The following is a 144,179-nucleotide window of genomic DNA, read 5'->3' as shown; positions in this document are numbered from 1 at the left end:
ATTGAGTGGGGATTTTATTTTGGAGGGGATTTTTTGGGAATTTTTTCCTTGAGCTGGTATCACTGTTATAACCAGATATAACTTAAGCGAGATTGACAGAATTTTCACTTTTTAAATGAGAGGTAAAGTACAACTAAATCTAACTCTGGGGAATTAAAAAGGATTCTTATGATATAAACTGTGAGTAACAGGTTCTCTTTTAAAAATTTATCAAGTATGGGCACCTATTGATGCATTTATCATTCACACAAAGGAACCCTCTTCTCTTCACTGGTGAGACCCTAAATGAAGTATTTGTCTCTGGAGTCCTCAGCACAGACTTGTTGCAGCAGGCCCAGAGGAGGGGAGGGCCACAAAAACAATCAGAGGGGTGAAACACCTCTCCCATGAGGAAAGGGTGAGAAAGTTGAGATTAGTTAGCCTTCTCATCAGGAGATGAGAACGTTCCAGAGAGACCTTATTCTGGCCTTTCATAAAGAGCTCTTAAGAAGGATCAGGACAAAGCTTTTAGTAGGACCTGTTGTGACAGGACAAGGGGTAATAGTTTTAAGCTGAAGGAGGGCAGATGCAGACTCTACATAAGGAAGTAGGCTTTTTCACAATGAGGATGGTGAATACTGGGACAGGTTGTCCAGAGAGGTGGTGGATGCCCCGTCCCTGGAAATATTCAAGGCCAGGTTGGACAGGGCTCTGAGCAACCTAATCAGGTTGAAGATGTCCCTGCTCATTGCAGGGGGGTTGGACTAGAGGACATCTAAATGTCCCTTCCAAATCAAACCATGCTATGATTCAAAGATTTGGAGCTGCCATGAGCCAGTAGGAAAAAAAAATGGTACCTGTGAAGAGAAACTAAATACAGGTAAATATTCGGTATGTGCCTTCCAGTCTCCAGCCTCCTGAAATTTATAAATTATCATATCTCCTTAATTCCTTTTATTTGGAAAAAAAACATTTCAGAATTACAATCAGAGTAAAGCTTCATGTATATGTACTGTAATTTAAGTCATGTCAGTTTGATTTATGTTTTCATGTCTCATTGATGTCAGCTTGATTTATGTTTTTATACTTAGCTGATGCTTTGAGTATTCATGTAATGTAACGGCTCTGAAAGACTGAAAAGAATCCCACTTAAAAGTTGCATTTTATATCCTAAGCAGTTGTAAATAGGTAAGTGAGATAGCAGCTTGCAGTCTATGTCATAGTTGTACACTGGACTCAATAAAGGGATGATCCAACACTCTACTAACCTACCGATGAGCCCCAAAATATTTATACAAATTTGTTTCGGGAGATTCATCAGCATTGTATGCAGGAATTGAGGGGTATTGACATTTTTCATAGTTCACTACACTGGTCAGCAAAGTAAGAAATAAAATAATTTTTAGTAGGCCATATGGTCTACAGTTACTGCAATCTTAGGAGATACTAATGATATTCTCCTATCATGCCACCCTTTGTATGGATAAACAAAATCAGTATTTTCATCATTTGCTTAAACCACTATACGAAGCAAGAAAAATTTCATAGAGCTCATGTCTTGCCAGAATGAGAATCCTCATTCCATATGTTCACATTATAGTCTTAAAAAAATATTTTCTAATCCTGTAGATGTTCTCTGTGTTGCATTCAGGCACAATTTTTGATTAAGATGCCTTTTACACCTCTTAAGCAGTTTTGTGCTCCAAAGAAAGAGAAAGGTTTTTAATCCTTCATATTAGGCTAAGGAAGAAAGTAGGATCCTGCCACTGCCGATATTAATTGGCATCAGATTTTCTTCCTCATTCAACATCTATGCTCCTTGTCCCTTTACTACAATCATTCTCACCACTTTCATTTCACCGCTTTCCAGAACTTTTAGAATATCTATTTATGTGGATTATAATGTGCCAGAAAAAAAAAAAAAGGTTCCTTTAAGAATTTACTTGCCTTTTTCTTCAGTTATAAGTTTGACATCATAAATATCATGTAATATTTTCATGGGGCTCTTTCATTTGTTTTAGCGTTCACCAAATAAAGACAAGAAGAAGGAGATAAAATATTTAAGTTCTTTTGTGGTTTCCTGAATTAATAAATGTACTCCATCATTAATATCTCCCTTACCCAGAGTCATTTGTTTTACTTCAAATTCAGGAGAAAGTTCTGCAAATGTTTCCTTGAATAAAAGTGTGTTGTGATGGGCTGGGACTGTTGACACCCACCTTACAACTTTCTTCCCCAACAGGGAGAAAACGGAGTTTAGTTCTTTTGTTTTGTGTTTCATCTGTTGGGCTTATTCTGTCTTCTATACTTGTGCACACTGGAGGCTAATTCCATTCTTTTCTTTTTCTGCACTGCATATCACATCTGGTTGTGAAACAGTCAAAAAATGAGGTCTGTTTATGATTCGATGTTGTTCCCACAAACAGACATAAATCCTTACTATATATCCTATAATCTACTTACCTGCTCCTCATAGTGTTTTCCTATTTATTTAAAAAGAGGAAGACAACCTTTCTCATTCATTGTGAGCACATACCAAGAATACAACTGAGGAAATAACGTTTCACTGACTCAACATTGGCTGATGAACTAAAAAAACCCAAAGAGGATCTCCAAGCTAGAATTAAGGTTTGTAGTTAACATGGCATACATTACTTCTTTTTTTCAGTTTGGTACTGCAGAGAAATTTTGAGTTTACAGAATTAAACTGAAGAGAGAACACTTTATTGTAACACACACCCCAAGAAAAAAAAAATGTCATCATTGTTACCAATTTTACAGAACCAATCTCTTTCTGATATCACAGCAGGTCACTTGATACTGAAGAAAGGTGAATGACATAGGATTCTGAGACTGCTGTCAAACAAGCAGAACAAGACATTACAGGTATCTGATTACACTGCTCACAATTTAAGAACAGTAGATTTTAAAATTGTGGAAAGACCTATTGAGGACTTTGGGTTAGTTTGTTTTTGTAAATGTGCATTATAAAGCCCTCAATCGTAATTTACTATATTTATCATATAACACCTCAGAGGAAAGCTGAAGAATTTAGAATTTAAATCCCACTTACTGGGCATTTACCCTTGACATCTAGCTTTAAATGCAGTGAAGAAAGTTATAAAGAAGGCAGACAAGAATCAGCACAGCACAGAGGGAGCATGAACTAAGGAAGATAAAGGAGAGGATAACAGAATTATCAGTCTGGTGTTTGTCTCCAAAAGTCTCATTTTTAAAAGTACGGAGCATTTTCTACAGCAATTAAAAGTAATAGAAATTTTAATATTCAACACTTACAGAGTTTAAATGGCTCAGCTGTCTCATAAATCATTGGATGCTTGTTTCCCATTTTAAGATGCCTTTAAAGTGTATTCAACAACTACTGATATTTTAAAAAGAACAAGAAAGCAAAAATAGGTTTTCAAACCCGTGCACTCAGTCACAGTTCTCTCTGTTGCCAGTAATGCCTTGGAGTAGTCTAAGAGTCAGTATTTCAACACCGAGCAGCACATGAATTGTGCAACAAAAGGCACAAGACCTGTGTCTAAGGGCAATATTGCAGTTTCCATGACAGTCCAGAACAAATTACATTAACATAAAATGTATAAATCACAATGTGAAAACAGCCTGAAGGTAACTGTGTATTTCTTTGTTGATGCTGGAGGACAGTAACAGGAAGCAGTTATTCTACTCACAGAGCCTCTGAGCTGCTGTGTTACTTTCTTATCTCTTGCTCCTAAGATGTAATTATGCTAAAACCATAGTTTAGATTTAGAATTGAGGTTTTGAGGTTTACACAGCCAAAATTTAATCTAAAACACCTGATTTTCTTCTGAGGTACACTAGCTTCTTAACCCAAAACACCAAAAGCTAAATTTAGTTCAGTTGCTCCATGTTGTCCATCCATGTTTATATTTCACCATCCTAAACCTGATTAAGTTCAAAGAACTTAATCCTTTTAAGAACTGCTCCTCTTAATTGTAATTTCTTTTCTTAATGGAATTTAGTAGGCCTAGAATATAATGATTACATATATCAAAGTCTTTGTTTTGAAAATTGTGTTTCACAATGCAAACAGAGAGAGTATGTCAATCAGATGCTTGGCATTCTCTAAAGCTGTACATGCAACATTCTTTAGTCTTACACTAAAAAAATATCCATGCTGGTCTTATTACTTTGTTTTCCTCTTTTATCCTTTTCCTCTTTAAGGCTTCTTCAACTTTTCCTTGCCCTTCAACACTTCTCTTCTGTTTCTCTATTCCCCATCCACCCCCTTTTCCCCACAGTCACAGACATTGTTAAGGATTCACTCTTTTTTATTCCTTTCCTCACATCTCCTGATCTATGGAGATATATTATTCTTCATGCAGAGCAAAACTTTCTTGATCTCCTGCTACGTGCACAGAAGATCTCATAGCGGCTTGTCTTCCATAGGCAGCAACCTCTCTGCATACAAATACGTGCAAATTTGTTTGCTCTCTTGCTTGTGCATCAGTCCAAAGCAGCTCCCTTCCCTGACACTGGTATGTGCAGAGCTCTAAACACTCTTTCTTTGTATTTTTCAAAGTGGTAAGAACAGAATTTTTGTTCTTTACCCATAGTAGTTCCTGAAAATGGTGATAATACTTTTTAATCCAAATTTGAGTTTGTGGGTTTTAAAGCAAGAGTGAAGTAGCTGACAACTTTTACATTATTTATTGTTGCTGTTTTCTATTCCTCGGGAATTCATTAATTACAAATATTTACATACATGAAAACAGCAAACACAAGGAGCAAGTTGGTTTAGCTGAAAGTTTCAAAAATGGTCCAGTTGCCAGATTTCCCAGAGCGCTGGGGACTGATTACCACTATAAAAATTTAGTTCCCACATGTAGGTGCTTCAGTCCTTCTGAATGACCAGAATGTTTCACAGCCAAGACACATTTTTCAGAACATTTATTCCCAATCTGCATTCAAAAAAAACTACCTGCTGCTATAAATTTAATTTGACGACATAAGAGGCTATCAACAGCTCACAAAATCAGACCCCTGGTGAAAAAAAAATTGACTTAACCCTATTAATTAAATTACTAAAATATTCAAAATGCAGTTTACTTTCTTCAGTTTTTAAATTCTAGTCATTTCTACTTTTTTAGAATAAAAGTTAATAAATAATAATCAACTAATAGATTAGATAGATTGAAAGAAATAAATAGAATTAGAAAAGAATCTAAATGCAAATTTCTGACTGAAACACTCATGCAAAAAGGTAGCAACAATTATTATTGTTTGGTGTTTTTCAAGAAAGCAATGATCTATGAATTCCATCCTTTTTATTATATAGATATCTTTTTGGACATAGTTTATGACACAGGTTGTAGACTAAAAACAACCGAACAATATTTTTAGGAGATTTACTTTAAAGTTCTGAAGACATTTTAAAGAGCAGACAAAAATCAGTTGGGAATACATTATAGTCACCTACAAACTAAGGAGGAAACACACAAATAACAAGTCAGTAGTTTATGTAATAACAAAGTACAGTGCAAAAATGCCTTAGAATGCGTCTTCTTCCTGGCCTATCAGCCTTAAACCACTAGAAGAAAATCTGCTCCCTACATACAAAGAACATGTCTGTAGTCTTCAGCTGGAAAAAAAAATATTGCAACTAATAAATGATGGGACATTTTCTTTTTCTAAAGGCACACAGACAAACTGAGATTTTACCAACACAAAGCAAAGGAGTTCTTTATAACTTACAGCTCTGAGGAAAGTGTGGGTTTTTTCACAATACTATATATTTATCCTGACAAACGGAGAAATGTTCAGCCTAAAGCAACTGGGAGAAAGGAGAAAAAGAAAACACATAAACTTCAGCTTTTGAGTACTTTCCTTAAGATCCACTAGTTAATCTGAGCTTCTGAAGTTCACTTGAAAGCACAGCAATCCCTTGGAGAAGCACCTAATCTGTCCATGATAGATCTCATAGAATGAATGCTTTTAACATTTTATTTCTTAAAACTTAATACTAACATCTCAAAGTCAAGCAAGTACATATAATTTTAGAAACTCAAGGACATTTCAAAGTAGATCTTCTAATTCTTCAGAGGAATAACTGAATATATTCCACCATAGGTTGAAGGGAAATTTCCGTTAAAGGAGGAATAATGAAAATGAGAGATGAGTTGTCGATGCCTGACCTTTACGGCTTGCATGTGCTGTGCAAAACTGTCCCTTGTCCCTTGAGATGTGAATGAGCTCTGGAAAACAAAGCAAGGTGGTTCCAACTTGCATGTGAAGACCCAGGAAGGGGCCAGTGGGACCAGCTGTGGCAGCCGAAGCTGCAGGTGGCAGACCATCTGTGTCCTCACCAACGAGGCACAGGCCCAGGACACCCCAGTGAGCAGAGTAGTGCAGGGCATGAGGCTGGGAAAAAGCAGGCAAAGGATGAGTGCCCAAGCTGAAATCCATCTGCTGAGCAAAGTCAGGAGGGCTCCAGGGAGGGTCCCTGCACACTTTTCCCAGCCACAGAGGCACAGGAAATCATAGCAGAAATTATTTCAAATGGCTTAGCTATTTTCCTGAAAAGAAATTCTGGGAATAAGTGCACAAGAACTTTGTGGGTTAATGGGTACATAAATGGAAAGACAGACAAAGTGAGAAATCAGGAGAAGAAATATTTTACATTTTATTTTTAAACCAGCCTTAATTTATTTTTTATTGTTGATCAGACTAATTAATGTTTTCTGTTTCTAGAGATTTCCTCAGATAGAGAAATGAGTGCTACATGAAAGAGAGCCTATGCAGTGCATCAGCTGAAGGGGAAGTTTGATCATGGAGTGAAAGTTAACTTCACAGGTCAGGAGACCCAAATCTATAGCAGCTCAAGAGATGCATTGCTCAGGAGGCTACTTCCACTTTTCAGGTTATAACAGAACACATGTTCAACAGTAAAAATCAAGTCACTACAGGTATATGTGCAAAAGATTAGGATATATGTATTTTTCCCAAGCTGGCACTGATCCAGCAGAGGATAACGCAAACCCATTCTAAAAAAACTCACTCATTCACAAAAGTTCATATACCAAATACTGTCTCTATGATTTCTGTATCGCCTACTCCAGTATGGCTGATAAGTAGAAATAATCTTTCCTGAAGCAAATATTAAGACACAGCAAAACATAAATGTAATGTCTTCTATTTAAGACATTTTATTACCCAGTACTTGCATTTACATGTAAACTATAGTAGGGCATAAAAGTGAAAGGTAAGTACACAGAAATTGTAGAAGTAGGATACCTTGAAAGAAGATGTGTGATTTCATTAAAACGTCTGGATTGTACAAGCAGAGTCAACATGACAGAGTAGATAGCCATAGTAAGCCCCCAGGATCTGGGGAATTACCCATGTATCTGAGCTACAAAACTGAAACACCAAACTGAAAGTAGTTTTGTTTAATGCTTGAGTTTGAAACATTGCAATCAAACGCAAAATGTATCAACCCCAAGTACTGGCAGTACAAGTTTCTAGAGTACTAATTAAAGCTACCTATTGGAGAAATCTTTTAAAATTAGCTAGCAGTCCTACTTTTGAAATAACCTACCATCATCTTTTCTCCTTTGCTAATGTTTTGTTCCTTTCTGATTTGCAATGTGCACAAGTCGTAAATTAATCAATTGCCATGTCTTTATTTATTTTTGTAAGTCCCCCCGTAAAAGTAGAAGCAATAACTGTAAATCATGATCACAGCAACAGCACTATTTAATAGGATGGATAGGTAGCCAGCAAATTCCAATAAAAGAAAAATCAGAAAGGAATAAAAACCATTAAGAGTATTGCAAGAGGAAACTCCATTCCACATAATGTTCATTCTTCCTGTAGAAGTCTGTAAAGTTTTCTCTTCATTTCCAGCTTGAACAGGAAATGAGCCCTTCAGCCAGCAGAGGAGTTAACTATTGTCAACCTAGGCATGCTGCTCACTACAGGTTTATATATTTATAGCTCCTTGCTTACAATAAAATCAATACTCACGGAGTAACTGACTCAGAATTACCATTCACAGCAATTGATAGGAAAGACATGTTGTGCAACACTGCAACAGCTCACCCCAGAGGCAAGGCACTGGTTCAAAGTTCATTATACCTCTTCCTCTAAAGTACAAGCTCAGACAAGGCATCTGCTCCAAACTAGGCATGATTAAAGTCTCTCATCAAAGGAGACATAAAGGAGGTAAGGGTTTAATGGGATCATAACAATTAAAGCTTCTAATATTTTCCCAAGACACTTTACATCATGTAATCTTGTCCTCATGTATGCTTCCACACCTGTTTCCTGGTCTAGTTTTGCTGGGGTTTTTAGCATTCAGGTTAGGAAATTTGGAACTTAGTTTTCTAGCTGGTTTTGTTACAGACTAGGAACTGCAGCTGACCTATTGAAGCAAAAGGATTTGGCTTATTCCTTCTAAGGTCAGTGGAAAATTCTTAAATGTAAAGAATCCATTTCTAAGAAATTCCACTGAAAGACAAAAAACTTACATAGCATGTGTATTAAAGGATTCATATAATCTATGCAGCTATGTTTTGAAATTCTGACAATTTTTACTCCGCGAAGTGTTCATTCTGTTTCTGTGAACATGAGGAAACATTCCACTGAAATCAATGAAATTTATTACAGCTATTGCTGGAATAGACTAGACTAGACTAGACTAGACTAGACTAGACTAGAATAGACTAGAATAGAATAGTTCATTTGGAAGGAATTTGCAACAATCATGTAGCCCAAGTACCTGGCTATTTCTGAGCTGACCAAAAGTTAAAACACATTATTGAGGTCACTGTCCAAATGCATGTTAAACTCTGCCAGGCTTGGGCCATCAACCATCTCTCTAGGAAGTGTGTCAAAATTTTTGACTACCTGCTTGGTAAAGAAATGCTTCCTGATGTCCACTCTAAACCTCCCCTGGAGCAGCTTTGAAAGATTTCCACATATTCTATCACTAGATACCAGGGAGAAGACACCAGTGAAACATCAACAAGTGACCTCACTAAGATGAAAAACAGCCCCTATTTTAAATAATAATTAAATAATAAGTAACAATCCTGCTTTACTATGCAAGGAAACTAGTAAAAATATACAAATAATGTCTCTATAACAATTTAAAATATATTTTCCCCACTCAAAAAAAAATTTACTTCCTTGATTAAATTAGCTGTGCAACCAGTACAGTTTTTTAAATTGGGCAGCTGTATCTGATGACTTCTGCCAGGTCAACACCAATCCTTTATTGTGTAATTAATCTAAGTTGAGTTATCCACCACATTAGTAAGGACCTTGATTTCTAAGATATTGCTTCATTTCTGTGAATTTAGATCCTTCCATGACTGAAAGACTGCAGAGGTATAGCAAAAATCTCACATTTCTGCCCCATAAGAACATTGAAATCTGCAGCTACCATGGGATTTTAAAATCTGAGTTTAAAAATATTAATGTGTTTCAGGAAAAAAATAATTTAAGAGATAACTCTACCACTCTGTGACCCAGGTGTCTATGCTCTGGTACACCACCAGAAGCAGATGTACTTCCCAAGGCACCAAAAAAAGTGCTCTGGCCTGTAAGTTTGTCATATCTGGAAGTTTTACAGAAACTCCTACATTTCACTACATCCACTATAACAGTTTTACATCTTTGCTTTTATATTTCACTATATCCAATTAAGAAGAGTGCATTCAGATTTGCATTTTCCCTTTTTAGGCCATCTTCTGTAGGCTTAAGTACAGAATACAGATTGATTATCAAGTTCAATGAGGGCATTTATTTCCCAGTTTGCAAGATTGTTTGGGGAGGCAGGGTTTGACTACGACTGCTACTGGATTAAATAAAATGCCAATCCATCAATATGCCTTTAGAAACAGGTAACAGGATATATCGTTGATGCCTAAATATGAAAAGAAATGGTATTCTTAAAATGGGTAAGTTATTTGAAAATGAACCAAATTTTTTTGACACTTAGGTTTTATATTCATTTCCAGAATCACAGAAAACAGTACCAAACTGAGATATTGCCAGGAACAGTCATTAATGGGAAACAGCATTCTAAGTGGAGAGAAAAAAAAGTGGAGTATTTGCTCTGAGACTCACTTTCTCTAGAGCTGCTTGTCTTTAATTTCACTTTGTATCACACTCTAAGGCAAAACTAATGAACAGGTGAAAGCAGAAATTGTTTAAAAAAGCTTTAAAGTCTTAAACTACCAAACGTTCTCAACTTAGTTCAATGCTATGCATCAGATTCAGGCCTAAAAACTACACATAATAATAAAACTTTTACTAGCTTGGACTCTGATATTTTGAATACATTTATTTTTATTTTAGGCTATACATATACTCAGATGAACACAGATATTGCCTACAGCATAAATAAGGAAAAATAGCTACTTACACTTATTTACATTTATTTTGAACTTTCAGGTTTGAATGCATTTTTTCATGTTTAGAAAATTTTCATATTTAGCATCTTTAGAGATGTTAAATGAAAAGGATTTACAAAAAATGCAGGTCCATATATTTAGAAATCCTTGATATACTGATGCTTCCACTGACTTTTAAAAACCGATATTCTGCAGACATCCAGTATCTAATATGGTCCTTTTATCAGCAGGAATTAAGAAATCTCAGACACAGTCTATTATCAGAAAAACTCTGACAGAAGACAAGAATGGAAAAGTGAGTGTCTGGGACTACCACACACAGCTGGAGGATTATTACAATCCACCTGTTGATAATGACAAGACCTGGGATATGACCAGTTTTGTCACTATCATGTGCTGATATGTCCTATATGGATCAGGAAAAAGAATTTCAGAACTGGCTATCATGTCTTCACCACTGAAGGATCTTTTCACCAGCTACAAAATGGTGTTTCTCTGTGGCACCCTGGGCCATTAATCATCTTTAAGTAGATAAGAAAGTGCTCCAGGATTTAAAAGAAACACTTTTAATATTTACTGTAGCTATTGGAAGTCACCAAACAGCTACATAGGTGAATGGGAATGAATGGGAATGAACATTTCATGAGAGACATCAGCAATAGATACTGATAAAAATTTGTGCATAAGAATTTTTTTCACAGACAGTAGAAAGGATTTTTCTTATTCCTGCAGTTTAGAATGGCTTTTCTTGAAAAAAGAATGCCAGTAGTTTGTGTTAGTACACCATCTTGTGGATAACTCATCTAATTGGGAGTGTTGCTGCAACAGCCAGCAACAAGTGCTGGAAGTAACAGGATTCCTTCTTATTCACCCAGTGCTTACAGTCACAGCAACTCTCTCTTTTATATGCACCATGACTCCTTTCCAAATCTGCTTGTGAAGAGCTAAATCATTGAATGTGAAAGAAGATGTACCTAAATGAAGAAATATTAGTTATTATTAAATACTTTTCTTAATATACACTTAAAACTGTGTTTGGAAGAAATCATAGGTATTAAGCTCTTTGGTATACTCTGCAATATATACAATAACCCCAGATATTGCAGACTAACTCTCTAATCCACTATAAATAGACTCTCATGGTCCTTTATGGTCACTATTGGCCCCTTGGACTGCTCTTGTGCTCACTGGAAAGTAAATGCTAGCTTTGAAAGCCCCTGTTGTTCTTTAGTATCAAAGATGCTATTGTCTTTCTTCATAACTCAGACATTAAATTCAAATGTCTTCCATGATCTATCGTGCTTCCAAAGCATTACTTGTAAAAACTTCTATCTTATTCCAGACCACTGGGGGAAAAAAAAAAGTATAGGTTAAGCAGAAGGTGTGGGAAAGTTTCAGGATTTTCATATTCTTTATTTTCATACCTTTATGATCAATGATCCCATTCTCTGCCATTTTAAGTTATAGGCATTAGAAAGTGATTTGATTTGATTTGATTTGATTTGATTTGATTTGATTTGATTTGATTTGAATTCCTCCAGGTTGGTTTCCCTGGCAGGGACCATCCAGAAATATTGCAGAGAATATGAGATATCTAACTCACATGTGCCAAAATGGGCATCTCTAGCTATTTCAATCCTGTATTGGATTAGTGCGTAAAGATACAGGAATTTTCATTCTGCATGATAAATTTTCACAACTGAATTTTCATAAAATGAAGCACTGGAACAGAGTGCCTTGAGAGACTGTATAGTCAACATAAAGCTAGAATAGTGCAAAATCAATTTGAAATTATGTAAAGGTTACTATCAGCAATATATCTCTTTGGAACAACCACAAGGTCCAGAACAGTGCAGAGCATAGCTCATTGAACTTAATTTCTGTGTAAGCTGCCTTTGTTGCCCTCTCTTCACTCTGCAGGGAAACACAAATAACTTGAAAAAGTATTTCAAGGTCCCAGGGCTGTAATTACCAGCCATGAGCAATATACACACCCTGCTTGCACGGACCCGTATAGCCTCTCTGTCACCATTTTGAAAGCAATTCACACAAAATATTAGAACTGACAAAGGAAATAAGATCATCTGTTCCATTTACCACCCATTAAAATCTTTATAGAGAAAAAAACCTTCTAAACAAATACCCTTGCAAAATGCTCCTCCAACAGCCCTATATCTCATGTATTTTAGAGAGTAGCTCTCTTGGAACCCTTCCCTTGCATTCTCTGCTGCTTCTTCTGGCTAAAATGAAGATCGATCAAAACTGTAAACCAGAAGGGATAAAAAAATCCTAAACAAAGAAGAATCAATACTTACAACTTCCATGTCCATACCTTTGTGTTGCTTGCTGCATTTCATCTTCTACAAATACAGACAAATCAACTGATATTTAATATGTAATAAAATAACTGGATATTTGGTGATACAAGTATATTGAATCCAGTGTGCTTTGCTTCATTCTGTAATATTACAAAAGAGGTTTAGTAGGATTTTCTTTCTTTCCTTCTTTCCCTAACAAGTTTATTATTTAAGCCTGGATTATTTTTTAGAAGCCATTTTGTTTGATATTGTGTTTTTATGAGACTAGATCTGATCTTTAATGATTATGCTTAAAACACCAACAGGGATAAAACACTGGGATATTTTATCTGTTGATGATGTAAAACTGGGCAAGGAATCAATCAGTGCAATCAGCTGGATTCTTTTGGAAACCGGCACAAACAAGTAAATAGATGTATTACTAAGTGTCTGAATGCATAATTATTAGAGGTCTTCCAAACAGAAATTAGAACCTGAGTGCACTGAAGTAAAAACTGTTCTGAAGTAAATAGTGGTCCTGTAATGTTATTTAGTACAGTTTAAATTGCCAGAATTAGAGAGAAAAGGCAAAAAACACAGAAAAGCAACTGGAGCAAATTAAATTGAATATATTTCCTTTATGACAAATTTTCATTCTGTGTTCTGCTGCATACTTACTCAACAGGCCTTAAAGTAAAAAGAGGGTTGCTTCACAAAGTTACCTCATAACTTGCTGGCATTTTAACTCATTTCACAGTTAGAAGAAATTAAGCCTAGGATGAAGTGTAAAAAAATCATTTTTGGAAAAACAGCAAAACACTTATATCTGCTTCACTTGGTTGGCCAAACTGAAACACAGACAAAACATTCAGATCAACATGTGATGATAATCTTTTCCAGAGAAACAAATAGCCAGAATTTTATTTGATAAAGCTAATTCTATTTTAATTCCAGAATAAAATATTTTGCGTTTCATTTTTCCTCTGTAATGAAAGAAGGAAGTGTAACCTCTGATTAGCTTGTTATTGTATCGTCATTTTCAGTTTCTAAAACTAGACCTCAAAATAGGAGTTAAAGTGCCTCACTTAAAAAATTTGCAAATGACATTCCAAAAATGACAATCATGCTTCTGTTTTGACTTTTCTGTAAGCAGTTTAATCCTCTTACTCTATGAACACTCCTAGGTGGGCTTGTAGCATTTTCTGGTTTTGATTCTCCCAAGTGTTCCATTGTAAAGTCATCATAATCCCATTGTTGACAACTTTGCAGTTTCTGGACATTTTTTGTTTGTGCTGGCTCTTTCTGGGGCTGTCAAAGACTGTCCCAAATAGTCCCCTTTGGAGAAGAAGGGACCATTTTTCACATTCTCAATGAAGACCTGGCAGAGTTTGACTGTTTATCTATTTCCTGATTCTGTCTCCTAATGATGAATGGACTGTGCATGACTTCATGCTTCGAGCAGCTGAGCATGACCAGTCCTTTTCATGACTGCATCTCAACAACAAAAGAAGACAGGGTCAGATGGGAAGAGTTCACAACCTGGATGGCAGCTGACATAAGAAAGTGCACTGACCCGTGCCATTGTCCGGGGTCTGAAGGGAAAACAAGATTCTTACCCCTCACTGTTCCTCTGATATCAGGATACATTTGTGGAAGCACTGGCAAAATACACTGAAGGTGTCTCCAGCTGCTCCACATTCAAATGGTGAAGTACAGTGGAGATCAGTTAATTTTTTTAACTCAAGGGGTGGAGACAATTCTCATTCTTCTACCAAATAATACTGATGTCAATGTGACAGTGTGCCACAGAAATTATTTCTCTTTCTTAAATAATAAATCAGCAGTAACAAATCAAGAGTTCAAGAACAAAGTATTTATCTGCAGAAGTTGTTTGACCTTATTAAGACTTCACACTGACAATTAATGTTTGCATTGGTAGTGCTTTTAGAATTAACCACACTATGGAGTAAAGATGATATAAAAACTAGGTTTTATTGGTTTCATTTTCACAAAAAACTTAAAAAACTTTTAATGAACTGGTTAAGTAGGAAATTATAAAGACAGTCAATTACTTTCCTGGAGGATTGGAGATGTCTCTTTCAATTTTTTATGTATTGTACAAATAATCTCAAAAAAAAGTTATCAGATATGATCTTTCTTTTGGTGTGTGAATTACTTGCTCTGATTTTAAGAATGGATGAACAGGTGACAACTGCAACTGAAAATTGTTGGAACTTCTTTTAAAAATTCTAAATCATGTCTATTCATTTCAAATGGGGCACTGGGAAAGACTATGCAATTTCTAACCTTCATGTGTAATGATGAGAAAACTGTAAATCATGTGTTTCTGAAATGGGAATAAACACTCAGATTCCTGAGTCTTTGGGTCATGTAATTAATACTTGTGAACCAGATATTATAGTTATAAGCAATACAGAAAAGCCTCAGGAAATGAATTATTATTCTTTCTGATGTCTGTTGAACAACTAAGATAAAATGCAATATTAAACATTTGCTTTTTATGTGAGCATCATCTGTCCTGTGTTTTGAGCGAACCAGAAATTCTGAAAGAGAATAGTATGGCAACAATAGAATTAAGTCTCTCTCAAGACAGATGAACAGTAGGAGAGGGTTTCTACTTGCTTTAACTTTGTCATTTCCTAGCTTCTGACATTGTGACTGCAAATTGAATGTTTTAGTATGCTGAAGAAGGGAAAAAGTTATTAGACAAAGTAGTTATAAGACAATGCAGTTATAAGACAATGCAGTGACATCTCAAGGATAATTCATCCCAATGAGCAAGAAATCAGGCAAAGGGGGCAAGAGTTCACCTGTGTGGGTGAACAGTGAACTTCTGTCAATACCCAAGCACAAGCAGGAGACACACAGAAGGTGGAAGCACAGACAAGCCACTTGGAATAAATATTGAGATGCTGTCAGACTATGAAGAAATGAGATGAGGAAAGCCAGGGACTTTCTGGGATTAAATTTGGCCAAGGATGTCAAGGACAGCAAGAAGAATTTCTTCAAATACATCCATAACAAAAGGAAAACTAAGGAAAATGTGGGCCCATTACTAAATGTAGCAGCAGCCCTGGTGACAGACGATGCAGAGAAGGCAGGGGTAGTGAACAGCTTCTTTGCATAGGTTGCCACTGACAAGGACAGCCCTCAGGAATTTCCCAGGAGACCAAGGAGGAATGGCAGATCCACCAAAATGCTGTGAAGCCATTCAGAAGGATCTTGACAGGCTGCAGAGCTGGGCATTTATTAGTGGGCCCACATCCTAGACATAGCAAGATAGCATGGATACTGCATTTGTGCCTGAAAAATCTTACATAAAAAAGTTAGGATATGTATTACTACAATCAGGAACAGAGAGAAGGTTTTCCTTATGTGAATCTACACAGACTAATTACAATCTAGAAAATGCAGTACAAAATCCTTTTAAAAAATCACCAAATAGATCTCATCAACTCACTGATTGCAGTTCCAATACCTGCTTCCAGAATGCTTTTAAAACTACACAGTTAATTGGTGTTAATAAAAAATTTCCAGTTCAGGAAAACAATAAATAATGCATGACATTACCCTTTAAAGGTGAGAATTTCTGTGCCTTCACAGAAAATCTAAGTAATTCCAAACTTTTTACAGAAGATCCTACATCATCCATTTTTTAAAACTCTTTCAGAACAATGTAGCCCCCAAAATTTCTTTTTTCCTCCGTGCTTCCCATAGTATAGCAGATTGAGTCTTCGATATTTCCTTCTGGCCTCTCTCTATCTAACAGCTACAGCTATGGTTTCCTTGAGGAAAGCATGAGAGTTAAGAATTTATTACATAATTCTCTTTACTGGAAATTTTCTTGCAAAATAAAAGAATAGGCTTTCAACAGCCTCCTTCAGTAAGGGCTCTGCCAGCCTCCAATTGTCTTCAACAACAGTCTGAGAGCCCCAACCTTTGTCCTACTGTACACACAGGAGTGAACCTGGCACTGTCAATTCATTTACTTATCCTAAAACTGTGCCTCTACCTCCTTATATCTCATTTATTGTATGAAGAAAAGGGGAAAGTGGTAATGAATAGAATTCCCACTTTTCTTCATGCGCCACAACACTGTAGTGTCCTTTTCTAGTGCCTTCCTCTTAAGCCTCTTTTAAATGCATATCACTGGGTTTAAGTGTCATGGAGAGACATGAATGAGGTCCTTCCAACCAGATTAATCAATAGAGAAGACTCGATGTTTGTATCAGGGTATCACTGAAATGATAGAAGTATTTTTTAATTGCCCTGGGAATAAAAATAATGTTTGGGGAATCAGCTTCTTATACATGTCAATAACATGACAATAGTCACTGTCCTCAACTTCTGACAAGAAGCTAATGGTAAGGAAAGCTCTATGGCACCCAGCACAGCTTTGATGCCTGGGAAGGACAGTGGTTTGTCATTTAAGAGAATGAATACCAATGCAGGAGGGAAGTTAAAGAGAGTTAAACAGGCTTTAGTAAAATCGTCTTTACAGGGGCATTACACAGCTTTGCAAATATTTGATTCTGTTTAACTTCTGCACAGCTACAGTAAAGCACAGTGCTGGAAAATGCATAATCTGCCCACCTGGAACACACTGAGCAAAAGCCCTTAGAAGGAAGGATTGGGACATGGTATTAAAAGATTTAGCCTAACAGTAGCCTGGACAGCAAAACCATCATTTAGCATTTAGATGGTCACTTGCTCTGCTAAAGCTTAAAAATCAGGGGAAATATTTTGATCAAAAACATTCAGATCTTGTCAGTGTGCCATTTTGATCCAGATTAAAATCTGTTATGGTCAAGGAACTCTGTTTACTAGCTGGAGAGTAGACAGAACTGATGGAAGTATGCTTTGCCACACATTCAAATGATCTGTTATGGAAAAAACAGTCTATTACTACACTTATTTCTTAGTATCATAGGCAGATCTTGCTCCTTATTTTTCCTTTGTTACTACAAAATTTCTCATCATCACTAGCATGATTTCACTTTACCACTTTAGTATAAGCACTAAAACGTTGTCACTAGGATTTCTAAAATACTAATAGGTCTGTTCATCACTAGGAACTTGCACCTTGGATGGATTAACTGATTAAAACTAATGGGCTGAGCACCTCACCAAGGCGAGCACTTCAAAAGATATAAGCAGAGAGTAATTGAGAAATATAAGAGGTTCTTGTACAAAGCAGATATCTTGAGCTTGGAGCGTCGTGCGAGAAAAGTCTGTGAAGTCTCTTGCGTGTGGATATGGAAAAGGATGTGTGAATAGGCACAATACAATGTGGACCTCTGATATTTTCTTAGTCATCTGCCCACACATATATATCCTAAATGATTCACTGTAAAGTGATTCACGATATCCTAATGGATTCCATTTACAGATATATGTAGTATAAGTACTGTGCAAAATTTTTCTGGAATCCTCATGATTTTGAAATATCAAATAAGAGTACTTCAAAACAATAGCACCAGAACCCAAAACAGTACTTTTCCAGGATCTTAAAAACTATATCCTGAAAATATTTCTGAAGTATTTTATTATTCAGTCTGGTTCTGGTTTACTGCAGTGATTAATATTTCAGCAAGTGATTCATGTTTAATATTTTTTGTATCCCAAATGTCTTCCATATAATCAGAAGGCTTCAAATAGGATGATTTTATATTATACCAAAATTAAATTATCTCAGAAACAAAAAGAAATGCTTTGCATCTGTAGAAGAAAACTTGCTCCTCTGTAATCTACTGATTTAGAGAACTTGATCTGCATAACAACTTTCTGACTATGTTTTATTCATTTACTGGGTATTCATCAATGCTCTGAGCAAAATAAAAAAAAAATGCGGGGAGTTGCATAATCCATGCAAGTACACACCAGTCTACCCATTATGATTGGTTAAATAATCTTTTAGGTATGTGTTTGAAATCAGCTCACTAAAACTGCTCCTCAGAAGACAGAAAACATGTTCATATATCAGTTTTCTCTTTTGAACAAGACAGTTTTCCTGTTTCTGATTTTTCATGTGTTTCATTGGGTTTTAACATGAAAATTTTGTAGATTCCATGTAACTAAAGACCAAAACTGATAAATAAAACCTTTGTAAACTAGTAGTAAAAAGAAAGAAGAAACATGATTACTTTTAAAAAGTGCTCAGTTAACAGTAGCAATATGGGCCCTTCTAACTGGTCAAATACCTTTCCTCCACTTGTGATCTTCAAAACACTGATCAGCCATTGAAGTGGTTGAAAAAATTTTGCACAAGCTTTTGTGAAAGAAAAGGTTTCCTGAAAACTTACAGGTCTGCCAATTTGGTAATTCTACTTCTTAGTAGGTACTTGCATGTTTAAAAGATGTGGAGAAGAAACAAATTCTGCCTGTCACACTTAAAAACCTCTTTTTTTTTTCTTTCTTTAAACATGCTTTGTGGATAACCCCTCTTTTATTGACAGAAACACATATCCAAAAGTGGAATGAAGGAACAAAATGAGGTGACCAGGAAAATGATGACAGTTACTTACAGAAAAAAATTAATGAACACTACTGTGCAGTTTAACAAAGATGACCAAGGATGAAGAAAAGGAAAAAAACCCCACCATTAATATTTTGTATCTATTGTAGATATCATAGGAAATGTAGCTCTGCTGGTAGAAGACTTTAGCACAGACAAAATGCAAAAGCCTCTACAGAGAACTAATTTAATGTTGTAGAAAAATAAGCAAGAATTGCAATTTATTGTGTGAACTCTAAGTTAAAATGCCTTTGTAAAGAATTTATTCAGAAAAATAAAAATAATAAATGGGAAACATAATGTGTCACATTTGGATGATGTACTGACAAGAGGTAAAAAAGGTTTTGATGCCAGTATGACATGCACATGTCAGGAGTGACTAAAACAGGTAGCATTAGTCTAAAAGAAACAGACTGTGGTCTGATAGTCTAGAACAGTCTTGTCTGTGCATAGCCATCCACCTGGGCTTCACTGCAGGCTGCCTGCCTGGCCAGGTGTCACCCCTGCCTCAGGCTAGTCACCCACCTTCTGACCTGTGCCCACAGGACCCCCCTCCTCTGCAGCTGGACAGGGCTGGGATTTGTGAGTCCTCTGCTCTGGTGGCTGCTGTCACACCCAAATCCATCTCCTCTGCTGGCTTCTGACATATATTCAGTATGAGATTACATACTAAAGACTACATACCAAAAGATTCCAGAGTCTTCCTCAGAAATCACAGAAAACCACAAAGAGCATCCATATATGCCCCTCTTCTGCAGTGCAGGAAACATAATAAAATTTCCGAATCCAGATCTAAAAAGGACCTAGATGCCCAGAATGGCACCTAAGTACCAGACTTAGCTACTGGAAATTAGGTACCAAAATTCCAAACTTCAGCTGCCTAATCTGTTAATTAAAACCCACAGACAGGTGAATGCTGATTAGAGAGAGGCAAGATCCTCAGACAGAATAGCTAGGAAGGCTGTAGATTTAAATGAAGGTCGAATTTCAGCCCTGTGCAGTCCAGGATTACAGGTTTTTTTCCGAAGCAAATGCAGAGGCATTGGTGCAGGTGGTGATAATTACATGCTTTAAAGGAACATGGCTACTACAGAAGGTGATTGCCTCAGGATGAAGCTTGTTCAGCTCTTAGAAAAAGAGCTTCAGGAGACAGTTCAGGGCCAGAGATGATGCTTTGCAAAAGTCATGCAATGGAGAAATTTAAGACTAATATGGTCTCTGTTACCTCACTGGCTGACTCTCATGGCGCATTTGCTCAGCAGGTTGTGAGGCTCCAGAACTCCCTGGATTTGCAGCTGCAGATAGTACAGGCAGAGTAGGCACACAGTGCTGGGCCAGTCCACTTGAGAGGCCACACACCAAAAGGTTCAGTGTTGAAATGCATGTTCTACCTGTTTAAGTATTTCTAATCTTATTCCATTTCCTGCTATGCTTCTACTTATATAAAAAATGATGGGTTTTGTGGGACTGGGGGGGGGGGGTGGTGGTTGTTTTTGATGGGGGTTGCTACTGATATTTGCATCCTTTCACTGCTATGACTTGACTTCAATAAAAGTCCTGTTTATGTACAATCTAATTTACTACCTTAAAGAGATTTATATTAGTTTAAAGTAACAGATAGAACATTTAACATCAGCAGGATGGAACATCAGATTGCTAATGGCTATGCCAGACAGCAATGTGAAATCTAACCTATAGGCATACAGGAAGACAAAACATTGGGGTTCACATGTACATTCTCCCACTATGCTGAATCCTAAAAGAAAGTGCTTCCCCACCACCATGCTCACTTTTTAATAAGAAGTAGAGAAGTCTCTTCGCACTATGTTTAAAATATCTGCGGAGAAACAATGCTACATAAAGCGAATCGAGGCTGCAAGCTATAATTTTCCATTAATGGAAAAGAGTTTGAAAAGTTCAAATTTAGTCACCAGGAAACATTTCTAAATATGTTTAAGTAACTGGAAGTGCTGCCAACACTGGATTAGCACTGTACCACATGCAATTCCTCATGCCATACACCAGAGAGTATACGGAGTGATGGGAATAAATTAAAATTTAATCTTTCATTTTTGTCTGTCATTTTTCAGAACCCTCTAAGAGGCTGTTTATACAGAACTCAAACAGAAGCCTTTTAACTATGCTGAAGGGAAGCCAGATGCTATTTTCTGAAACCCTGAAAAGACAGAAAGTTTGGATCTTCTCAGTGGTCTTAGTCTACAGTTGATTTCATGTTCAAATGAATATTGGTTTAGAGCTTTTTAATTGAAATTAATGAGACAAATAGTTACATTTTCTGGAAAACTTAGGGAAATCCTCTTATCAGTGTCCACTTGAAAAAACTAGAAAGAAATATAACCTTATTCTCTCACCTCAGACTAAATCCATTTTAATACTAATAAGGCTTATTTTTGGTATGACTTTCTAATGTACATCATATTAATGCAATAAAAATCTTCAACGTCACCAACACAAGAATAGGTTTCAGAGGTTTTTCATACTTTAGTGTTCCCCTGACAACCAGATGACTGCTTCTGCAGACGTGACTTAAAATTCCATCGGCTTATAATGGGTACGCTGATTAAATGAAACACCCCTAATTTACTATAAACAGTATGTTTTTGTGGTTCCTCTTACCAAAAAACTAAGATACTGGAAAGTCTTACTCTGGGACAGACATAAATTCAGTAGTGTTAATGGAAGATTTGTTACTATGTCTATCCCCATGCCAGACCTTAGAAACATGCAAAACAACATTCTACAGTGTTTCTCATCCATACAAAATAAAAGGATGAATATGTCCCTGTTATAAACCAATATGAGTTGGCACCAGTACAGTGGTCCTGAAATAAAAGAATAAAATAATACAGTGCTACCAATTTACATGCCTCATATGAATCTTTTTCCAGCACTTGAAATGTTCAAAATTAAGAGCAGAAAGTATGACAAATATAAAAAAGTTATGCTACAGAGACCCTGGGACTAATTGTATTCTCATTTATACATATAGGAGGAACAAGAGCAAAATCAGGGGAATTATACTTGTATATACTCCTGGCACAGGAGAGGAGTTCAACACATTGCAGAATGTACAGACTTATGGTAATATTCTTAGGTGTACCAAGGTACCATAGCAGAGAAGCATACAAAGTTGTCTTTGACTGATCTAGCACCTAAGCTGGAGGAGGCTGGAGCATCCCTATTAATCCTGTGGATGTTGGGCCATCACAGGCAGAGCATGTACACAGGAGGGAAAAGAGGTTGTGGCACACACATAACAAAAGCCCGTATTGGGGCTTTTCATCTGATTTTAGGAAGATTATGTTTATTTTATTGAGAAAGCATCTCTGTACACACTGATGCAGCCTAGTCATTTATATGAATGGAACTGAGCCAATTCAGAGCTGAGGGCATGACCAAATTCCTTTCCAACTTCTATTACTGCATGTGTCAGAGGGAATTGTTGCTGTGTAAACTGTCAGTTCAGATGCCCTCTTGGTGTTGTCCCTACAAATGTGAGCAGACTACTTTATGATCAACTCTGTGCAACTACAGCAAACCTGCTAACAATCAAGGGCGTTCAGAGATAGCAGTGACATTTATGGAAAGTTTTACATTTGATTAAAGAAGACAAAAATTGAGCTCGATAGGCACAGTTAGAAGCACTAGATGCTAAATTATTCTGTACGATTCCGTGGTTCAGAAACACGAATTAGCTGATGCTCGAGGCAGTGAATTGTTGAAGTTTAAATGTGAGAAGTTCTGCCTATTCCTATTAACAAGAACTGAAGTATTTGTCAATACCTCTCTCACATATTCCATATACATCCATGCAATGACACCCAGCAGAACACAGCTACTAAGTATTTAACTGCAACTTCTTCTGAAATATTCCATAACACATGCCAAGATTTTTCATAATTCTAACATTTACTTTGAGATAACTAAAAATACATGGTGATGAATAGGGCAGTAAACTTCAGATTTGAGACAAACCTTTGTTTTGAATGTACCTTGTGGAGTTATGATCAGGACAAGACCCACCAAAATGTTGCAAATATCATAGTGACAGAGCAAAGGAGCACAACATGATCACACATCCCTTCTATCAGTATTAGTGTATTAGCAGGACTTCTTGCCACATAATAATTATCTGGGGTGAAAGAAGAAATTAAAGTATGAAGTAATGTTTTTTAAAAATCTACATGTAAATATGAACTTAAATTTTTAATGAATGATGACATCCATATTCCTCCTTAAAATATTGTCAGTACTAAGAAGAAAAAATCAGATTTGCCTATTTTAAGCTAAAGAGTACCATGATGGTAATCTGCATTTGAGACCATACTTTGCCCATTTATTTTGTCTAAAATTATAAACTGGAGTTTTATAAATAATATTTGGTTTATCTTCTGAGGTTTTAGTTTTTTAAACTACATCTGTATTGTAATATGAATTTCAACTCACTTCATTTCACTGAATTCATCTTACTTCTCAGAAGGTCTGTTTTTCCTTGAATTTTTGGTCTAATTTCAAGTAAATCAGTTCAATCCAGTTCAAAATAAAACAGCAGTCATAGAAACTACACAGTTTGTGTATGTTGTATGCTATATGTATGTTTTATATATATATATATATATATATATATATATATATATGTTGGGTTTGTGCTATAGTTATTGTGATAGTTATTGTGATCCTTGACGATACGGATTACCTATTTGTTCTTGAAAAAACTCTTACTCGTTAATCTGGAAAGTATATTTATAATCATTGAGCCATAATTTTGAAAAAGGTCAGAGATTATTAGTATAGTACATTTTAAAGCAGAGAAATCATTCTTTTCCATTTTACAAGATCAATTTTCTTAAAGCATAAGGTCACAAAAATATAATTCATTAGCACTTCTCTTGCTTCTTTTTAAGTAGTTAAACTCTTTGTTTTAAGAGTTCATAATATCAAGATATTCATCTTGAATGATTGTCTTCACGGTGTAGTATTGATGAAAAAAAATATAACTTTTAAGCTCTTAAATGAAAATCTACAAAAAATTACAAAGCCCATTTTCTTTTCAGAATTGAGATATGAGTGTAACTAACTATATTTGCAGTTTTCAGTTTAGAAACTTCAGTTCCCAAGGCTTTACATATGAGGTTTTTTTACATTGAAGTCAAGAGCAAAATTCCAGTTGAACTCAGGGAAGTTCTGGAATATCTCATGAGAAAATGTTAAAAACCACTCAAACTCTACAAATAACAGTACAGAAATATCTGCATGCTTTTGTTAAGTACACTGAAATACATTAGTTTGAATGTCTTTCAAATAATACTACAAATTTATTTTAACAAACCATTCTGGAATCTCTTTATTAAAAATATTCTCATAACTGAAGTTAGTAAGGTTTTGACATTCTTGAAAACTGCATTTTTCCCCTCTGCAACTTTTAAGCATTTCTTATATCGATCAAAATAGCACATGGACACAAAAACGTGTATTTATATACTCAGATAAACATTTTATTTCACATTTTTGTTATCCTAAATCAAAAACTGGAAAAACTATTTTAAGCTGAAGCATTGTAATAAGAAATTCATCTTGATTATTAAAAGACTACCTTCTGCAGAGGGTAGAAAACTATAAATAGTGATTATATTTTCTTCTTTCTCTAGATATTAATTGGCTTTTTTGTTTTGCTGTAAGATATCTCACTGCTATTGTTCCTTGCTTAATCATCACTTGAAAGTTTGATCATTAGTTTCATTCCTGCATTTTAAAAATTTATTGAACATGAATAATAACAAGGAGGAGGTTATTGATCACAGAAAAAGAAGAAAAACAATTGTCCCAGACCAGATTATATACAGTTCTGTGTCTACAGCAGGAAGAGTTATTTTGGCAGGATTCTGATTATAGTGAAATTAATGGAAAAAAATACAGCTACTTCAGAGGGATCAAGCCTTGGTATAAAGTGGCATCAAACCTTTACAGTGTTTTTCAGGTTACACAAGAGAAATTATTTTAAAATAATTCATACTTAATGAAAGACTCCTGACAATTCATTTAGGTATAAATGTTTTTTGAAGAAATTACAGATGTTACCTGAAGTAATGTTACAGAACAGTAATGTCCCTACTAGCCATTTCCTGGCCAAGAAATCATTATAACTGTGACATATTTACCACCAGCAAGTGATTATTAATTTATTCTCCCATATGCATGAAATTACTTGAAGTTTCACGGTTACTCTCTTCCTCATTTGTACTACTCTCCTCTGCCACTGTGCATACGTTCTGTAACATTGTTCTTGAAGTTCTGACAATAGAAAACAATACCTTCAAGGTCTTCTCACATTGATTTTAATACTGCATATAGTTTGGAAATATGCAGATAATTTTTAATACCTTGATTTTCTCAAGTGTGATTATAATAATCTCAAAATAATTCTGTGTGCCAATCTACTGGTCACGCCCATGTGAATTTATCATTACTTATTAGGGTAACACATGCCATGAATGACACCCTTAACAGGAGACATACAGAAGCTTAATATCCAGCTTTAGGTGTCATTTGATGTATGGGAGTAGCTAATAGTTCATCACCCCCAAGAAACATTACAAGTATTTTCTATCTTCTTACCTAAGAATAAGAAACTAAATATGGAGCAGAATGCCCAATAAAATTTACTCCCCACTGCTAGGATGTCGTTAAAACTGAGAATTCTTGAAAGGTGCTCAATCCCACAGCAAAACTCAGATCTTTTATATTCGGTACTGAGTGTTCATTAATTCATTAATTCCTTAATTTGAAAATTGGTCCTTGATTCTATCACCTTTGTTGCCAACATTTGAGCTGTTTGAGATTATATTTGACCTAATTGATTCCTGCTTCTCTGAAATTGTCTGTACACAACTCAACAGTTTGATTGGAGACACAGTGATTTGTTGTGTAGAAATGCCCTGCCATTGGGCTGCATAAGCCCCAGCAGGCACATTAGACACAGCTTGGCTGTTTCAAAGGATTGTATCTACATGTAAAAAAATGTTTATGAGCCAGCCTATAGCACATTTCTACTTCTGGTTAGTCACTCCAGTCAAACACTTCTCTCACTGCTTCTGCAGTAAAAAGCAGCGTGTTGAAAGCTTTATTCAAATTTCGGTGACACAAAAAGCTAGAATAAACATCATTAAATCAGTATTGGGCAAGATAAATGCTGGGGAGTAAGGATAGTAAAGTTTAATGTAAAGATTCTGAGGTGAAAAAAGAGATGACAACTACACTGAATAAAAAAGTAAATTTGCAGTTAGAGTAGATTAGCAAATGCTTCACTTGTTGATAATAGAAAAGCTCTCCAACTTGTTAGTCACATATTAACCTGTCTGAAGCATGTCATTTAAAACCTCATCTGCAATTCTTACTCCAGAAAACCATCTTAGTTTCTCACTTGCATACTGTTTATTCACTGTTCTTCTAAAGAAGTTGGTACTTGAGATGACAAAGCAGAGATTCAAGACCAGGTATTGCACTGGGGACATAGTTCAGCCACAGGGACTGACAGTGTCCAGATCCAGTAGACCCACTGAAGAAAATGTGATCAGCTGCAAATTGTGAGTCTGACCTGAACTTCTAACTCAAGATACCATTTTACATCCATGTTCATTGCTAAAACCTACTCAACTATTATACATGTTTTTTCTGGGTCTACTTCTACTCCTTACAATCATTTCATTTTTGGTTCTGAATGTGATCTTATTTGGACAAATTTTTGAACAGCACAATTTCACTAGATTCAGGAAAACTGAACTTGATTTACAAATGGTGGAGTTGCATTAGAGTTGAACCAATGATTTTGACACTATCATTGTCATTGTAAGCTTGATTTCTCAAGAAGCAGATTTCCGCCACTATTTGCTGTCGCTATGGCAACAACATCCAGTGACTTGCTGTGACAGCATGGGCAGGAGTGGGAATTGTGATGAAGATGAAGCCATAAAAATACTCCTTTTGCAGCAAATAAAATCATATTACTATTTTCTCTCTATAAATCTATCTTTTCCACATTATCTTTCCACCAGATTTTTAAAAATCCCTGTTGGCTATTTCTATCCTTGCGATACATGAATAGTTTTTGCTTTGGCACTTTTAAAATTGGAGAGTGCTAGTGCAGATTTCGCAGGCTAATAAATTCAGGATTTAGCATTTATGTTGGCTCTTTAAGGCAATATTTTATTACTTGTAATTACAGGAAAGCCCTGAGGGGACCTTGGGTGACATACACAGTACAAGTATGAATATTGATTCACTCAGTCAATCAGCCAGACATTTTTTATATAGTACCTCTCAGTGTTTATCTTTGGTCACTGCAGATAAAAAATGCAAAAGGAATTAGAACCATAAATAAAGACTCTGCATACAAAGAATAGTTCTGACAGAAGGTATAACATGTAATAAATATGCACATGAGGACAAGTTATTAATAAGATAACTAGTATTCTAGCCTCTGTAGCAGCGCCCTCAATCATGCCATGAACCAGATGCCAACCACACTCCCCAGAGGCCAGCTATTAATTCCTTGGCTAAGCAGCAATATAAGCAACATTACTTTAAACACGGGCTGTTTCTCCTCTACTCTAACTATCCCACAGTGCTGAAATCGTAATGAGAAGAGATCTGGAGCTCAGCCAGCCAGCCATTTGCAATCCAGCCAAATGGATGTTACTTTACAGAGATTTTTTTTTTCTTTTTATGCTTTTTATCAAATTAAGGTTAAATACACCTGGTTTCTTAAAAATCCTCCTTTCACTCCTTTAAGTATGTGGACTTCAAAGTGGCCTCCTTATTTGTAGATCTACAAATTGGATAGAACACATGCTGCATGATGCTAGTCCAGAAAAATATTAAAATGCATTCTTAACTTCATGAGTAATCCAACTATCATTGAATCAAACATTAAGTCTCCATATTTTTGACAGTGGCATCAATGTTTGGAGTGAAATATGTGTATAAATGCTTTGCTAGATAAGTTATAAAGTTTTGCATTTCCAGTGACAAATAATTTCCTTGACAAATAATTGACACTAAAAAAAACCCAAAATTAAAAATTGTCAGTGGTATGTGTGTAATCGGATCAAGTTCTGAATTTTACAGTAAACAGTGTAATAATTGGTAAGAATAGAAGTTTACTGGTTTTTCAGCTCTCAAAACTGCATTCATATTTACCAACGAACTGTGCTGGGTTGGCCCTTGCTGGTAGGCAAGTCCTCACCTCACTGCTCACTCACTTACCCCTAGAGCAAGATAGAGAAGAGAATTAGAGGAGCATAAATTAAACAATTAACACAATTAAAAAGCAAAGGAAAGAAGTAGGAAAAAAACCCAAAAATAAACCACAAACTGATTCAAAGACACTTACCACCTCCCACAAACATATTGATAAAAAAGCAGTTCCTACCCAAAACCCATCTCTCCTAGGCCTTTAATTATGCTCATGGTGTAATATGGTATGGAATATTCCTTTGGCCAGTTGAGGTCAGTTGTCCGCATTGTGTTCCTTCCCAATCACCTGTCCACCACAACCTACTGTAGACCTGAGTGCGAGACACAGAAGGCCTTGGTACTGTACAAGTCCTCCTTGTCAATAGTCAAAACATCAGTGTAATCAACAGTGTTTTGGTAACAAACCAAAACAGAGGACCATGAGGGCTGCTATGAAGAAAGCTAACTCCAACAGAAGTTTCCCGGAATGCCTTGGGTAACTTCCTTCTCCAAACGATAGAGCAGCTAAAAAGGAGAGGTGCTGTGTTGGATTTTGTTTTCACCAACAAGGAGGGGCTGTGGAGGGGATATGTGAAGCTCAAAGGCAGCCTTGGCAGCAGTGACCATGAAATGGAGTCCAAGATCTTAGGGTAGTGAGAAGGGTGCACAGAAAGCTCACTACCCTGGAATTCAGGAGAGTTGACTTGGTCCCTTCAGGGATCTGTTTGGTAAAGTGCCTTGGGATAAAGCCTTGGAGGGAAGATGGGCCTAAGAAAGCTGGTTATTAGTCAAACATTTCTTCCTCCAAGCTCAAGAAGATGAAGAGGCAACCTTATTAATGCATACAAATAAGGACATATGTCAAAAAGATCGACCCAGGCTCTTCTCAGTTTTACTGTGACAAAGCAGTAGAGAAAAGCCTCTCCATTAGGTTATGTGGATGATTATCTTCAGATTTATTGCTAATAAAGTATCTAAATATTGTCAATGCAGTATATAATATAAATTTGTCTAAAGAGATAATATATAAACAGATTGCCCTGGAAATGTACAGGCTTTGGCCTTGCAGAATGCAGTTACAAAGCAACAAAGCACCTATGGAACTACTTCAAGATTTTATCTCTGTAGGTGACCATAACACTTTAACTTATCCATTCAGAAGTGAGTCTTGCCAGTGTTATGGCTGGATGTTCCTGGCAGACATCCCTGCCTTGAGGCAGGGGAGAAGGATAGGGGGAGTGAAGGGAATGGTGTGGGTGGGGGCAGATCCATCCGGAAGCCTCCTGCAGCCTCAGGAGATCAGTCAGCTCAGTCTCCAGCAGCATTTTATACCCTTTTGCAAGCCAGTGTGCACCAAAGCCTATCACAGCCATCACAGCTCCCTCACCTCTGAAATGCATTCATCATGTGATCATCGGGAGTCACCTCTGCAATTCGTATTTGATATTCTTATCTTAGGACAAATCATATTGCCCATCAGAGACAATTGCAGGGGAGAGGAGGTGTGAGTGAGGAGAGAATGCAGGAGAAGGCATTTTGTCACCAGCCCACAATATTAAAAACATTCAGAGAAATACGAATCAATGCCTGACCACTTAGTTGTTACTCTGTTTGGTAAACCTTTATGGGATTCTTAAATAAAAACTGAATGAATAATGGAGTTAATCTAGGAAAGAGTAATTCACTAAATTATTTCAAATTATGGCATTTACTGGAGTAAAAAGCCCATTACTGTGTTACTTTCCCCAGCATACGGAAAAAAAAAATACTCTTCAGAGAGGTCAATAACATTTAACTTGATTGAGAGTTAAAGCAATTTGATTTCTTATTTGATGGTTGCTCTCCACACCTTAAAAACTAAGCCTATCCAACTGTATCATAGCAGGCAACTAACATTTAAGGGAACTAAACTAACTAACTAAACTAACATTTAAGGGAACAGAAGGTAAATATCTCCATATTTTCCATTCAAGCATACATATATTGAAAAGTACATAACTGCTATGATGCAAGGATATTCCACGAAACGTCACAGAGTTTCAGTATTAAAATAAATTTGAATTCTTATCAATTTATGTAACAGTTTGTTTAATTTATACTCTTTATTGCACAAAAGTGGTATGATTCTGGAAATTTCTCTTTATTGCCAGAGCTGACCAACAGGTTACTAGTCTCAAAATCCCTAGAGCATCCAAATGCAGGCTCAGATAGCCTCAAAACCAGCACTAATTTCCTATGAACACAGTGCGTCTTATTTGTCTTTGCTTTTGAAAAATATCACATCTATCACAAATGAACATCATTACTGGCATCATAACTCTGCCAGAATGATTGAATACCGAATAATTTAGAAATATCATGCGTAAGTCTCAATTAAGTCTTCATTGGTAAGATCCAGCCTGCCCAAGATCTAGTTGCAAAGACTGTATAAAGCACTTCCAACTTTTTAGAAAAAGTAACTCTATTCACTCATACATTTTTAGATGAGAATGTCAGCTTTTCTAATTGCCATTCAGGACAAAAGCTGGTTGGTTGGGAAATGTCACCACAGAAATCTTGCTGCACACCTCCTAAATTCTGGTTGCTTTGGAAAAAAACAGACTTTCAGATGCTCTCATCTCTGTTACTTAAATTATATAGAGATTTCAGAAGTAATGAATATTCTTATCCAAGTAAGGCCTGTGAAAGTTTAAGATGTTCAAAGATGCAGCCTAGCATTTTACATGATGAAGCTGAAAGGCACCACGGTACAGGAAGAAAGCAGGCATGCCTCTTGGAAACTGGTTATGTACACCGACTCCAAATACCACAATAAGCTTAGTCAGACCTGTCCACACTCCCTAAAATGCCTTACTCATAATCTCCGACAACTTGCAGTGATACAGTTTAAGAGTTTACCCTACTCATTGTTTGTCCCAGTCCTTGCACCTTGCCAGAGACAATAAAATGGAGAGAATATGAGGGTCATTCTGGTGGGAAGGTAACACAAGATGTTGTCAGCCTCCTTGTTGCCCATACTGACACTGCACAGTCTGCTCCCTGTTTTCACAGCTTCCTCCTCTGAAACTCAAACAGGACCACTATCTTCTCCAGAGGATGAGAAGCAACACATAATTCCTGAACTCCACGACCTGGACAGCAATGTCTTCCTTCCAAAACATCAGCTAGAGACTTTCCCTGATGAAGGACTAGAGGATCAGGAAACACCTACCAGATTCAGACTCACACTTCAGCAGAAGCAGAAGTCCAATATAAACAAAGCAAGGGCTAGTGGTCTGCAGCATGAAGCACATCCCCAACTCTTGCAGAAAGGTTGGGAGCTCCTGTAGGAAAGGTCCCTGTCTGCAGTCACCCTCAGCCTGGCACATGCCTATACTGCACTGAATGCTGAGCCTCCAGTGAGGACCAAAGATGCATGTTGTCTTCAAAAAGACCCTTAAGTGGACTTTGGGGGCAAGAAACCTTGCTCAAGTGTTGACAGTCTTTCTCACAATTAGACAAATGCAGGTTGAAGGCCACTTCCAAGGTAGTCTCATGCTGACTACAACACTCTGCTCTCCAAGCAGCCACTTTGCCTCTACACAGAGATGGTTGCTGTCCTGGGAGTGGCCTGCTGCCCACCTTGCTGGGCAAGCAGTGCTGGCTCTTCTCCAAGAGGGCTCTGCTTGCTCCTTCTCCCCTCTCCTTCCCCTCTTGTTCCTGTATATGTCCTTCATATCATCTCTGGAACTGAGCTGGCTACGTGGCAAATTGGCTACCTGTCAAGTAAAAAAGATCACTTTCTTACTGAGTGAAAGACAGGATGGGAAGATGTGTCTGGTATCAGAAGAAAGACAACAGTGGAGACAAAAGGACCATCATCTTGGGTTGTTACATCTGTGTTTTGCAAATTGGACCTGGCAAAAAATGCTAGTTTGTTATTATACCTCACAAGGCTGTTATGGGAACAGTAGGTATGAAGTGTTAAAAATTTGCCCCTTTTGCTTTGATCATGGTTATAGCCAAATTCATGCATTCTATATGGAAAAAAAAATGGCAGTTCTTTACAACGAATCTGGAATGGCCACATATTTAAGAACACATGTCCTAGGACATTCTTCTTTAAGATATTATTCATGCTTTCTTGTTTCTGATACATAAAAAGAATTTACACTGGAATTTGCCTTGTTCTAAGTTTGAGAGAGATTTATCTCTGTATGAATGAAAAAGGATGATGTACTCATTTCTAGTGAAACTACTGCTCTAAAAAATGTGCTTAACAAATTTGTACACAACATTTGTAAGTCAATATTCAGTCATGGTGGCTTATGATGAGAATTGTCTGTTAAAACTCTTCAACAGCTATCAGAAACACTAGATTAAGGAGGCTTGACATGACACTCCTAGTGTAAATACAGAATTAAAGAGCTCTAGAGATTACTAGAATGTATAAATCAGCTTTAGCAGCTAATTGGAACAATCAAGCCCCCAGTGGAAGATGCTGGTTTTGTGAAGGGTTTTGGTATGCCAATTTATGACGAACAAAATACAACTAAATTTCTCTTTTCAGGCAGCACAAAGTTATGTCTTGATCTTGGATATTTGCTTCCTAACAACTGCCATCTAGAGATCCGACTATTCCTGAAGCCACAGTCTTCATGCAGATCTAGTGATTTTGCCAGACAGGCACACATATAGCACCTAATTAGATTGCAATACAACAAAAATGTTTATAAACACAAACATTGGACAGATAAATGCAGAAAAACACATTACTCTCCATAAACAAAAACATGTAGTTGAAGACTTCATATTTTCTATCCAGAAGAACTGCCTTGGCCTCTTCCTTGCCAGCAGACACACTAATAAGGCAGTGTCCATCTACTGCTCATACTTTCAGTGTTTGCATAAAGTAGTCACCATGAAACACCGCTTGTACGACATCCAAGTGGCACTGATGTAGCAGTACCATCATAGCTGGAAAAGACAACAATGCCAAAATATAAACACAGTTTTATGATATGAAAGGCTTTATGAGGAAAGGTATACCCCCAGAAAATACAGGGATAAGACACTGCGCTCATACTAGGGAGCATAGTTGTAATTATTTGAGTAAAATAGCACATCCACTACTCTGATAATCACACACATTTAAAATGTTTACATTATCTCGAGGACTGAAATCTTTTCCATTATTTTCACATGTAAGTTACATTTGGGGACAAACTGTACTGTTCTGCAAGATGAGAGCAGACAAACCGGATTCTTTTCTAATGAATCTAAAGAGCAGAAATTTGAACTGCATGCACTAGTTACACCAGCTGCTTACAAGACGTAAGAAAATTTGGTCCCAGTTATTTCATTGTTTTCTTATTCTAAAGTAATGGTATTATTGTGAAGGTAAAATTAAAATGCAGTTCTGTTCTGAAAAGAAAATAGGTAAATATTGTTTGTTGTGTTTCTCCAACTGCAAACTACCATTTTATTCTTTCTAATTAACAGCACTAGTATAATTTATCTGAGATGCATTTAAAGGCAAAAGAGACTTGCTGCAAAGTTACCATTTTGCAACTGGAAGTTATTCAAAACCTAAGATGAAATACAAACTGATTTGCAAATCCACATCACTCCAGACCACCTTTCTGTAGTTTTCATTATGAATTTTTAGCAAACATTAATACTACTTCCTTATTTCTGTAAGTAAAGAGACAAAGCTTGAAACAGATACAGGTAATTTAAAAACCCCATTGTTTTATCAAAATTCTATTTACTTTATAGAAAAAGTATATTTAAGGCTACTCAAAATGCAGCTAATAATTATTTTTTCTTATGTGTGGCGTTTCATTAAATCAAACAAAGTTGCAACTTGTTATTTCACACAGATTTATTCAAGGGAGGGTCCTGTAAAATGCCCAATGGCAATTATGACTGCTGAAGGTAAAAAAGGCCTCAGGCCACTCCACCAACCCTTGCCCCCGTTGAGAGTAGATGTGCAAACAGGTGAAAACCTTAAACAGAAATCTACCAGTCCATATTTCAGTTCAAACAACTTGTACTCCATATTTCTCCTTGAAATATACATCAAAATTCACATTTCAAACCCGTACATGTGACTTTTAGAGATATGACATTAGGATGAAATCCAAAATCACATGCCAGAAGTACATGCGGTTAAATTGATCTCTGTATGGCAACGTTAAACACAGGCCTGTCATCAACAGAAAAAAATTGTGTACAATTTCATGCCTCCAGTATATCATTATATAAGAACGAAAGAGAGCCTCAGGGCTTACAGAAGGTCAGCATGTTTACTTAACTGTGGTTTTGCTTTCATTATAATGTCATTATGATGAACTGAGTAAGAACTCAAACCCTTAAGCAGGCTCAGGACTTTCTTAAGCAAACCGTGGGCCTTTTCTATGTCAAACTTAAATAAACCTTTAATTCAGGGAATGGTTTTGTTCATCTAGACTATTCTAGAATTCAAAATTTTCCAAAGGGCTAGACAATAATGGGGCAGAGATAATTCATGCACTTCATATCCTCTCAGGCTATTCAGACTTTCACTTGTGGACCTTGGCTGCCCAAAGTGGTTAAGTAACTACTTTCAGAACCATGGTGTCACAATTAGGTCAAGCACTAGAATATTGGATGAAGAAGAAATGAAATGCAGTAGCTTTATAGGAAAGAAACTCCACAATAAAGGTCAGAAAATGCAAATGAGATGAATATCAATCATAACTTTACAAAGATTTAACTGACCATTGCAGCACAAAATGTTATTACACTGTCACCCAGTAAAATTCCTGTGACTGATAGGAAAAGAAGTTCATTTTTATCTCCTGTCATGAGCTATTAAAGCATTAGAAGCTATGTAAGTAATAAAGGGACGTTCAGCTTTATCAATTTTGACAGCTATCCCCAGGAAACATTTGCTTTCACAATAGCTGGATGTTCTCATTATTTTGTTGTTTATCATTTTTATCATTTTTTTATCCTAATGAGCTCTGCATCAGCTGTACAAATAGCTAATAAAGTGGTCTGTAGAGATCCCTAACTACAATCTTTTTGGCCTCTCCTCTACCATATCAAGTCTGTGGTTGTTTGCTTTTAACTTCCTCAAATTCCATGGGGCTTGCAATCCCTGTGATTAAAATTCTCTTTGGTCTTCCCCTATATAGCAATCTTACTGCCACTTGTCTTGATTACCTTTCGTTTGTTCCTTTACAGTGTAGAAAGTCACTGTCAGAATCATCTTGCACACTTACAAACCATAGAATCTCTCTCTTTTTTATCTGTTTATCAGCTTCTGATTTTCTTGCGATAAAATTTCTGACTTCTCATAAATTTTTCATCCTTCTTAATTTCCTTTAGTGTTTGTTTTTCCCCAGTAACCTCAACATCTTACCAGTTCTTCAATGTTACACCTTTGCCTGATTATGGCTTCATGCTTTCCAAGACAGGGCTCCAATGCAAGCCCTAATCTACTGAAAAATGCCACATCAGACAAACAGGTGCAGCAGTACATATCAGATCTACAACTTTTAGTGCATGAGAACAGGCCATTAAAACCATTCTGCATATATTAGAAGTGTGACAGACAAGAAATCTGTGTTTCAAATACTTAGAACATTCAGCCTGTTCTTCTGTTCCTTAGAAATTGACTGCACATACTCATTTTCTTCATTGTCATTATGAGTTGTGTAGCTGTTTCTTGTATCTTGTAGAAATCACAAAACCTTTGGAACAAGCAACATACACTTTACTCATGTTGACAAAACTATCACTTATAGAGCCCCTACAGAGATGTACTAACCATAATTATTTACTACAGTCTTAGGTGAGACCTTCAAACTCACTTCATGTGCAGTGAGCTGTAATGCAAAATTTAACGCCTTGCTGACTTTAATCAGCATTTTGTTCTGCAGATTTTTTTGGATATCTGTAGATATCCGAAGATTAAGCTGTTTTTCTGACCCACCTCTTCTATCTGAACCTTTGTAACTACTGCTAAAAACCAACTATGTGTAAACCAGTAAATTTTCAGAAAAAGTGAATTTGGCCCCTAGTGTTTTGCATGATCTTTTATACAGAATGAACACTGGAGAAGTGGAAAAGTTGTTTAGTCTTAAGCTTTTCTAGTTGATATTCTTGCCATGATTCATTTCTTCTTACCATCTAAAATTAATCACAGAATCCTCAGACCGTAGAATGGTTTGGGTTAGAAGGAATCTAAAAGATCATCTAGTTCCAACCTTGCCACCATGGGCAGGGCACACCTTCAATTAGACCATACTGCTCAAAGCCTCATCCAACCTGGCCTTGAGCACTTCCAGGGACAGGGCATCCATGGCTGCTCTGAACAACCTGTTCCAGTACCTCACCACTTTCACAGTAAAGAACTTCTCCCAACACCCAATTCTAAACTTACTCTTTCAATTTAAAACCATTGCCTATTACTAAATCATAGTAAGCAAGCCTGAAATATTAATCTTGCATGCATACATTTTTTAAAAAAAAATCCACCAATTAAAAAAAAAATATGCATTTACTGTCACCTTTGTTATTCTGTTTCACTTTAAATCCTCTATCACCTATGCTTTATTACCCATTAAACCAGTATGGCTTACTCATAGCTTCCCTCTTGGGAAAATTGATTTAATACTGCAACCATTTAATTTTTTACTATCACCTTCTTTTTAATTTAGATTTCACCTTGAATTGTTAATATCTTCTTCCCTTTACTCATTTTCACTTAAACAAATGTAAATTGGCAATGCAATGTCGTTTCTTGACTTCTACATCTGTTCATTAATTTTAATCTATTTCACCTTTTTTTTTTTTTTACTTTAAAATGGATTAATATGTTTCAAGGTTCTCTTTATCTAGCAATTATTTCCTTGACTCAGTTTCAACATAAGCACAGATAGCTGATGTTCTGGAGTCTGTTTTCTCATCAGCTACGGAAGAAGCTTCTCCACTTAACAGTCTCATTATTTCAAATCAAAGCAAGAAAACTTCATTTTAATGCAAAATAATTGATGGTGATTTGTTCATAAGTTTGCTTTTTGCAGCAGTCTTCTTAGTTAAAAAAAAAAAACAAACCAGAGAATCCAAATGCGTTAAAGTGTACAACCTGTGGCTTAACCCTTTGTAAAAAGGTGGTCTTTAAAAGTAGAGGTATACTCATTAGATCCTCTACACAAAAAGAAAATTAAAGCAAAGGGTGAATCTATCCCTCAGAAAAGGGTGGCAATAAATCTCTTAGATTAGTCAGAATTGAGCAGTTCAAAATAAGAAGCAAAAGCCAATAGCTCATCCCCTGCTTGTGTTTATTCCCCATGCAGCATGTTCAGTCTACTCAGAGAAGACTCTGTGAATTTATATTCAAATTCATCAGCCAGAATTGAAATATGAAACTACTAAGATACTACAATTATTTTCTAAAGAACTTACAGGAATTTTAACTTTTCTTATAAATTGAATGTAGAGAGATGGCAAAAAATAGATATAGCAGCAGGGGAGTTTAATTTTCTAGTACCCATGAGATCATAAGCTATTTTTAAGGTAGTGTCTTACTGGGATTACTGGCAGTGGTAATTAACTAAAATTGACAAGGTACTCATTGTGACATATTATGACAGGGAAGAATTTGTATCACAGCTCTACTTTAGCACTTCAACATATTAGAATAAATTAGCCTCATGGTCTCAAAAGGATATTCAAGGGTATTCCTCTCTTTTAATGTTTTGTAACTCTATCAGCTTCTCTAATGTATTACTATGAGTATTTCTATACCATCTGTACCACTAGAGGAGACTCACTATCAAATATTGTTTACATCTGCTAACCACACTGACTTGATGACTTTTATCTCAATGCTCAGCTACATAGAGGAACTTTTGCTAAAGCATGTAAGTCTTGCAGCATAATATCCTGGCTACCTTCAAATAACAGAAATCTTTGACACTTCAGAAGTACTTATTCTAAGTTTGGGGCTTTTGATTTATTATTTGTTTGGGAATTAATGAAGTTTCGATCTTTTTGCTTTTTATTATTGCTGCATTTTGATACATCTCTGAGAAAGGGAGAGAGAAAGAGTTTAGGATTGCTTTAAAGCTGACTCTATACTGTGCTTGCTTGAAGCTATTAATGACACATCATAAGAAACACTAGGTGCCAGCCTAAACTTTACACTAATGCCTCTCAGATGAAAGGACTTTTTGGCATGAAAAACAGGGCAGCCAGGCAGCCTAAGAGTAATTACAAGATCATACTTCATTTCACTGTTTTTTAACTAGTTTCTAAAGAAGAAGGTGGTTTTCTGACTTTGATCATTATGTACTAGTGCAGGGGGAAGTGAAAAGTGTTTTTTCCTTCACCAGTAGTCGCAGTCCCTACTAACATAAACACGGTGGAAGCCTTCAAAAACAGATCCTATAAGCTATTGTTGTTCAAGAAATAGTTCTGTGTCCTCAGCTTATTTGGAAGCTCTCCCACACAGGCTATAATCAAATATTTAAGGAAATTATTGAGACGAAAAAAAATCTGATTTAAAACTTACAACCCAGGAAGCACAGATACCTTTTGCTCTGTGCCAGATTTTTTTATAATTCAACAGCTTTTTATGAAAACTACCACTTAAAAACCTTGACAGATATAAAAAATTATAATTTTTAATTAGAAAGATGTTGCAGTATGTAACATTTAAGAGTTTATTTTGGGTACACGCAATAATCTAGCCCAATTAAAAGAGAATTGCTTCTCTTTTAGTGGCACTTTCTGTTTTCATTAAATGAATAGAGGGCAATCTCCTTTTGACACTCATTTGTTTTAATAATAAATCACAAGCTCCAAGTTCTCTGAATAAAAAGACTGCATCTGGCTAGCATCAGCAATACCTTTTCATCAAGACTCTACAGGGCTGCCAGTTCAATTCCTTCCAAAATGCTAGTAAAGCAGCTCTTCAACCAGAGGAAGACTAGTAGAAATTCTAGGCAATAATGCTAAACCAATTTCCACAGCTCTAGCTCACAAAAGTTGTGTTTGAAACACAGACCTTGTTTTGTAATCACATTCTTTGCCATATCATAAAAAATGCTCAAATACGAAAAGTCTTCAGTTGTGTTTCAGATCCTGTGTAAGAATTTTACAGTTTTAGTGAAGATTTTGGGATGACCTAATTGAAGCCTTCCAGTATCTGAAGGGAGCCTACAAAAAAGATGGAGAGATAATTTTTACAAGCGTATGTAGTGACAGAACATGGTGGAATGGCTTTAAACTGAGAGTAGGTTTAGATCAGACTTTAGGAAAAAATTTTTTACTGTGAGGATGGCGAGGCACTGGAACAGGCTGTCCAGACAAGTTGTTGACGCCACAACCCTGGGAGTGTTCAAGGCTAGGTTGGATGGGACGTTGAGCAGCTTGGTTGTCCTGGGTTGCAGTGTATTCTACTACCATACTCACGAGCTGTTGAAACTAGGTGGGGCAGTATTTCCTTGCCTCCTCCCTCCGGACTATCTTCTGTTAATGAGCCCATCAATGCCCTGCCACATGGCTCATCAGCCCATTGTGAGATGCTCCACTCAGAAGGAGGAACCAAGCATTTCATCCTGGATATAATCTGAGATTCTGAACACCACAGACACCCTTTCCACTGGATTCCCAGAGGACAGGAACTACATAGCCACCACTGGACCTTCTGAGGAAGAGCAGACCCCTCTACAAGACCACCGCTTCGACAGAACCACATCCACCACTTCAGGAGGACAGCAGCCACCATCTTATTGGACTGCTACTGCCACCCTGACTAACAGTGTCAGGTTGTATCCTGACTTTGTCAGTTTAAACCAGTGTTTTCTGCCTTCATGTTTTTTAAATTTCCCTATTAAATTGTTATTCTGACTTGATGCCTCCCACTGATTTGTTTTCAAACTAGTACATTGATCTAGTTGAAGGTGTCTCTGCCCATAGTAGCAGGGGGGTTGGAACTACATTGTCTTTAAGGTCTCTTCCAACCCAAGCCATTCTACGATTCCATGTGGAAAGCTGTCATCCAACAGCCTGAGCAGAACTGATGATGGGGTCTGTGAAAATACTCAGGCTTCACTAAGCAGTAATAAAAAATACTTAGTCTTCATTAAGCAGTAATAAAATTCAGAATTTCCAGATGCGAAGTCTTGTAACATTACACTTACAGCACTGAGCAAGGAATTTCCTGGACACATAACAGGAGGCTCAATTGCACATGCTGCTTGCTTAGAATCTGAGATGTAGTAACTCAAAGACTTTGATCACATTGTTACTTTGGTTCACAAGAGCTACTGAAACTGGAATTTTTGAAGCAAGTTCTTTTTAAAAGTCTTTACTATTTCTTCACCAGTGTTTTTCTCCTGATGTTCATTCAGTAACACAGGATAAACACATCAGCCCATGCATTACCTTCAGGAAATTCAGACTTAACAGGAAAAGTCTGAAGTAATGAAGTATACCAAATCAACCCTTTTCTTTCTTCAGCTGTGTACTAATAAAACACCAGAAACAGGAGATATGGTCTTGAAAAGGTCATCTGGTTAAGTCAAAGGACTGGAATTCAAGATTTTTGAGTTCTTTTCCTAGCTCTGTCTCAGACCATTAATAAACTTGGGATGTTTTTTGCATCTGAAAACAATGATGATAATAACTACCTAGAAGCCTCAAAAAGTATTTGTGGTGCTTTATTCTTCAGTGCTATTAAGAACAATGAAGTGTTTGTGATCAGACAATGAAATACACAACATTATTCTTTCACATGGAGCAGACTGTAAGAACTACAACATCTGTCAGTATGACCACTTTTCCTTCCTGGTTCATGTCAAGCATTTAAGTCTGGGCTTCTATTTTTAACAACTTTTTGAAGTATCACCTAAGTTCTCTGCTTCTGTGAGCAGAAGTTGAGAAGGCCCTACCTGCTATCCACAGCATTTTCTCTGTTTTACGGAAGTAACATAGGATTATTGACTACTAAAATCCTTTATCCTTGTCTGCTATTGTTTTTAAACTATGCAGATGACTTTTAACATACAACTGGCATACCTCTACACAAGGGAGTATTGTCTTCCTTGCAAGACAGAATTGTGACAACAAAGTGTGTGAAGGTGTATAAATCGATCCACATTTGAGAATGAAACTAGGGAGATATCATCTATGGAACTGACTGAATAACAGCTCAGAACTGGTTTATTGCCTGAAAACATAAGTTTCTAGTTATAAACATTTTTAGACTAAGTAATTGTTAAGGAAATGTCTACAAATGCTTCAAGATCAAAATTTGGAACAACTGGATCCTGTATGTAAGGACTGTGAGCAGGGGGGAAAGGAAAGTCTGTGATTCATTGTTTTTTGTATGTTTATGGTTGACATGGGAAACTCTTTTCCATTCAGTGTAACTCCTCACAATGCTCTTAATATAAACATATCTGACAGAAAACGTATCTAGTCTTTACAAATAAGTTCCTTATGAATTTTAACTAGAAAGAACATAACTGATGCTAGATCACCAGTTTCTACTGATATATTTGTCTTCCTGAAGGCTCTTGGATTCAACTTTTTTTAAAAATTACTAGAGCTAGCACAGTTCTATATGTTTAGTGAATAAACAGTTGCTTAACTAATATTAATACTAAAGCTCATTGTGAATTTTCCACAGGAAACCTGTTTTTCTTACGTAAAGTCAAAATCAAACATTTCATTATCGGTCTATCTGACTCATATATCTTATAATGCACCAAAAAGGAAAGGTCCTTTTGACATAAAAAAATATTAACTAGCATTTCTCAGGTCCTATAATGCATTACGGAAATTCTGTGTCAGGCATCCATTTCAGCCAAGGCTCTCCAAATACTATTTCCCACGATGCAAAATGAACTTCTCTCTCTTTGACCTGGCTGATGCTACAGGATTGAAAAATTTGAATTCACCATAGAAGGAACTGGAAGGCAAAAAAGACCATTGAGGCAAAGGCAGTGTATAGTGGGTAAGAAACAGTCTTTTCTTCCCTTGTCAACTACTGGAACACTGAAATGTCATCATACACTAACTGACCAAAAAAAAAAAAAACCAAAAAACCACCAAACCAAACCAAAAATAACCCAACAACCAAACCCAAAAAACCTCCAACCAACCAACCAACCAACCAACCAACCAACCAACCAACCAACCAACCCACAAAACCCAACAACAACAAAAAACCACCCAAAAACTGAGAGCCGACTCTGAAAGCAGTACCTAGCTGAACGTCTGTGGGGACAAAACAGATTTTAGCCTCCGCCAACCTCCCTTTACCATACTTTGTGCATAGTGTTTTGACCCCTAGCAGATTTCACTTTCAGCACTGCACCACACTGCAAATGCACCAACTTTGCTGTCACCTAAATGCATTCTTAGTGGCAGAGAAGTTTGTGTCAGAGTCCCTTTTTGCTGCATCCCAAGAGTCATTGCCAATGTGCTCCAGACAAATTTCAGTTTCTCAGAATTCTAAGAAAAACATTCCATCTTTTAGAAAAATATCCTGTACAATTTTATTCTCACAGCCCATTTATATCTAAATGAATTTTCTGAAAATATTTGTCTACTTCAAAAAATAAAGAAAGAAAGTCCAGAGACATGTCAGTTCCATTAAACCTCCTTAATGTGTTCTTCAAATGTCTCCACTGGACACCTGTTGAAGTGGGATTTGGGTAGTACTGCTAGTTCTTGTCCAGTGAAACCTGGCCCAGCTCAAGCAGAGTGCCATGTCCTGAAAACTTGTGGTGGTGCCTCCCCTGCCCCACTCAGGCCAAACTATGATCTGAGAAATGCTCATTAGGCTTCAGCCTTGACGAAAAGCACCTGGGCTCAGCTTTTCTTGAGCTTATTGGAAACACTGTTCCCAGGAACTAGTGCTGTCTCCTGGTTTTTAACAAACAATGGTGGAAATTTATTTTTCATGCCTGAAAAACAGCCCAAGGGGAATAATACTTTTTGAAGAAAGTTACCTACTTGAATTGCAGCTAGGATGAAAAAGTTATTATGACCAAAGCTCACTCTGTTTTAACCCTATAAACCATGGTCCAAAGTGAGAGCTTGGAGCTCTGCTGGACTGCAGAAGCTTCTTGCCTGTGAGTGGGGCCTCTCAGAGCCAGCGAACTCTCAAGTTTGCTGTACTCAGAGGATCACCAAACAGCAATGCTGGTGATATGCCCCGTCCTCCACACTCACCCCTTCACCCACTGAGAAGATGCAAATGCATCTGACGTGAGTACTTTCCTGAACTGAATGGGAATTTTTTCAGAAGTGTATACCTTAAACATACTCCTTGAGGTCTGTGTGCATGCTAGAGTTAACATGCCATATCAAATGTGCTGTGAATGTTACTCTCCTGGATTCTTAGTATTTTAGATTTGTAAGTAAGTTAGGCCTGTGAGTTACTGTGCTATAGTAAATTCAATATGAATCCTTTGTTCACTTAACTTAAGCTATACACTAAGTGCTGTTAAGTTTAAGTGCTGTTAAACCTTTATGCCAAAAATTTCCTAGGCTCCATTTAGCAAGAGGGTCTACTCCACACCTTGTGAGTCAACAGCAGATCCTTCTTTATTCCTTTTTTCTTTTGATCCTTATTCTTTCCTACCCTTTCTTTTCCTCCTCCCTCCCCCCCTCCCTCAGTTCACAAGCCTTCTCACAGGTAATATTTGGATTGATTTTGGTTGTAGATTGAAGGGGTTTAGATTTTTCTTTGCTTTTTCTCTGTGTGCTTTAACTATCAAGTAAGTAGTAGGGTGAACCTTAGCAACGAACTTTACAATGCTTTTGCTTTTACACTAACCCTGCTTTTGCCAATACCTTTGCCAGTGATTCTTTAAGCAACCCTAAAACATACATTAACGACACAAGTCTTTGGAATATCTTGGCTCTTCGAAGTAAGCGCTCTCAAAAGGATTGCTGCCCACTGAGTCCTGGTAAATTATTTTCCTGTGAAGGATGACTTAGTCCAGATCAATAGACTGGTAGATCTATTTGTAGACCACAATGTCTAAAACATCCTCTGGAACCTGGGAATCATGTATCAGCCTTTTTTGCTTCTTTTCTTCTGTCATAAAGTTGGCTAGAGTTTTTCCTGCAAGAAAAAAATGTAGAATAAAAGACAGCACACTTTTGCATGTCTGGTGGTGTAAAAAGAAAATACTGCAGAACACTGCTGCCTGACCAGAGTTTCAAGGGACCAGAAACTTATTTTTTCTTTATTTTCCCTTTTGGCAGCTCTGTTTCACAGAGGCCCAGACAGGGCAGGAAAATAAAGGAGTACAGAAAGTTCAAATGAGAAACAGATGTTGGGAACAAGTGTTGAAACAATACTCAATGCCCCAACAGCCATTTGCTTCTGTACCCTGAATACCCCAGGAACATAAAAAGAATATATTATAACAACACATATGTCAGTACAGTGATGGAAACTAATAACATCACAGCTTTTAAAAGTAACCTCAATAAGAAAAAGTATCTGAAAACAGTATTCCATATCTTAAAACTATTTATGAACTAATTAATTTATGATTTACATAACTGAAATCTAATCTAAAAATACAGAGCTTGGTAATATGATTTTTTAAGTTATTAGACAAAAAATTATTCTGAAATTAAATCCAAAGGTAAAAACATTACTGAAATGAGAGTTAGTTTCCAGCAGCTTAAGGAGGACCTTTTGTGATTATCATGAGGTTAGTACCTGTAGAGTAAGTGTAATGCCATAATATAAATTCAGTTATGATCATGAAGACTGAACTGAAAGTTCTATTATATTTCAAAAGTTGCAATGTAGACTGACGAAAGTAAGGATATTCATACACCACTTCTGCGTACAGATGTACACAAAAATGTCTCCAGTGAGGACCTCAGAGCACGTATGGGAAGAACAGATTTTCTCTCACACCATTATAAATACTTCCTGCTCCATATGATATATCAGTTTGAGAAGAGAACATGCCTTATGGAATTTTTGCTCCTTCATCTTCTTCCCTTGCAAGATGTTTATATAATAATATGTTGTACCGAGATGGTTGTGGGTGGTTGTTATGCTATCTAAGGTGTTTTCATGGATATTTTGCCCAGTTGTACTTTCCTAAAGAGATTGCCACCTCAGTCTCATAACTGCTTGGGTGTTCCTTGCAAAGAAGTGAAAAGGAACAACTGAAGAAACATATTTCTTACCTTGGTTGAGCAGTACCTGATTATATATCTGACTGCTTCATACACGCATTCATGTATTTCTTGTATTGGCTGAGCTGTATTAAAGTCTGTATCTCACTACTTCAAATATTGTAATCTGGAGTTTTGCCACCTTTCATGCAGTACTGAAGAGGTCTTTGAGCAACACTACCCTCTAACTTCAGCTGCTGAAATTTGAAGTTGCAATTCTGCTTTCAGCTACTGCCACAAACCATACTGGCAACAACCATTAGTAATGACAGGTCTCCTACAGAGAGCTCCTGCAGTATCCACCCTGGTATCAAGCAGGAATGAATCAAGTCATTGTTAGTACAATTCTGCTCCTCACATTTTCTGCTCTGTTGAGAATTAGAGATTATAGACATGAGCTGGTCTTCACATCTAAAACTGAGTAACAGAGGCTGCAGATATAAGGATTGATTTTACATATTTCAGAAAACCATGAATTTCTAACTGCAATTTATTTTTACTTATGAGAAGGTGAACAACAAAGTAATCTTTCAGCAAACCTTGGTGCACTCCTTAAATAAAAAGAAAGCGTAGTATTTAAGGATGTATGTGCAAAACTGATTTCTACTGACATACAAAGCTCCAAGGTGTTCTGCAACAAAGGTGTTTTACAACTAAGTCCTTGTTGTTCATAAAAACTTTGAAATACATCCTTAAAGTCAAGATCATATCTAAGCATTACTTTGTAAGCATATATGCATTTTATACCTGTGCTATTATATTATCTATAGAATATGTAAATAATATATATTCTAAATAAACCAGAGCCTAAATTATGGGAGAACAGATGTTAAACTTGTAATACTCTATAGAGAGTATTTCCTTCTAACCAAAGTAAAATCTCCTGGCCAGTATCTCATAACTTCCAGTAATATCAAGAATCTTGTGACTGAATTTAAATTTTAAAAAATTATTCATAGATTTTCAACTTACTTATCTGTTTTCTGGGTCTCAGATATTAAACAGAGTTAAGAGAAAAAACTCCAGGGCAGTAAAATCAGCTAATGATAAACATGTGCTAAGAGTTTCCTATTCATGAAAAAGATCTCTCTATGTGAACACTGCTGCACCTTGCCCCTGCTGTCAAGACGGAAAAAAATTTCCATTAAATGGTGTGAACTTCCAGAAAAAACAGTATGAACTTTTAAGAAATCTGTCCCTTTTAGCAGTAAAAAGTCCTTTAACAACTCCAATAGTAGCCTTACTTTTTGTTCTTATAAATAAAAGAACTTTGGTATCAATAGAACAAAAGATAGGACACATATGCTTATGAACACCTAAAAATTTCCTTCAATCACTGAACACGTTCTTCCCAATGGTGCTTCCAGATTATGATGGTAGAAGACAGGCTGTTTATTTATTAGTGGGTAAAATTTTTAAAAATAACTGAAATTACATGATCAGATCTGACTGTTGAGTGATGTCTGAAGGCATTGCTTGGTGATATTAAAAGCTGAACTTCTTTCATATCCACCTTAATTAGCAATTGCCTGACATAAAGGTACAAATATGATCTTTACATTTGCACTCTTTCTTAGAGAAAGAAAACACCTCCTGTTCCAATATATGTGGTGCATCCCACCACCTGTTTTATGTGGCTAACTATATTCACAGGCTATTATGTGGAAATACACACATCAGACAAATTACTTAAAACCTGCTCACCATAGTTCAGCAAGCACTTGCATGGACTTGTATTCAGAAAATGGATAGAATTTGGTCAGTATTACACTAAAATTTCTATAAACTATTTTCTCTCTCCTGACTTAAGCAGACTGAAAATCCATTTGATTAACATATACCTAAAAATATGCTACAAAATGCACCTGAACATCCACGCAAATGAATGTTAGTGGTTACTAGGGTTTGGGACCTCTTAGTTATAACAGCCAACAAACTGTATGATTTCCTCACTTACGTGCATTATCCTGAACTTCACATAGGCTTTCTACAAGCCAGATAAACTAAAATTTTACAAGACTTATGCTTTTTTCATCTTTCAGACTATCAGGAGAAGTACTGACTTCTTCTGCCAGTACAGTCATTCCTCAATTCACTGTATGTGTTCAAAATGCACATAACACTTCTTCCCAGTGAACTGACAAACATAACAATGAAAGAGGTTTAGTTATAGAGGGTCTAAATGATCTGCTGTGGGGATGAACCAATTTTATTAAAGTATTTGTTTAAAAGTCCAGCAGTAGCCAACTCAGAGCTATAGAAAAACCCAAACCCCATTGGGTTAAACTTACCCATTTCAGAGAAGGAAAACAGAGGAATAGAAGCTGGGATTCAGAAATGGAGAAGAGATTGTATCATTTACTCAAAATCCAATGGTTGGGTCTATTTCTACTTTATCCTTTACCATAGACACCAGAACAGCTATTTCTATATGTAACACAGAGAATACCAAAACCTGAACTCTTGACCTTGCTATACTTGTGGCAAATCTGTATAACTTCAGTATGTAAAGCAATTCATAGAAGACATTAGAAGTTCACGCACAAGATCTATGAGAACCAACCAAGAGAATCTGTAATTCCTAATGCATTGCCAAATTTAAAATTAAGTCGCTATACGAGAGTTGATGAAAATAGTCAAATGACTGTAATATTAACGTCATAAACACTAATTAAGCACCTGAAGAGATATCTTCTTGTGTATCAAGAACACATAGTCTTTCTCTAATACTGAGGATGCAGAAAGAAAGCTGGTGAAAATATCAAAATTTTTAGAAAATCAGAAAATGATAATTTGTCCCTTAGAAATTACATTACAAGCATAAAGTACCATACACAACCCAAATCAGGGTTCTCAGGTGGAGCACCCATCTTATGAGTCAATAACAGAACAAGCCAAAGCATCACACATGGAAGAAATTTTGTAACACATCTGTTTCAAAACCAATATAGCTAAACAAAGTCTGTACAGCAACTTCTTTAAATAAAGAAGTCATAATTTATTGATTACTTTTCCACAAACTCTCAGACAATAATACAAAGAAAGGTGTAGCAAGATTTTTCTAGTCTAGATGTTCTTCCAAGTGTTGTTCTACACAATAGGAAAGCTGGTTTAAGCAGTAAGTGAAAAAATTGGTGTAATTAACCATTATCTTAAATTAAAACCACCTAATTTTGAACTCTTTTCCTTCAGGTTTCTAGTTTGACACCAGGGCACAAAAATAAATTATACACAGAGTGCTTTTCAGGCTATGTGTGCAAAGTGAATGTCCTCATTCCACTTGTTGTACTTGCACAGTTCAGGAATGTCCATGTATTACGTTAATGACTATATAAACATTCAAAAAGCAGTGTGGAAATTGGTTTCTGGTCTTTTTCACCATTTTTTCACTTTAATGACATCATAAAAAAACTCATCATCTCTGAAAGAAGTATTTCCTCATGGTAGTAGAAAAATCCCCACTGGTCAGATCATTACAAGACTAACCCTGTGCCCATCCCAAACCACTCAGCCCGACTCTAGAGTAATCTTTATTTTCCAGCTTTAATGAAATACTTGAATTTAACTTGTATAAAAAAGATATGACTAAGCAGATGAATTATTTACATGAGCTGAAGCCAAACTTTTTATGTGTGAAGCCTAAGCACAAAAGTGCTTTTGCACTGCAGATTTCCAATATGATTACAGCCTAGATTTTCTGGTTCCCAGTTGAGCTATGCTCAGCAAGGAGTTTGTATCAGTTTTGAATATCCAGCAGCCCTGCAATTGGCTTTCTTGACCTTCAAATAAATTAAAGCATCCTAATAGCCTGCTGCTACCAACTGCAGAGAACAATTCAGTGGGTAAGAACTATCCTGACCTTGCTTCTTTCCCAAGGAGCGCCCATGCCAGGGTGAGGAGTACAATCAGAATCCATTAGCATTAATTAACCCCCAGAAGTTATGCAGAGAAGTCATATGGAGGCTGAGCTATCAACTTTCTATCTGCCTTCCAAAACTTGCACTGCACAAATGTCATGCAGAGTCAGGTCTTTCACCTATCAACAAAATGAATGAGAAATCAGAAGGACTGACATAACCTTTCCCTTGGAAACTAGTGGCTAAAATGTTGCTACTGCAGTAGATAGGCCATAAAGCTAAAAGCATAAAACAAATTTATTTCCTTGCTTGATAGAAATTCGAGGAAGAACTTTGAGCAAACCAAGCCTGAGCAGTCTTAAAAGACCTTCTTAACATGTATTTTATGACAGTTCTCCTCTGTGAAATTTTCCCAGATGTGGGTATTCATCATTGGACATCAAGAAATGAAATGATGAGAATCATTTCGCAGAAGTTCTAGCTCATATATTCACTTGGAAATTGCACTTTAAACATGCTTCATTCTGATTGGAACATCATGAATACATTTGTTATTTTCTAGACATGATGCTATGATTCAAAGAATTAAAACCAGGTATTGATCAAGATACTACTAAAGGTTGTAGAGATTTTGTACATTCAGTACATACATTTGTACATTCTTCCTAAAATAACTGCTAGTCATTCGGAGTGGTAATCATCCCACTGTCTCCCACTTCTGGATATTTATTTCTGGTGACTATTTTCAGAAGAACTCATATGCAAATTTACTTACTATATCAAGCCAGTCATCCCCATAGAAAACTAATAAAACCCAGAAATATTGTGACTGAAAGATTGCCTGACACTATTGTCAATGCTATTGAGAGTTTTCTATTGCAACAGATGCAACAGAAAAGCCAGGTAATTCACTTAGCTCCTCTCCTACTCTATTTGCTTCAAAAGAAACAAAATCTGTGAAGAGCCATGTCTGCACTAACTAAGCTGTGGAGAGGCTGCTGCAGTAGTCTTATGGAGGCCTTGTGAATTAATTCCTCTAAATTTTTCTCAGTAGTGCAAAAGAATTTTCTGTTTATTTTCTCATGCAGTATCAAAGCAAAGACACAGATCCACAACACATATGTGCACAGACACACACACAAATACCAAAGCAGTGAAAAAACCTCTCACTAATATTTTATTAGCAAGCTTAACAAATTTGCCAATGCTTAAAAAATCAAGAAAAAAATCAAAGACAAAATTAGAATATTCTTCCTACAGTTACGATAAATTAAAATAAAGAGGTTAATAAAATTGCTGGAGTGCTCATTAGAAAATTTAATTAAATGCAAGAAAAATGAAAAAAATCCAAGCCAACAGATGTGATTACTTTCATATTCTGTTTCACAGCTTATGGCATCAAAGACAGGCTTTTATTTCAGAAATGGAAGTTAGACCAAGACAGAAACAAGACCATATGCATGTAATTTAGGCAATTTGAAAAAGAGACAGGAAGAAAAAATCGGGAAGTCCCTGACAATCACCAGGTAGAATCTCTATTCAGAATAGTCTTCAGTGGACTGAAAAGCCAGGCCTAATCTGGAGTGTGTGAAGAAAACCATGGCAGGTGCTTAATATATTTATGCAGTAACAACATTCTTGAGTCTTACATGTTCTAGCATATTCCTCACTTGCTACAGAAAAGGAAGGCCGCCTTCATACAAAATCACATCAGAAAAAAGGAAAAAACAACCAGAAGAAGGAGTGTATTCTCTTTTGTTCAAATCATTCAAGTCTGTTGGCTAACATCTTTTCATCACTCTAGCAGTGTTCCTCTGACCAAAATAAGATATACCATTGATGTGTTCCCTCAAGATATGACAAAGTTGCTCAAAAAAACACCAAAGAATTGAGATATAAAGACTGATCGGTTAGGAACTGCATACTCTTCTTCCCATCTCTTACCTGTTTCAATATAGAACAATAAACACTAAAACTTACTTATACACTGGGTTTCGATATTATTATCAGTTTGCACCCACCGCCTCTTGTCCTATCAAGTAGGCACCACTACATCCATCACATAGTTATATTCATTGGTAAGGTGCCCCTGAACTTTCTCAAGGCTGAGCAGTCCCAGCTCTCTTGCCTGCTCCTTGATGATGCGGTCCTTGACTTGACTTGATCCAGGATGTTCATGCTCTTCTTGCACTGGGAAGCCTAGAAATGGACTGACAGCTGCAGATGTGTCTCACATGTGATAGAGAGGAGGGAACACTACCCTCACCCTACTGGCAGGCATTGCCTTTCCTAATGTAATCCAGGAGACCTCTGGCCTTCTTTGCTATGAGGGTGCATCGCTGGCTCATGGTCAACTAGTGTGCACCAGGACACCAAGGTATTTTCCTGCAAAGTTGCAGCCCCAAGTTTTTAGAATTCAGGAAATTATCTTGTGTTTAGTGGTTTCACAGCCAACATTCAACAACAGCTTTGACATTGGAAAGACACCAGATTTTCTCCATCATTCTGTGGCTTGAAAGCTCAGTATGTTTAATCTTTGCCAAAGGATCACATGTTACATAAACTCTGGGTATATCACATAATGTACTCTTTTTCAAGGACATGGAGTGCTTTTAAATGAAACACTTTTTACTGGTTGTAGTGGTTCAACAACCTTGTAAATTAAAAGGACTTATTAAATTTTCATCTGTATTTTTCAATTCCACTTTTAAAAACCTTGAAACATGATTCTGGTAATGCTGCTGGAGCTACAGATTCATTAGTCAGAATTTTCACCACAGATTCTTACTCTCAAAGTTGCATCATAAAATTGTGCTTAGGTATTAACATTAGATTTCTAAGACTAATTGTAAACTAGTTCTAAGCCAGGAGCACACACATACACACACAAAAAGAACCAAAAAACATTGTCCAGCTTTAGAATATAAAGTCTCCCAGCTTTTTTGTTCCTATAAATTGTGTAAAACAAAAATCAGCCGGCTTCATAAACCACACATTGAAGAGAAATTATCCAAAATTGTTTTAACCTTTTGCTCATTTTGATGAAAGAAATGAAGCAGTTATGCTTGAAAACTTGATACTACAAAGGAATATCCATTAATTGGACTCACATGCTTGCAAGTAGAACTTTCTGCTCTCAAGCTGCTACAATCCATCTCTTATACGTATCCTGAAATTGACAAGTAATGTACTTTCCTATTCAAAGATGTAACAGATGGTCAGGTGACATGTAAGGGCAACTTATGAAATATATATGAGATCATCAAATTCAATATGCACCTAATATTGCAACATTTACTCATGTTTTTAGATATCCAAACTTCTTAGAACTTCCATTTGTTCTCTGATTATGCTCATAACCTAAGTGACAGCAGCTGTTTCTTTAAAGTCAAAAGACCAGTGACAGAAAATTTGAGTGTTCCAAGAACTGTTGTGTACAACTAATTACTTTGAGAAAACTTATAGTGCATTCCAAACTTTTGTTAACATTTGCTGATTTTCATTGGGAAAAAAAGTGATTTTTTTTCTGGAAAAAATTTAGTTTACTTTGAGAATATGATATGAAGAAACAATGCCTTTAAAAAAACTCAAGTTAAAATGCTACAATCCTTTGCACATTCTGGTAAAAATAACTGTTAACTAGTAGACTGAAAAATTCAGAGAACTTACATTGTTAAAATTTGTTCTTGTATGTCTTTTATCTTTCTCATATATCAACACTGAAACATGATTTTCATTAATCACCACATAACAGTATTGCGCAAATATGCAATTTCCAAAGTAGTACTCTTTGTACTTTAATCATTTGATTTACCAAACTAAAGCTTTGCTTTAGAAGTCAGGGAGCTTCACAGATCACCTTCTGAGCTGTGGAGTTTGATGAGTTCCTTTGACTGGACTCCTGAGGGAGGAATCCTACCTGAATTCTGCTCAGCTTTAGACTTAACTCCTAGATCAGTTCCAAAGGGGAAAGGAAGCAGAGAGAAATCTTGATCAGTCAGGTGCCCACTGGAATACACTACAAGATTCCAATTCCTCAGCTGCTTTTGTACATGAACCTGATGAAAGATGACACTGACGCAAAAACTTTTAATTACTGAAGGGAGCACTCAAGGATCACTTTGTTGCATCTGGAGTAAATCACATCTGTTTATGATTTCAGACTTAGGCAGACAGTAACTTCCAACTTCTCTCTCCATATTTCTGAGTTTTTGTTCACAACTACAATTTGACATCAATGCCAAGATTCATCCTGCCTAACTAATTTTTAATTAGGCCTTTAGGTTAAGAATCTGATCACCCTAGACTTCTGTTACCCTCAGCAACAAGATCATAGATAAGCTTAAGTGCTCTCTGGAATTATCCCTGTGTCTCCGTCTGAAGGGAATGGAAGTAACAAATAATCCTGATTTGACTCCTGCTTGATTAAACATCCTGTTTAAAAGCCTAACACAGGGTGTGACAAACTTTGCCTTCAGACTTTTCTACACATAAAATTTATGTTTAACAAATTGAAATTCTGGAACAAAATAATTTCTGAATTGTCAGAGTACAATTAAACAATGATGCTTTGTTTTATATTTTCACACAAGTAACTAAAATTATTCTACAGATGTGAAATTCTCTTCCATATTAGCAAAGAAGTTTCTCCTCTACTTGTCTGTTCACACCTTTCTATTCATAGTAATGATTCCATGCTACTCCTGATCCCACTAACTTAAAATTTCATACTACAATTTATCCCTTTCTTGCCCACTCCTTTCTGCAGCTTTTTCTTTGCAGTACAGACAGCAATCAGCCCCATTAATCCCATCAGTCACTCCAGTACTATCCCATAGACCTCTGTCCCATCCATTTCTAAGCTCCACCACCCTCTTCCAAATTCCTTTTCAGGGACTGGGTATGCAGACTCATCCTATGTAGCTCTAACTGTAGACACCACAGGTGTGCATTCCCTGTGCATCTTTTACTGAGAATTCCAACAACCTCTCTCTGTGAATGAGTCAGACCCACTTCATTCTCATCCTTCACGGCACATCTGTTGTTTGAGAGCCATGCCGAAGACCCACCATCCATTTTTTGCTCATGGGATATCTTCAGAGTGCTTCTGCAGTTTATTTTCAAGTGTTCCTCCTGCAAGGGATCAGAGAGAGCTTGCTCTTTTTTCTCCCCCTGAATCTTACCTTTGAGTAGTCTTTTCTGCTATCATAAATTCAGCGGTCATCTGTGGACTGAAACACAGAAGTGTTTTTTTCTACTCCAAACTCACCAACCAGGTCTTAACAATTTTTGGATATGGAATGTTTTGGGTTACCCACAACACTTTTATTGGAAATTATATATAGTTTTAAAATTTATAATAATACTTAAAGAATCCAGCAGACTTTAGGATCCCATTTTTTACTTAACATTTTACCTGTGTGTAATAAGGGAAAATTTCAGCCTCACACAACAAGCAATTGAAATAGTCAGCTGAACTACTGGAACTGCTTCCTAAAAAAGGAAAATGTAGGATATAGGAATTATTCAGTGATGTGTTTATGATGGGTTGTAGAAGAAAACAATGTGTTCACCACAAAATCTTCTTTCCAAGCTCTGTTTTCATATACATTAAAATAATAATTAAATTTAGAATTTTAAAAAAAATTTGAATTCCCAATGTGTTGCTGAATGTTGAATGAATTTTAAGTACAAAGGAATCTCAATGTTAATTCTGCTTTCTTAATAACAGGGATATGATCACTTATGATGTAAATATAGTGAGTTTCACCAAAGCATGTGTTCTAATGAGTACATAACGACAGTAACACAGGTATGTGTGTATGAAGACTCAAAAGTGAAGAAAGCAATACGGAAAATAATTGCAATAATAAGAGCAAATTTTTCTATTGTGTCTTAATAGTCGCAAGTCTTCATAGAACGTGTTTATAGATGATGAAAGAATTTTTTACTATCTATTTTTTACTATATATCTTTTCAATAATTTTCCTATGTAAATAAGAATTCATATCCTGTGGAAGAGGTGGACACCACCTTCCCTTTGTCTCCCTACACGCAGTTGTCAGTGGGGGCCGCCATCTTGGGAGGGGGTGGTACCCCCCCACACCATTTTGGGTGCCTCCATGTTCCTGTGGGGTTCCTGAGATTTAGTGATTTTGTGTTAAGTGATTGTTTTCTGGGGGGTTTTTTGCCTGTTGCTGTTTTCCATGTTAGTAAACTGTTATTTTTTCAGTTATATCTACTAGGTTTTTGTTCCTTATTAGTGGAAAGGGATTGGTTGAAACTAAGGGGACGTAACTCATTTTAGAGCATCCACAGCTTTAAGTTGTCAAGACAAAAAGAAAGGGAGCAAGCCCAGAAGAGATGTCTTGGTATCAGTATAAAGAAACTCCTCTGGCAAAAGTCAAAGCACAAGCTGCAGGAAACTATAAGTTGCAGAAAACCTTCTGGTTTTGTTGTCCTCAGTGTCTAGCTAACATTACTGGCACTTCTTTCCGTAAAGCTTCTTAAAGTTTAAATTTGATTCACAAAACATGAAAGATTAGTTGAAATTTCTACAATTTACTTCTTGTCATTTCCAATACAAAACAAACTTCGTACATATTTCATTACATCTGTACTGAGCATATGAACACAAGAGTCAGTCTGCAATAATCACATATTTCAGTAAGTATTCCAAAAATATAACTTTTATGCATGGCCTCTGGGATCAAGGCCAGTTGTAGCTACAAGATGGTCTACACAGCTACTACCACATCACATGAACCTGGAGAGTGCCAAGATAAAGGGAGAGAAATAGGACCCAGCCATAACCCCCTCTTTCTTTAAATAGTTTTCCATTTCAACTCCCCTGTATTGTTCTGCAACATCTTATGTCCTACAAATAGAATCATAGAATATCCTGAGCTGGAAGGGACCCATCACTGAAGTCCAACTCTTGGCCTTGCACAGGACACCCCAAGAATCACACCACATGCCTTAGAGCATTGTCCAAACCCTTCTTGAGCTCTGTCAGGCTGGTGCTGTGACCACTTCCCACAGGAGCCTGTTCAGTGCCCAGCCACCCTCTGGGTGAAGAACCTTTTCCTGATATCTGACCTAAACCTCCTCTGACACAACTTCAGGCCATTCCCTCGGGTCCTGTCACTGTCACCACACAAAAGAGATCAGTGTCTGCCCCTGCACTTCTCCTCCTGAGGAAGTTGTAACTGCAGTGAGGCCTCCCTTCTCCTCTTCTTGAGGCTGAACAGACCAAGTGACCTCATATGGCTTTCTGCCTCTAGGCCCTTCACCATCTTCGAGGCCCATAAATACATGCCACCCTGCGACATGTATACACAGACAGCTGTTCTCAAAGGAGAGAAAAGGGTTCAGAAAAATGCATTCCAACACTGAGAATAAGTGCCAAAATATTGGAGTTAAATACTGACATGACAGGAAGAAACGTCAGAACAAAACATCAAAGTACAAAAGTGTTACATGGGGCAATGCCTCAGAGCATCCTGACTGTGACAAGCTGACAAGAAAATCTTGACTCAGAAAGAATTTAAGTCAAAATATAGTATGACAAAGGGCCAACAAAGAAGTTGTGAGGCACAAAGATTCTTAACTCTGGAAGGTCAGTGAGGTTTAAAAAGGGAGAAAGAAATAAACTCACTTATTTTCGGCAATGACTAAGTGAGAAGAAAACAAAATTGTTGGATGAAAAAGGGCCAGAAGTATGTCATCAGGGCCTACAAGAAACTTTCAAAGCAAGTTAATTCAGTATTCAGAGGAAATGGAAAGGAAAATTGAAGTTATTACCCAATAGGCTACACAGACAGGGAACAACTCTAATTGATGCGAGGCCAGGCCGGCACTGGTTGGATTCACAGAACTGCAGCTGGCTCCCTGGGCCTGCTTTTGTCTTTCTCTTTGCTAAGATGCGCAATGGAATTTAAGACTGGCATATCTAGGGATTAGTTTTGCATGAAATATCAAGACAAAAGGAAGAAGTGCTTTATTTTCCTTGGAAGATCTTTCCTTCTGGAGTTTCTGCATCCAGTTTTACACTCAGTGCAAACAAATCCGATCTAGATGTGAGATTATATCCAGTAATTCTTAAAAGTACATTGACGCCATTATGTGTATCACATCCAAGACTAATCTATACTCAGATACGGTCAAATTCAGTTCCTTCTCATGTAGAACACTATAGCTGCCTGACCTTGGTGGCACTACAAAGAAAAGATCACTCCATGACGGTTGGCTGAATTTCAGTAAACTGGATATAACTGTCCAAGTCAGAATTTTTATGAAGCAGCAGCTGTGGTAAATACCCCGCATCTGCAATAAGAGTCAAAGCACTCTCAGCAAATGCTTTAAATGAAAATCAGCTCCTGTTGGAACAAAATTCCTTTACTACACCATGAAGGGATGAGTTCAAGGTATTTTCAGTTGGCTTTTTACTGATCCAAATGAAACCTAGACTGCTACTGAACATCCAGCACCGCTTTCAGAAACATCCTAAATGGAACTCAAAAGTAATACGTTGAAGGACTAGTCTGGCTTAACCTCACTTGCATGTAAGACTTGATAAAAAGTTCAGTCAAAGGTGATTTTGCTGCAGTTCACTCACGGGAGATGCCTGAGCACCAGTTAGAAATTAAACATTAAAATATAACAAGATCCAAATGCTAGATCCTGCAGATAAAATGCATTGCAGAGACAGCTGACAACAGTTGTATTTGTTTAAATATTTAGACTTCAAAGCAGAATCCTAGGCACAAGAGTGCCATCCAGGGGCCAGCTAATTGCTGGTAAATGTCCAAAGAATTTCCTGAAACTTTTTTTCTGTATAAACAAAACTGGGTTTGTTTAAAACCATTTCCCCAAATATTTTCAAATATGACCTCAGTTCTTTCTAACACTGCAACAGATAAACAGCAATATGAAATAAAAACTGAGTCATTCTCTAGACATACTAAGATTTGCTTACATTTAAGCATGGATTTTCCAGAAGTTTTGTTTCAATAGAAGAATATTTGTAGCAATTTATATCAAGAAGTTCTTCTAGCCCAATAAACTGGCAATCACGAGGAAAGTTCTGATGAAACTTTGCCAAACTTTTCAGACTGAGACATCGCGAAAGCCAGAACACGTGCTCAGCCACATTTCACTACAGACATTTAAAATTAATGATGTATATAAAATGTCACACAACCAAAGCTTCAGGAAGTACAGTTTCTACACAACTCCAAATCTTCCTTCTGCTCAAATGAAAAACCCAACCTGAAAACTGCAAAGCACTTTGGAAATGGAGGCTGTTTTGTCAGGGCAGGGATAGAGCAAAGCCCAGAGATACGGCGGTGGTCACAATTTACTCCTGTAATGAGTTCCACTCAGCAGCAGTAAGGGGGGTAAGGGGAGAAGCAAGAACCTCAAAATATTTCTAAGATTACAAACCAATCATGGGGGCAGAGGCCACTTCAGTTTAAGGATTTACAAGCGTACATCCCCCGAGGCCTTGGATTCAGCCAGCCAGCTCGCGATGCCATCCACGCAGCAGCGCAGAGCAAACGCCGCGCTGCGAGGCCTCAGCTTTCACCTCATGCGAGGCGAGCTCTTTAGGAATGGTCCCAAACGCCTCGGGTAGGCCGGGTTCGGGATCCGCCTCCTGCCTACCCCGCTCATTACCCGCGAACACCAGAAAAAACAACCCAACCAAAGCCCTTCGACCCCGTTTCGAACGGGAGCTGTGGGCGGGGCGAGGCGGGGCCGGGCCGGGCCGGGCCGGGGCGGGAGCGGGAGCGGCCTCGCGGCGCCTGCGCGCGGTTTCGGTTCCTGCGGCGGCGTGGGGAGCGCTCGGAGCGGCCCGGGCACGGCGCGGCCTGCGGGGCTCTGCCGAGGCGCCGGCGCCATGGCTCCCGTGCTGAACCTCAACAACGAGGTGAGACACCCGCGGCCTCGGGGCGCCGGCGGGAGCGGGCCGCGGGGACGGGCCGGGGGGGACCCGCGCCGGGGAAGGCCCCGCGGCGGCCGGGGGAAGGGCCGGGGCGGCGGTCGGGGCGGCGGATCGCCCTGCGAGAGAGCCGGCTCGGGGCCGACCCTCCCCGCAGCCGACGTGGCCGCCTGGAGCGGTAGGGAGGGCCCCAGGTGGCTGCCGCCCTCCCTTGGCGTGGGGAAGCGCATCCCATCGTGCTGGCGCGCAGCTGTGATGAAAACAAACATCCGTCTTGTGAAATTAAGCTACTTCTAGGGGAATGCCATGCGATTTCGACACGTGTGCCTCCGTGCGACGGCCTGCCCATGAGTGTCATTTCATCACGCCTGTCTTGCCGTGTTTGTGTTCACACTGAAGTTTTGCAGATGATTCTGGCGGACCCACCAAAGCCCCAGCTGCCTGCCTTCTGATGGCAAAGATAATGTGTTGTCTTATTTTCTTGGAGAGGGAGGGACTGAAAATGAAAAATTACTGGGTTACAGCTAACTTCTTCCTGTTCTGCAAGAAGTTTGGTGTTTCATATTTATTTCAGAATATGTTTTTCCTCTTTACATTTTGGTTCGGTTGAATTCGGTTATGAGTGTTTCACATGTGATGGGTTTTGGTTACACATTTGCAAATCATTGTGCACAATAAGCCTGACACAACTAACGCAATCTCTTTTTAGGTGTTGCACCAACAGTTTAGAATAGCTGGGAGTTCTGCTGAGCATATGTGGTATGAGCACCTGCACTTGGCACTGTACTCTTCCAGAATTCCTTCATAATTACCAGCTTGCTTAGAATTTGTTATCAGCAGAACAAAAATTACTTTGTTTTAGGCACGTAGTAAATTGGAGAGGGGTTGATTTGCAAGTTGATTTCCTGGTCAAGAATTTAGTGAAATGTAGCCTCTTCATGAGGGAAAAAGTTTGATAGTACATAAAATAGAGATGTTTACTCACTAATTATTGGTTCTTGCTGTCAACAAAGGTAAGGTCAGAAATGAGTGATTTGACACTGAAATACACCTGTAGATCACCAAAGAAAGAAGAAGGTATTTCATTCACCGTTGTAGCGTGGACTTTTTTCTGATTGATGCAAGTTTGTTTCATAGTCTTTCACCACAAAGATGCTAATACAACAAGGGATGAAAACAGAAGCATTAGTTGACTGAGGTGTTCTTCAGAAAAAGAGTACAATGAATTTCTATACAAAAGATTGGAAAATTTCAGTAAGGACACTGGGAATGTCATTTCATCTTATACTTCAAACGTAACCTTCTCCTAAGAGGGAACTGAAAGTAAGTTCTGGAGGAGGTAGCTTTCACCAGAGTTTCTACAGAAAGTAAACACTCTGTAATAATAGGTCCATCTGGGATGTAAGGTAGGACAGAGAAAAATCCTGGATGCCATCTCTTCCGGAGGTGCAGAAGATCAGTCTGACTTAGAGTAGGATGGAGATCTAGCGTGAATAGATTAAAAAGTGTTTTCCATTTCTATGCATGTGCCCTTTTGTATGTGTCAGAGCTGTATTAATTACTGTGGTGATTAGTCATAAAATGTGAAATAAGTTATGTACCAACACCTGGATATTTTCTATCTCTGTAGCAATACCTTCTGTGTATTTGTTCCAGAGATGCCCTTTTAAGAAGGTATCTTATGAGTAAAAATCGTATCTTCCGTCTAGTAGACAAGATGGAGGAATTTTATTTAGGACCATGTTTAAAGGAATAATTTTTGAAAATGCAACCTGTTAAATAAACTCTCCTCGTATATTATTCCAGCTTGCAAAGGGAAAGCAAATTATAGAGCAGCTCTATACTGTGCACCTTCAGCTTTTTGCAATCAGACAGTACTAGGGATCATACAGATTTTTTTCCCCATTAGGCTTTATACAGTAAGCATGATGATATTTGTTGCAGAGACAACCTTGTGACACTTGTATAGCTTATAAACTTGTTTATCTTTGCTGGATTTACAGGAGTCCAGTATCTGAAGGAGGTCTACAAGAAGGCTGGAGAGAGACTTTTCTTGAAGGCATGTTGAGATAGTACGAGAGGGAATGGTTTTAAATTGAAATAGAGTAGATTTAGATTAGATATTAGGGAGAGGTTCTGTGCTGTGAGGGTGGTGAGGCACTAGTGTATGTTGGCCTGTGAATATGTGGCTGCCCTGTCTCTAGAGGTGTTTAAGGGCGAGGTTGGATGGACTCTGAGCAGCTTGGTCTAGTGGGAGGTGTCCCTGTCCATTGCAGCAAGGTTGGAACCACGTGATCTTTAAGGCCCCTTTCAACCCAAATTGTTCTATGAAATTCTGCTGTGTTATGCTTACGTTACATATTTCAGGTTTTAATTCTAGTGAAGAAAGACTTCGGCTGTTAATGAACATAAAATACCATGTCCTGCTAAATGGTGGAATCTTAAGAAATTCTAGGATGATAAGATTTCAAAAATTTTTTTATCAATTCGTATTTCATTTATAGGAAGAGCAAATAGTCTTAAGACCAGTGTTTCTCAGTGATATAAACTGGCACTTTTCTTAATGTTAATTGGCCTTTATTTTAATTACTTACAGGTTTATGTTTGATATTAGTAGCTAACAAAACAAATACTTACAAGTGTCAAAAAAACTTTCTTGTACTGTAGTATTTATTACATGAAGTGTATATGTGCTTTGAAACTAGATGACATTTAATTGCATGATTGAGTGATGACGATGATGATTACTATTATTAAAAAAATTGTAAAAAAACCCAAAACAAACAGTGGACTGTGATGTCTGTCTCCTTTTTGAGAGCTTTTGAACTCACTGGCTAATTTCAGAGAAATTGGAAAGGAGTAGAGTCCTCAAAAGTTGTTGGGCTTTGTTTATTTTTTAATTATAATTTGGTTAAAGAATAGTACCTCCATGGAGCAATATTGTCCCAATTCTTCTGGTCTAATAAGGAACAAAGAATAAAAATATTGTACTGTTGAGGTGACTGTATTGAATGAGACATTTGATGTAAGTGTACAGTGTTAAGGATCCAGCATGAAAAGAGGAAATTGCAACTGTTGTGGTGAGGTGAAATAAGACAGAAAATAATAAGAGACCAGTCATAATAATTCATTCACAAATAATTAGTTTAGACATTTCATTAATCTTTCTTCTCATGGAAAGTTGTTTATAGCAATGTAAATGCTTCAGAGTGTCACATTATTTCCATGTTAACAAGTAGAACTTGTGCCAAAAGCATATAAAAGTTTTCTTCCTCTTTCTTTAACTGAATATATACCTAGATAATAACAGAAAAAAAGCAAGGTCTTGGCAGTACCCACAGTCAGCAAGGTCGAATAATTTTAGAAACCCATCTTGTTGCTAGTAAATAGCATGGTACAGTTTCAGTCTGACTGAAAAACTGAGGTTGAAAAGGGTTAAGAAATGACAATTCTCTTGTAATTCAGGCATCTTATTACTGTATGTGATTGCTGCATTTTGACTACTGCCCAAGGGAGAATTGGGTGGGTGCAGAGGAAATAAAAACCATAAAAAGTTGGAACTAAGGGAAACAGTGAAGACTAGAGTTTTTGGGAAAGAAGAAAATGCAGTATTACCATTTTCTATTCGCTGCATTCTTTGATGCAAAGGAAAGCATAAGTCGTAGAATGAATATTTCAGTTCTGCAATTCCATATTCACTGCATATGATCTTACTTTTGAAGGAGTTGTCTGTATTAAGCCTAATTGTATTCTCCTGTTGTGCTTACTCTTACAAGCATACAGGCTGAAGGAATTGTTTTAAAAACTTGTTGCTGTCTTGAATACGTTTCCTATTTTGAAAAGCTTTCTAAGAAATTTCAGGTGTCTTGCCACAGAATAGCTTCCAAAGTTAAACTTTTCTGGAAACATTTGCTAGATGGCAGCACATAATCATCAACTGCCATGGAGAAGGGCAGGTTTAAAGGGAGATAGCTCATATTTAATGTGAAAAATTGTCCTTGTTGATCAGCAGTATACAATAGTATGAAACAGAAGCTACAGGTATCTAGGGGATTTTTTCAGAACCTGTGTGTCTTAAATTATGTTGTTCTGGTTTTACAGTCATAATCTGCCATCAATATTGTATTATTGCAACAAATACATTTTTCTTCCTACCCTTCTTTTTATTTTTTTTCTTTGAATGATACTCTGTTTGCCAGTACCTCAAGGAGCTACACTGCAGAAAGCTCATTAAGCTAATGCAAATGAAGTCTGTAGAAATTGTTTTAAAAATAAGTGTTCTAATGTATACCTACATTAATGCTGTAATGGCTGAAGTTGAATATTAGTAAGGTATTGTATTATATAAAGCAAATTCCTAGAGTTGAGAGTTGTTTCTGTATGTGGGACATGTGAATCAAATTTCTCAAACTTGATTGGATATGGAAACTTTGGTATCAGGTGAATTTTTCTCTTAAATTTGTAGTAATTAATTTCATACAGACAAAATAATTTTTCTCTGTATTTACAAAGCTATGTGTTTTAGATAATAAAAGCTGGTGTCTGCACAATGCTTGTCATCCAAGATAGAATTGTTCTTTTTTCTTTCCTAAGAGGTAGAGTTAAGATAAAACCATATCCTGAGAATGATGTGTGTGTACACATATTTTTCAGTCAGCCAAGCAAAGTCCAGAATTAAAATTGTTATGTAGGGAGCTTAGTAATGAAGCTCAAGGTGATTAATTCCATTCATAGTGTTTTGGTACAACAGTTTGTGTTGTGATACTCTATGTGGCAACACTTAGCTCTTTTACTCTTTAGATTCAGGACTGATATCCTGTCCTCTGATTTAGCTGGGCAGCAGTTTAGATGAATAGCACATTTAGAACTCAGTCTGGACATGTGAATTAAGAATTTAGATTGGTGTATGGCGAAGTCAAGTATGAGTAGCGTGGCTGATAATGAAAAAAATCAGAGAAAAAGCCATGGGGAGTGACCTTATGGAAAAAGACTGACGTACAGTCTCTGGAAGTCTGAAACTGGAGTCTTGAGTTATAGCTGAATTAATTACTCAATTTTATATAATTCAGTAATTATACAGAACTATATCTGTAATCTCGTCTCTTTATCACAATGCAAACAGAAGTAAACGTATATTCGGAGATGCTTATATAAAGACTGAGTTGTCTTGCTGTAGCATGGGTAGATGTTGTGTTTGTCCTTAGGTGGTCACACACAGCTAAGATACTGAAATTGCATTTATACATGCCTTCATTCACAAATTGCAGAAAGTTCAAGTACATCCTTTTATAAGTAAATAATTTTTGGTGACCAAAGCTTCTGTATAGCAGTAAAGAGAACATGGTCTGAATGGGGTATCAGGAAAGATTAGGGAGGGGGAAATTTGAGTGGGTCATTCATTCTTCCTGAAGCTGAATTGACTTCTGTAGCCGAGAACTACTGCCTCATGATTTTTGTAAGGTGCACTAAATGTGAAAGATCTGAGTACTTACCATGCTAGTCTTTACTGTATTATATATTTCTGGATTTTATACAGTAGGTCCCTCATGCTTGTATAAATATTTTTGTAATTGATACTAAAAAAAATTAACTTAAAGTTTTTTGGTCTTTGAATGGTCACCATTTTTGCAAGAAGCATTCTGTACAAAGGGAGTTTAAGACTTCACTGTGGTATTTATTTGCAGTTACCTAAGATCTTCCTTATTTTCAGCCTTCTTTAGCATTATGTATGACTAGCTTATCACTTAGATGTGATATACCCCTCTGTGTTTTTGTTGACTTAGGATGATAAATTAGACATATAATTCAAAATTTTGTTTATTAATGGTCTGTTTTTTTCCCCACATTTTATTCTATAGAAACCAAGACAATGTTTTTAACATTGAAGCGCCTTTCATATAAGGCTTTTTGTGGAGAATTGCTTTGCAGTTCAGACAGATGTGACATGCCTCTGAAGGAGTGTGATTCTCCAGCTGTGGTTTCTCGAGCATCTGGACTTGCTGCTTCTGAATCTGGGGCTTCTGACTCTCCTTGCTCTTCACCCATTCCAGCCACGTGGTCTTGCCTCCCTCTTCGGTGATCATAAGAAGTTTTTTGCTAGGGTAGCTACAGATTGAAGGTAGCAGGGTCTTACAAGTGAGTGGGAGCAGCAGTGAATGGGATGGGACAAGAGGAGAAGTGGAGAGATGGACTATGCCACCACCATGAGTGAGCTGTTTGCTTGGCTGATAGACATGTGCTGTTTTTCATCTTAAGTATTTATCTTTAAGTAGTGGCTTTCTGTGAAATAAACATAAGATATGGGGAGGGTGTTGAACTAGCAAAATCTAAATAGGGTGATATATAATGTGTAGTTATGCTGTCCAGCTGGTGTTTGTTACTGAAATTAATTAGTGATCAAGGCTGTTAAGGTAGGAGAATTAGAAAGTTCAAAGGGGAAGCCAAAGGAGCCCTTACATTTGTCCAATCTTGATAGCTTTACATAGTAAGTTCATAGGAGACTAGTTACAAATCAGCTTGAAGGAAGAATGTTAAAATTTCAGTGATGTCTAGGTATATAGGTGCCTAAGATGCTCTGTGGTCAAAATTGAAGCTTGTGGCTGGATACTGGCGCTGCCAAAACCTGTTTATCCCTGACTAACTTGTTATCTTAAATACTTACTTGAAGTTGGTCATACAGTCTCTTATATGTTACTAAGTTTATGTTTATTTTTTGGGAAATGTGACTCGAGGTATATCAGAGGGGGAAAAAATGGTCTCTTACCTGTTGCAAAAGAACAAGTTTGCGGTCCGGTAATATTTGAGTTGCGTTTCCAACAGTAATTAAGGAACTAACACTTGGGCCTTCTTGGGCTTTCTTTGAAAATGCTTTTCACTATCATGGACAAGTTGATGTGAGCACTCAGGTTTTTAGTGTATTAGATCCAAAGATCCAATTGGCTTCTATTACCTAAGGTATGTTGTGATATTTTAAAGTATGTTCTTAAGCCTTCCTTACACTGATGAAAAAGAATCCTAGATGGAAACTTTCAGAATAACACTGACAAAGTGCTGTAGACATTACGGTGTGTAAAACAGTTTGAAATACTGGGCAGCCAGTCCAGTGCAGTGATCCAGCATCTCACTGAAATAGAGTAGCTACCCTTAGAGATCTATTTGTGCGCTATCACCTGGGCTATGTGGTAATCAAAGAGTCCTTAGGGGAACTTAATATTTGTGTCTGCTGTCTTTATATAGAGGGGAAGTGAGACTTGGTATGAGGCATCTGACCAGTTATCTGGTATTGGATTGAGCTGTGAGATGTCTTAATGCTCATAATCCAAAATATAGTCTTGTCCTTTAAGGCATGACGCTGTCTGATGGGGGAAAATACTTAATTTAATGGCTTAGTCGTTACAAAACTTTCCAGTAATTGAGAAAGCTGATGTATAGGTTCCCTCTGTCTGAGATGAGTTGAATCCTGTGAATCTTGATGACCAGCAGAGTGCACTGATCACAAATACTAGCAAGTAGTGTTGCTGGGCTACCGTCTGGCAAAGAAGGGCAGTTTTATGGAGTGAGGGGAGCCTGGTTGTGTATTTCACCAGTGGGAGCATTTCCGTGGGAAAAGTCCTTGGCAGTGCTCCAAGGGCTGCTTATCCAACAATTAGCATAAAATACATGAGCTCCCTGAAAGGAAAAACTGGAACTCAGAACTCTTTACTCCTGAGAAAATTGTTCTTGCTGGTCTATAGATGAGTTCTCTTTTGCTATTTTCTCACTGGTTTATGAGCCTTATTTCATCCAGCACCTATACAGTATGCTGACCGAGCCATTTTCTTGAAGTAGAAGTGTTTACCCTAGACTCCTATCCTAGGTTTTTCAGTTCTGTTAAGTGCCCCAGCATCTAGGCTGTTCCTCAAATGGTGGACATTTGTACTCTTGTACTCTTCTGAGCTATCTGCCAGTATGGTTCAGCTGTATCAGAGAGTCTCTGTCTCTTCATCAAGCCAGCTTTAGGTTCATCTGTGACCACTTCAAAATTATTCTTAAGGTAGAGTGGCCAGCACTTGGATACTTAGGAAAAAGTATGGGTGTTAGGATGCTGTGTGGTCAAATTGAAGCTGTGAATGACTGTTGGCACTGCCAAGATCTGTGTATCCCGGCTTGCACATGGTCTTAAATACTTCCTTGAAGCTGGTTCTGCAGTCTCTTAAATGTCACTAAAGTCAGTCTAAAGTCTTGGAAAGGCATATAAACAAGTTATGAGAACTGAGAAAAGATAAATTTCTACACAATTCGAAACTAAATAGCTAATCTTTTCCATCAGTTCATTTCTTAGTATACTGGCAAATCACTACGTTTTTTCTGTATATTACGAGTCTAAGCAAAGTTGGAAAGCAAACACGGCTTTCTTCTTAAACTGTGGAATACTTGGCAGCAGTCATTTTAGCTCTGTGGAAATGCATGTAAAAATTCTTGCATTAGTTGTGTTACTAATAAATAATACTAGGCACAACAGTTTCTTGAAGAAGAAGGAAGTTGTGCTACATAGGGCTTGATTTCTGCTTAAAACAGTTCAAGTGTTAAATTGCTGACATTCTTTTACAGACCATGTAAATGTCCTAAGGAAAAGGTCTTTTGAAAGCTTATGAAATTTCCAAACTTATACTCTGCGAGATAGAATTCTGAGGAATTGTGGCTTTTTTTTTTTCCCTCGGAACTCTTCCAGCAGCTGTTTCTAAAGTTTCTAGAGTTGCCACATCATCAGTTTTACTAATATTAGCAGCAAATTCTGATCTGCATGCTCTTCACACAGATTTTGTTTCAGCAGATTACTGAAGCAATTAAGCATGGCTAACAAGGCAGTTTTTTACTTCTGGCAGTATTGTATACAGCCGTTACTGGACTGCTGTACTTGAGGACAGTAATGAAAACTTTTTCTTAGCTCAAGTGGTTTATATAAAGTGTGTGTGGTAGGCCACGTAGGCTAGTAAGATGCTCTCATAAAACAAAAACATCTGTGGTTCCTTGGTGTGGTAGTGTGCAATAATGAAAAAAACATGCAAATAGTCATGGGAAACTTTGTAACTTTTATTTTAAAGGAACTGTGAGGTACTTCCAGTACACAGTGTAGTTTGGGTTTTTTTTATCAAATGTAATTTATAGCTATATATGCCTGATTAAAACACAATTTTAAAATGGTTCTGTTACAGTAGATATCCGTAATTGCTGCTGTCCTTCCAGAGGTGTTTCAGCAGCATTTTATTGCTGGGTGTGGAACTTGCTGCCAAATGAGGAAGGGAGCGAGGCTGAAATAGGTAGAAGGGAAGCGGTGGTGTTAGACTTTTTCATAATAGAATTTGGGGGCTTGGGGGAGGGGATGTTCCTAGAAGGAGAATAGTAGTCAATTGTGTATTCATTGCAAATTGCTTATTAGTATGCAGTGATAAAATTGTTTTCAGTTTGTCTTATGCTGTAGAGGTCAGTAGTGAAGAGCATTAAAGGGAAAAGTCAAGTGGCCAACTGCTAAATTCAGTGACTCTTCATTGTCCTTCAAGTCATTTAAAGGAAAGGGATTTTATATTCTTGTACTGATTTTATATGAAAAAAACTACCATTATGTTGTTGCCTTTGCAGAGAAAGGTCACAATGATAGCTGTTTATTCATATGGCATTTAATACCAAATGAAATTGTGTATTGAAAAAGAAGCTGAGGCAGATTGCTCTCTACAGGTACCTGAAAGGAGGTTGGAGTGAGGTGGGGATTGGTCTCTTTTCCCAAGTAACAGGAGAAGAGGAAATGGCATCAAGTTGTGCCAGATCATATGTTAGGGAAAATTTCTTCACCTAAAGGGTTGTCAAGCACTGCAGCAGGATGCTCAGGTTAGTGACTCAGTCACCATTCCTGGAAGTATTTAAAGATGTGTAGAAGTGGCACTTAGGGACATGGTTTAGTGGTTGGCTTGGCAGTGTTTGATTTACAGTTAGGCTTTATGATCTTATAGGCGTTTTTCAATGTAAATGATTCTGTGAATCCTCTTTGCTGTTTTATGAGGACACATGAGAAAACACTAGGTCTTGTGCAGGTATGTTAATGTAGGAGGAGATGAGTGGATAGAAGGTGTTTGCGTGAGAGGCTGGTGAGAACTGTTCTGAATAGCAACTAGTCCAAAGGAATGAATGGGGAATTTCATCCAGAGGCAGATATCACTGAGGAAATGCTGCAAAGCTTATGAACAGCACAGAAGAGCGTACCTTACATGTATAAGATAGGAATTCCAGACAATATAAAACAAAAAGACAGTTAAGGTGATTGCTTGTTCATGGAGGGGAAGGAAGGAGAGAGCTTGTAAGTCTTCAAATATTAAAACAGACAAAAATGATGGGAGGGTGATGAGGTGTGTTGAACAAGATGAAATAGGATGAGGAATGAGGAGAGCTCGTAAGGATGGGAAAGGGGAAATGAGTTTGGTTCGAAAAACCTAGAGATTGAGGAAGAATGTAGGAAGCTTCAGAAGAAGGAAATCTTGCAACAGAACCAGCACTTGGTTCAATGGCTGGCCAATGAACATACCACTGGGCAGACTGGTAAGCGTGAGAGGACTTGTTCTGTCACAGCAAAGATTTTGCGGGAGCCTTCAAGCATTGCTCCAGGTTGTTAATAAGTCATACTGGGATAGCTGTATACCAATCTCTTGTAGATTTGGCATCTTGGCAACAGATAGAGAACAACTTGTGTAAAGGTGTTTAAATGAATGAATGGATGTCAGACATCTGGCAGGGATATTTTAAGCTCTTTATTCTTTCTACTTTTCATACTTGTCCCTTTCCCCAGTTTCTATTGATGTCATGAAGAAACTTCTAGGAAGAATGCCGATCATTAGATTTTTGGGGTATTTTTAAACACTGACTTCCCCATGTGTTTATGTTTATGAAAAATTCTCACAATGAAATAGTTTTTTTTTTTTTTTAACAGATCTGAGGGAATAAGGAACATTAATTGGCATAGCAAGGTAATTCTCCATTCCCATTAGCAAGAATTCTTCCCATCCTTTGAAAAAGACTCAAAAGTAACTTACATGTTGGAGACACTTTTTTTTTTTTTTTTTTCATAAATCTGTAACTGCTAACTGAGATAAAGTTCCCACAAAAAATACAAGTCATAGAGGCATAATAGCAGAAAGCACCTTAATAGATGAGCAGTTTTCCTGTTGGAAGTAGTATAGCATTTCAGTTTGTCAGGCCAATAATACTGCAGCATGTTTGAAGCCAATGGACATTCACCTCCCATTCTGGTGATATTTGAAGTCTTTGGCTGAATATTCTTCCTGTTTGGAAGTATAAAACAGAAAGATCTGTGATGCAGATTTGGATTTCCCTTATATGAGGTTTTTATCAGGTTGTATTTCCTGAGGCTATGGCTTTTGCTGGTCACTGGCACACCCTAGGTCCGAGCAGGGGTTGTGTTCCTTTGTACTCTCTGGATGTGTTTTGATACTTACTTTTCATATGTGTGTCAGGTGTCTGAGCTAGGGGCACCATAAAACACAAGAAAAGTTAGACTTGATAGTCTGTTAGTAAAAGAAGTCTCATGCTTCTTCAAAGAAATTTGGATCTGGTAGCATTTTTTGAATAAGGAGACAAATCTTTTTTTTTAAGAAGAAAGGCAATAGTACCAAATACTTTGAAGGTCATAAACCACAAACAGCTTTTTTGTTCTTTCCCTGTTTTCTTGTTCTCTTTTCTTTTTTTAACAAAGGATTTTTTTCCTTTAAAAATGTGGATACTAAATCCTTATTATTTGTTTCTCAACAGCTTTTTTTCCAGGCACAAGAAAAAAGTGCTTATGATTTTTTTGATTCTTGTTTGTTTTGTTTTTTTTCCTCCTGGAACTCCACACACTAATTTTTATTTCATCAATGTTTTGGACTTAACATCATTCCCTGCTTTTCTTACTATGCGGTGTCATTCCATGACATACTACTCTACTTACTTCCTGTGTGATGGTTTTTGTTACGATCTTGTGATGCTACGTATATAGATGATTTCTTTGTCTTTCTGAACTTTATACATGTCATATCAGAACATAAGAAATCACACTCTTGGAAATTACAGATTAGAGAGGAGAAACTTCTACTGTTATTTTAAAATATACTTGCTCGACAGAAATTCCTTAGAGTTGTGAGGAGAGTGTAATAGAGAGAGCTGCTTATCCTTCCGAAATGTATCAATACTGGTGATACATACTTACTCATATCATGAAAATCAGCTGTAACTGTTGGAAGATCCACTTGATGTGTGGTTTGCTTCTATCCAGAACACTGACTTCTGCTTTAGCAGCAGAAGTTGATAGCTGTTCTTTTGTTGATGGTTGAGCTTTCCCCTTTTTTGGTGGGAGTTTTCACATACCTAGGGAGCCTTCCAGTCTTTCTCCAGTACTTAGGCCTCTCCTTACTTGTGTTGACAAACTTTACAGAGGAGGAGTTTGAAAAAAAGTTCAAATTTTAAAACAAAAAGCTTATTTTTCTTACTATAGTAAGATCGGTTACTTTTATGATGCAGGCATTCTGTATATTTATGGTCAATATAAAAATTGTGGTATTTGGCTACTTTTTTTGTCTTTCAGATTTATGGAGGAAAGGAAAATGATTTAGTAGGTATTTCTCCAACTTCATCACTCCTTTGCTGATGCTGCTTTGTTTCATTTGATGAAACCATTTTTCCGTAATGATTCCTTTATGCTTGCATAATAATAATAATTATTATTTATGTATTTACATATTATATATTAAAATTATGCTTGCATAACAATATGTAGTGACATTGAAATATAAGTTTTGAAATGGGTGAGTCTTACTACAAAACAAGTGTTTATATTGAATGACATAATAATAATAAAAAATTCTTGGTAAAATTAAGATAGAAATATTTGTCAAATATAGTGATTCTGTAACATTGCTCAGGCTTCCCATTCTTCCCCGGCCTCTTGGTGTGTGAGACTAGTATAAGCTGAGGGCAATTGAAGTAACTATAAAAGTATCTTTTTTGCATGAAGTGTCTTGCAGAGAAGCAGCTCTCTGTCTTCTATCCCATTCAGCAAGTTGTCAGTGTTCTATTTTCTCTTGACGTTTCAATCACCAGATTAAATCATCAGTACAAAGAATGTGGTAAAAATAAAATGTATTGTATGTGTAAGTTGAGTATTCCATAAAGCTTCATATGGATATCCTCAGTCATTCCTGTGTCTTTTTTTAATTTTTTAGTGTGTTATCCTTACGGTTACTCCATTTGAGTGTTCTCAGTAACTGTAGTTATGGCCTATGTTTCCCGTCCATTTGGACAATCAGGGGATGGTGTTCTGTGTCTGGTTCAGAGCCAGACATGCTGGTGAATGAGTATGCATGCACTGTCCTCAGCCAAAATGGGAAAGACTTGAATTCTGCTTGTGTATTTCTTCCATGTGGATGTTAGTTCATAGCTCCTACTTGGCTACCAGTTTTCACAAAACACGTGGGAGCTCTGGCCTGTGATGATTGGTCAACCTTGATTTTGGTTTAAGAAGTCCAAAAGTTACCAGAGAGGGATACTGACAGACAGTGTGCTTACAAACCTGATTTTCTCAGAAACCAAGCTAACAAATATAATTTCGGAATACACAGTTTCGATGCTGCACTCTTTCAGAATAGCTGAGAAAAGTTGTAATATACTAGCACTCAAGACTTGAAGGATTTTGTGGTGACTTAGGAAGGCAGTACTACCATTTATATTAGCATCTCTTAATTCCAAGCCAAAGCAATGACACCACCAAAACACACCTCCAAAGTAATACTTGAATTATTGTGGTTGAATTTCTGTATTTGTAATGGTGAAAGGTTCTTACCCAATTTTGACACTATTTTCTTTTCATGATGGCAGTTCAACTCTACATGTTTGGATCATGATTGTGACCTATATAATTATCGTCAAAATTACACAGATTGATTATGAGTCAGTGTAGTCAAGCTGTGGTGTCATGCTTCGCATTATGCAAGTAATGTAGAGATTCATAGTGTTGCCTTGTGAGCAGTGCTCTTTTCCACCTGCTTTTAAAAGGTTCACCATTTGAAGAGGGGAAAAAGCCCTCAGCGCTCTTATTACCTATACACATGTGTTTGCCCTTGTAATTCATATGTCACTACTGTAGCTTCTGCTGTTGCTGTCTTTCTTTAAAGTCAAAGCCTAAGGAGGCGTGAAATTCACATGTGACTTCTGACTAGATCTCTGGTCTAATTAAGAAGTCCTAGGCATAGAAATCTGTTGATTTGAGCTTAGCTCTATTAAATGCCTTGATCACATCCCCCTTCAACCTTCCATGGAAATATTTTTAGCAGAGTGATAACTGGGGGTTATCAAACTTGTATTCAGTCGATCAATTAAATAGAGTTAGCAATTACCTTCACGTAGTCCTCTGTTTGGGAAGACATGTATAATTTTTACTTCCATGTGGTTACATATGCAGAGATTTATCTAATGTAGCATCTTGAGTTTAAAACAGTTATTTCTTATCTGGACGTTTACAACTACTGGTGTATATTTAGGGTTTAGAAATCTGTCTAGCCATCTCATGATCCTGGTTTGGACTTGAATGCTTTCTGAAGTACTGCATAGAGTCTGACTCCATCCAGTGAGACGCTGACTTCGAAGCACTAAATCCATTAAATTTTGGTCTTTGGCAATGAGCAAGTAATTCTAGGCTAGCCTTACTCTTTCCCAACTATCTTAGATATTTGGAATTGCTTTTCAAAACCTTTAGATGAAAATGATCTTTTCTAGCAGTTCTGAGTACTCATTGTGGTTTCCACTTGGAAAAATTATGCTAGAAATGACAACTGTTCTCCATGCAGGAGGAAATACAGTGCTATATTGAATAAAGAAACCCATATTTCAGTGCTTCAGTTGAGAAAGTACAAAGAAAGCAGCATGGGCAGACTGTGGAGGAAGCATTTGACAGTAACTCACAAGGGGTGTGTGCATTACTTTTCCTGTGAGGAAGGTGGAAATTCGCCCAAGTGGGCGGTGTGCTTTTTTTCATTCATCTTTAGCAAACCCCTTGGGAAACCTGACAGGGGGATTACCCAGAGGCCTGAGAAGCTGCAGGTGTTTTGCTTTCTGGATGCTCCAGCTAGTGGTGGCATTTCTGCCTGCTTTGGGCAGCAAGGTCCAATAGTTTAAATCCAGAAGAATTTACCTCATGTTTCAAGAATTTTTATACATTCTGTTAGTTGTATTGGGATAGGATTGAGTCCACGTGATTCAGACCTGTTTGCATGTAGCTGAAGATTAATACCACATTTGTGTGGCACAAACAGTAACTGAAAAACTGTGGTCCAGCACTTTCTATGCTGGGATTTGATCTTTATATTAAATAAAGAGATAGCTCATTTACTGTAGTCTGATTTGTTGTGGTCCATCCATCTGTCTGTCTTCTGTATGTTCTTACTTTGCTCTTTTGTGCTGGAGCTAACTAGCATTCATGTGACCATCAGGGAAAACAGTTCAGGAAACTGATCTGGCTGAAAATTCACCTTGTTTTGGGTTTTTTATATATTGGTTTTGCACTATGTATTTGTATAAAACTGTTACAGAACTGAACACTGATACTTCATGTAGGTGTGTTTATGTTGTTTCTGCCTTTGCCACCCTACTTACATATGTTTTTATAGTGCAAATATATGAAGCTGTATTAAGTCTGACTGCCTATTTCCACATCTTTTGACATGTATAAAAAATATACTGTAATATAGGGATTCTTTTTGTAAAAAAAGAAAGGAAAAAAGGAAACTTGGCAATTACTAACGTTTCCTAAGGATCTAAAAATCATTAGATCTTTCAAGCTGACATTCCAGATAATAGAGAGAAATATTTGTAATGAAGTTCCAGAAAAATTTTTTCACTTAGATTATTCACTCAAAAGATTATGTACTATTGTTAGTTCTGGCTAATATGTGATCCAACTGCAGGTGTTTCGAATTTTAAAACTCTGTGTTGCCAAATAGCACCAAAAATTAATGTTGAGAATACTCTGTTGCCATGGTAATTTCTTGGTTAGAAGACTGCCGACTAACTATAAAGTGAAACCAATGCTTTTGATGTGCCCTAAAATGAGGAAAAGAAAGAAGATCAGTGAGAACTGAAACATTACTTAGTTCCATGTCTTTCTTGTAGGTATTGGAGAGACCTTGAATATTCAACTTCAACACATTTCACTTTCTTTTTACTTTTTGGTTTGGGTTTTTTTCAGCTGGAGTTCTTGCTTTGACACTTGTCGTGTAATGTAAGCAATTTGTAAAAATTTGTAAAAAAGGCCACTGTACAAAACACGAGTGGTTTTGGTGTGTTTTTAAGGACTTCCTCCCTTTCTACTTTAGCAGCCCTGTTTAAACTTGAGGGAGTTCAACAGTAAATCTCTTACTGCAGTAAAATCTAAAAGCTGTTTTATACCTACAGGCATATAAAAATTATTTTTCCTTTTGCTTTGAGCCATTTTGATCCAAATAGATCAGGCTCTTATTTCAACCTCCTAGGGTTTTCATGGCATGAGGGGAATCTATGAGGACTGAAGTATATTCTGTACCTGCAATTTCATTTTTTTCCTGTCATTCATTCACTAGACCCTGGTATATAGTAACTTGTCAATAGCAATATGATTGGCTATATTTAAAGTAGATTCTTCCTGGGACAGAACTAAGAGCCTTGGTTCTTGATGTTTTCTCCTTGTTTACCCACTCTTATGTGTGACCATGTCAGGTAAATCCTGCCAGCCTGGAGCATACAGGAAGAAACTGAAATGCCAAAGCCAGCTCGGAACTACCCTCTTTTTTTTTCCAGGCCTCAAGTGATAGAAAGGATATAAGAGACCTTATATTGCACAGGGAATTTGGATGCGTCTAAGTAAAATTACGGAACATTGCTTTAGGAACACCATCTTCAAATTGTAAAAGAAATATTTTTGCACTTGTGTCTGCAAAATTGTCTTGCTGAAGGCAATTTTCATACAGGAGAGACTTCACCATGTTGAGGGAGAGGCTGTAGGCCTCTGTTTTATGGGTGTGTGTTTGTTCAACCTTATGGATATTTCACAATGCTATAAACTCTTACAATTAGGGGTTTTTTTTCACTAGATGAGGTTAGATGCATTGTCCTTCCTTGAAGAGAACAGAATGATTTGTCTTTTCTGGTTGCTTGTACCAGAACTAGGACTAGACTGTGTGCTGGCATAAAGCAGAAGTGTATGAAGAAATTCTGGTCTGTCTAGTGCTGGTTGTTTAAGGATTTAATAATTTAAGTGCATTATTGGGTCAGGACCAAAATATTCAGTACCTCGTGGGCTGAAGCCCAAGAAGAACAGTTGTATGTGCTGCAGACGGCTCCGAGGAAAAGGCCATGTCCATCAGTTTATTGGCTTTCATGCATTTTGGATAGCTGGGGCTCACTGAGTAAGTTAACTTTTGTTAACTTTGAGTTAAGAAGATTTTTAGATGTTCTGGGTCCTTCAGGTATTTTCATATACAGTACTAGCTTTTGTACATGGTAATGTGAAAAAACACTTTTCCTTCACAGTTTTTCTAGTATTTCAGTGTTTTTTGAATAAAATACATTCAAACGAGTCATATGCAGAAATGTATTAGTGCTTCTCTTAATCCATTGGATTTTTTTTGAAGAATGGTTTGGTTTCGGTTTTTGGGTTTTTTTGTCAAGTACAGTTGATACTGTAGTTCAGAGTAGACACGTACCTTTCTTGATACATCTACAAATCTTTAGTCACACTTTCCTTTACTTTTTTCTAATTGGCTGAACATTAGCTTAGTTTGGAGTCATATTGCTTGTACAGATCTCAAAACAAGTTTCAGAAGTGGCCAAGTATAACATTTTATTCTAATGTAATGTTCGTTTGAGAACTTTGCTGCTGTTGTCTTAAAAATGTGAAGGCAAATATCTTTGACTAGTCATGTGAATTTGAATGCATAATTGTACCTACACTGTCATTTTATCCACATTCCTTGGTGTGTTTTTCTTGCCATCCCTAATATGAGGGCTGTTTCTTAGTGATACAGACTTTCAGAACCTAAACTGGGCTTTTTTGATGTTGTTTTATCTAAAAATGCCTCACATTTCTCTTAAAGAAACTTGAAAAATTTAAAACAAGTTTTTTTGGAACTTAATTATGTGGGAGGCTCTTAAAATAACTTTGTATTCTATTGCACGTGTGTTTTATCTTGTATTATGTACAATACCCATGTTCCATTAATTTAAAAGGGATAATGTCTGTGATCAGAAGCCCTTTCTAGACAGTCTAACACTGATTTAGGAACTGATTCAGCCCTTCCAAGACTTTTGTTAGTTGAAATTAGTTTGTGACTATGATGAAATACCAGTGGCCAAGGAACTATTTCATGAAAAAAAAACCAAAAAAAACTAGAGAAGACTTAGAGATCAAAGGTTCAGTTAAGTAATCCTGTGTCAGTTTCTTTCTGGGCACGAGAAGGGCTTGGACATGCTGAGGATTGGGAAGGTCTGATTGGACTACCACGCAAAAAGACAAATCTCTGGGAATGGCTATTAACCCTTTGGAGCCAGGTGTAACACGGGAGGCACAGTAGGTGAAGCTATTAGTTTCTCCCTTTCTCAGCTGTGGATTCTGGGTTAAATACAGTTGTTGTGGTGTCTTTAAACACACACTTGCTAGAAACCACCCTCTTGGTTTGATATGTACCGTCTGGTGGCTTTGTACTGTGTCAGTGTTACCCATCCATTCAAGCTGGGGCTGTTTTCATTGCTAGATGAGTACCGGAAGCGTTTTGCACAATATCACTTTAATGTAGGCTGTGCTGAAGCCAGCAATTGCTTTTACAATCTCCCTCAGTAGTGTGCACTCCTTGGAAAAGGTGAATTGCAGGGGAGTTTCTAGTTCTTGTCTGTCTTGTCATCTGCTGATCCCCTGCTGTGCTCTTTGTTTGCCCTTTTTTGAAGGGGCAGCAGCAGCTACCATCTGCTTATGGCTTAGAATGGTTTGCATGCCGCTGGCTGGTACATGTCACACTTTGTGGCAGTGCTTACTGCAGGTGGCAAGCTGTTGGGTTGATGGATGCCTCTCTTCTGTGGAATGCCATTAGTTGTGGAAATTTTCTGCATTTCATCTTTGTTTAGCATCAGTAGTAATATAAATACATTATTCTGTGAAGAGGCACAGTGCTGGAGGGATGATTTTTGTTTATAACCATAGCTTTTGAAATACGCTTATGTGCATTCATGCTAGCATATGTTACTACCTAGGCTTGTTTTTAAAAGTGAGTTAATTTCTTTTATGATTTCTTTTAGTTTTAATAATTGATATGTAATTTATATCTATTCGTACTTTGGTGTTACCTATTATTAATAATTTGCAAACACAGAGGTTCGGTAGCATTAATGAATAAGAATGGCTTAATTGTCTTGTAAATAGTGTTTCCCAACAAAATAAAGAAGTGTCTTCAACAAAGGAAAGCATCTCTTGTTCTTTGTTCAAAGAAATCCTTGAAGTGGTTATTTCCACATACAATTGCAGACTTCCTTAATTTCCAGGAACCCTAGATCCTATTGATAGAAGAAATTGTTTGGTTTGTGTTTTGCTTGTTTATAATTACTCTTTTGTGCTTACTGTGACTGCTGAGTAGATTAAAAATCCTTACCGCCTTGTCTTAAAGATTAGTTAAGTCTGATCCTAACTTACACTGCAGCCTTTTTATGTTTCAGTGCAAAGACTTCTCCTTTTCTTACTGTCTTTTCTTAAGGTATTTATAAAAAATACCTTATTATGAATAAATATTTATTGATTTTTGAAAGTCATGACTGTTCTTGGTATGGGTTTTTTGGTTTAAGTTTAGTTTTGTTGGGGTTTTTTTTACTGATGGCAAAGTTGCCTCTCTCACTTTGTAACACAAGAGACCAGGGGCTACCCTGGTGGTCTAAGCATTGTTTCAGGCACACTGTGAATCTGAAGCTAAACTTTTTTGATTGTTTTCCCAAAGAGCTGACTGCTTTCTTGAGAACGGTATGAGTACTTCCAAGAACACAGTTGATGCATACTGTCCCGTGTGAAAGAAGTGACTGGATTACATAAATTGATATTCCTAGTCTGCCAAAGAGCGAATACCTTCCCTCATTCCTGCTGTCGTGTCTATACAGCCTTCATTGGCTGGCAGCAGAGGAGGCTGGAGTTTGGCTGTTGTAGGCCCTGGAAACATGTTGTGTGTGCATTAATATTTCTAATAAAAAATAAATGACAAAATATTTTTGAGAGAAAGTTAAATATACTTCATGTTTGCATACACAGTAACTAATATGTAAAGTATGAGTTGCTTAAACTCCAGTATGTTTCTAGCTTGTGGATGTTTCTAGTGGTTATTAAAAAAAATAGAGAATAAAAAAACTCAAAACAACCCCCCCCTCCCCAGACTTTCTAAGAAGGCATACCCAGTTTGCATCTGACATTCCAAACTCACTGAATGTACATAGTATCAAAGAGGTATTCAACCAGAAGCTGCATTATTTTTCTTCCTTTTAGAAGAAGATGTACTATAGGGACCTATGATAATATCCTTCAGTGTCTTTTAAAAAAGAAATATCTGCATGCCTTGATGGCAAATGGTAATGTTATGGATTTCTTCCTTAGCATGGTAAACACTTGAGCGGTGCTGCTGTATAGCAGAAACTTGGCACTTAAGTGTTTCTTGGTATGTGGTTTCTGCTGTTAACTGAAGTAGAAACGATTTTGTAGGTAGACCTGTGTGTTGTTCCTTCTACTAGGGTAACTAAGGTAAGTACTGACCTTTGCTGTAACGATTTTTGGAACACGAGACCACTTTTAGGTTAGTTGTTTCATCCCAGAAACCTTCTTTACCTTTTCATTTCTCATGGTGTAAGTGGCTAACGCTGCCCCCCGTACAATTCTCCTCCCTTGATTCTCAGAGGAGCGCTGCTCCACATGTTCCTTGGCTTCCCTGGCAGAGGTAGGGGCATGTGCGCCTCTCTAGAAATTGTTTTGCTCTGATTCAGCTTTCAGTTAAGCCACTGCTGAATACAGAGTTCAGGGCTTAACAACTCGATTGAGTCAGTAACCTAAGCTACAAACATAGTCATTTGTGCAAAGTATGTGTTCTACTTTTTTTTTCTTTTTTTTTCTTTTTTTTTCTTTTTTTTTTCTTTTTTTTTCTGGTTTTTTTTTTTCAGTATCATCTTTATGGTCTCTGCACAGGGTGTATATATACTAGCCAGACTCCCCATGACAGGTGTGAAATACAGCTCTGCGAGCTTTGAAGGTTTTTCTTTTCCTTTTTTTTTTTTTTTGTTCAGTTTAGGTTTATAGTAGTGATATTCCTGATGGACTTGACTAGACGGTGCAGTCATCATCAATCTATCATTTTGATGTTATCTCTTGAGAAATTAGAATAGAAATCTGATGTAAAGAACTTTATTGAGAAAGAGGTGCCAATTTAATTTTGAAACTTATCCCACTGGATCAATTTATGATAAATTTGGCCTTTGTCAGGAAAACTGATTATTTTTGTTTGTTTTAGTATTTCCTGTTATACTAAGTTAAACTATTAAATATAAAATCTTAATAGACATAGTGTGATATATATGAATAAATAAGGGGGAAGTTGAATTTTAAAAAAAAGGGTCACCACTGACTCCCTGTATCTCTGAAACGTTCATCATTGACAAGACAGCACCTGGGCATAAGGTTTTTCATTATGGAATTTAATTGCAAACATTGGGAAGATTTCTTTGTTCATCCCGTCTGTCTAATAATAATGAAAATTCTCTTTCTTTGTTACTGGAGTGAGTAGTAAGACCAAAATATCATTGTCAAATTTTCTTAGAAACCGCCTGCTTTACATTTAAGAATAGAGTACTGGGTAGGATGGCAAATTGAGACAGACTGTAGCAAGTTAGAAATCACTTGGATTTTTGTTTTCAGCAAAAATTAATTCAAATATATAAAAGAATTTTATATCTCAAATTCTGTTCCATCATAAAGAATGTTTATTTTGAGAGTCTTTCCTTAATACTTCAAAGTGTTTCATAATGAAAATGCTTTTATGCATTATACACCAATTGACTTAATCTACTGCTGGCTGTTTCACTGGGACAAAAATAAGCCAAGTGAAGGCAAAAGGTGAGACTTTTCAAATCTCTAGCTCAGTCTAGCTCTTAAGAATAATATTAAAGTATGGCTAGTTAGGAATGTCTTGTCTTCTGTTTAGACCTCAGACGCATTTTTAGACTGTTGGTTGTTCTTCCTCTGATGTTTATGGAAGCAATTTGATTTTAATGGAAATCTGAATTCATTTGAAATGGGATTTGGTTAGCAGGGAAATGCACTCTTTTTTCAAAAATAGTTCTTTGTTGAACTAATTTCTAAAATTTAAGTTAATGTAATGAATGTATTGTATATGGAACGTAATCAAGGAAAACACTTTATAATGTCTTCCATATTTCTCACAGGTTGTGAAGATGAGAAAAGATGTGAAGAAGGCCAGAGTCCTGACTATTCGCAGACTAACCAGACACATCGGGAAATTAAAATTGAAAAAGTCAGTTTTAAATAATAGTGTTCCTGTTTTTGTTTTTATAAATGAGGCAGTATTTAATTGTTTTCACAAAAACAGAAAAGTGGGAGAAGAATGTACTACATTTAAAACTTAAGACACTAAAATACATAAATTCTGTTTGTCTTATTTTTACATCATTTTAGACTAAAAATACTAACTAGAAGGAGTTTCATAAAGCAGAATTGGAATGACTTTTTGTAATGGGATTTAATGTATTGGAAGGTTATCTGAATCAGCTACAGAACCTTTTACAGCACTTAAAGAACTGTCAGATTTGATTTTTTAGGTTATTCTGCTGTTAAGTTTCACCATGTTTTCTCACTGCAGATTGTGTGACAAAAAATACTTTCAGTTTGCATAGATATACAGGTCATACTTGATTTTTAGTCATTACTATTAATGAATTCTTATATAAACAGTTTAAACAATATTTTGTAGATTATACTTTTAAAGATTATTGGTGCAAAATAATACCATGTGTCTTATTTGAGACAGTATGAGATACATCTTTTACTGTGTTCATAGTGTAAATTGAGCATACTCTTCTCTCACAATTTTAGCAAGTTGTACAAAATAAGAAGCAAACCCAATGAACTTCCATATTTAAATATTGCAGATCTTAAAGTATAATTGTATTTGAGACACTATTGTGTCATCTATTGTTGATATGAATTGTGGTTTACTTTTTTCTAATACAGTAACATTGTTTTTCACATTGTTCTGCTAAATCTTCAGTGTTTCCTCCACTGTTCAGAACAGCAAAAGCATTAGGCTATGTTCAGCTCTTTGCTAAAGTGTTCATGTGACAATAAGGGATTGTGTTTATGCTCCATCTCCTGATTTTTTAATTTTGATATTTAGTATTGCTAGTGAGGAAATAAAGTAACTAAACTGAGATTTTCTTAATAAAGATAGACTTCATTTGCAGGGGTTCAGAAGACTTGAAATTAAAGAACCAAAAACGAGTTGAGAGATTAATAGAAGAAATCCATGCCATGAAGGTAATGCCATGTTTAGATATTTCAATATTACAGGCAGTTATTTTAGTAACTGAAAGTTTTGTCTGTTCTCTGCTGCTGCCTTACTGAAACTTAAAGTATTTTCAGAGTAAGCTTGAACATTAACACAACTAGAAAATGATGAATATTTGCATTTGTCAGGGTGTTAAACAGTTTGAGTCTTAAGCTTTCCAGGCTAAACATGAATTTGCTTAGCAGTGTGTGGTGTTCGAAGTTTTTACTGTAACATTAAAGCACAGAATTTAAAGTTCTCATGGCACTCAGGAGTATGGGGAGGCATTTTGTGTGTCTGACAGTACGGTATTGGTATTGTCTGTTCTCCAAGCTCTAAACATCATGCCATTTGTATTTAGTTCTGTTATAGTTTCAAATTGTGTCTGCAAGGGAGTGGCAATGCTTGAGTCACATCTTTTTTTAATTTTTAGCCTTGCTGTCAATTGATAGTTTTTGTATCTTATATGTTATGACATCAAGAAAATGCTTCAGAAATTCTGTAACTTCATGATGATTTGTGCTGATCTCTCCATTTTAGTTGATACTACATAAAATTATGTGTGCTGAAATGAGTTACGAATTCCAGTCATAAGGGTTGAGCACAAGAGTCATGTATAGGCCATGAAAAATGTTTTCTCACAATATGGCTGTTTTGATTGTTTACTTGATAACTGTAGTTGATAACCGTAGTGATTAAATCTCTCTTACTATTGTGTGCTATTCTGGGAGGTTCTTTGTTTTTAACATTTCTGTCTTCCTTTCCTCAACCTTGCGGAGATCTGTCTTAGTCTTCAAAAAAAGCTAGCAACAGGAAAGGCTTCATTGACCAAGTTAGATGTGTTCTGTGCCAGATTGATCAGGTAGAATCATATGGATTTTTAGCTTAATACTTCCAGTAAGAGTCCTCATAAACCAGTAAAAAGGAAAAGAAAGCGGACAGCACTTCTCAAACACCATGACAGTAATACTGAGGCACTCTGCTTTAATGACTTGCCATCAGTATTAAACTTGGTCTTGTATTTGCTCATTTTTCTCTCTCTCCTTTTTTTTAAGTTTTTAAAATCTTTTTAATGGCAAGTTTATGTGTGTCTCAGTTCCTAAGAGAATATCTCAAGTGATCAGGTGTGCTGGAGCACTGAGCTCAAAAGTCCGTGTTTTATGGGGCTTTTGTGAGTGTTTGTGAGAGGGTTTCACTGCAAGATTTGTTCTGCATGCATTTACCAGGAGTCTTTGTTTTGTCCACATTGTGCTTTTCTTTCCAGGATTGGCTCATGCAGACATCTTAAAGCCTGCCTGCACTCAGGACTGTATTGGCCAAGTACATTCAAGTGTTGCTTCAGTTGGCATGAATATGTACAGGGCTTGTAAGTGGTAGCTTTAAGAGTGGTTGTCAAGAGAGGATAGATTTATAGTCTAGAGAGCTGAAGGCAAATTTTACTCTGAAATACTTTATAGAAAGGGAAGAGTCTTCAGAGTAAGCAGCTGAGAAGGAAAAACTCTCCCACTTCTTGGGCAGATAGCTAGTAAATGCACTTGGTTATCTGAAATTTTAAGTGCTGTAGGTTGACTTTATTGTTAAAAAAAATGCACCATTATATTAATATTTCAATAGGAAAAACGTTGGGTTACTTGGAGATTTTTAGTCTTTAAAAATGCACAAATTGACACGTACTAGCTGTATAGTGTATTTTTTTTCTTAGAAAAATTTCTGTTTCTTATGAATCACAACCTAAAAGGCGCTAGTTGTTTCTGTATTTTTTCCAACCACTGTTGATTTCTAGACTAACAGAGATTTTTAGAGATGAAATAGAAATATTCCTCATTCATCATGGAAAAAGTAAAAAAGACAGCTTTCACACCAACTGGTAATGTTCTTTCAGATGAGTGGATGATTTTATATTGGTGAAGCCTCAGTATCAACAACCTTTTGTCCTAAGTTACTGATCATAATATTTGTAAAAAACACTTTCGCATAACTCCAATTAGGAATTTGAGAATTTTAAGGAAAGATTGGAGAGAACAGAAAAAGGAAGTGATCTATAGAGTTGCAATTTAGAGCAGGCTTGAATTATTCTAGATTATTTTAGCAATTTTAGTGTCTGGATCTCAAACACATGCCAGAAGAGATTCAAAATCCTTTTCAAAATTGGTGGACTGTGTGCCGGACATAGCAATTGTTCCTGTTCTATTAACACCAAGTTGTCCATGAACTTCTCCTCACATGTTTTATGTAAGAAAAAAATCTCTGACTTCTCTCTTACTGAATAATTAGTCTTGAGGAGGTGAAAACTGCAAAGAACAATTCAGTGGAAAAGAAAAAAATCCAAGAAAATAATTACATCAGCCAAAGTGGTTTGGAGCCAGAAAGTGGACATTACTCCAAAGTCCAATAGCGTGTGGTATTTTCAGGATAAAAGATTTATTGAAGTGGTTACTTAGAATTTCTGGAAATTCTTTATTGATTGGAGGCATGAAGGCTTTCTGTAGGTTGAAGAAAATAGTACAAAATTTCTTTGAGATTTTCCCAGTTGCCAAAGACATCTCTTTGTAAACATCAGTCCTTTTTTCTTCCATCTGTCAAGGACAAACCCAGACCTCCTTTCTCCTTATCATATATCCAGAAGACAAAAAAAAAGCCTTCTGAGGACTGTTGGCAACAAAGTCTTTGGAAGGACTTTACGTGTTCTGATGACCTCAGAAGGCATTATTGGGGGATTCCATTTTACAGGGAATTTGTTTCAGGGAAGAAAGACTGAAATTCTGGAACCTTGAAAGAGTTGTCTGTTTTACTGAAGTTTTTAATGCAATGGCTTAAGTTTCTCTTATTCAGAAAAAAAAATATAATGGTTTGAAATCCTAATTAGGGAGAATTCTTTGCTGAATTATGTTCCTCAGTTCAACTGCGTGTAAACCCACAAGCTTTTTGTACTGATTAATTTACTTGGGGAATCTGTTTCTTGGTTAGCCGTGTTTCAATATGGCTGCTGCTACTTTGTGGAACAAATGTTGTCTTTCATCCAGGCTGTAACCAAAAAACCCAAAGCACACCCAAAGAAAACCATCCCAGTTGCCTGATGGTGCAATGCTTATAGACTGCCTGCAGCTCAGCAGGACTTTTCTGAATGAAACAGATTTGAACTTTCAGTTACAAGATTTTAACTTCTCTTTCTAGAGTGGATCTTTACTAACTACAGTAGATACAATAGATAAAGTAAAATATACTGTTATACTGTATAATATATATACAGTATAATAATGCAGTAGATACAATAGGAAAGACAAAATGCTTGCTGTTACTAAATGTTGTGTCACTTATTCTCAGGGATGCTATTTTCCTGTCCTCAAGTAAATTCTGAACAGACAGTGCTGACATAATATCACTATAAATACACTGTTTCCTAGGAATGAGACGGTGTAAGATGCTTTTACTTCTTAGGTTTAATACTCCTGTCCCTGTCTTTTTTTTAATACGCTCTGCGTAGTCACGTATGCACAGTTCTGCATATATTGAAAATCTGTGAAGTGTTGGTGCTGGGCTGTATTGAAAAACCTTTTGTTACTTGAATTTGCAAATAGTACCTATTGTATTATTGTTAGAATGACAGTTTTGTATTCTCTGTATTTGCATTGTTAGAACTGAAGAATAAAAAAACTTAATTGGCAAATACAATTAAAAGTGTCTCAAGCACAACAATCAGAAGTAAACATTGTGAGAAATGAGAGCAGTTAAAAGTCCAGCTACATGGGTGCAGGAACTGGGTTAATTGGTTGCATGAGTTCTCAAAGCTATTGGAATAATACACTGGTTTTTGAGTTCTTCAGTTTTCATTTTTCTAAAACTGTATGAAATACTTATTCAACAATTCATGAAAGATGGGAGAAAAGAACAGTATGACCTTTTCTAGTCCTCTATTATGATACTACTTCTTTGAAATACCAACTTGTGTGTACTTGCAGGTATTTCTTTGCTTGCTTGTCAGGCTTGATGATACTATGAAAATGGATTACTCATCCATGGTATGGTACTACTTATCATATTTAAAAAGCTATTATTTTTTGAAAGTTTCTTTACACAAAAATAACAGGTTGTCTAGTAATTTCGTACCAATGTGTAGCTTACCTTGAGTTACTTGAATTTCTTGGCTGAAGTAAGACCTTAATATAATCGTTGTTTCTTTACCATGTGTGTAGGAGTACTTTTGCCTTCAACTTACAACAAAAACTTTGGCATTATGTAAGGTGTTGCTATAGCAGTATCATGTTTGGAGGATGCCCTTTAAGAAAATATGGACAACAGGCAACTTGCAGTGCTTGAAGGAAAAATGTCTTCCAGTTGTTAGGAATGAGCAGCAGTTGGTTTCAGCCATTTTCAAGTGTCTTGGAAAGATATGTTCTCTATCTTGAAAATTATCACTGGAGAAACAGATTAGTTAATACAATGAAGGTGTTTAATACACTAAAACCACAGTATTTATCATGGAATAATTAATTTAGTACAAGAGATGCAGGAAAAAATAATGCTTTGCATTCTATTCTCTCAGTTTCATAATCTAGCAAGGTATTAACAGAAGTAGACTTAAATATTAACTCCATTATTAAAGTTTTGAAAGCCAAATTGGTTTATAAAAGTAGAACTTCAGTTTGAAGGATGTTTTCACACTCTTTGTCCTTGGAACAACAATCATTCAATTTCTTGAACGTAACAGTGGTAAGGTTGAGAACAGGGCTGGGTAACTGATGATTTTTGTAGGAGGTCAGCTTAAGGAACTTGGTAGGTTTTTCAGTATGGCCTTTTTGTGTGGAATTTTTATATTCTGAAATACCAGGCTTTTTCATAAAGTTTTTGTCATTTTCTTCTACCACTAGTGTTTTCTTTCTTGGTTAATGGTTTCATCTTTTGTAACTTGGGTTTCAGTTAATATCTTGCCGTAAAATTGTCTTAAGTCAGGTGAGAACTAACGCACTTTTTTTCTTTTTCTTTCTCCTAGCATATGTTTCCAACAGTCTTGCATATTTTCTTTTAAAATAGATAGCAAACATTCATCTTAATGTTACAGAATCTTTAACCTGTAAAAGTTTTTGTAAGAGTAATGGGAAGTGCTTGAACTTCAGTGTAATCAGCCTAAGAACAGTCCTTGATGCTTCTCTACAAAAGGCAGAGGCAGGGGTGGTTCAGCTTTCACAATGGTGTGGGCCAAATGCCACTTGTAGACCATTTCAGGGAAGGAAGAAGGGCTAGAACGCAAAGTTTTTCAGCCCTCCTTCAGTGGAGCAGTCCAGATCCTTGCATGTCTGACTTTTTATCCAAGCATGATGCGTTCATCTGCAGTAATGTAGGATTCATGGGACTTTGAGTGGCAGATACATCCACTTGTGCATTGGTCAGGTGTACACATGGGAGGAGTCAGGCACTCTTAGGAAACACAAAAGTTTGCTGCTTGTGCTCTCAACAGCACATCCTGCTTTGCCAGTGGCAGTTCATTGCTGGTTTGAACAATGTATGCCTTAGTAAGGAGAATTATTTCTGTTAAACAAACTGAATATTAATTTCACGACTACCTAAAATGATGTCAAGGCTGAAGCAAAAGTTCTCCCAAGTAAGGAGCACAATGTAAAGACCACTTAACATAATGGAGAAGGTGGTGTGGATAAACAGTGTGTTCCTGAGCCCAAATACAAGCAGGAAGTCCACTGAAGGTTGAAGCAAGAACAGACAGCCTGTGAGGAATATAGACACTGGGCCTGAATGCACACAGATGATGTTAATAAAAACAAAACGGATGGATTTTCAAATAGTGTGGAGTGTGAAGCTCTGCAGGAATGGGTTCTGTAGGTATACTGGCAGCAGAAGTAAGGAAAACAAGAGTCCACAGCTCAGTGTGGAGATACAGAAAACAGTGAGATGTTTAATAGTTTTTTAAATTGATGAATAAGAATGAGGAAGGAATGCCTCATCAGAAACCTACATAAACGTGTCTCCTCAGTACAGCCTCTTTCTTGAATATTCCTACCTATAGCCTTTTCTGATTCTCAGATAGTGAGAAAGCAGGTTGGTATACTCACTGGCTGAGTTCTCTTCTTAATTTTCATAGCATTTCATACTCCATCAGTATACATGGCTTCCATTCATATTTATGGTAAAATGAGGAACTCCATACTCAATATTAACTGTTTTCCCAAGCTAGTCTCCTGGTTGCTCCCCCTGCAGGGTCAAAATAGGTTTAATGAGCAATCTCAGCATGAGAAAGCTGTAGAATATGATACTTTCTTTTTTTTTTCCTAGATAGTGAGCATAAAAGAATACTTAAAGTTGTAAGAAAGAAAGAAAAATTAGTGTGGGACCTTGTACTGTACAGTTTTAATTTGGAGGAAGAAAATAACTGACAGCCATTCCTACTGTTTTCTTACATTATGATAGCAGAAGTTTGTTTGGGTTTTTTTAATATACTGAAATACTGTCCTGGACTACATTAAAAAAATGGGATGCATTTCTTAAATACAAAAGTCGGTAAAAATATCATCAGCTTCGTTTTGAAAACTTAATTGTTGACAAGATACTTAAATAGAAGCAGCTATCATGTGTTTTTTTTCTTATGCATTAGATTCCTAGTTACAAAGTCAAAACAGATCACAAGGGCAGCTTTTTGTTGGATTTGAGACAACGTAAGGAAAATATTAAAGTAGGTTCTAAGTGCAGGTTGTCAGCTGACCTAAAAATATGGCTTGCAGATGAAGGTTTTTCAAGTCTTGCATAAGAATTTTACTATCTTATTTTTTGTAAGGATGCAGAATAAGCCATTTTCACTTTTTGAAAAAATAGGGCTTGCAGATGAGACATCTCCTTTCTGAATTCTGTGTATTTTCATTGTTTATTTCAATAAAGAGGCAACCTTGGCAGTACTATAAAAAAAATCAATGCAAAAAAATATGCCTTTGTGTGAAAATTGACCAGCGATAGCAAAACAAACCATTTATTATTAATCAAAATAATGACAGAAGTGTCAGCTTGTTTTTGCACTCATTTTGAAAATATTTATATGTATTCAAAATAGATGTTTTTTTGTTGTTGGCTTCTTTCATCATCCCAACATGCATTTCATTTTATTGCACCAACTTGGGTCTTTTTCTTAAATTTTTCTGTAATTTATGAGAAGCTGAGACAGAAAATAATGTTTCTGTAAGTACGACATACCTTTCTTTTATATTTTGACCATCCTATGCTGAGGTGTAGTAGTAGTCAAGATAAGATGGTCCTCATGAGATCTCTGAGGCAGTTCTAATTAATTTCTTGCTGTATGGTAGCTGATCTTTGTACTTAGTTTATTCTGGAGAAGCTAACAAAAATATCTGCAGTAAACAGTGAATCTACTTAGTATGGTGGATTAATATTAAACTGTCTAAATATCCTTAATTAACTGTCCTTTTTTGTCCTCTTTCTTCTGAAGAAATTTTCCACAGAAATTAGATCTTTTGTTCTTCACGAATAGAAATTATTCTTTAATATTGTGGTAAAGGTCTTATTCCTATTTCTTCTAATTGAAGGGTTTGTAGTGGGAGGGGGAAGAAATTGGAGATTACTATGAGTATCTTTATAGTCACTTGGAAATTAATTAATTCGGAATGGTGACTGCAGCTGCTGTGACTCCTTATTGCAACTGATGCTTTTGTGTGTAAAATCTTATTTCCCCCATGGCTGCCTCCTGCTTAAAGAAAAAGAAAAGATGAAGTCTGTTTGGGAATGTAATGCTAATGTAAATAGGACTTCAGTGCGAACAGATGTATTGAGACTTTTATTAGAAGTATGGCTTTAGTGAACACATGGATTAATAGGATGAGGCAGATTAATGGTATCTTTAGGAGATGACAGTCATACCTTGCAAATCAGTGGGAGTTCTTTGAAGGAGTAAATACATAGTAGATATTGTTGATTGAGTCTGTATATTGTTATATATTATTTTTTTAAAAGCTGTTGTCTAGCTTTCTCCAAAGCCTCTAGCGGTTTTATGTGGAATTTTCTTCTTTTAGTCATAGAGTTAAACATAGTAAGTGAAAGAGAAGAATAGATGCTTGGCTTTCATAGTGTTGGAAACCTGAAAGTGGAGTTCTGTGCAGATCAGTGCTGGAAATGATTCAGAAAAAGAGAATGAATGACAGAGCTTGAGGATTCCAAAATTTTGGGGTAGTGAAGATAGTAATACTAAAACACTGCAGAACTGACCAACTGGGCAATGAAATGACTGAAGAAATTCAATGGTGATAAATGCTAAGTAATATGTGTGATGGTGGTGAGAATTACATTTCCAGTAGTTCATTTTCACTGGATTGAAATTGGCTTTTACCGATACCACTAGGAGGTGGTTATCAGAGTTACCATAGATATCTGTGAAAATGCTATATTGCTCTTCCTTGTCTTCAGACAGAAGACAGTCTGTTCCTATTAAAATCAATTATTTTACTGTATACTGCATAAATCATCTTTGTGTATGTAAAAAACAACCAAATAAGCTAGTAAAAATATAAAGAAGAGTGTCAAGGATGATCAGATACGGCACAGCATCTATATAAGGTGTAACAAAACTGGAAGAGGATTCCCCAGGATACAAAGTGAACTATTGATGTTGGAGTTTTACACAGTTAATGTATTTGTCCTGGATAATTATTGTGCCATTTGTGTACCAATTTTTGCTGAGGAGCTTTTAACAGCCAGTTTGAAAATCTGCATATGCTAAAAGTAAAAATTTTTTGTGTGTGTTTTGTTACGGTCTCTTCTGTCCAGAATTTACTCCTCACCCTGGGCAAATCAGGTGACAGGTTTATCTTGCTGAAGTTTCAAGATCTCTAGGAAAGGATAAAAACTAATTTATTTTTTTTCTCTGTGGAGCCTGGAGGAGGAGTTTTCCTGGAGACAGTGCATACTGAGAAGAGGAATGGAAACAAGAAGTTCTTTCTTTCTGTATGGTGTCTAATCTTCCTTTCTTTTATTCCCTCTGGAAGCAGACAAAGGGGTTGTGCACCTAGGGTCTGTGTATTCACGTTCTTCTACTTCACACTGCATCTCTTCAGGTTCTTCTGTCCTCACTCTTTGTTTCTGTTTCCGTCTCTTATTTCAAACCCGAATGTAGCGGGTGGGGGCTGTTACGCGGATTGCGCCCATTTGTCAGCCACTATCTTGTTGTTTGGTAATGCTGCGAGCATCCATCACGTCCTTTCCCTGGCTGCCTCGGTGGCGCCGTGCTGGCTCTCGCTCCTGCCGGGCGGGAGCGGCGGGGAGCGGGGGCGCCGCTCCAGGGGTGCCCCGCGCCCTCCCTTGGCAGGTAGCGCCGCTTTCCTGCCGTTCTCACCAGAGCCGCGCTGCTGGCAGCCGCCCGCGCTGCTGGCAGCCGCGCCGAATACCGCGGACAGTAATTCAAAACCCGGGGCTCTTCCAGCCAGCGCAGGGTTCCTTGGAAATATGTTAACCCTGAAATCGCATATGGTTGTTATTTTAATATTAGAAAAGCATTGTGGAACAAATTGTCAGTACAACGAAATTACAGATTGCATTACAGTGCAAACGAACACTGACATTCAGAACTAAGGGATTTTTGAAAAAAATAATGATAATTTTGGCACCATGCTTGCTGTACTTCTAAGCTTGTTTTATTTCTCTTTTTTTTTGTTAGCTTTGTATGCTTGTAATGGTAGTTTACTTTCATAATACCTTCTACTTCTAAAATCGTCACAAGATTGCAGACTTGCTGATTGTTTTCTGTATGCTATGCTGAAAACAGTGACTGCTCTCTGAATGTGACTACTGAATCAGATGTGAACCTCCAAAATGAAACAATTCATTTAATCTAATTGACAGAACAAAATGCCAAGTTCACAGTGTTCATCTCGGTAGACTGATGTAATTGCTGGCATTTGACTTGCATACCTCTTGAAATATTAAATTAGTTTATAAACGTGGCAGAAAAGAGCAGCCTATACTTGCCAAATAAAGTTTGGGTATTTTACAAGAGCTCAAACAATTAGCAATGTTAAGTGTACTTTTGGGGAGTTGTTTTTTTCATTTTGTTTTGTTACTAAAGCATGAATAAGTAGTCCTTCCCTCAGCTGCTTGTTCTGCTTTTAGACGAGGTTATGCAGCATAGAAGAATGAGGATATTTAGCTAGAGGAAGGTAACCATTTTTGCAAAACTGTGTTTATAGGAATATGGTGCAGTTTTGTTAGATTAATATTTTAATAACTTTTATTTTCCAGAGAACAATAAACCCAGAAAACTGTGAAATTTTGTATTGTGAATCTTATTAGATGAAAACTCACAGGTTGACTCTGAATTTCACTTGGATCTAAACTGAGACAGCAATACTGTAGACATTTAGTAATGTTTAAAATTGGTGCCAGCAAAAACCTGACACCAGTGTAGCTTACAAAAAGAACAATTACTAGACAAGTTCCCCTTGAAGTACATTCTTACATTCCCAATGACTAACTGTAATTTTGGAGTATTCTTTTTCTTTTTGACGGGTTAGGAATAGTTAATTCCCATCAAACTCAATTGTCCTATGTTCATCTAAAGTGAGGTGGTTCTCAAGCTTCTGATTTTTTTGGGAAGTTGAATTCTGGTAATTTCCTCTAGTGACATCTTTGGTTTTGTTATTTTAAAATATGAATTAAATTTTACCATTGTTTTCTTAATCTGTTTTGTAGTGTTCCTTTCCAAGTTGTTATTAATTCAACAAGGTTGAAAATTAATGATTTCAAGGAAGATTTTTTTTTTTATTTTGACAGGTCTTTCTTATATTAAAATCAAAGACCAGTTAAAACAACATAAAATTCAATAAAACTTGGAAATATAAGGCAATTGATAAAACATGCAAAGTTATTAAAAATACATGAAATGTCTTTGGTGCATACTTCAGGAAAATTGGGAACTGTAAAACCATTTCTTTTTATGCTTTTCTTCCTCTTTGTAATACAGACTCTAGATCATTTGTAAATAAAAAACTCTATAACAACTGTAGAACACCATAATAATCTTAAGCCCAAGTGATACAGGGGAATGTATTTAAATGATAATTCACTTGCCTTCAATTAGAGAGAAAATGTCTTCATTTCTTCTGGATAAAACCTCTGTTTTTAGTATATGATGATACTGAACCAAGTGATCCAGTCAGGTTGCCGGGAAAAGCTTTGTTGGCTATACCAGTGCAACAAACAAACAAACAAACAAACAAAAAGGATTTTTTTATTTTATTGTGCTTTTGCTTTTCTGTAGTTGTCTGTCTTTTATGACACAGGTGTGTACAGTAAAATTTGACTTCCACGGAAAGCTATGTCTTTACATACATACATTTTCAGACATTTATCAGACTTGCTGCATTGATGGTAAGCTTAGCAAAGGCTTAACTTCTTGAAGGTATTTATTAAAAGATGATGTTGTTTCTGAATATGTGCAAACTTCTGAAATAGTATTTATTCAAGCATTATTAGATTTCTATTTGAAATCTATTAGTACATATATCTATTTGATAGTGAGAAACTTCCACTACATGCAGGGAGCATTGCTAGTTCTAAAGACATTCCTACCCCCATTGTAATGTGATGTGTAATTTTCTTAGAATAAAAAGTACATTAGTAATATGCTGATTTGTCTTGTTTATATTAATTTTGAGTGCACATACGCCTCAACAGACAGTCTTTACTTTGTCACTATATTACATTATGTTTAATAAAAAGGTCTTCCCAAACACATTCACTCTACAGTGGTCTCTTACTACACAGTAGAGTCTTATGTTTTTTAAAAAGATTTACATGTTATCACCACTTAGATTTTGTGTCCATCTGTAATTTAAAAGGCAAGAACTTATGCCTGTGAGTCGCCAAAGAAATCATGAAAATAGCTCCCAGAAACAGACTCCTTTATTTTTTCTATCTGAAAGGTGTAGGCTCTGGCATAAATATGCACAAACATTGAAAATCCTAAATGTTGTCTTGCCAGGAAGAATGGCAAGTCAAACTGAATGAGGCAGAGAGATCATTAACCTTAGTGTGAGTAGATCAGGATACCTCGTCTTTTATTTCTTTTCCTGAGGACCTTGTAGATGTTTCTGAATTTTTTGAGTATTAAAAATAAATGGGTTTAATGGCCTTTTATTTAAATCCACCATGAACTGTGTCTTAGTAGGCATAGCAAGGCCCTTCCCTGTGAGTATGAGTGGATTGTGATAACCAAGGGGAGCTGAGTGTCGAAGTTTCCCAACACATCCTCTGCCCTGACCCCAAGAGTGGTTCACCCCAGAACTCCAAGAACGAATCCCCATTTCAGCTGCATGGGCCAGCAAGTGAGCTGACACTTTCAGGAGGGATGAGTGGGTGAGTGCAGGCTTTTTCCCAATGACTGTTTAAAAAAAAAAAAACAAATTAACAGGAAGGTTTTTAACGTGGAAATGCATAAATATTTACTTGATTCATGGATGGCAGTAATATTCTTAACAATTATGATGATTTGGTAGTCTTCATAATTTTCTGGACATCAGTCAGTTTCAGACCTATGACAGGGATGGCCCTAACAGCACCATCCTCTACTTCCTGTCAAATCAATCTACCTCTCATGAGACTCTTACTGACCCCTGCTGGATTCTCACCTGTGGGTTGAAAACCTCAGTCCTTCTCAGCAGAAATTTGAAACTCTTGGTAAATCTGTAATGCTTTCACTTCCACAGATGTGTCTGCTGCAAAAGGAGGCAATGGCAGGTCTTTTTAGAATTGCTTTAGAAATGCAACGAATGCAACATCTTAATGATTATCCAATCTATTTCTTACCACCAAGTAAAATAAATGGAGCAATTGCATCATTTGGGCGTTCTCATGTTGTTCAGCCAGGGGGCATAAATTGTTGCTGGGAATTATTTGTCGCAGTCAGCAAAGCAGGAAATCATTAAAAGTGAGTCTTCAGCTGAGAAGTGCTTTACTGCAGAAGGTGCAGTTGCAAACAAGTAGCAAGTACAGTGTTCTACGTTTACCTATCATCAGGGTGCAGTTAGAGAAATTTGGGACAAATCAGTAGGCCTCTCTGGAAGGATTTTATGTAATTTACAGGTGATGGATAAAGATGAGAGTGACCTGGATTGCCTGGATTCCATTGAGGAAAAAACTAAAGCCAAATGGAAGATGAAATTTCCAGGACTAAGGCTACAGGCTCTTTGTCTAGAATTAGACTTCTGTGCGATATTACCAAGAGAGATACTGCCTCCCGTTTTATTCCTATTTTAAAAATTGTAGTTAAAAAATGAGAGCAAATACAGAAAATACTTCGAGACCTTAAATATCTTTAAATTTTTATTCTGTGGTAAATGAAGTTCAAGACATCTAATTACTCAGAAGACAGTTTGAGAGGTGTTTTACTAATAGTTCATAGAGACTGGCAGGAGGGCAGGCAGCTACTTGAAAGTGCTTAGCTTTGTCAGTGGTAAAATTACATAGGGATTTTGTAATAAAGCAGGTATGTCAGTGTAACTCTGATCAATGTTTAATAAACTTGCTAATAAGCTTAAGCCACACTTAACTAGACAATGTCATATTTTACTTACCACTTCAAATTTTGTGTTATTCTGTTTATTAATTTTATCCAAATTGCTCTCTTGGCAATACTGTTCATCTTGGTTGCACATCAAGTAAAATGGGGCTTGGGGAGCCAGAGGTTTGGGGGGTTTATTTATTTTATTTTTTTTTATAGGCAGAGTGCCATTTACTTTGCTATGGTGGTCGACTAATGTGACTTACATCCCTGGAAATCCTTGTGTGTGTATCTACGTCTGAGCTACTGACAAAGGATTTGTATTTACAAACTGGGGAAGAAAATACTCTTTTTCTTCATAATGAGTTTGATAATAAATTGGAGCACTGCATTTCTTGAAAATATGCCTTCATAACTGAAATGAATTTGTGCTCTTATAATGGATTCAGTTTCTTTTTGGAAGCTGGATAAGCTTTCAGGTGAGCCATGGCTGATTTGAAGATACCCCATTTTTGTGTCCTTTCACAATGGTAATACTTACCCCTAAGTCTAAGACTGCTTTTGTTCTGAATGACTAAAATACCGAATTTCTAAAGACTTAAGGGAACAAATTGGTTTGACAAGAAGACATGCAGGGATTAAATTGTAGGAAAAAGTGTTCTGGAAGTTTTTTCTCTTGTACCTTTCTCCTCACTAAGCAACCTAGAAAAATGGCAGAAAGTGGAAAAATCAGACTGAATCCTGTTAAAAATATAAGAAACTTAATGAGAAAGTAGTCTCAAACACAGGTTTAAGAGTAAAAATTATGGTTGTGTTTTAAAAGCTGAAAGTATATTAAGGGATAGCAAACTATAGCTGAGATTTCAGCAGAAATATGACTTTTGGTAAGGGTGTTCTATTTCTATATTCCCTGATTCTATTACTTATTTTTTGAAGAATTTTAAGATGAAAGTTATTTTTCACTATTTTAAGATGAAATTTATTTTTTAATATGGAAAGGCTTAAAACTTGCACAGCTAAGAAAATATGAAAAAATAATGAAAATCAATGAATTTTTTGATATACATACACAAAAATTACTAGTCAAAACAAAATTGAAATTGTCATTTTTAATAGTCTGAAGACTCCTAAATTGTTTCCACAGGCCACTGGCAGACTTTGGTTTTTTTCTGAGTCATCTAAAACTGCCTGAGACAGCATAGCTGGGAATACATTTAGTATGAAAAATCTTACATTTCTGACATGTGTTGAAGCCTCATTTGACAGCGAGATTTTTTGTCTTTGCTGTCTTCCAGAGGCTATTCAATAAATTACATTTCCATGCCTTTTAGGTTTGAACCTCTATCTTACCCAGTATCACTTTGATAAAGTGTCATCTGAGCAGCCACAATCAATATAAGCATGAAATCCTGTTTTTAAATGCTATTTACACTTGACATACTTCTCTTCAATGTAGTCTTGTCTTTCTGTGTAAGACACTTAGGGTTTATTAAAAAAATCCCAATGTTGCTGTTTTAAGTTTCTGTAAGTACTGGGGGTGAGCTCACTGCCTTCAGTACTCTGTTCATAGGTGAGTACCTGCCCCTTCCTGTGCCCCAGTGCTCACTCTTCCCAGCCCAAGCCAGTCTTTGCCCACCCATAGTTACTTTTTCCAAAATCTGGCATTTCAATGTGACTTCGTATCCAACGTTGGTTTCACGCGCTATTACTAGTAGTTACCTTAGTACCTTGCAAGATGTCCGCCTCTGAGGTCTGCCCTGTATTCCACCTTTCCATGGAACTCGTCTGTTTTTTGTGTAACTCTGCCCTGATGATCTGTACAACCACTCTGCAGCTTCTTGCATTATCTATCACATCCAGCAGTTTTCTTATGTCCAGTAGCTTTTCACATCCTGTTTATTCAGCTAATCTCAGGCCAAGGCCTGGTCGTCTGCCTGCAGCCCTGACAGGATCCAACTGGCTGACAGGTCAGTTTTGACATCCCTCAACTGCCCACTGGAGCAGCTGCCTGGGCAGTGAATGCCAGGAGGAGCATCAGTCCCCACACTGTTGAAAAATTGAGCCAGACTGGTCCTACTGCTGCCACTTCTTTGCCACTTCCTTCCAGTGTCATCTTGGCATTCCAGTGGCCATTTGTGGGCTCAGCTGAGGCATCAAGACAGCTGCACTGCACCATCATGCTTTCTGTCGGGTACATCAGCCTGCAGAATCTTTCCTTGCTCATGTCCCTGTCTCCTAAAGGGTTTCATAACAGAAGCTGAGACAGGGGTGCAGTCTGTAAGTAAAAGAAAATGATCTCTTCTGTGGTTGCTTACTTCCCATTATCCATCAGCATGTCAGCATTTGCCAACTATAGCACTAATGCCAGTAGTGCTGGCAGTGTTTTACCTCTCATAATTGTCTCTCTCCCATGAGAGAAAACATGGTCAGTCTGCAGGGCAGAAGGGTCTGTTGATCCCAACAGTTTTGTATCATCCCTTAGGAGGCAGTCAGTATGTCAACACCTTGCTTTTAAGGTTTTGGGTTTGGGTATTTTTAGACATTTGGGGGTTATTTAAAACAGTTGTCAGGGATGATTTTCAAGGAGAAAGAAAGTGCCTTGGTTGGTAGAGGGCTTATGTCTGTATTTCCCTAATCTAGATTTATTGTGGTTTGTATACTTCATACAATAGTATCTTTATCTTGTTCCCTCTTAACTTTTGTATTCCTTGCTCACTTGGAACATAACATCTGTTTTGGAAACCTACTGGCACAGGTTATGATATTAATATGATTTCAGTGCATTAGTATGATTTCAGAAAGCAGCTATAATCTGTGAGAGTATTTGGAAGGCAGTGAGAGTGTTCATTAGGGGCCTCGAGAAGTGGATCTTCTCAGTGCTAAAGGGATAGAAAGGAGAGGGGGAAGGGATGAAGAAAAACACAGAGAGTAAAAGAAGAGGTGGTGGACAAGGGATAAACAGAGACAGGGACAAAGACAAATGATCTCCAGTTGCTAATAATGGGCCATTAAAAAACTACTGATACTGCTTTGCAGAAGGCCAACCTTGGCGTTGTAACTGATAAGGGGGAACAATAGGAACATGAGGATTTGGGGATGTGGGAGGACCTGTGAACTACACAAAACTTACTAAGCAACACTTAGGGAGCATAATTGGAAGCGAGCATTTGAGGGGCCAATCTAGCCAGTTCTAGTCGGTAAATTTACCTGACCAAGCACTGCAACTGATTGAGACAGTCTGTTACCTTTTTATCTTTCCTTACCCGTGTGTAATCTCACCCCTTTGTCCCTTGTGTGCAAGTGCTATAAGGACTAGGTTAGGCCAGCTGCTACTGAGGTTATGGGGCAAGCAACAGGAGTTAGGCTAGGAGTGTAGGGGTAGGGCCCTGAGCAGCCTGTTCTAGCAGGAGATACCCCTGCCCATGGTGGGGGTAAGAACTAGAGAATCTTTCAGACCCCTTCTAACCATTCTGTGTTTTTACGGTTCTGTGGTCTGGGAAGGGGTGTCAGGTGGGTAAAGGGCCCTTGCTGGTGCCTCTAATGAGTGTGAGTGTGTGCATCTGCCTGCTAGTGACTTGCTGCCAGCGAGCAAATAGGATGCCCACAAGGGGGATGGGCCCCACCCAGCCTGGCCTTGAACATTCTCAGGGGATGGGGCATCCACAGCTGCTTTGGGCAACCAGTGCCAGTGCCTCACCACCCTCACAGTAAAGAATTTCTTCCTAATATCCATGGTGTCCAAGAGCTATGGACACAGGCAGAGGGGTATTAGATGGACAGAAGGACATGCTGTGCTGATACTGAGGGATCCATGAGTGCTCATGTATTTGTGCATTTTGAGGGGGTGGGAGGTGGCATTGCTGTCAATAGTGAGCTTCAGTTCTGATGGGAAAAGAAGAGGTCTTGGCTGGCTGTACTGATGTTTGTCTGAGTCCTGAGAGTGCTGTGTGCTGCATACCTTTACTACTGGTTGAACCTTGTCAATAAGAAAGCAACTGCTACATCTGTGGACCTGGGACAGACACCTCCAGGTCTCTGGACACATCAGGCTGGGCTGCAGCATCAGGCAGGAGGAATCCCTAGTCTCAGAGATGCTGGAAGGGGCAGGCATTTATAACATCCCTTAGCATAAATGGTGAAAGAGAGTTTCATAATAGATATTCAGTACTAAGGTTTTCTTGGTGAGTCAGGAGTTACTGAGGTATGTGCATCTCAAAGTTGAGAAAACTCTGCTGGGAAAAATACCACTATCTCCCTTTTCTTTTTTATTATCTGCTGCTGACCATTAATAGACAGAATAAACATGTATTTATTACAGTAACTTGACTCACGTGGCTACTTTTACAAAACCAGGGTGCTGTGGAATATTTAAGTCAAAAATGCTTAGTTTGCCTTAAATCTAAGAGAAGTGAAGGAGATTTTATAAATTTGGGGATTTAAGCCTTAACAGAAGGCTCTTGGCCTCATTCTGTATCCCAGGCATTTCAATGTGGCTTTCATGACTTCACATTCCAAAGTGTAATTCATTCTCCAGTATTATTCATGATTGTGCAATGTCTTGGGAATTCTGCAATATTGTCATATCAAAATTAAACTTCTGACATTCTCATGGAGGGATTGCTGAAGTTCATCTGCCTCTGCCCTGAACCCTGTTCCTGCATTTAAATCCTAAGGAGACAGGAAATAGGCAGTTTTATTTGGGATGAAGATCATAAGAATTATCTTTTTTTGTTGTTGTTTTTTTTTAATAAACCAGCAGCTTGATTTGATGAATAATACTGGGTTTCAGAGCTTCATTTGGAACCCCCAACCTGCTATGTGACAGTAAGCATGTCACTTAACCAACGTGTCCTACTTTCACCATCTGTGAAACACTTTGAAAAGTCATGGAAAACTGAATCATAGGGCTTTTCCATCTCTGTTAGGTCATCCAACTGTTCATCTGCCAGTAGAAGATTGTTTCCTACATCCACCAGTGTTTTTCCAGTGTGGATTCTGCCCTCTTAAGTGTGGTTGGGCTTCCACTAGTACCTTTGGGAGATGATTTTGCGGAGTTCTAGATCTCACTGTCAGGAAGTTCTTCTGACATTCACAAAAAGAGATTTTTGTTGTTGTTAATTTAACTATGTTCTATAACTTTTTTTCCCCATTACTAGATAGTTTTTTACAATTTCAAGACATATGCAATTCATGCAACACCTTAAAGGTCTACATAAATTGCAAGTCTCTGTAAGGTATCTATAAAAAGAAGAAAAACAAAAGGTTTTGAGATGCAAGGTATGACCTTCTGTAAGAATGTCAACTACTTGGTTGTTCCTGAAATTATGTCTAACGAGTTTACAGACTGCTCCAGAGTTAGGACAGAAGAGGGATAGAATATGAAACTTAGCAGTGATGTTAAAATGAAAGTGTTGGAATAGGTATCAAGGATGGTTAAGCAGGAAAAGAAAGAAATTAACAAATGCAGTATAGTTGTCGAACATAACTAAATTACTTTGTACAGAGCTTTAACTTTTCAAAATGTGTGGAAATTATTTATGTCCTGCATAAGAGTAGTTAAACTGCTTTTAAAATAGCCATCTGGGAAACAACTGGTATGTAACATGATTTTTTGTTGCACTGCCCTAGGAGGAAAATAATATTCAGTTAATTCAGTTGATGAGGTTAATAGAACATTTTGTAATACAACCTGCATCAAGCAATGTGTCTTAAAATAGCGAGAAATCTGTCATGGGGGCATCTTTCGTAAAATACTGAGCTTTTAACAAAATCCACTTGTCCAGGATTTTCATTCCTCTATTTCAGCTGCCAGTGGAAATGCTTAAGTCCAGGAATAAAAACTGCATAGTGTAGTCAGTTTCTTTAGAAAAGACATATTTTTTTTCATCTCTGCTTCATTTTCATTGTCTTAAACTTATATGTTCACATGTGTTGATAAGTTCTGATATAACTTCAGAGTCTAAGATAAGTCGGGAATTCAAAGCCTTGCAAAGTTTATTTGTAGTGAAACAATATGGGTAATTGAAATATTTCTGCAGATAAAACCACCCTACTGCATACTTTGCTGCTGAAAAATCCCTTTTGCCTTCAGCAGCAGTATATACAGTTAGATTAGGTATAAGGTAGTGTTTTGGAAAGGTCAGTATAAACGTAGTGTTTACATACATACCAAAAGTCTCCATATAACAAACTGGTTTTCTTCCTTTAAGAGATTAGGGAGGTGCCATGGTTAGAATGTTTATGAGGAAGGTGAACCTTAGAAAGATTTCATGAAGTCTGATCATAAGAAGAATAAACCTATCTTTCATTACAGGAGATAAAACCAGATGAAGTTACCAGACTTGCACTTAGGACAGAAGTTAATTTTGAAACTGTCTGCAGAAAGGTAAGACTTGCTGGTTCTTGTTGTCCTTCCCCTGCTTCTCTGAGTGAGAAAAGATGTGTATGTGAGTGCAAGTACATGGATTTCACACAGTGTGTTCTGTTTGTTGTGTTGTGTCATCATTGTAGATCTTCCTTTTCTGAGGAAGTTTATCCACTCGGACATATCTACAGAAAAATGAATATCTGTCTAGTACAAGTGACTTGTCATTAGTCTGGTGAGCTAGTCCCTAGTAATTGGAGCAGAATACCAGGAAGCATAGCAGTGATTTCTTAGTATTTATAAATAGATTTGTTTTGTTTATATAGTATATATACATGATTCAATTAGTGTAAATAATCTAAGTAAGGTTTCAACAACAGTTGGAAAAAGGCTCCCAATACTTTTAAATGTAGAGAGAAGTTTCCACGTGTAAACAAGGCACGACAAACATTAGCTTGAAATAAAGGTGGAATTATAACACCCCTGTAGCTCATTTGTTTCAGTGTAATGTTTCTCTTGAAGCCTGCTGATGGTACAGTATCAAATATTAACTGTCTAACTAGTGATGTCTGTAAGAGATTAAGTGAAGACACAGAAGTGGGGAGACGCTTGTTGCAATAAGCAGCTGAGGTTGAGAGCAGTACCATTCCAAAGGACATGCTGCATTAGTGATGCCAGAAAGCAATTCTGAATTTAAAAATGTCCATACATGAAGTTTTATGGTTTTTTTCACTTTATCCTAAATTCTTATGGGTGGCCCACTGAGGAAGGCTGAAACCTGAAATGTTTATAGTACACAGGTTAAGTTTTAATGTAGAATTGGATCATTTACTTGTGTAATGGCATCATTAGTTTGTAGTGTAACTCTGCTGTTGCATATTGCAGTCATGGTGATGTAGTTCAGTTATTAGCATAGTGTGCAGCAAGTTTTTCAATATTTCATGTCAGCAAAATCAAGTTAATAGGAAAATATCACAGGAATTTGGTATTTCTGGATCAGTGTTTGGGTAGAAGCATCTTAACTGTTTTTCCTTCTCTTAATGATAGAAGAGAGTACGGAAAAGGTCACAGATACACTGACATGAAGCTAAAAAGCATTCTTCTTCTAAATTTATTTGACCAGGATTTTCCAGTGTGAAGATGAGGTAGTCGGAAACTGGTTACTGTAATGTTAGAAATGGTGCAGACGTGAAGATTTTGAATGTGCGAGCACATGTAGAGAGGGATTTAATTTTTGAAGAGTGATTATAAATTGAAACAGTGACGTTTAGTCACTTAACCATAGTAGATTCTTCTGCCAAGATTTCAAATGCATCAGGCTTATGCTGATTCTATGAAGTGTAGGAGCACCAAAATTAAGTAATTGATGTTATTTTTTTAAAGGAATTTATAGGTTTACAGTTGGAATTCTATTTACTAAGAGGGCAATTTTATTGACAAGAATGCTGAAGGAGTATAATCGATCTTCCTGGTTTATTTCACCACATTATTTTTTATATATTCACAGTAACGACTGATGGTATTTTTCTCATATTTACTTAAAGTCTTAAAATAGGCTTTAATTTAGCTTTAGTTCTTGAAAATGCATAATGTGAGCATCTTCATGGAATTTTTGGGCATTTTGATCTTTGTTGTTCCTATTACTTTTTGCTGCTGGTCCCATTTTTCAGAGGAATGGAATTCTGTTAATCTCACACTTTTGTAGTGGATGGAACTTACATTTCAAATCAAGCTGATGGATGAATGCTGATGTTTTTTTAAACCCATAGAAGGTTTTAACCTCCTCACTGCAGAAGAAGAATATGTGCAATTAATTATTACAGTGTGTTGACAAGTGGTGGCTGTGCCATCATAACTTCATTAGTTGCTTTTGGTTGGCCATAGCATTTCCCCAAATAAAGAAGGCATCGGTTCTGTGGTTAAGCAGGAGTTAATTTTCCAGTATTTTATTTCTTATTTTCCCACAGTTAGTTATTAAACATATAATAAAAAATATATTTGATTTTCTATCCCTAGCAATATTTTGTAGTCTCATGAAATACAGACCACACTGTTTACCTTTTCATTAACTTGAGTTTCAAAATATTTGAAGGAAAACATCCTGTGGCTGTTTTCGTTTTCAGAATAGGTTTGTTTTCATTGACAAAAGGCAATCTGCTTTTAATTCACTGTGGAATGCTGAATATTAGTTTTGCATAGTGGTCATGTAGTCAAGATATTTGTTTAATTGCTTCTGCTCACTGAGATTTTATGTTTCATTATTGTTTCTCCAACATTTTTCAGAATAAGTTAAGCATACTTTTCTATTTAAAAAGAGTTTGCATATATTTCAGTTAAGTACAATAAAATTGTGCTAAGTGGCAATTTACTGTGAGTTCCTATGATTTAGCTGTAAATATCTCTGTATTGATAATAAGCACATCAGATCTATGTAGTTGCAGGGGGAGTTGGCAAGAGTCACCAGCCCCATGATACAAGACTTTTCATAAAAGCATTACAAGAAGCAGCAGGTGAACAGTTCTTCATGCACATCTGCTGAAATATTTTTAATCCATATGAATATTGCTGCGCCTGGCACCATTGTTACCAACAGGTGATAAACTGTATTGTAAAACTTGTAGTAAATGTTACCATGCAACTTTGACCAGGCTTAATATTGTTGATTGTATTTACAGCTGTTGAAAAACAGAAGCTGTATTTTCTAGGTTTTCTTCAAGTCTTTGTGAACCTTCTATACCAAGTTGTGCATTGTCTGCCACAAATATATTTGACAGACATTAGTAAAAGTAGAAAAACATGTCACAGAGCTCATATTTTAAACTCATATTTGCAGCTGTGATGGCATTTTGAACTGTTGCACACAGCATATATTCCTAACTGTTATGGGAGGCTTGATTCTGAACTGAAGTTATAAATTGGAACCTAATCCTAATATAATGCTATTCATTACAAGCAGAAAACTGAATTGAGAACTGACAAAGTCTTAACTGTTATCTTAAACTTGTTGCCAACATAGCTTTAAGGTAATTCAGATAGGTGAAGATAGGCAGGATAGGTAAGTTAATATGTATTGATGTTTTCCCAGTATTAGAAAATTTTGTGTATAATCTGGTCTGTTTCCTCTGGAAAAGGGGACATTGGTCCACCTGCGAACACCTTCTTCATAACCACAGTGAGTTTTGTTGCCTTTGCTAACAGATATTGACTAACGTATTGTAGCATCTCATTTAGCTTTTTTTCCAGTAAGTCTTTGGTGTATAGCACATGAGAAAAAAGTGCACGTGTTTTAAACACTTGAGAACGACAGAATTCCAGCATAATGGAACTCTGCTACAAGCAGCAATATGTCATCTTGCCTTAAGTCAAAATACTTCTAATTTTTTCTAACAAATAAAGTCTATGTGTTTCAAAATTCAGTGACTGTCTGATTTGGGGGAGCAGGGTTGAAACAGATATTAACTATTGTATTTTACTTTGAGTGAAGAATAGAGTACCAATAGACATTATTATCAGAGATTGAATTGAGCACATGGTTCTGACTTGCAGAAATACCAACAAGCATTCACAGATGATAAATACTACCTATATTTTTTGCTTTCAGATGCAATTCTCACTTAACCTTAGGAGCATAGTACTCCCTTCTTTTACCCTGATCTTTTAGTCTGTGGTCCTTGAGAACAGTGCTACCTTTTCCTGTTAAGTGTTGTACTTCCATCCATTGCTCAATCCTGTTGTGTTTGAATCATACAGATGCTTGTCTGCAAAGAGGATTCTGCACAGCAAATTTTGAGTCTGTTATGATCCTCAGAGTTTTTTGGGGCCATGCCACATCCCTCTGAAAAGCTTGCCACAGTTTCTAAGTGTGTTGAGAAATTTTTTGTAGGCCAGAAATGTAAGTCATTAGTAGCCCTTAGAAGCATTTCACTCCCTCCCCCCCCCCCCCCCCCCCCGGCCCAAATTTAAGGTCTGGCAAGCTTATTTTGGATTGCTTCATGTACAGGAACTAACTTTGTCTTGTTTGGAATTTAAAAGGAATTCAAAGACTTTAGAAATAGGATCTCAGGCGGCTCATGCACAGCCATAGGGGGACATGTCAGGATTTGACTGAGCAACTGGATACACAGTATGAGCTTGATCATATAAAATCTAAGCTGCCTGATGAGGGCAACTTGGCTTAACATGATTTTGGAGGGTTTATGTTTGTGCTGTGTTGCTTCTGGTTCAGATATTTTTAACAGATGCCCAAAGACTGATACATTATAGTTAGAAGTTCTGGGGTGAGTGAATTTAGTATCTATGGCACTTTTCCTATATGACTTAAATGAACTTGGGATAGGGGAACCAACCAAAATACTAACAGTAATATGAAAGGGTGATTTATCAAACAAGGCTTTGTCTGATGCACATGTGAGAAGACCCTGTTTCCCAGACTTCTTGAATTCACTGGATCTCTGCTGTGGGACTAAGGAAGTTGTTGTGCAAAAAGGACATGAGAAAAAGGTAGAAAGGTGTTTCTGCCCAGGACAGACAGGAAGGACGAAGTTACAGGGCTAAATATGTATTGGCTTTATTTCTTTCAAAAGCGTGTTTCAATCACATTATCAAAATAGCATTTCTCAGATTCATGTCCTTTTTAAATTATGCAGGTGATGGCCTTAGAGTCATCTATGAATTCACAGCCTCTCTCTCATCAGTATGCAAAGAAGGAGCAAGGGTGGAGAAGTCACAATGCTAGTTTTGGTTTTATTCTTCTTTTTAGATTTATATTGAAAATGTTTTTCACACCAACAATATGTGAAAGGCAATTTATGAAAGGCTGCTAGCTTTCAGGCTTTATTTAACAGTGAGTAATTAATTGGAGCAGCAGTTTTCCCAGAGTAACTCATTAGATGGATACAAGGCAGTGTTCTTGCTGAAGGAATACACAAGACATTGTTCTACTTAATACACTTATTTATTGGGGAAATTTTAAACTTAATACTCCTAGTACTTTCGAACTGTGTGGTAGGAAAAGAAAGATGTAATTTCTGAATCAAGTAGAATTTTTGAGAAAGCACATCTGCATCTACAGAGGAACAGTCATATCTGTATTTCCTAATTTTGAGAAATACAAAGGTTTCTCTTTCATCTGACAGTCCTAAATCTATGCTTGTGATCTTTGCGTTCATTTATTTTGAAAATGTTTTTCCTAGTGGAAAATACCTAAAAAAACCCCTCTGTATGCACTGTAGATTTAATCTGAGGAAATGCACTAAATCATAAAAAGGGCCCCTAAAAGGGGTCTTTTGCATTTTAATTGAAGACTTGCTGTTAGCTTCAAAGGCTTTGGATCAGACACAAACTAGTTGCTGTCTTTCGTTTGGGGTTTAGAAGATTTTTCCACAACCTCCTCCCTTCTCCTCCCCCCAGCCCTCCTGAAGAATTCGACTCACAACACAAACATACTAATTAGGATAGATGTTATTACTGATGTAAAACTTCTGTTTCTGTTGTTAGTGCCTTTAATAGTAGATTATTATGTTCATGGATTTTTAACATTGCTTATGGAAATATTTTGTTTGCAACACATAAACCATAAGGATAGGACTACTGTATGAATCAATTTTCTTTGTGATACTGATGTGATAGTCCATAAGCTTTGTATAATATGCTTATCATTAATACTTTGCAATTTTGTGGTTTGATTTTGCCTGTGTAGAGCAAATGGCTGGTGTTTTTGAGGAATCCAAGAAAAACTTCATTCTTCTTTTTATCTGAATTCTGGCTGTTACACTCTGATGATTTAGTTGCGTACCTGCATTTCATGAACAATCTCCATCTCACTCCCCTCCCCCTTCTCTATAAGTATTAATTATTGGTAACATTGTTATCTTACTTCGTTTTGCTCCAGAAGGAATGGATTGCTTTACTAGGTGCATGGATGTTTCTCTTCTCCGACAATGTGTTTATGCTGAAAATAATATATTCAATTTATTTTGCCACATGTTAAAATGTTACCTTCCCTTCTTATATCAGTATGAAACAATAATTTGCATATTAGATGCTAGATAGACTTTTCTCTCTGTAGGAGGTGCATCTGTCACTATGTTGCATTTTTTGGAAATGAGTTGCATTAATTTAATAGTACAATTTACTGCATCACAGACTAAAATAACTGTCTTGGTGCTGGGTATCAGTATTACAGAGTTGAATTTGTTTTGTCCTGCGTATTTTGACTCCATTTGAATGAAAGTTACACTAAATGTATGAAGCCACTGTTTCCTGAGAATTTTCCATGTCAAACACCAGATGTTAGTGTTAAACAGGAATGTCTGTGGTCTTCCTAAGACTACTGATGAAGTGAAGAATTTTGCATTCATTGATATCACATTGCATTCACTGAATATCACATTCAGGTGTAAATACTTTCTCTGTGTGACTGATTGTTTTCTTTTCCTGAAAGTTCCTCATCTTCCAAATTTGATTCCAAATTTCCAAGCTGTTTAGCATGGCTTTTATATACATCAGGCTATATTTTAGAACCTCAAATCCATTACTATGGCTGCAGCTAAAGTTTAATGTCTGTCTGTCTGCTAGCCCAGCCAGTATCAGTCCCTCCCCAAGCTTCCAGTGGGAGAGTACCGGGTTGTAGTAGGTTCTGTCCATGTCACTCCCACTTTTGGTTAGCCACTTCTTCCCTCCACCATGCTCTTTCCTTACTGTCTCTGGAACAATTTGTAGATCTCTTCAGTTGTCCCTTCATAGTCAAACTAGGCTGACATGCATTCTCCACTGTAGTGCCACTGTTTGAGAGGAAGGAGGTAGAGTAGACCAAGGTTAGCATCATCTTCAACATCAGAGTAGCAATTGCAATGAGCTCAGTTTAACTACAGCTTTGATTTTTTTAACTCTGGAAAGAGTCTTCTTTTAAGTTCAGTATCGAAATAAACTGCTAGTAACTTTGGCAGTACTTCACAGAGATATTGTTTATCTCTGACACAAAAGGACTGTCTCGTTTCAAATTTTAAATTGCTAGTCCAAGAATCTTTCTACCACTCATTTGCATTCCTGTGAGGCTGTATTTCTTCAATTTTGTTGCCTGGTTGAACTGTTTAAGTTTGCTAAAGTACAAGGGCTAGACAAGGCTCAGACTCAGAACTGGTATGATTGCCTTTGATTTGAATACACTCATTTCACTTACTTGATGTGCCAGACCAGAATGTGGGCAAGCATATTATTGTTAGTAAAGCTCAGAGGAAGTTGATTCACATTTTTGTGAGTGATATTTGGCTTGGATCCCCAGGTAATTCAAATACAATGAATATGCTTGTGAGGGTATAATGGATGAAAAGCTGCGTGGGAAGAGCAGTACTTTTAGAGTCAGATATGCCTGTGGTGGTGATGTGATGCATGGTGCTGCACATGCACGTGGTGGTACTCCTTCAGTCCCAGAAAGCTTTATGTCACACCACTCACAAAAGACAAGCAACTCACAACTTTCATTTCTATTTTAAATGAGTATTTGAGTGATGCGTGATCAGTATCTCACTGGATACGAGCTGTCATGGGAATAATAGACGAAAATATTAGAAGTAGTCTTGTTTCTATGCTTTCCTTGAAGAAAATAAAAGAAAAGTGGCATAACAAGAGGTTCTCAAGGTATTGTGGTTGATTTGGCAACATTTTGGTTTGGTTTGGTTTTTTTGTTTTGTTGGGTTTTTTTAAATAAAGAAAGGCCAGGTTACTGATGTCCACAATCTCCTTCTCCAGAATATTTTCCAGACTCTCATACAATGCCTATGAGGCAGAATTTCAATGCCTGGATGAGTATATGGTATAAAAATGAGACACGTAGGTATTTGTAGTACATTTGGGGCCAGGAAAAGCTGGAAATGAAGGATGACCTGCAGCATAATCAAAATTGCACTGGGCTCTCAGCACTGAAAATTTTGAAGGACATAAAGGAATATTTAAAAGCATAGGGAAGGTTATATGCATGGAGGAACATCAGATTAACAATGACATGACATACAGGGAGCATGGGGCTACTTTTCAGGATGTCTCTCATAGGCCAAGGACAGAACAGCTTGATCCAATAAGTAATGAAGGTAAATCAGACTGTCTACAGTGACGATTGACACCTCCAATACTAAGCCACGGGGAAAGAGTGTAAATTATGAATGCTTCCATATTAACCCTTGCACCAAAAACAATAATGGAGGGACACTAGAATTCCTGACATGGGTCATCATCACAGATAATACAGATACCCTCCTTCTACCAGGTCTTCAAGATACTTAATGCAATCTTTACAGGGATAATGGTGTGGGATGTACATGCATGAGAGTGGTACTTTTCTGTGAAGCACTGTAGTTTAACAGCTCAAAGGTATTACTGGAAAAGAAAAGCTCTCCGAAGTGTTTTGAGGGGAAGTTCCAACTGTCACAAAACTTTGATACCAATAATGTTCTACAGGCCCCATTGAGAATGGTAATGGTGAACAGAAAATGTTCAATGATACTAGAGAAGCTACACATTTAGGACAGATAATAGGAGTCAGTGTTTTCAGTTATTCTTAATTCTTTTGGGTACTAAAGACAGAATCTTTATCTTTTATGTATCCATAGGGAAAGCAATCTGTTTGTAAAGTTGATCCACATGAAGGGGTAGGGAGATGGATGTGCTCAACCAAATGACAAAGCAAAATGTTTCCTCTGTCTTGTCATCTGTCTGTAAATCCTCTGAGAATTGATAGTCATTGAGCAATTTCAACCGAGGTTCCCATAGCTGGTTTTAAGAGCATTAACTTCCAGTAGGAAGGCTTTTGTGTGTGTGTGTGTATGTGAGAAATAAAGACCAGTGTACCCTGGAGGGAAAAATGGTCATAGTTTATTACCTCTTGATCTTGTTTTGAGAAGCACAATAGAGTTGGCACTCTATGATAATGCCCTCCTGTCTAGGAGAAAAGTGCAGGGAGAGAGAACCTAAGGTAGAATTTACATGAATTTAAACATTCTTCTGGTTGCTTACTTAGAGAACTTTAAATGTTAAGATGTCTTTAATGTTACATAAACAAATGTGATTACTTATGTTAAAGACTAGCAGTTCCTTGTGCATTATTAACTGGAAAAGCTCTTTCTGTATATTTGCTTTGTAGTGTGACTCAGAATTGCATTGCAAAATCAGAAAAAAAATCTGACATTCCTGATATTTCTAAAAATGAAAAACAGCTGCTGCTGTCTTATTCTCCTTTTATTTTTATAAATGAAACTCGATCAGTTTTTCATTATATATCATGTAAAAATAAAGTACAATATCATTTTGATTTCTTCCCATCTCTCCTGTCCAGATAAGTTTTTAAAGTGCCCAACTCAATACTAAGGAATCAATATTTATAAAAACGGAAAAAAAAAAAAAAAAAAAAAAAAAAGAAGTTATGGGAGTAAGTGGGCTCTTTCAGCTCATTATGAAGCCCATCAGTCTGGAGACTTAACTTTCCAGTTAAGACTGGAAAACTAGAAGAAAAGTGCTAGAGCTACCATTACTTGAACTTTGAAAAACTTAACTGTAAAAGGAGAAAAATTAGATGTTCCTGAATTATTGGAATTCTGTTTGAAAAAAACTCTCATCTACTGGGACACCAGTGAATATAGCTGCTACGACCAGCCACATGAAAAGGTTATAGCTTGGTAAAATGACAGCATAAGTTTGCAGCACATTGCATCCCTCTGGCAGTATTGGTAGGTAAGACAAAGTATGGGAAACTGGAAATAACTGATGACTTAGTGGAAATAGAACAACATCAGATTTCAAGTGGTGATGATCTAGTTTTTCTTGGGTTTGGAAGTCAAATGACTGACAAATGATTGGAGTGGTTTAGTGGTTACACATTAGGAAAACTCTGCATGGCAGAGTTAAGTAATAATAATGTAATAGCCTAAAAGATGCCTGAGAGCCTCTAAGCATAAAGGTTCTATGTGCCACATAGTGAAATACATGCTATAAAATCTGAACACCCAGGATTTCCATCTCTTTTGCATCCATTCTCTGCTGATGTGCTCTAGTAATACCAGGGCTTACATATATATCTGATGTGTGCTTATCATTAGAGTAGGTCTCAAATGCATTAAGTCAATAGACTTAATAACAGAAAATCTACTTTTTGGTGCCAAAGAACTGGCATGTTTATCTCTGATGTTTTAATAGTTTTTCAGTGAACTGAATTTGTATTTCCATTGTCTTTTTCAGAAAAAGTCTGAAAGACATATATATATGTTAAAAAAAAAATCTGTTTTCAATCATGCACACAAATTGCAATGTGATATGCCAAGAAATGCTGTCTTGTTTTGAGTAGTATATTATAACACAGCCTAACCCTCATTAGTGTGTGCAGTGCTTGTGAAGTCTTTTAAGTCATCTGTGCCTCCAAACCTCTGGTTCTCATATTTAGTTCCTTCAACAGTGTTTTGAACAGAAATACGTCTCTCCTGAGAGTTCTGTTTGAAGACATTAACCTGACAATATTTTAGTTATATATAGGTGTGTTCCTTGGTGATAATGCTTGTAAATGTAAAGGTCTGAGCAAGACATGGTTTGTCCACAGGGATAATTTTTTTTTTCCTTTATATCATAAGTTATCTGAAACATACCTGATTAAATTGGTGCTTGTTTTTCAAACGCTAGCTAGTTTTGAAGCATTACATCTGTTTTAAATTTGAGGAACTCAACTACGTCTACTTTCTCTGCTATAAACTTAGGTTAATATGTGCTTATACTTACCATGCAGTATCAGGCTGCATCTGACAAGTTACAGTTGGAGGTTTAAGCATCTGTTTTAAAGTGAAATATTGTAAGGATTTTTCAAGATTACATCCCTGGTCGTTGGGTACAGAGTTTTGTAGCATATTGACATCATAGGGAGAGTGGTGGATATCTCAGTTCCGAAACTTCTTTGGTTCATCCAAGACAGAATGTTTTAAACTTTTTGGCCTATTATAATAGTTTTAATAATACAGAGCTCATCCCTGTATCACACCAATTCAGTTGCTACCATGAGCTCCACTCAATCGTTGGACAATCCCATGGTGCACAGCTGAATCATGGGAGTTCAGATGCATTCAGGTTAACGTGAAGTTAGAGAGCTGTTTACTGCTTGGTTTACAGCACTGCCTGAGTGTTGTTGGTCTCCTTTGTGTTTCTGCTCTCCTTTCTATAACAAATAAGTATAAAGAATCAATTTTTCATTTTTTTTCTAAGAAATGGTTCTTTCAGATTTCATTTTGGTATTACCCAGCTTAACTCTCTATTCAGAGTTAAGAAACAGCTGCCTGTTTTAATTTTTCAGACCCTCATTCTAGTAGCCAGTTACAAGAAATGATTTCTCAACTTCACTTTTTTGTACAAGTCAATTGTGGTTTCAGATCCAATATATATAGTTGGTGTCAAACTAATTTGTATATGATGTTTCCTCCAGATTTCATTATCTTCTCTTAAGACTGCATGAATTTTGTGGCAAAGAACTTTCTCTTTCTCACAGCTGCTGCCTGTTATCCAAGGAGTATTTTGTTTCTATTCCCCCTGAAGTACATCTTTTGTTTCAGGGTTTCTATTTCATCTTATTTTGCTTTCCAGTTTAATTTCCCAATATGATTGTCTCTTGCCTTTTTCAGGTCAGAATGTTTGCTTGGTTTTCTTATGTGCAGTTTGAGTGGGTTTTTTAGTGCCATCTGCTTTACTATGCTGTCCCCCAGAACTGTTCATGCAGTTTGGCAAGATGCATATATTTTAAAGCGATACTGTGTCTCAGCTGTTCAAATGTCAAAATATATGAAAGGCATATATTTTATAGAAAGCTATATATTAAAAAAATCCAAAGAATATGTAGCCTTTATACTACTATATTTTATGTGTTTGATTTTATCTGCATGTATTATTTGCATTTGATTTTATACTGCATGTATTTTATCCTGGTCAGTTGTCCTGGATGTACAGTTTAAATTATGGGAGTTGTTTTAATTGCTGATATTTCTAAATAATTTTTTTTATACACTAACTTAGGAAGTACTCACTTCACAAGTGTTTTCCACTTGCAATTTGTCCACATTTGTCTACAGCATAAAGTAATGTTCAACATGCACTAGGTTTTCTTAAATGCCAGCAGTGGTTTCAGTGTTGGTATGAATTAGACCATCACAACTGGGAGAGGAGTCGTCACAGTGCTCACTTTATGTCCTCTTTCATATCCTTAAGAAGTAGCTTGGTTTTTTTTTTAGTGTGTGCATTGTTTGTGTGGGATGCCAAATTGAGAGGATTATAGACACATAGCCTTACTAGCTTTGGAAAAACTGAAGATGAGTTAGAAACATTTTCATTTTCTCACAGTCTTGCTGTTTCCACTTACACCTGGAGTTGACCCTGTTCTCCATAAGGAAATAATTAAGAATCCATGGCTACTTGAATCTTGACTTTTTTCTTCTGACGTTTCTTTATTGAAACAATCATAGCAATTGGATTTTTTGCATGAAGAGAAGGAAAGAATTGTAGAATATTAAGTACATAATTTTTACTTGGGCAGGTCTGGGGTTTATGCCAGGCTCTGCTGTAGATCACTCAGGTAGTTTGGGATGAAACACTCCATTTTTCTTTGACCATTTCCAATCTGAAAAATAAGCATTCACTTCACACTTCTTTGCTTGGCTAAATTAATTGTGACAGGTTAGCCCAAAGAAACTCTATTGACTCTTTTATACTCATTAAATATGGTCATCTAACACTTGCCTAGAGTACTAGGCTTTTTAAAGAGCCTGTAAACTTCTTAAAATGCTTGGATAGTACGTATTTTTTACCATGCATGTAGTAAAGAACAGGAAATAATCTATTTTTGTTTTGAATCTATGACCTATTTTGGAACTCTTATTTCAAAAGAAGAGGAATGATAGAAGCATATTTATACATCAGACTTCTTTTTGATAAAAGACAAGCCAAAAGACAAGACAAAGTTAATGTGGAAATGAACATGAATCTAAGTGAACAAATCTACTGGGAAAAGGATAGCTTTCCAGACATACAAATAAAATTAGAGCACTGTAAGTACCTATAGTATTTAGAAGAATTGTGTGCTCTTCCCTGATGCTGGATTCAAGAGTCTGTGGTAGGCAGTGATGAGTTGAGTCAGTGCTGCTGCCAGCAACGCAAGCTCAGCTAGGCTTCTGCCTTCTACCTGGTGTAGTTCTACGTATGAGCAAAAACATTGCCCATGTTGCCATGGGTCTTCAGTTTCATAATGTTCTTCATAATGTTTCTGTGTTGGGTTTGCATGGCAAGATTTTGGTAGAGGGGTTGGCTGTCAGGGTAGCTTCTGTGAGAAGCTGTCAGAAGCTTCCCCTGTGCCAGATGGAGCCAATGCCTGCTGGCTCCAGGATGGACCCACCACTGGCCAACCCCTTCAGCAATGGTAGCAGCACTTCTGGGATAACAGAGTTAAAAAGGAATGGGGTAGAATGCACAGGAGCAATTGCAGCCAGGGAAGAGGGGAGTGAGAATATGTGGTAGAAAGAGTCATGAAGAAGGAGCAGAGGAGGTGCTTCAGGCACTGGAGCTGAGGAGGGAGCAGCAGGGACAATGTGTGGTGAACTGACCCACAGCCCCCTATTCCCTGGGGTGGAGGAGGTGGAGAAAATGAGAAGTGAAGTTGAACCTGGGAAGAAAGGAGGGGTGGAGGGAAGGTGTTTCAAGATTTAGTTTTGAGTTCTCATTACCCTATTCTTTTTTGATTGGCAATAAATTATATTAATACTTCCCCAAGTTGAGTCTGTTTTGCCCATTGTGGTAATTGATTAGTGATCTCTCCCTGTCCTTATCTCAACCCATGAATCTTTCATTGTATTTTCTCTCCCTTGTCCTCCTGAGGAGGGGAGTGATAAAGCAGCTTCACTGGGCACCTGGTTGACCCACCACGGCTTTCAAGATGAATAGAGTAAATATCCAAATACTTTCATGGCTGAATTACCATGATAAAAGAAAACAATGTAAATTACTATAAACTGTGGCAAGCATTGTAAAGAATAATAAACAAGTTTACTTTGTATATCTTGATGCTTTGTAAGAAATAGTTCAGTTTTAATTCTGTAGTTCTATCACAGAACATGGTCTTGATGAGTTTTTGCAAGGGTTTTAGATCTGTTAAGACTTTTTTTTAGCTTCAAATGGAAATTTTTCACCAGCCTATTTTAAAAATTGTGTATGATCCAATTAAAAAAAATTCTGCTGAAGCTAGGACAATTTCCTGATATCCATAAAGAATTTATTTCTGTAAGAACTTCTCACCTGTCATGCTATTTTATAACTGCTACTTCATAACACCTGTACGATAATTTTGGTGTTAATGTTGAAAATTGTTAAAGCTTAAGTGAAAACAAAGTAAGAGTTTATTACAAAAATGACAGGTTTTGGCAGATGATGAGTAAATAATTTGTCATCATTTGTCATCATTAATGTGAGACACAGCAATCAACCCCTTGCTGTCGGGAGCTGAGAGATGGCAATGCTACCATTAACAGTTGCATCCCATACCAAAATCTTCACCATATCTGATGGCCACAAATCACATGCTGTGTGTCTTACAGACATAAAGCAAGAGGGAGAATTAGCTGCATTTCACAGTCAGAAAGTAACTTCTCTGAAGTCTTGTTCCAAAGTAGTATGAGGTCATGGTGTAGACTTGGGTGGCAGCCATGATTTGGCACCTTCAGCCACCCTGTGACTTCACATTAATCACATCTGTTGTTATGAAGGACAGCTGTAACTAGTTAGAGTTTTGTAAAGAATGTGTGGATTAACAGGTTTTCTAGTTGTTTGTTTGGTTTTTGCTGTTTTTTAATAGAGAGCTCTTCTCCCAAGCTGCTGTGAAGGATATTGCAATGACGTCTTGTTTTGGCCCTGAATTGGATGTTATTTTTTTAATGCTTACTCTGGTTAGTATTGTCTGTGCTTTTTTTTTTTTTTTTTTTTTAAATTGGGGTCTTGTTAACATTTGACATTAAATTGCACTTTTAGATAGTTTAGAAACTAGTATGACATTCTCCAAGGCTGGTTTCTGTGTCATGGTTTTTGACATGTACTGCATACTTGTCAGTGGGGTTTCTGACTCTCTCCATTTCAATGTCATTGTTTTAAATAACTGACTAATGACAGATGCAGCGCCACCAAGCATTACCAGTTTGGCAGCACTCTCACACAGGTGAAACTCTAGTTGTTGTCCTTATAGTAGTATATGCTTCTACTTGTTTCCGATGAGATCTGTAATGAGGCAATTCCCTTTTGTGCAAAAGTCAACTGAAGAACAAAAGTATGACCTCTTTCATTTTAATTATAACTATAGCAGAGAGGGTACAGACAGAAGTAGTCTTGGAACAGAAAGATTAATCAGCATAAAGTGATGGTCAGAAGTCTCCATTTCATGTTCTGGAATTAATCACAGGTTTCTGCCCTTTAATTCATCCTGAAGCTCTACTGTCTCAGGCGTAGTACCAAGGCTTACCATTCTGCTTCTGCAATCCCATCTGCCTCGAGACTATGAGACAGTCTCTCATTCTCCCTTTATTACCTGCATTGTATGAAGCAGGTTCTACCCACACAGCTTCTACCTGATGTTTACATCACACTGCTCCTTCTTTTGATCCTGTGGTGCTAGGTTTCAGAGACATTCCATACTTCTGACCCCTGTTCCAGCACATCTCAAAACTTTAATTGTGAATCTGCTTTTATCTTCACAAATTTTTAATGTCCATTCTCTTCACAGTCATTGCCATGTTTTGCCAAGTTTCTCTTACGTGGGGCTTACATGTGTGTTTGACAATAGATGTTTTTAATATTATTTACAGAAATAATGCATTATTTACCAAGATAGAATGTTAGAGGAGACTGACTTCAGATGGTTCTGTATGTAACTGTCCTGGTTTAACCCCAGCCAGCACCAAGTACCATGCAGTTAGCTGCTCACTCACTCCTGCACCAGCAGGATCAGGGAGAGAATTGGAAGAATAAAAGCCAGCAAAACTCACAGGCTGGGATAAAGACAGTTTAATAGGGAAAGCAAAAGCTGTGCACAACAGCAAAGCAAAACAAGGAATGAATTTGGTGCTTCCCATGGGCAGGCAGGTGTTCAGCCATCTCCAGGAGAGCAGAGCCCATCAGACATGACAGTGAATTCAGAAGACAAACACCGTCACTCCAAATGTCCCCCCCTTCCTCCTTCTTTCCCCCACTTTATGTACTGACCATGATGTCACATGGTCTGGAATATCCCTTTGGTCAGTTGGGGTCCCCTGTCCCATCTGTGTCTCCTCCCAGCCTCCCATGCACCCCCAACTTCTTCACCAGTGTGGAAGTACAAACAGCAGAAAAGGCCTTGGCTCTGTGTAAGTCCTGCTCAGCAAAACAAAAACATCTCTGTGTTATCAACCCTGTGTTCAGTGCAAATCCAAAATACAGCTGTATATTAGCCACTGTGAAGAAAATTAGCCTACCTCAGCCTCAACCGGCACAGTAACTTAAATCTCACTGCAAAGTGTCACTATACACTGCTCTGTTGCTTTCTTCGCTTTGCAGTGCCTCATTTGCACACTGAAGTAGGAAGAATGTTGCTGTAGAAAGTACTAGCACATTCTTGCATAAAAATATTAGTGCAAAATAATACAGGAAGTAGCAGAAGTGTGTCAGAATAAAGGTGTACAATTCTAGTATCTAATTAAACATTCAAGGGACAGGAGTGGCGGGGGGAGGATGTTCTTGCTTGTAAAGACAGTTGACGTTTGTTAAGTTTTTTTTTTCTGTATTGTCTGTATTTCTATAACATTTTATATACTGAAAAATACTTGAGGAAAAATAAATTGAGCATGGGCTGTGACAAAAAAAACCAAAACCAAAGCAAAACCAAAAAACCTATACACAGAAAAATGAGACATTTTAGAGAATGTGAACATCATATTGTATGTTTGTTAACTGCTGGCTATCACTGTGAGTAGTGTTTGTGAAGTATTTTGCTGAAAGGAAAAAAATGTGGTTATTCCATATGGATTTGCCTATATATGCTTAAAGCCTTTCTATAAATATTTGAATTAAAGGACACCAGATGTTGCACAGAAGCTGCTGCTGCTTTCTGAACTTCATGGTATATTCTTTCAAAACCACAGGAAGTAGCTGAGGGAAAAAGTGTATTAATTAAGTTCAGAAATAGATTTTCCAGCTATAGGAAAATCTCCAAAGAAAATAGCATATGATCTTCAGAAATGTGAGCATTCTGTCCCAAGAATCTGGTGGCAGCATGCAGCACTGTCTGGGGATCAAAATTCAGATTCCAAGTTCTCAGAGCTAGGCTAGCCTGGAAATAAGCCAGTCTGTGGCCCTTGGAAATGGACCCATCTTTTGACCTGTCCCTTCTGGTGAGTGTTCATAGTTCTGTAGACAGTCTTCAGAAAAAACATTTTTCCAGTTTTTCTTGACCTGAAGAAATAATGTTGTAGTAGCAGAGACTTGAGGGAAGGGAAAGTACTAGAATTCCCAGATGCTCTATGCTTCAAACATGAAATACGGCTGACCATAGAGTATATTTTATAAGCTCTAAAACTGTGGCAAAAGAATTACAGAATGGGATTTGCTTTGCACTGGTTGAGGAAGAAGATTTATCGTTGGCAAACCAATTAAATGCTTCTGTATTTAGACGTACTGACTGCAGTGTATTTGTAGTGCGTTCTTCTGCTCTGTTTCCTTGAGACCAAAGCACTGAGTGACTCTCCTGCACTAGCAGTTGGTGGAAGTGTCCCATCTATCTTTGTGCAATGAATATATAACTGTTTATAGTTACGTGGTTCTGCTGTAAGAAAATGGACATGCAAACAAGTAACATTCAGTGTGGCGGTGCAGGTGGCTCCAGCCACTGTTTCTCCTGAGGAGAACTCAGACAACCACCTGTGGTGGTCAGCAACCCAAGTTTGGCATGTAACTTCAGCCATGGTGAGAATCCATTATTCCCTTGTTTTGTCTTTTGCATGTTTTCCCCTGATTGGTTAAATACTTTGTCTCCCTGTGTTATGTATGAAGACAGGTATATTCATTTTCCTTCTTTAATATGTATTAGTTCTAGAGAGTTCCTTGTTCCTCAATGCCCCATTGGATCCTTCCCTGAGTCCCTGCTATGTGTTGTTCCCATTGGTTCCCTTCCTGTCAATCCCACCTGCTTGTCTCTATCCCATTGGCTGAGATCCCTTTCCCCACCTATTCTGTACCCTGTATAAGATCCCTGGACCCTCCCACCAAATGGCCTCTTCGTCCCTGTCTTTTCACAGGAATGAACCCACATGGAACACAGAGTGTCCCCTCTTTTTTTTCTTTGCCTGTGTGCCTGCCTAACAGGAAGATCCAACCCCTTTTGGGTGAGGAGCTCTACCACATTTCATTGTGTGCTGGGCACTGAGTGCCACCTTCCAGAGGGGTGTCAGCGTTGACCTTCGGGCTTCTTTGTGTCAGTACGCGAGGGGTAAAACCCCTTCTGCCAGCTCCCAGGGGCTGAAAACCCCTCAATTCACCACTGAGCACTCTTACATGGATCACATCAGCTACTTGAAACATGAATTGCTCATGTTTTGGGTAGCATGTGTGTCCTGATGGTTTGACCCCAGCCAACAGCTAAGCACCCAGCAGCTGCTCACTCACCCCACCCCTGCGGGATGGGGAGAGCATCCCAAGAGCAGAAGTCAGAAAAACTTCTATCTTGAGATAAAGACAGTTCAATGAGTGAATCAAAGCTGTATGTGGAAGGAAAGAAGAACAAGGAATTTATTCACTACTTTCCATTGGCAGGTAGATGTTTAGCCACATACCAGAGAGCAGGGCTTCACATAATGGTTACTTGGGAAGATATATGTCATAACCATAAACATCTCCCCATACCTTTTCCTTGCCTCAAGTTTTTATTGCTAAGCATGACTTGAAAAGGACTTGATGTCCTTTCGGTGCACGTGGATGAGCTGTACCCGGGGGTGTTTCTTGCCTGTTGCAGGAGCAGAGCAAGAAACAGAGAAGGCCTTGATGCTGTGTATGCACTGCTTAGCAGTAACTAAAACATTGGTGTGTTACCAACTCTTAAAATGTTTTTAGTCACAAATCCAAAACACAGCACCATCTTGTCTGCTACAAAGCATGTTAACTCCATCGTAGGGTAGAGCCAGTACTACTTCTACTCCTTGTTCCCTGCGAGGTAACACCTGTGGCTTGGGCTCCATCTGCTGTGGTGATCGCTTAGGACAGGAGAGGCAGCATGCTCTGTTGAGTTGATGGCCCCAAAATCAGCTCAGGTTGGGTCACAGGGCACCTGCCTGGTTCTTTACGAATATCATCATCTGTTGGTGTTCTGGTGGCTTCTGCTGTGATACTTCCTGTAGCACAAAGCTCAAATCACAGAAACAATTTGAACATTTATGCATTGCAGCATCACTAGGAGGAAGAGAGAAAGGTATGTCTTTTCCACTCTCCCAGAGAATTCAACTCCAGGCTTTAAAAAATCTTCTTGCTAAATTTGTATTTTACAAATGTGTTAGACCTACTTTTCCTCCTTTCAAAAAAGAAGAAAAGAAACAAACAAAAAATCACACAGAAAAAAAAACAAAACAGAAGACAGAGCTGTCTTTGGAAAAGTCCTTAGATACTTTTCATTTTGTTGTTCAAGCAGAGCAATGACAAGAATTTTTTTTTTTTTTTTTTTTTTTGGTCAAATTGAAGCAAGAAGATCATATTTCTTCTTTGAATCAGTTTGCAGAGTTCCAGTATTCTATCACATCACATTCAGGCTTGTCTTTATGGTCAAGTTAGACCTTGCCTTTCAGTCACGTTTTACGTATATTCCTTCAATATCTGCTGTGTAATTATGCCAGCTTTTGTGGGATCAGTACGGTACTTCTAGCAGGCTGTTGCATTCCTTCAAGCAGAATGCCTTCTACCAGTATGATTATCTTTATTTGGTGGGTTCATGAATTTTGTTTGCTCTTGTGTGAAATAGTAAATGTAAAATCAGTGAACGATGCATCTGGTATGCTTTAAAAAAAAACATAAGTCACGTTATCCCTGTTCAGTACCTGAGAAATATCACATGTATGTCTGCTACGTTTCTGTCAGTGTTTAGGCAGCCAGATTTTTCTGCATTTAGAATGACAGTAATACATGAAAAATAAAATACTGTTAGTGTCATAAGCTTTCCTGTTGTTCAGTTCATGGTGAGAGTCACATTAGTATGCATTGTAGCATAACTTGACACAGACCTGTGTAAGTTGACTGTTCTGTTGTCCTCATGCCTTTGAAATTTCCTTTGCAGCCAGATTGTACTGCAGCTGAGCGAGCCATGGCAAGACTTGCAACACACCCCACCCTGAAGCCCAGATTTCTTGAACTTAAAGGTATGAAACATTTTATTGAATTGTTTATTACATCTGTAGCTTACTGGTGTGTTACCTTGTTCATGTATATTTCTGGTGTGAACAAAAGTAAAAGACTCACAAAACTAAAAGCTTTTGTAAAAAGCCTAACTAGCTGCAGTGAACCAAGCCACAGACTTGAAACCATTTATATTGGTTGAAATGGGCTTGTATGTGACAGTATACAGTATGACATTTATTTAATACAGGGTGTTGAACAAGCAGAGCATATAATGGGAATTCTGAAAATCTGATAGATGCAATGGAGTATTTCTAAATTAGGTAGGAACATAAATAGATCATTACAGCTGGGTTGTAAAAGGTTTTACAAATTACTTTCTTAATCTTCCCTGAAAACTGTCCCAGGAATCCTTAGGGTATCTTTCCTGATTATTTAGGTTTTCTCTTTTTCTCTTGAAACTGGAATTTTCCACCTAAAATTGATGTTAAAAAGGGTCAAGTCCTAGCAGTAATGTCACAAGGTTACTTTGTTAATAACAGAGCTATCAAATACCCATTTAATTATATATGAGCAATTTAATATTAGTTTGCAATTTTACAAACAAAGTGAACATTATTATCAGCTGCCAATTATTTTTAGAAAGCAAAGTTCACACTTCAACCCAAATCTCATAGCATATTTAATAGATATTATTTTCAAGGTTTTTCCTTCACTTTTGTTGATACTGTATTCTAAGGTATTTCTTGCCCCATGTGTTCAGGAAATAATTGATAAGGACATTCAAAGTAAGCTCAATACAATACATACAAGTTGTAAAAATATTTTATTATATAAAAATAACTTGCATAAATTCATGTGTAGCTGAAACAAAATGTTTTTCTGCCCTTTGTACAGCTGCTGTTAAAGCTTTTAAGGATGCAAGAAAGAACCCAGACAAAGCCACTCCTATGAAAAAGGATAAGTCAGAAGAACAGCCTAAATCAGCACAACATTCCAAGAGCAGCTTGGTGGATGACCAAGCTCCTAAGCTACCTCAAAAACAGCAAGGATGTGAACACAAAACAAAGCCAGCCATGAAAATAGAAACTGACAAGGTGGTTGAAGAACTCTGTGAGAGTGAATCTGAGCAGAAAACTGTGGAAATGGAGGGAGCATATACTCCAGAAGAATCTTCATTTCAGGCAGTAGAAATGCAAGCAGTCACTCAAAACAAAACAGGAAAGAAACTTGACTATCAAAAAAGGAAAGAAAATCTGAGTATGAACAAATTAAATGCAATAAAAGAAATAATTGATGATAGTGACCAAGAGCATCCCAGTAAAAAGGAATACTTTGATGATAGTACTGAAGAGAGGTTTTATAATGAGTCATCAGATTCTGACAGTGATAGCAATGATGACTTCTTCATTGGCAAAGTAAAAAAAAAGAAAAAAGTAGCAGCAGTTAATAATTTTTCTTCAACAAAAGAGAAGGATAGGCTTCAGAAAAACACAGTGAAGACAGAGGAGAGCACAGTGCCTGGGATAGCACAAGATTTGATCATGGAAGAGAGAAAGCCACTTGCAAAAGCAAGCAAGCTGGAATCAGTGTTCTGCAGTTCGTTGTCTACCACCAACCAGAACTCTCAGAACAGAAGAAGGTAAACCTTTTCCCCATGTTACATTCTCCTTTCCTTCCCTCCTTTGCAGTAATGGAAAGGGTTGTGATTTTTAGTAGCCCTTATTAAACAAAGAGAATTTCAGCCCATTAAACCTTAGAACATTTTCACAGAAACTACTCACCAGTCTTCTTAAGCTTCCTTGACAATGCATATTTTTTATATTCACAGTAGCGCTGATGGATGCATAGCATTCCTAACTAGATCTACACCCAAATTCAATCGCTTCTGAATACTTCTCTTTCTACTTCTTTATTAACATGGGTGCAGCAATATTGACAAGGCTTGCATGTTACGTTTGAAAAGTTGCAGCCTGAGCGTTTTGGTGATGATGATTCTTTATTCACAGGTGTTTGTAATCTTACAAGTTCCTTAAAAAAATCTTCTCTTTTTTTGTTTTTAGAAATGCTAAAGACCAGCCTCTCAAAAATGAAAGAACAGGTATGTATTACTTAACCTGGTAAAATTATGAGAGAAAAAAACATTTTGAAATTCTGTTGTTTCTGCAGTCTATTCATGATGAGCTGTACTTTGTTTCTTTTCAATTATGTGGCACATATTTTAACATTTGTTGTTAAAGTGGTCAAACCATTGAGCTCTCATTTTAGTCTGTGGATATTGTCTGCTATTTTGTGTTTTTTCATATTAGAAGTACTTGACATAAAGTTTACACAGGAAAGTGCTTTTCTGTCTGTCAAGCGGTTAGTGTTACTTGTACACAGGTAAAGGTACCAGATAGTTATATGTAACTAGTACCTTGTCTCATAAGTAATTTCTTCAATAGTTCCTGAATATGGAATATTTTATTCCATTTGTAGTCTGTGGTACCATTTTGGAATTAATTGGATGGAGGATATAATTTCAGTCATATTGATCTGTACTGTGTAACACTCACTGGCTTATTGTGATGCAAAATGTTTAGACTGTGCTTAATATTTGTCTACACAAATTTTGAGTGTAGTCAGTATTAATAAATCTTAAGTATCTGCAGTCTACCAAGTGGCAATTTACTGGGCTGCAAGATGAAGAAATCTTGCTGTGAATATTCAAATGACTGTGTTCCCCATAGCTCATTATGAAATTTTTGAAAAGATCTGGAATCCCAAGGTAGTTTGCATACTTTTATGAAGATTCATAATGTAGTTAATGTTTTGTTTTGTACTTGCACAGGTTTTCTTAAAAATGAAACAAAGCTCAAGAAGAAGCCATTTGTAAAAGCTTCAGGGGGTATTAAAGGCAACAATAAGAAAGCATGTTTGGAGCAGCCTCTTCATCCTTCATGGGAAGCAAGCAGGAGACGCAGAGAGCAAATGTCTCAAATTACATTATTCCAGGGGAAAAAGATTAAATTTGATGACTAGACTATATGTAAATGGAGATTCAAAAAAAATTTTTTTCCAACTGCTGTTTGAACATCTTTGTTATACTGTCCATATCCTTTGCATCCTACAAAATTGCAACTGCTATTATTTGCCATCTTAGAAGAATCAAGATTGCTTCATTCATTCTTTGTGCTGTCTGTTGATTAATGTGATGGCCATATAGTGTTTGTTCATATGTCCCATTATGTAGTGCCACCATTCATGAAATACACCCTAACATGAAGGAAGGGTTTTTAGGAACATAATTTGTGCCCTGTTGGAATGGGACAGATTCTTTCGAGGGGGGTTTGGAAGGACTTTTTTGTATGTGAAAGAGGGTACTTTATATGAGAATTTGGTTGTCAAAAGAAAGGTTCTATATTGTCAAATACATCTCAACTGAAACAAAGTAAAAGATTCTTGAACTTGAAGAGACTTCACAAATTCATCACTGTATCAGGTAGCTGGAAGAGCCACTCAGTTGTAAGCATAATATGAAAGTTTCTGGATAGAATAAAATACTGTGCTTTTAAATTGTGATCTCTGTCCTCTGATTATGCTGCCAATTTGAAGAACTGAAAGGGTGTTTTTAATACTTTATTCTGGTAGATACATCTGGATTCCTCAACATGTGTGTCCAGCTCTTTCTGAAAGAATGTGAAAACCTGAAAAAACTTTGTACACTAAGAAACATTTGACTTTTAAGGGCCCGTCTGACATAGGCAGTTCATTTGATTGGGATATGACAAAAAAATTTTACTATTTCTTCAGGTGCTTTTCCGACTACCTACTTGAAAGAAATTCTGAACATGTAATTAATCTTTAATAGTGTTGTTTATTTAAATATAGTTATCTTTCATAATCAAATTAATTCATAAACTTAGTAAATTACTGCACTGTACTATTCATGTAACATTTTGAGATGCCTAAGGAAAGTCCTGCATCAGACTAAAGGCCCATCTAGCCTAGCATCTTTGAAAGCAGTCAAAAAGGGATGGTTTAAGGGTAGAGGGGGCACACAGGGATACACCATGCAACATCCATCTCTTCAAGTGTCCAGTTTTACAGCTCAACGACATCATGTGATATTGCAGCTTATGGTGTTTAATAAGCCTCTATGGATTTCCTTTCTTCAGATTTGTCTGCTCTTAAATCCATGCAAACTTGTAGAATATGTCATCCCTTAAGGGGTAGATGGCCTTCCTACATATTTCAGTCTTTAAAAACCCAGTCTTGTGTGTCTCAGCCAAAGCCAGCAGCCTCCTAGGCTGCATTAGAAAATGTTGCCAGCAGTATGAGGGAGGTGATCCTTGCCCTGGACTAAGCACAGATAAAGCTACATCTGAAGTGCTGGAACCGATACTGGGCTCCCCAGCACACAGGTGCCGAGAAAGATTGTGGAGTCTCCATTCTTGGAGACATTAGAATTTGACTGAGTCATTCCTGAGTAGCTGTTTAAAGGTGGCCCTGCTTGGTCAACAGGTTGGAACTGAATCGTGTTTAGAGGTCTCTTCCTATCACATCTACTCCTGACCACAGAGGAGTTGCTGTAAATGTCTAAAATACGTAGTCATTGTGGAATACCTCCGTGTATTCTGCTTGGGATGGCATTAGAGTCAAATGGCAGGAACAACTTCAATTTTTTTAATGTAATGTTACACTCTTGCTGGTGTGGCTGATTCTGTCTCCCTCTCCTGCACAGAGGGAGGGGGCAATTCCTGCCCATTGTCTGTCCCATCCTATGTGAAGTTCTTGAAGACTAAACCTTCAAGTGGGTCCATTCTGTATTAATATCTAGGCATGGTTTGCCCCACGTGGTTAGGCTTGCTTTTCTAAATACTGAACAAATGTCAGTATGTGTAATACTATCTTAAATGGCATTGTCTCCCAGAGGAATGAGAAATTCAAGCAACCTTCCATTTCCAAGTGGGTTTTGTTGCTGTTATTTTCACTGTACCATATGGAACAGTATTTAAGGCCAAAAGCTTCAAAATAAAGCACAAAAATATGTTTACTGTGGTTTTGTGGGATTATATTTCACAGAAAAAGCCATGCATTTACCTGCTTTCTACAAACTTCAGGATTTCCAGATGCAAATGTTAATCCATAAAGCTTTAACTAAAATAAGTAAATAAATCCTAGATGAATGCCACACTAAACAGCAGTTTGGTATGTGACTTCTCTGGTTCCAATATAAGGCAAGAGAAGTTTCTTTTGGTAGATGTCATCAGCTATAACAGTTTTTCATGGACACCTTACCTTTCTTTTAGCAGATCAGTACCCAGTGTAAAGATCAAAACCTTAAAGATTGCAAATAGTTTGAAAAAAGTTCAAGACTCTAAAGAGCCAGTGTTCTAAAGTGCTTTTTTGCATGTGCTTAAAAAATTTAGGAGAATTGGTTTATCTTGGCATTTGAGCAAGTTTCTTACTACATTATTACAGCTGTAATTTGTGGCCACAGAATTCTCCCTGAAGGAAGCCTGGCTTATCAAAACATCTCTTTTTTTTTTTTTTTTTTTTTTTTTTTCAAAAACATTTCTGAGCTCCTGCTTTAAAGAAAAGGAAAAAGATAACATACACTGAACATGAATGAGAGAAGAGAGATTAGGATACTGGCGTTACTTCATATTTTAATGGGTTACTGCTACTTTCTGCTGGTGCTTAGTGACTCACCTGGATCACAGCATTAATACATTATACAAATGAGTAGTAATATCTTCTGTGTGTAACTGAGCAATTTATTTGTGAACTGATAAGCCCAGTGAACTTGCCTGGAAGTTGTTGATAAAGTTTAGAACATTTTCATTATAACAATGTAACGTGTTCAGCATATGTGTGATTTTAACACATATCTGTATCACTGTTTAGACAGAGGCCTCTCAACAAAGTACCACCAATGTGTTTTTGTAGTGACATGGGAAGTTATTTTCATTCTGTGATGATTAGATTTTAAAATGTTGAGAACCATGCTTTTCAGTTTGGTACCATGCCATAGAAGAAATGTCTTTAGCCAGGTACATACTGTCAGATACTACTGGGCAGCTTCAGGGGCACAAATTTTTCACTTCAGACTTACCAACAAAACAATCTCAGATTTTTCAGTGTCTTTTAAGATACTAGACTAGTTTAAATGTGGTTTTGTTGGGGTTTTTTTAATAGCAAACAGGCATATTATTGATCAGTTTGAAGACTTCCAAACAGGCATAAATATTTCTTTAGTGAGTTTTTATGGAATTATTAGATCTGGAAAAATAGGGCTTGAATGAAAATTCAGTTACAGCAATACTTTCTTAAGTGAAAGTGTTGAGCTTCTTTGTGAATGTAGACTGGTAGTAGATAATTTTGTGATACTAGACAGTTGATCTAATGTGAAAATGAGATAGCAGAATGGGGGTAGAGGGTACGTGGGAACTGGGAGATGCTTTATTTTCAATAGATTGGAATATACTTTCTGCAATTATCATATGCAATTTTTACTGCATTTTTGTATTTGCACAGATTCTGATCCACACCAGGTTCTGTGCTCAAGGAATAGCATTTGGAGAAGTTCTCAGTTGAAGCTCTAGCTCTAATAAGTAGTAGGATAGGAAATACTTTGTTAATAGAGAAACATTACACAAAATTGGGTTATATCTGAAATAATTCTATGTTTATTTTATGAATTTTAAAATATATTGCATTGCTTTTTTTCTCCATTTACGTGAAACCAAAGGTGCCATTAGTTGATATTTAAGTCTCCAAACTTTTTAACCGTGCTCTTCTGTACTAGTCCCTCAGTGAAGGGACAAGACATGCTTCACAACTCAGACTGTTTCATCAGTTTAGCATACAGATTGAAGAGGCAGCAGGACACTGGCTTGTACTCAGAGAATGTAAATAACAGAATAAAAAATTGTTTGGAGTAATTGCATGTTTAATCTGTTAGTCAAATTTCTAGAGTACATAGACTTTCTACTATGTACTCAATGCTCAAATGTTCTTTCCATGAAAGCATAGCTTTTGGAGCAGAAGTTCTGAAAGTGCTTTTTAAGTTCCTGTTTTTACCAAGGCAGATAATGGTAAGGAGATCATGTGTCCAGATAAACCAAATGCCTCATCCTGTTAAGCCTTTTCATGTTAATCCTTTGTGTGGTATGAGGGATAATTGATCATGCTGTGAAATTTTATCTTTCTTGTTTCTACCTTGTTGTGACATTTTTTCTGACACCACGTCAGAATGACAGAATCTTCCTCATTTTCATATAGACATAACCACCTTAACTGAAGCCTTCTCACTGGGAGATGGATCTGGCCTGTGCAGTAATACTTCGACAAGTAGAACGCTTGAAACATTTTATTCAAGTCATTTTCACATAAACTTGCAACCATAATACGGGCATGTAACACAAGAATATGAAAGTGCAATGGAGAATACAAAGCTAGTGCCTGAATATTATAAATTAGAGCTCTTCAGATAAAGATGCAAAGTTACTGAAATTAAGACTCTTTGAAGAAAAGTGAAGGAAATAATGAAAAATCTTCAAGAAAGTTGCAAAAACAAGTGGCATTTCACTGTATCTGTAGCATTTAGTTGCATAATAAAACCTCCCAATTACATACTCTTTGGTTTTAGTTCAAGTTAAAATCTTTCAGCACCTTTTAGGATTTGGAGAAAATGAAAATGCCTTTTTGGCAAAAATGTGAGACACAGGATAAACCACCTTTCAATGTCTCATTTATGAAAACCACCCTGCTGGTTTTGAATGAGCACACTGCAAACAATGCATGAATGATAACAGGAAGGTACATTTGATATGTACACTCATTCTGGAGCAGAGAAAAAATGAGTAGACTTCTACTAACACAAAAACATCTACACAATATTTTGGTTCCATTGGTGACCAGTCTGTCATTTTTGTTACACTTTTTTCTAGAAATACACAAATATCAAATGTATTTCAGGATTAAAAAAAACATATAACAAACCCTCTAATGAGCCTGACATACATTATGTTCCTTACGTGCAATTCTTATGTAAAGATTTGAAATGTGGGAGGTCATTGTTTCACACACATTTTTACAATCTTGCTTTTCAGAACAAATTTGAGACTGCAAGACAGCAAATTCATAGTTGAAATTTCACAAAATTTAAATCTGGTTTTGCTCCCACTGAGACCAATGTCAATATGCCATTCAAAGATAATGGGAAATAAATAAGCCCAATGTCTGGTAAAATTGAATCCAAATATAATTTGCTGTAAAAATAAAAGCTTTTATGAAAACAGATTTTAAAAATGTTTTTGAACAAAAATGCACATAATCCCAAAAATATATTCCAGTATGCAAAAAGTAAGGTGTCAAATCTGCAGAGCCAAGAAACTGAAAATACTGGTTGGTGCTCCCCTATTTAGAACTACTTCTACACATGCTATATAACAAACTCTTCTACTCTGTTGTGATTTACTATAGTTAGGGTTATAGTCACATTCCTTCATTTTTTTTAATCCTAAAATCCCTTGTTTTTCTGTTCATGTCTTAGGCAATTTTTGTGCTATTGTACATCAATGTCATGTTGCTTAACACACATTTCAAAACAAATACAATATTTTGCTACGGAAAAAAAAAGCTACATTTTCGTAGCTCCAATATCCCCAATATTCAAAGTTACAGCATTCAACACCTTTCCAGACGAGGCCATTCCCACTTGTTCCACCTACACAGATGCTCAAGGCCCTCTGGCTCCTTGCTGACTGCAGTGGAGTTCTGCAAGTAGTTTGGGCACAGACATGTGAGCATGTGTGTGTTATGAGCGAGGGGTGCCCCCCTTCCTGCGGCTGCTCCGTCTCCAGTTACTGCTGTCATATCCCACATTCAGCATCAGGCACAATGAGGTACGAGCACACCACCTCTTCCCAGGAAGCAGCCCGTGCCCACAGCCGAGCTTCCATTCAGTAGCTTTTGTGTGCATTGCCCAAGCTGCTCTCAGGACTTTGACCCCAATTTTGACTCAAGTCTATAGAAAGGTGAATGCACTTGCTGCGTTCAATCCCTTAAAGCCTCTTAAACTTAAAACTCCTTGGGCTGAGATTTCAGAAGCCTAGACTTTAAACAGACCCTCATTTTTGCAGACATATGTAACAAATGGTTTTCTAATAAATTGGATTTCCAAATTTTGCTTCTGTTCATTGCCCATACTGGTTACTGATTGCTGAAATGGATCTCACAGCAAACAAAAAGGGACCTACAGGTATAAATTATATTATTCTGCACCCTCTTCCACTGGTGGGTAGTAATCACCAGGTTGCTGGTTCTCAGGTTCATTTTACGTTCTAGTTGTGCAAATTTGTAACCAAGTTATGGTTAAGGTGGAAATAAATAAATGTACTAAAGAACAGCTGATCCTTGAAGGATATTATGGTAATTCATCAAACTTCCAAATTAAATCCATAGGGTTCTAATGCATAACGTATTTCCAAATACTGCTTGAAGTATTCTCAATAGTGATAAAAAATCTTCTCCATACTCCTCAAATTCTTCATTTCTAACTACATTGAATAGCACTTTTTTTCTTTTTTTTTCCTTTAATATATTGAGCTTCCAATGTTTCATTAAGTGTTTTGAACTGCTGATCAAACTTGTCAAATACCAATCAGTATTTCTAGGTCCCATTGTTCCAAAAGTAGATTCTTCATTTTACATGCTCAGAAATCTGAAAAAAGACGCCAGATCCCCTTGTGATATGTCATTTCACAGTTTAAAACAAAAATCACAGCTACTGTAGCTTACAGCAGGGTGCACTGCAAAAGCAAAATAATTTGGGGATGGGAGGAGGAGTAGTATACCCAGCACCAGTTAAGCAGTTCAGCAAAAACATTAATTTGGGCTGGAAGTTTTTTGCCTTAACAATGTTGCATTTAGTTCCTGAACAGCCTAAAGTAGGATGTTAAACACACTGACTTTTGTTCTTCCTTTCTATATAGTATATTTCCAACTTTGTTATCTTGAATACTGAGATACACATTTTAAAGTCAACTACAGTACTTAAGGGGGAAGCAGGTAGTAGGTTTTCTTCACGCTAAAAATACTTTGTAAGAGATTCCGACCTACTTCTGTTTGTGGTGCCACCTGAGTTAATTGCCTGTATTATTTTGATGGTTAACCTGTTCAAGTTGGATGTTTTTCACAGATGTCCCCACATCAGGGAATCTTCATCATCTCTTAAGAGCCCATTTCTTGACAGGTATTGTTTTATCCACATTAAGTTTGCAGAAGTCTTTTTAAAGCCCCACCTTGAAAAATTTCTTGAACATAAAAAGGTGGGTACACTTTTTAATTAATTTTCACAGATGAAAGGTGTATTTCAAAACCCCATCTGTTTTTCACTTAAGAAAATGGAAAAATTTCTAAAGTATTAAAAATGTAAACATAACTTTTCTTGCAGGGGTATAACTGATATATATAATATATATGTATTTCTCTGCTATATGTTAATATTCCTTGAAAACTGAACATACTTCTCTCTTTCATATCAATGTGTCCTAGCAAGAATTTTTAATGGTACTGTGTCGTTACTCTTAATCTGTTTTTCATTATTGTATTTTCTGATAGCTGACATTAGTACTTTCTCTTGCATTTTATTTAATTCATTTTGCATACATTTTTTCTACCCTTTAAAATACGTTCAACCCATTCACCAATAATACTCCCACTGAAGTCTATTATTACATAAACTCCAAATTTGAAGGAGCTAAGAAATGGTCCCATGTTTATGAAATAGTTAGATTTTCAAAATTTAAAATATCTCTGCACGAAGCACCAGTTTCACACATTTCAACAGCAATACAAGTAATGCAAATTTAAATTCTTAAAATCCAGTTAAGTTTTGGTTGAGAAGCAGCTGAAGTGTTTCAAAGTCACATAAGGTGTGTGGATGTATCTGTGTATGTTCTGCAGTTTTGCTTCTATAGTGTTTGCAACCTAGTGAAGTTTGTATAATGATACTTCAGTTCAAAACATTTGGCACCATCTCATCCATATCTTGCATCTTCCTCAGTATCTGTTGGAAGAGAAATAATTTTATGCAGACAAGCAAGCATGCACAGAAAGAGGAACTGCTAAATACCCACTTGTCAGCTTGAACGCACAGGTCAGCAAACGACAACACACGTTTTGTTTCCTAGCCCTGCATGGGTATTTGTGTGCGAGACAGAGAGCTGTAAAGTATGATGTACATTTATACATAAATATAGGGTGTTTTCCTGGAGAAGAGGAGGTTGAGGGGAGATCTCATCACTCCCTACAACTCCCTGAGAGGAGGTGGTGGTGAGGTGTGGGTCAGTGTCTTCTCCCATGTAACCAGTGAGACAGGACAAGAGGAAATGGCCTCAAGTTGTGTCAGAGTGATTTAGATGGGAGATCAGGGAAATCTTTTTCACATAAAGGGTTGTAAAGCATTAGAGCAGAATACCCAGGGAAGTGGTGGGGTCACTATCCCTGGAAGTGTTCAGAAGTTGCATGAATAAGGCACTTGAGAACATGGTTTAATGGTGAGCATGGTGGTGATCCGAGGTTGATGGCTGGACCTCATGATCTAAAAGGTCTTTTCCAACCTTTTGTATTATTCTGTGTACTCAGTAACATTTTCATAGGCAAGATGGGGAGGATAGAAGTTAAAAGCATGAAACATAAGTTTGCCTCATTTAACTACTGATTGCCTAATGCAAAGTGAGCAACGAATAATTTAAATGCTAATTAAGCAAGTCACATTAATTCAGTGTATTTGTTTCACGGACGCTGTTACAGAAGACTATACTGGTCATCTGTTTTACTTTTCATTTACTGCTCTGGAATTTATTTCATATGAACCTCTATACAATGTTAATACTCATTCCTTATGCAATCCAAATAAAGTCCCTTGATAAATATTTTATATGACTAACTAACACAGTATTCTGAGAACTTCTTACCTCTGTGTTACAGGAGACTGCTTTCTGTGTGTTTTACAGATACTAAGGTACAGTAGGTCTACCATGACAACATTTATTAAATGAATTTGCCTTTTTGAAAGAAAAATGTAAAAAAGGCATAATTTTGGTACTGTTTAAACTTTAAAAGAACTAAACTGTAAATGGAGTGTGTGTGAAAGAACTGTTTCAGAGTGAAAGAACTGCAGCAGAGTAACATACATCTGTGGGATTTTGTAGAATGTCTTAAGAGCACTGCAGCTGGTCAGTTCTGTGTGGATGCTGTAAAAGGGTACTGAATGATCCTAGAAAGGTCCCAGTGCAAGAACAAAGAAGGTGTGTGAGCCAGAGATCGTTATCTAGCAGACCAGACAGGAGCAGCAGTTTTGAAAGTGTTACATATTCCAACGGCACAAGTGCAAGAGCAAAATTCCCACAATTTTTAAAATTCCTGAAACCCACAAAACAAAATACTAACAGTGGGGCACAGTGACACAGAAACCCAGGGAGGCACTTACGGTGAAATTGTACAGCCAGAGGCATAGGCATGGTGGCCCGTGTAGCGGATATCGCAGCGCACAATGTTGTTGGAGTAATCGGATTCAGGCACCAGGTAGCTGGGGTTCACACTCACCTGGAGGGGAGAAAGCACAGTGCTGTCTACTGCCAGGTTTCAGTTGGTAACTTACATGCAACAGGGTGTATGGCAAATGATTTTCTTCTTTAAAAGTAAAAAAAAAAAAAACCCAAACCTCCCCCCCATTCCCAGTACACTTACCTTCAGAATATAATTTCCAGGTTGTACATCAGTAATATCAATCCACTGGCAATCTATGTCAGCATTGTAAGTGTCGTAGCAGCCAGGGCTCAGACCCTTAAGAATGAAGTTAAAATGGGTGTAAAAAAAATTAATCTTTAGAAACAGTGACATTCTAGACATTAGGGACACTCGGACTGAAGTTCACTTAACCATCACAGTTCACTTAGAAAATTAACCTAGAAAATTAGTCCTATTTTTAGATGGCATTTTGCTTGTGTGTCTAAACTAGAACACTTAAGTCTAATGTATTTTATAGACTGCTGCTTATTACTACTGGATAAGAAACACCTATAATATTGACAGTTGTTCATCTGTGAGATACCTGTGTTTTCTTATAATCACTTGTTACAGTACTCCTTTTATGAAAAAACTGTTGATGTTGCTGTTTCCTCTTTACATAAGATCAGAATAAAATAAAAATTGACCAAAGACTGGAGGTAAGTATCTGTAAATGTTGAGTGAATAGCTTCTGAGGTCCTTGAGTACGAAGAGACTTGATCACCACATTGGAACCTCTCTCTACCCTTCGAAATGATGCAACTTTTTGCTGTGGATGCACTCTGCACAAGTGCCATCTTTGAACAGTAGGGCCAAGGGTCATTTTGACACTGACCCTTGCATGGAAATGGTGTCTCTTCAGACAAATAGTGACACAAGAATCTGAGGGAACTGAAAATGTAGCCTTTATTCTAGATGCATCTTTCTGAAAAATTCTTTGCTGTTAGGAACATTAGTAAGAATCCCTATATATATGAACGTATTGGTGGTTCAAATCTAGTGTCATTAGCTGTGGCCAATAGAGATTGCTCTAGGCAGAGCTGATCTGTTCTGGCAACACACAGAATACAGAAAACCCAAGTCCTGCAGGAATTCCCTCTTGACCCAGCCGGTCATCAGCTCAGACTCTCGCATGTATGTGCCAAGTCTGAGGCTGGAGAAAAGTTTTACAGTCCAATTACAAACCCCTGAATTATGGGCTTCCAGTGGAAATGCTGACACAGCCACGATTCTAGTGACACAAATACTCCAGCTGTAAAATATGTATGTTGCTTAGTTAGATGTCATAGTCTACAGAAGTAGAAAAGGTATTTATAAAACCTCTTCAAAGCCTTTATGTATTGCAGATCATTCATTATAGTTAAAATTCAAATGGGGACACGTCAGCCAGTGAAACATAGCTGTCATTTCTCTGTTATAGAATAACTACCTTCTAGATTAAAAGCTGCAGTATAAGGGATAAAGTTTATGTGTAAGTATGACCACACTGAGTTAAACCACAGATGCATCAAAGCTCAGTGTCATGTCTCTGATAGTGGTCAGCAACAGATGCTTGACGAGAAAAGAACATAAGGAATGGGATGTGTAATGTCAGGCAAATTCCTTCCACCAGGCAGTTAACTGTATTTAAGGCATGGGGTACCATCATATTTTTGTGTCTAGTAACCTCTATTACTTTGTCTAAATTTTTCTTAAGCTCATGGAGATTTTTGATCTCTGCAACACCCAATGGCAAGGAATTTAAATCTTCATTCACGTGTCCAAAGAGCACTCCTCTTGGTTTTAAAGCTGTTGCCTGACAGGTGTTAAGTCCTTACATTGTCAGAAACAACAACAATTGTCAGTAAATATCAACGATTTCCTCTTTCAATCCACAATCGCTTAAGTTTTGGTCTTATTTCTAGTTTTCCAAATGGAATAGTCTATGAAAGCTCTTAGCCATACTACACTGCTGATCATCCTTGTTCTGCTGGGGTTGGCTGGTTTGGATTTTTTAAGCTTTTCTTTAGCAGTTCTGAGAGGTGGTGATGCAATATTCAAGGTAGGAGTCTTCCATGGATTTATCTATCATAATGGTGTGTTCCATTCTGCATGTTCCCCTAATAAGCCCTGGCACCTGGCTTTACATTTGCACATGGCCCATCACAATGTCTACACAGCTGCCATTCCCTTTAGCAGCCTCCTGGCGTACAGGCACAGAACAGTGCTCTGAGTTTTCTATGCCAGACTTCCAGCCAGCAGCGGCAGGTATTGAAGGAACCCAGCACCTTACAGCTTCAGACTCCAAGCAAGGGAGGAAATACCAGCTATGAACTCTGGGGCCAGCCAAGGACATCAGTGAGCAGTCTGGGGGTGATGAACACTGGGAACAGCTTCTTTACGAGCTGTCTTGAATGCCCCTTCGCAAGCTTGACCAGTCCTACAGCCACAAGAACTTGTGGTGTGTTTTAATGCAGTTCAGTTACCAGTGGTGCTATGCTACCGAGTGTCACTGCACTTTGATAAGAAACCCACAGTTAACAGCAGGTGGGTGAATTAGCTGTCTCCAGGTTAGTACCTGGTCTCCAGAATGGGGAATTCCAGAAGCTAGTTAGGGCATCAGCTAACTTAGGGCATCATATGATTGGCAGTAAAGTTATCCAAATACAAACTGGGGGGGTGAAAGACACGTGGTTTTCTCCAAAGCAGCTCCTACCTGCGTGTGTGCTGTGCATGCATACCGCCTGTAATATCCATAATCACAGGAAGTATCTTCAAGGCAGAAACTTGCTTTGTGTCCTTCAGCAACTTTTCTATGTGAGCTCGCATCCAACAAGTCATAGTGGCTGAATTCATCCATGCTGTGATAATGTCTGTTAAACCATAGATGCATTATTAGAGATGGATCAGATCTTACCAACATTTTAAAATATTCTTATTTGATCTACATCCTGTTAAATCTGGCCAAATTTTATTTATTACCTGTTAGAAGCTTAGCGAGACGAGGAGCCCGGGCCCCCAGCGGGGGAGAGAGTCAAACAAGCCAGCCAATATGGTTGATAGAGCAAAACTCCACAAACTCCATTTATTAGCAGTCCAAAGGCACTTATATAGTGTACCAGCTTGTTAGCTCCTAAGTGGCTCAAAGCTTATCAAAACACATTTCTATTTCTACATAATTGGACTTACATTGGCAAGCTTCCATAAAGAAGTCAGTGTCTATCTCCCTCGTTCACTCCCGGATAGTACAGCTGGACCATCTCAAGACTCCCTCTTTGTTCCCAGCCCTGCTTGTTATTTTTCACACAGGGACTTTCCCATGGAAAGTTTTCTCACACACAAGCCTAAAGCTTCCAGGCCTATTGCTTGCACAGTTCTTTTGTTGATCCCAATAATTCTATTTCCCAACAATTACCCAAAACCTGTGTGTTAGTATACTTTCCTACTACTGACCATCAATTAGTTTCATTACTCTAATTTTCAAGTACTACATATCATCTTCTATAAATAAATAATAGATTTTAATTTGTTATGGGAAAGATTCCATAGCAGCACTGTTTTTCCAAAATTTCCTGTTTCAGCTCTTTTCCAATAACAATAGCAAGTATTAAGTAGTTCATATTTGAATTTAACATCTTGTAAGTGCCTTTAGCCAGAGTTTTGCTAGGAATGCTTACCTTACATACCATAAATTCCATGGAAGTTTGCTACTTGCTAGCAAAACCCCAACAATTTGGTTTCACATTTCCATGGCCCTCAGACAATGTAACACATTCATAACATTGGTGAAGACAAAATCTGCATAAAGAATTCAGCTTCTGTGTACTGGGAATGCAGATTTCATTCAATGTCAACTATTTTTGCAGTCTGTACTTAATGCTGTCTCTATTTCAAAAGTGTGTATGGTTTTGATTTGGGCAAAGTGATGCATTTTTCTTGCTTTCACACAAAGTTCACAAAGTTTCACACAAAGTTTCACACAAAGGAGTTCTAGCTCTTACTGTGGAGCTTAACACCTCATATTCTTGTAATTTCACTTTTTCCAAATGTGTGGGAAACCAAACTTGTCTTTTCTACATGCTGTCTTTGCAGCATTTGGCTGCTGTTACTTTTGAATGCTTTCAGCTCAGGAGGTGTGTTAAAAAACGTCTAATTAAACGCAATTCAAATGTATTGGTAAAACAAAGCAGCACAGGAGCCTCACAAGCAGGCACATCCAGAACACTAAAACTGGGCCACAGATGATGATGACTAACACTGAGGTCTGATGGCTAGCCAAAGTAATTGGCAGTTAGAGTTCATTTCCAAATGAGTTTGTTTCACTGTTATGGAAATGATCACGAGAGATGCATTTTTTTGTAGGCAATGCATTTTCTGTCCAAGAACTGAATCAACATCAGAGACACTTTGCATCTGGACAGTGATAGCTGGTCTGTCGTGGCAGAGTAAGAAACTGTTTTTCTACAAATGGAATATTTCAACTGCTCTCTACCCATCCATTTATCAACTTTGTAAGCATGAGGGTTGGGGGATTTTTGTTTTGGTGAAGATTTTTTTCAGGATGGAGGTTAACTAAAGCATTTGTGGAGGGGTTTTTTTAGGTTTGATTTAGTTTTAGCTTTTTGATCCTTGCAAGATTTATAAACTGAAAATATGAGTCTTTTTTGAAAGAATTTGTTCTAATGATATTGATTTTTCATTCAGTGCCTAAAGCCTCTGAACCCAAAAAGAAATATTCCATTGGCTCAGAGGCCTTCAGATCAAGCCCACATTGCATACCATTTTTAAAAAGAATAATATTAAGTTATCGTTTATGTACCTGTAGCAGCAGAGCCATATTTTAAGTAAGTGGAAGTAAGTATTCTGGGTAATTAGTTTTGGTATTTTACAACTGCTCCTGCTGAGAAGTAGCAAAAATTGGAAAAAAACCTGCAAACTCTTGCATATGAGTTTTCTGAAAAGGTACAAGTTTGCAGTGTTACCTGCTCCCAAAATGCTGAAAAAGTTCTACTACATTTCCCTTGCTGTGTTTCTAGCAATTATACTATTTCTAGAGCAATGCTCTTATGTCAAAATATCATCATATGACAAGAACATCATTGATAATGGGATCAGCCAACTCAAGAACTTTGCTTTTTGATATTGATCAGACCATCCCTTGTGAAGAATTAATTCATGAAATTCAGCTCAAGAATTATGGATCACTGTTAAAAATGATGTGTTATTATAGGGAACATGCTAGTAAATGAACATTTTAGGGTTTAGAGAAACCCTATATATAAACATGTTTATTTTAACATGGTTGGGACTTTTATTTAGTGATTACACTTAAATGTAAGGGGACTATATGTAAAATAAAAGGAGGAAGTGCTACTGTCAAATCTCATTTCAGACTTGTATTTATATTTAATTTATATGTTGTAAGAGTTTCATACATATGGATAGGCTGTGTATCCATCTTGGTTTCATGTGTCTGTATAAAGAGTAATTACCACTACATAAAACTAATCAGACAGTAAAAAGCTAAAGTTTCTCCATAGTTTCTCTCTGCTTCACTTCAGTTTTAGAAAGTGTCCCCTTATAAGTGACAATTTGTTAGTGAAAAGAATAATTAGAAGATGAGCACTTCACTCACTGGTGACAGCTGTGCCACTCCCATGAATAACGGGGTCTGCTGGGCAGAAAATCCGATGTGCCTTGATTTTTCACTCTTTGGGGGAATCTCAGGAGCACCCGATTGTCATAGTCTCTAACATCTGCTCGATAAGCTGAACTGCAATGATGCAAAACAAGGAAAACAAAGAAAAAAGCCATAAGTATGTGCAAGAAATACTTTGAAAAACACTTTATATTGTCTCAGAAGTAACATGGCAGAGATCATTTTGAGCCCCAATCTCCTTATGCATTGGAGATTCACAACAGGAATTCCATATGGTGTGGAAATGCCTCGTGTCAGACCAAGACCTGAAAAATACTCAGATCTGGTTTTAATTTTATAAACGGAAGGTTGACCACTGAATGACTCTGTCTATGAAGAAGATCAGTGCTTAGCTGTAAAATTACTCTGGTACCAAAAAAACCAATTTCATTTGTTGCTCTTAACCAAAATGACTCCCTGTGTATGCACGATCACAGAACAGATGTTTCACACTGTTGCAAAAAAAAAAAAATTAATGTGTATATGAATCAGGGTGCATTTTCTTATTCTACATAGCTAATATCTACAGTCTTTTAAGTACTGGAATATTTTAATCAACTAATAGCAAGCAAGAACACTTCAATGAGTCTTCATTTGTGAAGCTAGCATAAAAAATACTGCTCCTTATGTCATGTTTTCTTTTTTCTGCAAGTGAAGAGCAAGCATGACCCTGGAAACAGTCTGACATAAATTAATGACGCTGGTAAATAAATAAATCTGTTTTGCATGATAAGGTATCAAGCAAGTTAAAATGGTTAAAAACAGCCATGTCAATTTCTTTCCAAACAAAACAGGAAAAATCCCTCCTTGCCAACTGGACAAGACCTAACTTCATAACAAAGCTGTTATTTCAACCCCTTAAGAGACTCTGAAACACTTTTCAGAGAGATTTTAGTTTTAGGAGACATTACAAGGCATAGGCCCAGAAACAATTAGCTTATTATAATCTTAATAGTAAATTGTGGTGGTTAAGAATAGGGGTTTTGTTGTTTGGTTGTTTTTTGGTTTTTTTTTAATGAAGTAGCATATGGTCTTGTGAGAGTAGAGGAGGGAGATGAAAATCAACAGATTGAAGTGGTTTTCTAGGTGCCTCCATTTCATAAAATTCAGAAATGTTCAAGTGAGCCTGGCAATAGAAACATGTAATATAATTTTTCACAACATGTAGGTTCTTCAGGAGATCTGTAGCTTGTCTCTCTAACATGGCAGTATTGCTTTCTGATGTGCACACTCCACCATCCGCCACAAACTTGGAAGGTTACAGTGGGCTGTGTTTCCTTGCACCCTCCAGCCTCACCCTTCCCCACTCTTCACCGTGTTCACAGGTGGAAACAGGAGCACAGCAACCCGCAGAGAACGGGCAAAAGCTTGGGACGATGCCTACCTTGCCAAGCAGTTCTCCTCGGCAGCACATCTCAAGTTATACATGGACATCCTCTGGACATATGTGGACGCCTGGATGTAATAGGGATCTGGGACTAAGTCAGGGAGACCTGCAGTTCATCAAACCAACCACATAACAGCAAGATCAACGCAGGACACGTTTGCAAATATTTGGCTACCATCCCAGTCGTTCGGGGCCGTCGTTTTGCTACGGACCTCTGCCCTCCGTTAACCTCGCATCCCCCTTTGCTCAGGCTTGTCCCAAACACCCCATCGCAAGCACGACGCCCAGACCCCTCGGTGGGCTTATCGGCAGCTCGCCCCTGTCCCAGAGGCGGGGAGCGGGCTGCCTGCCGTCCGAGAGCCGGGCGAACGCTTGCCCGGTCAGGTTTTGCCCCGAGCGAGGGCCAGCAGGGCAGGCGACCTCCGCAGCACACCCCGGCGGGACCGGCGTGCGCGGAGCGAGCGGGTCGTGCGGCGGGGCCGGGGCCGCCGGCAGGGGAGGGACGGGACGGGCGGAAAGGAGGGCTCTTACCGTACTGGAAGTAGCCGGTGCCATAGCCGGGTCTGTACCTGCTGCCCTGGCGGGGCCTCTCGTAGGTGTCGTAGTAGTTGTAGTAGGGGTTATCGTCCGTGTACTTGTAGGGGTTGTAGGGGTCGTCTCCTACCATGACATCTTCCCGGCCGGGCCTGAAGCTGCCCAGGGGCGGCAGGCTGCCCACCCCGGTGCTGCTGCCGTTGCCGTCGGTGCCGGTGCCGCCGGCGGGGCTGGCGGGGGCGCTGGGTCTCGGCGCCCCCGAGGAGGCGCTCCGGGCCGCGGCGGTGGCGGCCGCTGGGCTCCGCTGCGCGGCGGCGGCGCGACCCCCGGAGGAAGCCTGGTAGCCGGCCTGGAACCAGTGCCGAGCGCCGGAGCCGCCCCGGCTGCCGCCGGCGGGCTGGGGCTGGGGCTGGGGCTGCGCGGCGGCGGCGCGGGCGGCGGCTCTCCGCGGCAGCACCGTGCCGTTGTTCCTCAGCAGCAGGATGGGGCTGCCCGCCGCCTCCGCCGCCTGCCTGCGCCGCGGGGGCTGGTACTGGGAGCCCAGGCTGAGCAGGCTGTACACCTGCCCGTTGTTCTCCCACTGGATCCGCTGCCTCCAGGCGGCGGGGGGCGGCGGGGGATCCCGGCGCGGCGGCTGCTGCTGGCAGCCGGCGGGCCAGAGGCAGCTCC

At 37.4% G+C, this 144,179-nt stretch overlaps 2 protein-coding genes across 3 annotated transcripts in view; one reads left to right on the top strand and one right to left on the bottom strand.

Annotated features, from left to right (window-relative positions):
- The first annotated feature begins 59,326 nt into the window (after positions 1–59,326).
- SRFBP1 (serum response factor binding protein 1) lies at positions 59,327–126,906 on the top strand. 2 transcript variants are annotated; one of them, XM_069002121.1, is made up of 8 exons: positions 59,327–59,444; positions 81,963–82,051; positions 82,998–83,070; positions 102,898–102,969; positions 123,293–123,374; positions 124,249–124,993; positions 125,415–125,452; positions 126,182–126,906. In XM_069002121.1, the coding sequence occupies exons 1-8, from the start codon at positions 59,415–59,417 to the stop codon at positions 126,370–126,372; spliced, it is 1,320 nt and encodes a 439-aa protein (XP_068858222.1). In that variant the 5' UTR covers positions 59,327–59,414; the 3' UTR covers positions 126,373–126,906. The 2 variants fall into 2 exon arrangements, with proteins under 2 accessions (XP_068858222.1, XP_068858223.1); XM_069002122.1 differs by lacking the exons at positions 81,963–82,051; positions 82,998–83,070.
- Positions 126,907–135,828: 8,922 nt separating this feature from the next.
- The window catches only part of LOX (lysyl oxidase), an 8,818-nt gene continuing 467 nt past the window's right edge, over positions 135,829–144,179 (bottom strand). Inside the window, exons 1-6 of the mRNA XM_069001745.1 lie at positions 143,508–144,179; positions 142,974–143,082; positions 141,527–141,664; positions 138,608–138,764; positions 136,093–136,188; positions 135,829–135,948 (exon numbers count right to left, since the gene is read on the bottom strand). The exon at positions 143,508–144,179 is cut by the window's right edge and continues 467 nt beyond it. Of these exons, the coding sequence (XP_068857846.1) occupies positions 135,829–135,948; positions 136,093–136,188; positions 138,608–138,764; positions 141,527–141,664; positions 142,974–143,082; positions 143,508–144,179 (1,292 nt within the window). The remainder of the gene's footprint in view (positions 135,949–136,092; positions 136,189–138,607; positions 138,765–141,526; positions 141,665–142,973; positions 143,083–143,507) is intronic.

This window comes from Aphelocoma coerulescens, assembly GCF_041296385.1.
Source record: "Aphelocoma coerulescens isolate FSJ_1873_10779 chromosome Z unlocalized genomic scaffold, UR_Acoe_1.0 ChrZ, whole genome shotgun sequence".
Lineage (NCBI taxonomy): Eukaryota > Metazoa > Chordata > Aves > Passeriformes > Corvidae > Aphelocoma > Aphelocoma coerulescens.
Note: the sequence above shows the minus strand (reverse complement) of the source record. Positions and strands in the feature narration are given on the sequence as shown.

Excerpts from the sequence above, each read along its gene's own strand:
- SRFBP1 (XM_069002121.1), top strand. The coding sequence starts at position 59,415 with ATGGCTCCCGTGCTGAACCTCAACAACGAG. Across the intron at positions 123,375-124,248 it reads CAGATTTCTTGAACTTAAAG|CTGCTGTTAAAGCTTTTAAG; the intron begins GTATGAAACATT and ends CCCTTTGTACAG. Across the intron at positions 125,453-126,181 it reads TCTCAAAAATGAAAGAACAG|GTTTTCTTAAAAATGAAACA; the intron begins GTATGTATTACT and ends GTACTTGCACAG.